The following is a 144,179-nucleotide window of genomic DNA, read 5'->3' as shown; positions in this document are numbered from 1 at the left end:
ACACAGAGGAGCTGCAGGTTCACTCATGGTTTTTAAAGCGCTGCGTTTCACAGACCAGCGCGTCAGTCTGAGGAACATAATGACCCTTGAGGTAAAAGATTTCTATGAAAGTCTTGTGGTGATGGAGACTTCATCACTTTCCCGCTTCAATTATAATGTAACATGAAGAATAGCTGTACAATTATTTTCTATATTATTAAATTAAAATCTATTTGTTTAATTTACAGTTGTGTGTTGTTGCTCACTGTATGATTAGTTTAACTGGGATTTAAGCTTTGAGCCAGTATTTTTTCTTTCACTAAATATTTGTTGAACTGAATGGTGCATTCACTGACAGCTATAGAGTCAGCAGAAAACAACATATACAAAGTAGAGCCAAACGTAATTAACAAAGAAAAGAAATGTCTAACTAATGGACTTCAATGTTGAGTTCAACTCCAGACTTAAGTGCAGGTGAGAAGGTGAACAAACAAACTGTGCCGTCAATTGACTGATGAATTTTGTATGAGTGCATTAATTCTCCTCCGTCACCTGCTGCTCTTTCCTGCCAACCACACTCATGGCCAGATGCTTTTTGAATTAATGCTTGAAAATGGGCATGTTGAGCAGTTTTTCTCTGTGCCTCATGGATGAACTCTCGACCTTGCCCAGTGAAGGTTCCAAACCATTCACGTGTCTGCCTCGTATTCTGGGCTAAGTGTGGCCCCAGGGCCACATTTGGCCCTTTGTCTACAGATAAGGAAAAGTGTTAAATTGACCATTAAGACATAGTCTATTTATTCTTGTTTTGACAGATTGAATATTTCAACTTTTCTATTATCGAGCTAAGGATTTTTTTATTTTAATCCGATACAGTTTACCTTATTTGAGAAAGAAATCGCTGGGGCAGCAGACATCGTAAAGATGCCTAGAGAATCACCAGATCTATCATGAGACATCATTTTTATTGACCTCTGAATAAACTTTGTGTCTTCTTTATCTTTATTATGTGACGAGAGAAAAATAATTGTAACTATTGATGGAAGTATATCAGTGCCATCAGATTGTTGAATTTCAAATGTAACTTTGAAACTTTGATTTTTATTTAATTTTATTATAATGTTGTTTATTTAAGCATCAAATTATCATCAATAGTTTATTAATATTAAATGGTGAATTTCTTTTCATTTAATAGTTGAAAACAAGCATTCTAATTCTACTTTATTAATTTTATTTTTTCATAATGGATGATTTTTAACATTTAGTGTTTGATATACTAACACCAATTTTTTATTTTTATTTTATTTATTTTTTAATATATTTTTTAATTTAAATGTTGCCACTATTATACTAACTTTGAAAACAAATTGTATTCAAACATTCAATAACAAAGTAATTTAAATATGTAATATTTATAAAAAATATTTTTGTGAATATCATATTTAAAATTGATCTTTCAATTGTTTCACAACAACATTACGACTTAAATATTATACAGAAAACATATCATTTATAATATTGTTTCTTTTCATTGAATTTATGTTCCATTATAAGATTCATCATTAGATTCAAAGAATAAATATTCACTCTCCTTATTAGTAATTGGACTAGTTATAAATATTACAAGGATTTTAAAAAGAAGGAAAAAATCTATATATTCTGAATTCTAAAGCATTATTATTGTTATCTTTCATTGTATATTTCAGCACCAGTGTCATGTAAATGTATTTTCCCACTGCTGGTGAACACAGAACCTTAATAATGGATACGAATGTCACATGTCCTTGAGGCATCATCAGATGAGGAAGTCATCAACCCTTACATGATGATGATGTATGATTTATGAAGGAGGATCTGATTGTCTGCAGACTTTTATGATCCGAACCATCCTCCTGACGAGATAAACAGAATGAGCTCATCCACATGCTGCATCATTTAAGAGGCTCCGTCTGCTCGGTTTGTTTTCCCTCGTCCGTCACTCACACACGGCCGCACTCGAGGAAGTATCGTCTTGCCGGGGCTGTATATGAATGAACTACTTTCCTTTCTCTTTTCCCCGCCAACAGATCCGCGGCTCCGGAATGATCTCGGAAGCCGACACCGGCATGACATCATGAAGTCTAAAAATGGAAAAAAGAGCTCTTTGAAGAACTCGGATTCCGGGGCGACGACGATTAGCTCAGCGTCTGAGCCTTCGTCACCCGCTGACGGTAGTTAACTCGCAGACGGAGGCGGCGTGAGGATGTGAGGCGATGGTAAGGGCAACTGGGAATACTCACCGAGGCCAGGGAGAGGAATTCATGGGCGCACAAGTGTTAACATGAGCCTCACCAGCCTCTGTTCTAACACAGTTCATCTGAAGAATGACCTCATTGGTGTGAGCCTGAGGGAATGTAACTCTGATCTCCTGAGTCGTGCAAAGTGTAATAACACCCGGCGTGTTTATAGATTTAATAAGACTTTCACTCTTTTTTTTTTCGCCTCCAGGTCTGCAAATGTGTTTCTGCGAGGTTTGCAATCATCCACTTTTATTCCCTGGTCCGTCGTGCGGCGGCAGATCAGGTTTCCCCCCCGGGTTTCGGCGCTTCGGAGCCAGGAGTCGTACCGTCGACACCTGCGAGGTGAGGTCGGGCCGACGCCAGCTGTCCACGGAGTCGCTAACATGCTAACGTGACGACGATGATGTGTGCCGCAGATAAGTCACGCACTGACACCCGAAGCATGCACGACAACCTTCACAACTCAGAGGCCCAGGATTTGTTTCCTGAGCGCTGAAGCAAAAGTTATTCACATGTTTGGATTCCATTTCTCGCTCCATAACAGACTTCAACGCGCCTCTCGAAGTGTGATTTCACTTTCATGACTGAAGGGTGAGAGAAGACGACATCAGAACAATAAGAATCTAAATGACCTTCTTGAATCCAAATGGAAATTTAGAAGAGGATCAATATGTCACAAAGTTTTCATTATACCATTAGCAACATTTCCTGAAAAGGTGAATGAAGAATTATTTTGGAGGTAACACAACCATTATAATAGATGAAACAAAAGCTTTGGGATTATGGCATGTTTTTAAGTGGATTTATTTCTTCTCTTCCCCTGACGACACCTGCTTTTTTGCGATCAGTCAGTGTTTGTGCTGTGATCCTGCTGATACTCCAGCCAAATAAAACCATGTTTATTGCAATGTATAAACCTGCCAATTGATAACAGTCTTTTAAAAATACTTATCTACTAAAAGCTACATTTGTGTCATGTTTTCATCAGCGCTTGTCGTCACATCGTTCAGATAAAAGTGATTCAACACACATCAACTTACAACCACAGAAATTGTTCTTTTACCCAGGGGAATCAAGTATAGCAAAAATAATAAAGTACCCAGAAGCGAACTTTGAGGGACTCCACTAAACAGATCCGCTGATTCAGACCTTATTTCATTGGCAGATACACTAAAACTGCGCCCAGAAAGGTATGATAAGAACCACTGTAACACAGACCCAGACAGTCCCACTTCTATACACTATTTTTAAAGGATTACTTCAGTCAAACACTAAATTCTACTAAAAACCAACTTAAACTATGGACTCGTGACATTTTTCAAGAACAATTCGATGCTTCAATACAAGGTGGATGTTACAGACGTACAGTATGGAGGTATTTGGATGTTTTTAAGTGTCTTTTTGGACGAAGACGAAGACAACTGAGCTCCAGTTGCTACATTAAAATGAACATTTGTGTCTATTACTCTAAAAAGGAAAAGATTAGTGAAAATATGAAATCACCATTTGTTCCTTGCTATACAGATAATCAACACAAATTCAAAGTCGACTTTTGAATGTTTTCCTCTTTTAACATGGCCTCACTTTTCTTTTTGTTTGTTGGTCTTGTGTTTATCTTCGCTTTACGTCCAGATTTTTCCAAACAGGGACGACGAGCACCTCAGGCTACATTTGTTAGAGACACAAGGATAGCCTCAGGTGACGAAGAATTTTCATTTGCTTTCCATCCGTGTTTCCAACAAAAACCGTAAATAATTCATTAAATTATTTACATTCTTTGTTTGAGAAACCTTTTCATGCTCATGTTTCTCTCTCGGTACAAACTATATTATAGATGTGTATTGGTTGGTTTATGTCATTAATTGATTACAATAAAAGTGGAAATTGTGGTGAAATTGTGCTGCCTCGACCTCAACTGCAAAATGTTTGAAGATTTAAAACAACATTTTAAAAATCTACTGTATATTTTAAATTCCTAAACCTGTCTTTATATTTATAAAATTAGGTAATGACCATAGCAAAAAACGTTTATCAGTCGGTTAAATAACTTTAACCCTAGGGCTATCTCAGGGTCAAGCTGAAAACAAATATGTTTGTGGTATCCCTTGTGTTGTCTCTGGGTCAAGATCAACAACCTCCTCCAATGCATATATATTTATGGAAGCCAGGGAGGTCGTTCACCTTACCCAGAGGCAACACAAGGGATACCGCAAACACATTTGTTTTCGGGCCTTCAAGTCACCTTGACCCTGAGACAACACAAGGGATACCACAAACACGTTTGTTTCCAGGCCTTTGGGTCACCTTGACCCTGAGATAAAACAAGGCTTAAGTTAAGTTTGAAAGGTGATATTCAGAATAGGATATATACCTGAATACACATTTGACTATAAATGCAATGAAACATATATGCATAGAGATAATGAAATAATATAAGAATTGAATTCATGTATCATCATTTTTATTTTATTTGTATTCGTTTTTTAAACCAAATATTAACATTAATTCAAAACACATACACGTTTTTATTTCTTCCTATAAAAAGGTTTATTATCATTAAAGAAACTTTAAATCATTTTTTGTATTGTAGGCAACAAGTGCAGACCCTGAACTCACCGTCGATAAACACCAGTTTCACCCGTCGTTTCAACCGATCATGAGAACGTGTTCATTTGAAAAAAGAGGGAAGATTTTAATAGGTTTAATAATGATTTAAACTTCTGTGGCCACAAGTTAATTACGATCCTCAGTTCTGGGTCCAGCCGGCTTCACTGGATCAACCCCTCACACAAGCTCCAGCAAACACCTACGGCATCATTATCAAAGTATCTGGCAGGAGCCGTGGCTGTGATTAACTCGCTTGGAAATCAAATATCAGCTCTGGCAGGCGATGAGTTTCAAACTGAGAACACAGAGTTTGGCAGAATTGCACCGACTTGACTTGTTCTCTGAGTTTACATGGATTGAAGATTAATGAGCTTAACCTGCTTTTGCAGCAGTAAACACACAAACACTGACACACGGGGCCCGCGAGAGAAACCTGTTCTGATTCCTCCTGGTCAGAGTCATAGCTCATGTCTTGCGAACCAGTACAATGAAAATATATGGCCGTCAGAGGCTGGTTACCTACAAACACCCTCATGATGACTTTGGTTTGTGCTCGAATGATTTTTACCACAGTCATCGATCATCAGTTCGGAACAACTGGGGGCCAAAAATAGACATTTTACTTTTCTGAAACAGCATAGGAGACACATTTCCACCAATAGAAATGTTCACCTTTAGAGTTCTTTCATAAAAAAAACATTCTATGATCCTCATACAGTAGTCTTGGACAAAAGGTGGCCCTTTGACTGCATTTATGTGGCCCTTATGAAGAGTAAAACAACAAAACTAGTCCGGTGGAATCGTTCAGACTGCTGTTATTTATTTTGTTATTGATAACTATTTCAACTCTAAAGACAACAATTTGTTTCTTTGTGTGACGAACCATTTTTAATTCATTTTTTCTCACAAAGGAAAATATTTTTAATTGAATTTATCCAAAAATAGTGTTTAACATGTGTTGTGGTCGTGAAACCCCCACAGCAGTAACAGTATACAATGTGGCCCCTTGGATAAATACAAGCCACCTATGCCATATAGCAATGAACCGTAAAGAAAAACTAGGGACCTACTTTTTAAGTGAGCAATAATTCTATTCTTCAGTTCCATTTTTTTTCTGTAAACATAGTTAAACCCAAATGTAATTATTTTAATTATGTAATTTTAGATGTATTTTCTGTACTTACATGAAGTTCATAGCAGACAACAGGTTAGATGCTTGCATGAAAGTGTAAACACATACTATAGTATCAAGTTGTATATAATGTGTATTTAAAAATACATTTTGACAATGATTCAACTGTGGATCATACTGTGTTGTTTCACAGGTTCCGGTTGACAATGTCGCTTCCATAAGTGACGCAAATATAATGTTTAGATTTTGACTTATGTCTGGTAGAAAAAAGAAAGAATGTTTTTTATTTACCACAAAAATCATATAAATAAAGAAACAACAAGTTATTTAATCTTCGTCTCACAGTAAGTAAGAACATCACTCAGTGTCTCAAGGACTTGAAGATTCTGATACTAACACAAAACATTATCACGATTCCTCTCAGCTCAAGGAGGAAAATACATCTGTTTTATTAGTAAAATTTGAGGTGATTTTGTCTGGAATCATGAATATTTTCAAACGGAATCCTTATGAAACGTGCTTCTTCGGCTTCTTTAGCTCCTCAGCAACATCACTCAGCAGCCTCTTGACTGTCTGTGCTTCTGTTCCCTGGTGGTCCCGCGATGTCCGACTCTCTCCAGGAACAATAACAGACCTTGGAACCCGAGGAAAAGCTGTCAGCCAGACTGAGGATCTGCTCAGCGTTACAGCCGCGGATCAATATTTTCACTGTAATTCCATCAACTATTATTGCAGTCTGACTCCTGTGGACGAGGTCAAGGAGCTTAGAGGGAACATGAGGAAAAGTCGAGCTAATCTGCAGAACACCTTTGAAATCATTTACTCTCAGAAAATAACAGCATGTAATGAATCCCCAGACACACATTCTTACACTTGCTTTTTGCTATGAACTTTCTACTTTATTTCAGTCATGCTTTCACTCCTGAGAGCCTCATCCAAACACAATTTCCAGTGAGTCTTAAATAAGAAAAACATGGTGGTATAATCTTATTTATTTAATTCTGCATCCAGATTTACTTGCATTTTCCTAACGAAAGTGTCCACGAATATGAGCCTTTATTGAATCATCAAGAACCAAATTTAACAGGAAGGTTGTTCACACTAGACATGGTTGTTTCTGGTGGGATCGAAACTGTTGTTACTGTAACTGTTGTAGTGCATTATGGGGAATTAAGGTAAATACCATTTTCCATTCACTCCTCATGTCGCTTAACATTCCTGGGAAAGTTGACCACTTTGTTGAGTGTTTGCCAATTGATTCGAAGAGTTATACTTGTTACACATATTTTAGAAGATGATGAAAAATTCACTTCCATAGATCCCTCCTTTATGACTCATCGTAGAGAAGATCTGTCGGTGCAGATCACAGAAGAGTGACGGCTCAGTTGCTCATTGTTCTCTGAACTTGTGCCTTCTATTTTTAAAACATTGTGATCTTCTGGGAAAGAGAACACGTTTATATGTTGACAGGAACAATTAGAACAGTCAGCTGCTTGAAAACGTGTCAGTATTTCTTCACCGATCGGGAGGATGAAGTTCTTGTTCACATTGAGGATGAATAATGCTGACAGATCTTCCGGACGATGAGTCATAGAGTAGTTTCAGGATATCACATAAGGCAAAAAGGACGTTTTTTAAATGAAATTCTAGCTAGTTTTTTGTGTATTTAGCAATTAAATTAAATGGAATGAACTTAATTTCATACTAAATATTTATGAATAGAACTAACATCGTGTCATGGACCATTAAAGAAACTGTCTAAACACGTCTACCCCTACAAAAAGACAAGATAACATGATGTACTTCATGGATGGAATGATTTGTTTTACTGTGAGTTCAGTTGTAATACCAAACTAGAGACTGACAATACTGGCAAAAATGTCTCTTCTTTATAAGACTTTTGACTTTTGAAGGTTGTGTTTGGCTGATGTTTCTAAACTAGGCAAATGGGTAAAACTATCGAAGTAAAGTATCGTAGTTAGCTTAAAGGCAAGTTTCTAAGAGCCAACTCTTGATAAATAAAGTGGTCCTGAATTCCTCAAAACTGCTGTTAAATTAAATTATAGACAAGAATTTAGGAATAAAATATCTAAAAGAACTTGACACTGTTTCGTCAGTTAATATGTTTGCTAACTCCTGGATGAGTCTATTCAAATACATTATGTTGTAACTGACGGTCCAACATGTGAGGAAAAAAAAGACAAAAAGTTCAACGGTTTCCACATCTTCTGGGTGTGGGCCTGCTGCATTTATTTTGCGTCACCTTTTTTTTTTTTTTAATTCGGAAACTTTCCTCTTCGCTCGGTCTTTCTTTTGGGTTTTGGCAACAGTAGGTCCATTGTTGGATCAGCTCGTAAAGTAACTGGCCAGGGATGGCAATGAAAACACTCGCTGTGTTTTATGATCCACTCCTACGATAACACTCCAACCACCATGTGGGACAGTAACTGTGAACCGTCACCAGCTCGTCTGAAAGAGAACAGTCAGATCCTGTCAGCAGATGAAGAAGCTGCTGATTCATTTGTGAGTCGAGTGTTACTTTTCTGAACAAGGCGACGATTTAAAACAATTCACAAGGCCAAGCTGTTTTGCTTGCCATTGCTATTTTCTTACACAGACGTGAGAGCGACGCTTAAATAAGTGACAGATTCACTTCACAGAGAAATGTCACATGTCTTTACAAGTTTTTCAGGCACTAAAAGATATCCTTATTTTTTATTTCCATGTACATTTTCTACTGATTTATTTGTTTATTTTCCATTTTGTGTTAATAACATTTCCCTACGTGATGACAGAAAGCACTAAAGTTTCTTTAAACATCAGTGAACAGAACTTGATCTGAGCAATTGAAGGTTTCTTCCACACAATAGATCATTTTCCACGCATTTGTCCTTTTATCACTTCCTGGTCTGACGACACATGTGACTTTCACCCCAACGCAATGTGTCAAGGCTACATGTGAAGACTCGGCTAATTGGCTAATTGGCTGATGAAATGGGATTAGCAAACAAATAGCTGTTCTGATTATAAAAGGAAAACTGTTGAAATGTATTAAATACTCGTAGGTTTTAAAAGTTCCATGAGACATGGTTCAGAAAAATCAGCCAAATAGTAGTTCGGACTGAAACGGTATTTACACTGGCTTATGTCTGTTTTGTTGAAAAAACAAAAAACAGGTATTTCGATAGCACCGGCACATTTAAAAAAGCATAATAAACCATTTTCTCGCACATAAATTAGACATAATAGAATATTTTTAAAGAAAGAAAACTGTGAAGAGATCTTTCAGAAAGTAACTTCATTCCCGGTTGCATTATACATAAACTGTGAATTTTTTAGTGTTTTTAAAAGAAAAATAGTCTCAAGATGGCGCCGCAGATGGCAGCCTCGGTACGACGCTCGGCAGGAATTTAGTTTCTTTTGTGCTTTTTCTTTGCTTTTTGCCGTGCAAACCTCGTCAACTTCAGCAGAGATGAACTGGTTAAAATCAGTGAGTCATTCTCGGACCATTGGTGCCCCCCTGCCCTCCATCCAGGACCAGAAAGAGAGCAGGAAACATCATCAAAGACATTTTTTTGGTATTATTATTATTATTTCTCTTGTATATTTTCTACATATTGTTTATAAGTATTCTGATTTTTGTTACGTCCAAAATCACGTATACCAATATGTACTGGCGAATAAAGCTGCTCTTGAATATTGAACATTTAAGTGAGATGAAATCAAGTTTTTTCAAACTATCACATCTAGATGTCCTGCTCACAGTCTCTATTTTTTGTGTGAATGCCTTAAATATATGTGCAGATTTAACTGACTATCACACACACACACACACACACACTTCAAATTGATTCAGCTCCAACTGCTTGTCAAGTATGAAAAGACCCCCCCATTGTACAGTGCCTTAAAATCCCCTGGCGTGTGCTACAGTATAAAATACCAGAGCTGGAGGGATAATTCTTTTGTGATGTTGCAGCCTGTCTATCACTGATGGCTTCCAGAAAAGCAAGTCTTTGAATTTTAGGGGAATAAATCCTTTATTCGATCCCTTTGATCAAACGTTTCTTTTTCTCCACCAGTTCACACACGACTCTCATGATCTTCTTCATTTGATTGATGTTTAATTTTATGAAGCTGTTGATGATCATTTTTATTGAGTAGAGATGAATGAAAAGAAACATAAACTCCAACATTTGATGTTAAGGTTTGATGGTTTGTTCGGTCTTCTTTAAGAAATCTGGATTAAAACAGATTTTTGTAATTAAGTAGGAAAGTTATTAGAACTCATATGTACAACACAGTGGAGATCTCGGGGAGCACTTTAGGGTACAGGTTTCCTAAGGCTGGAATTAAACTAAACTAAAACATAAATGAATTATAAATAAATACAGACTGTGTGTGAATGGTTGTCTTTTTGTGCCCTGCGACAGACTGGCGTCCTGTCCAGGGTGTCCCCTGCCTCTCGCCCTATGATACTGGGATAGGCTCCAGGGATAAAGCGTTAGACAATGAATGAATAAATAAATACATTTTAACTATTCTTATTGTGTACTATATGTCAAATGTCCACCAATATAGTGACGTTTGTTTTTAAGGAATAAAAAAAAATCTAACAAATGTTAAAGCTTGTGTTGTATAAAGGTTTAAAATGTTATTTACAGTTTAAAATAAGTCCATAACCTGGTAGTTCACTTTTCTTTCAGGCAGCAAACCTGATTCACCCCGGTCTAACGGTGGAATATTTTATTGAGCTGATTAGAATGACACTGGAATGGTTGAGGTGTTTACCCATGATGGAAGCAGCAGGGAAACCTTTCATGAATGCATATCATTGATTTGTCCCCTGAAGAGACAAAGTAAACACAGCGACTGGCTTGTGGGGGGGGGCGGAGAGTGGGTGATTGAAATAATAGTTGGTACAGAAGAAAGTGATTGACACACAAATGAATGAGAAGAATGGTGAAGCGGGCAGACGTTTATCGCCACATGGTGATGTGTTTTCATCCCATTGATGCGGCAATTTGTCATAATAGCTACGAGCAGAACAATTTGAAGTTGATTTATTCAGTGCGACCGCTTTCCAGTAAATCATCATTGATTGATTGGAAAGCTGTCATCTCCAATCAACTTTGTATACATCAAACGTGGGCAAATCCAAAAGCAGATTGTCCAGAATATGGATTGGGAAAATGTTACCCTGTTTTGTTGTATTTCACCAACTTGAATCTCATTTTACATTGTTTGTTTATATTTTCCTGTTGAGAGAAATTGTTATTAACGTTCTTCAACACTTACTTAGCGATCACACTTACAATTATTTGTTTTCTTAGTTTACTTTTAATTGGTTATGGTTAGCATGCTAATAATGACGTTGGGAAATATTTGGTGAAGACACAAACACATTTCCGCATGGCTACCCTGGTAATACGTAAGATGGAAATAAATGTGGACGTTTGATAACACATAAACATAAACTGTCTGTATTTATGAAACATAATGCATGCTACGAAGCAGAGCCAATCTTCCGCCCTCCTGCACAAATGTATATTTTCTTTTACTGACCTCTTCTCTTCAGCTTCCCATAAACACTCTCTAGAAATAACTATATCATCAGCAAACATCATGGTTTGTGGAGAATTCTACTTAACCTCAACTGTCACTCTGTCAAAGCGGGTAAACCACTCTTTCCGTGTCGTTCCAGTCACCTCAGGCGAGACTTGGACGCTGGAACGATGCGACAGCCACAAGTCAAATAAAAAGGCGGCTAAATCCAAGAATGTGAATGAAAAGAAAAGAAAATAACTCGAAACAATTGTGTGGAATGTGGGTTAAATTGAATCAGATAAAAACTGCTGTACAGGTTTGGTGAACAGGCTCTCTGAGCAGACACACAAGCAGAATGAAGTTGTTGTATCTCTTGAACTGGAAATTGAATTGGTCAGCGATTGAGGCGAGAGGTTCATTTCCTCTCCTCCGAGCTCAGCGACGAAAGGGAAGAAAACTGTTTATTCTGGGTTATTTCTGTCTCCACCGTCCTTAACAGCTTTGTGTCAGTATAAAGGAAGCTTGTGCTTATAAAGAAGTCAGGCTCGGATACAGCAATACGCTACATCAATTATTAATTATGACCTGTTACATTCCGCCTCGGACACAGATCATTTGCTATCGCACTGATGTCATCGTGACTCTCTCTTCCCAAACGCTGTGAAAATACCACACACAGGGTTCTAATATGACCACCTGGTTTGGTTTATACTCAAGTGTCTGGCTGGTTTATAACGCCTGAATCTGTGATTGTTGTTATGTACATTCTTTTCCACTGTGTGATGAAACTTGGGGAAACCACACCAATGTATTTATAGCAAAACATTCCAAACATTTAAGAGACACAACAATATGCCCATTGTAGCCTAATTACCACACTTTTGGAACGGCCTCGCTTGTAACCTGAGCTGTTGGCTGGATTTTCCTTTAACTCGTATAACTATTCACATGCTTGGCTGTCGCTATGGAAACACAGGATAGAAACATTAGAAAAAAAAAAAAACGTTGGCTTTGACCAGAGTTGTCTTCCAGTCTAGATTTGGAGCACGACACAATTGCTGGGGAGGAATCTTGCACCTTTTTTTTTGTTGCTGTCAAACTTTTCACCTCCTACATTTCTACAGTTGTATTATTTGTCACCTGATCCCCCGTCCTCGGCACTCTTTCTCTACCGACTCTAGCCGTGCAACACTTCATTACTTCCCATCATTCCATGCAACGTTTGGATGACAGGCTGTGGAAAATACTGACGTGTGAAAGATAGACCCTCAAACCTCTGCACCCCCAAAATATACACCTTCACGCCATCATTCTTACAGTCAGTGAAAAGACTAAGATTTAAAAATATCTCTGTTTTTAATCAGTCCCATTAATCTGAGTCTGTCTCACACTTGTTCATATTGACATTACACTTCTTTCTTCTTTTCCTTTTCCACTGTGATCTGTGAGGGAAGAGCGGAGATGAATCGAATCATTCTGTGTGAAGAGGAGGGCAAAGAAGAGAGGGAGGGTTACTTCAGGACAGTCTTTCATTAATGTTGGTGTCACTACAATACAAACCAAACATTATGCAGCAGTAATTTCTTCCTCCTCCTCCTTTAATGTGTGGAAAACACATTTGTCTGCACATGAAAGAATCAACAGTTGTCCCTGTTTCAACTCACGATTGTGCTGCTGAACTGTAACAGGCGTCTGTTTCTATTTTCCTTTTGTGGTTTTTGGACATGGCTTCTATTTGAGTTTGAATGCAGCTCAGTGCCCAGGGCAGGAGAGGAAAGAGCGGGGTCTTTTTCCTCTCCTGCTCACTTTGCTCGACTTGTGATTGGAGCCGAGATAAACACGCCAACTACGTTTCCAACCGAGGTTAGAATGGTTTTGGGTTTAATCTTTTTTCAAGGTTTATTTATCACGGTTATGCAGTGAGTCGATCGTCGGATAGATATTTTTACAATCTTTAGAATATGTGGTTGAACCTTTGCAAATATAGATATAATGTTTATTTTTTGATCAATAACTGGATCCATATCATGTCTTTCACTTGACATTTGTCAGTACGGCTCTTATAGCAGTTGCCACAACTAGCGTGGGATGCTTTCCTTGAGTGATGGTAGTTTCGACGAAGCTTCATGAAGCGGTTTTCTTCTAAGAGCACATTAGATCTGCTCTATTATCTATTGCTTTGAACAGCTATTCTATTGAAACATCATTTTCAAACCACCTATTGAGCTCTTGAAAAGAATACACTGTTTCCTGAAGCTTCCTGAGCTTGTTTCTTGCAATGTCTTTTTGATTTTTCCACCACTTCCTCCACACGTCAGTTTCTTTAAAGGGTATCTAATGTGAAAACCCGTCTTTCTTGATTCACTCTCATATTCCAAATGTTGAAGTCTTCCTCTTTAAGATGTAGTAAGTCCCTCATCATGATGATGTTTTGAACTTATTACTTTATAAAGTTCTCCCCCGTCTGAAATCTGGGTGAATTAGAGGTTACGAGAGAGCGGAGGCCATTATGCAGTGATGGGAAAGTTCACTTTCTATGTGAACTACTTCAAACTTCGGTTCATCAGTTCATAAATTAACTAGTTCAAGGCTCCAAGAATTAACCTAGTTTTTTTTCTATGTTGCTACGAGAATTATATCTTGTTTGAAATTTAAAATATTTTTCGGATTTCATCGTAAGAATGAAGCAGATAAGCAGAAACTATTTTAAATCTTTTGTCAGTTTTGTAAAAACAACACTGGAAAAACAAGATAAAATGCAATAAAATAAATTACTCTTACATTAAATTGGGTGTATAAAAGTTAAACAACTGAAGAGTTCATATTACCAATCGTCTAATTTTCAACCTAAAAGAACCAGAATCGGGGCAACATTTATTTCTATTCAGTCCACAGAAGTAGTGATTTGTTCGCAGTCCCGACGTTCAGGTATTCTTTTTGGAAGTCGGCAGGTAAGTCTGCAAATAAATGTACATCTTTTCCATCCTCGTCGACCTTGTCATAAAACTTGTTTAACTGTTTATAGGAGAAATTGACTGTCAGGTCTGTCCAGTCTGTAAGTCACTGAAGAAATCTTTCAACCTACTGGGCGAAGATGAACGGAGAGAGTGTGACGTTCAGGGACACAAGAATGATCAGGTTCAGAGAAGCGTTCATCAGCCAAAAGTTCACTATTTTGCTCACATTCATCCAAAATATGAACTAGTTCATGAACTTTCGTTGAACTTTCAATGAACTAATTAATGCACAACAGGGATTGGTTGATCTGGGATTGATGATGGCGACCAGTGACAGACCTTGATGCTTGACCAATCACAGCAGAGTGGGTGTGGTCATGGTAAACAAGATTTCATCTCCAGAAAGAAGTGTTTTCAGTGGGTGGGGCTTAAGCACATTTTCTAATGTAGAAAGAGAGTTTTGTACAAACAGACACATACTGGTAAGAAAAATAGAGTCCAACATCTATTTAAGAGACTTTTAAATCAACACATCAATTTCTCTTAAAGGTAAACAATCCCCGTAAGAGTCAGTGATCATTGGCGGTGAACGCTGAAGTTCATCCCACCAGCTGCTTCAGCGTTCTGTAGTTCATAAACTGAGATCCTCTGAGCAGCTCCTAAGAACGGTATTACTTTACTCAATTGCGACACAGGTTAGAGGTGGAATTTTCACCAGCTGTTGGCACCATTGCTCTCTGGGCAGACACACAGGTAGAATTAAGTTGTTGTCTCTCTTGAACTGGAAGTGTCCAGAAAATTGAGGCCAGAGGTTCATTTCCTCTGCTAGGAGCTCATCTGTTTCAGGTTATTTCTAGCCTGTCCCTCACTATCGTCCATAAGATCGTCACGCTGGTAAAAGACCAACCAAACTTGGCTTTTGAAACAAACTCAAGACAGCAGAGATCTTCTTCAAGTTGTAGGGCTGTAGAACAGCTCTTTCTGTGACTAAATCTTTAAATGTTTCATGGATCCAGATGGTAAATATAACTCTACAACATTGCTAATATGTGAACTATTGAAATGTAATTGAAATCTGTTGTTCAGTTAGAACAGGCAGAGGTAAACAAGAACAATAATGTAATGATAGAATGAAGAGGTGGATCTCTGGGTCTGTGTACTACATGTCATAGCAACTCTGAGTAAAATTTATGTCATGATGTGTTTAAAATTGTGCTTTTTGCTAAAAGATTTAAAATGTAATTTTAGAAATATTTATTCAGAACCAAACTTCTTGACTACTGCGTCCATGTCTAAGAGGAAAACTTGCTGGTATTGGCTTAAAGATAAAGGGTATTTTTAAACAAACAGTGCCAAAATCCTCCAGGGTATGACATCATTATGTAAATTCATATTTTTTTATTGTGGTGCTTTCCAAGAAAGGTTAGATACTGGAAATACCACTTCAGTCCTAGAGACAGATGGTTTCTTAATGAATTCATCTGTGTTGGTTTAACATGAATCAATGAAATGTTATTTCAAACAGATCATTTTACTACACCTTTATATGATATAGTTCAGACTTTTATTTAGATTAGAGACGTCCATAAAATAGTGTTTTTTAAAGCTGTCCATTATCTGTGTCTCGCTTATTTTACTTTATTATTATTTTGTATTATCACTTCCTGTTTTGTCCCTTGTCTATTAAAAATGAAATAAATCTGTCCCAGTGACCTGATGGTGTCCTCCTCTCTAGTGCTGTGGCTTTGGTTATTTTATGTGAATATTTTTTATCTTTTAATGGATTAATAAAACTTAACTTTTTACTACTTTTGTTCCACTTAAAGCTGTTCTTTGACCACTAGTTGTCTCATATGTGGTGTGTATATATTTAGAAAATGTGGGAAAGAAATGTTTGTTAATAGTTTTAGAAAAAGAGCTTAGTGGAAAAAAATAAATCACATTTAGTTAAATAAGTTAACATAGGTTTAAAAGCCAGATAATGTTAATTATTGTGAATTACTTTTGTACATCAACTAAATGTATTACACATTATTTCTACATAATGAATGTTTGTTTAAAAATAAATAAAAAATAAGAATAAAGACCATTTCTTTCTAATAACAAAAGTAAACATTTTTCTGAACCCAACTTTACACAAAAACGATTTTGATCTCTGTTTAATTTCTTATTTCTCTCTGTGTTTAGGGAGTGTCTGACATGCATAGGATCTTCTTTACCTCCTTATATGGTCATTCATGGGTGGATATTTTTGCTTATAACTCATTACCATGAGATGTACTCATTTTTGTGATTCATCATATACGTTTAGGATCAGATCTGTGTTATCCACGTCCTTTATGAATCTGAAGCTGTTTTTTCGTAGATGAATGAGACCCAGTATATGTTGTGTTGATGGCCTTCGTTATATTAAATATTATTTTATATATTACCGCTCCTGTGTCTGCTTGAGACTGTTCAGCTGCACTTTCATTCCATTCTCCATTTGGTTCATGAAAATCGGAAGATAAACAATTTAAAGGAATGGTAAGAGACAAGTGCCTTGAGGCACTCCATGTCCCATCTACTGCAGATCTTTCCACCTGGTCATGCAATAAACGAAAAAAAACAGTCAAGCCTATTTCTACTTTATTAGCTCTTTCTCCAGCCTCTAATAATGAGATCTGTTTCATGAGGGGAATACCGCTGGTAGAGCACGTTGGTAAGATTACACCAGAACTTACTTGGAATTTGGCTGTACTCTCCCGGCCGCTGGCTCTCTATTTTTACAAGTATTTGTAACAAATCAACAGTTATCCTGCCAAGTACGTATTCCCAGTAGATTAATATTTAATCATAGCAACCTGAGGTCCCACAAGGTCTGATACCTGTGGACTGACCTGAACCTATCATTTAGTTTTGTTCCTGATCAAGCTGTAAATAAAGGACATTTCTTTTGAAAATGTGTGGAAAATAGATTTACAAGAATAGATCTTTTACATTGATATAAAAATAGAGTCTCCTGATGTTTTGGTTGATTAGTTAGAAAACTTTACAGCTTGCACAGTTGGTTGTATAAGACTACAAAAAACCTACAAACACGATATACATACTAGAATTAGTAGTTAAAGCTTAATACATTCACAGCTTTGGAATTTGGGCTTAGGTAGGGTTGGGGTTGTCTCTAATGAGTGTAGTCTCCGGCACAACACATCATCAATTGTGTACCACAAAGTGTTATAATGTTTCAGATTTCATCACAGTACACCCTCAACCAATGCTAGCTCACCGCAGGCTGGTCGAACCGTAGCCAATGAGTGCTTCTTACAGCTGTAGCTGCTCCTTTTCTTCAGCCACTAGTCCTCCATATTTCAGCTCTTTTCTGTCGAACACCTCATCGAAGGTTTCCTCCAATGGGACTTTCAACTGTGAAGAATTTGGACCAAAGCTCAATCTCTGTTCGCTGACTAGTTCCTGTTATTTCAGTCTCTTGATTGGCTACATTCAGAGGACACCAGTCTGGCGTGGAAAGCCTGACTAGTAGCTTTTTACCCACTTGGATAAGTAGTCTTGCCTTCTGAAGTGTTGCTGATATTCGCTTATATTCCAGTGCAGCTACCAAGCCCTGATGCTCCTGATCGTCGTGCAAGGTGTCGGCCCTGGGTTGAACTGGTCTTGCAACCCACCAGGATGTGTTTGAGACAGAATCAACCTCTCCACAGAAATACAAATAACACAAAATCTTAACTTGTAAAGAACTGAGACACTATACGCTAATAAGCTCATGTCTTTGTAAAAACACAACATACAAACAAGGTGTCTGAGTGTTAACCAATTATAATGCTACAGAAATTCCTACAGAGAGTGACAGTGAGCAAAGGGTATTAATAATCTTGGACATGTAAGTTGTCATGTCTTGTAATTAAAAAAAAATCATTCTAGGTTTGTTTAGAACAACTGCGCCTTCAGCTTCTTAAGCAATTGACATCGGGAGTTAAAAGCCACCGCTTTCCCAGCAACAGGCGCCAGATTATAAACTTCACTATATGGTATGATTCCCATCCTGTTTTACTTTTTGGATTTCCAGTTTTGTTGTTCTTCGTTCGCATGGTGCCTGCTTTTTGCTGTGTGTGTTTTCCTCAATACTTCCTAAACTTGTTTTCTGTTTACATTTGTTCTTGGTGATTCCACTCAGTCTTTGGGTCCTAGCTTCTATCAAGTCACCGTATCACTTACTCTTCAAATTTAAATTAAAGTGGAGAAACATTTTTTTTCCGCAATGATGTGTGATGCTTGATAAAGGAAACGTCAGTTTACAGTCAAAATTTGAAGTTCTGTGTTGCTTGCTAGTGTTAAAAAATCAATCTTAAACTAATTCAATACGATTTAAATGAAGTGTAGTTCATGCGTCGTGACTATAAAATAACATTTAAGGATTGTGTCTGTTGAAAACAGGTTTCTTAACCTCGGAGCTAAGTAGCTCAATCATCTGCCAGAGACTCAAAACACGTCTGTGTACAAAGCAACACTTCCATTTGTGGCTCAGAAAAGTGCTGCTGAGTGACATCGTTTTGTAGCCTTTTCTACACCTTGCCTTGTGTGTTTTAAAAACGCTGCAAAGGAGTGACGAGCAGATGTGAAGAAGCTGTGTTTATGGGTTCATGAGTGCTGATCAAGAGTTCCTCTCTGGAGTATTTGTCTCAGCCTGACTCGATGCCTCTGGGAGGAGACATCCTGATTCTGTCAACGAGGCCGCCTTGAGCCGGATCCACCGGAGGCTCTGCCCCACCTCTGTGGAGACGAAACATTTGCAGGAGAGAAATATATCCAAAGACAAAAGGGGAAGATAAAGTGATACCGAGACTTGGCAGAGGAAGAGAAAGAAACCAAATTAGATGGTGAGAGTGAGGAGATGAAAAGCCAACGAGGGCTGGGAACATTCAAAACATCCTCGAGCTGCTCTGGTCTGCTTTGGTTTTTGGTAAACACCGTCAGCTGTGTTTTGCACTGATAAACAGATTCTTCTGAGCGTCTTTTAGGTTCTAATATTTCACTTTTCAGATGAGAGGATGTTATAAAGCCTCAGGAGGGGTTAGTGCTGCTCATGCCCGTGAAATATGAAGGAAGATGACTTATGTATAAATAAATGTCAAAATGTATAAATAAATGTATAAATGAATGTATAAATTAATGTATAAATAAATGTATAAATACGTAACTAAATGTTTAAATACACTACAAAATGTATAACTGTAAGAGTAAATGTTTGGATAAATGTCATTATGTCAAAATGTCAAAATAAATAAATGATTTAATTTTTTGTCAAAGAATGGAGCTATTTTATGTATAAATACACATTTTCTCATTTATACATTTTTTACATTTATTTATACATTTATTTATCTTGACATTTCGTCATTTTTTTGTCCGTATGCAAATCAAGTAGGCGAATCTAACATTAGTCTACCGCAATGATTGGTTAAACAGGCGAAACAAAGGTTGAGTATTCATTATATATTAAAATCTTAACGTGATACTCGCGACACACTTACAAACCACTGTTACAATTGTTTATATTCTCACATACATAGTTGACACCTGAGTATTTATACGAGTTGTTAGACTTGAGAGATATTTCATTGTGGTTTGCTCACCCAGCTGTGCAGGAAATGAATAACTCAGGTTCTCTGATCACTAGAACGACAGTTAACTGGAAACATAACTTACTTACAAACATAAACGCAGCACAACTAAATACATTACACACTGGACTGTGATCTTATCTAATTCACATCTATATCAGATCTTAAATTATAAGCAATATCATGGCTAATAATATACATATACATAATATACATAATTTGGATTATACAAAGTTAGCCATGAAGCTAAGATAGATGTGTGATGAACGTGTGATGCTCTTAAGGCAGTGGTAGTTGATCCAAAGCTGTAACCAATCACTGCCTTAGACTAATGTTCGACCAGCCCACTTAATTTGCATACTGACTACGAAACGTCAAAATGTATAAATACCTAAATAAATAGAAGACAAAATGTATAAAAAATGTCCAAATGTGTATTTATAAGTAAAATAGCTCAATTCTTTGACAAAAATTAAATCAGAACTTATTTATTTATTTTGACATTTTGATATTAATCCAAACATTTATTTATACATTTATACAATTTGTAGCAAATTTATACATTTGTAGCAAATTTATACATTTTGTTACGTATTTATACATTTATACATAAGTCATTTATCGTCCTTCATAGTGAAACACATTTGCTAGCTTTCACGTTATGATTACACCCACAGAATGAAAATCACTTTTTCAAACACTACTCAGCAAAATTGGAAATGACAAATGGTCTGACGTGACTTGCAACCAGACTATAAAGCAGCACCACATAACCCTTTTCCATGTTTTCTGTAATGACTGGTTTAATTTTGAACAGTCATGACTCATGTAGTAGAGTTTTTAACTATTATTTTAACAAAGTTCTTCACTACGTAACTTTGTCTGGACGATCCACCCAGAGAGTCAGTGAGGGTCATGTGACAGCAGTGGCTCAGAAACAGTGTTTTTATATGAAGTACTGGGAGATTTATTCAATTTAACAGGAAGATGAAACCAGAAAATGACAAGAGCTTTTCTCATTTTTTAGAAAATTCACTTGTAGTTTGTTGGCATGGTGCAACATTAAAATCCCAAAGTATATTTCTGACACTGGGGGTGTGCTAGAAACTTTATTTTAAATCTAATGTATTTTTACATTTTTTAAGGAAGCCTGAAACCAAAAAAAAACTTCTAGATTTCCTTGATGTTATGTTACTAACTGAAAGGGTTTTTTAAACCTGGACCAAATGTGTCTCCTGGATCACATGCAACTATTTTCCTGTTCTTATGGTGATGATGTACAAATATTTATGAATGCTAAATAACATTCCTACTGTTTATATATATATATAAAATTTTCACTGTTGTACTTTTATCTTGTCAACATAAAATAAAAACAGTCTTTCGATGGCAAACTAGAAAAAAACTTCCTTAGACAGAAAACGCCAACAATGTCAGGATCAGTCTCATGGATCAAAAGATCAATTTCTCGGAATACACATGCTGTGTCTTAAATCGCATACTACTCTTAGTATACTAGAAGTTAGTATGCATCAGTTTAGTGTATGTACTAACTAGTATGCAAATTCTCCACAGATAGTATGTCTCAAATCAAACACTGCTGCTACACACTAACCGGAAATCACATGACAGCTTCTTCTTCTACTTCTATTTAACGATGTTTCAACCAGCTGTTGGAACGCTATCGCCACCTGCTGGCAGCAGGTTTTGCAAGTTTGAAAAAAGAAATAAAGTAAAAATATGAGAATCTAAATAATCGTGAGAGGTGTTTATCCTCCTACTGCTGCTGAAAATGCACCTACCAAGTATATGCATTTATATATGACGTAACTTCCGTTTAAAACGTCACTAAGATGGCGGCTGTTTAGTGTGGTTAGTGTCCATCGAACCGTGTTAGTATGCCAATTTAGTGTGCATGGCGCACTAAATTTTGCATACTAAGAATTGAGACGCACTAACGCACTAAAAATACTAACTTTTAGTACGCTAGTATGCGATTTGAGATACAGCAACAGAGTTAAGCCAAACCTGGTCGGGAGAAGCTAGCGATAGCTTCCTGCTTTGGAGCTCCTTTAGTACGGGAAGAGACCGCCACTTATCAGCTCAGCTGTGCTAACCCGCCTCCTGCTAATAGAATAGGAAACAAATTAAGAACATTTGTCAAAATGTAAAAGAATCGTGACACCTTCTTTACTGTTTGGATATTGGTGAGTGAGTGAATCATTTGACGGATGATTCAAGTAAATGTTGCTGAAGAGAAGCTCATCTCTGATAATCCTACGTACTGTAATGACTCGGACACACATGTGTCTGATCCTCATTAAAGGCTCAACAGGAGCAGGTTTCTAAAAATAAAAAAAAACAAGACAGTAAATTCATGAATCAGACGCACGTGTGTCCTTGTGTCTTTGTAAATAATTCCTTTTGTTTCGAGCTGCACTAAATCAGGAACATCTGAACTTGGTCTCTGTGGAGGGTCTGGTGGTTGATTTATTTTTTTTAGCAAAACCAACAAAAAACTAACAGAACAAACCAGATAAATAAGGCCATCAATTTCCTTTCCTTGCTCATATATTTATATAGCTGGAGTCAGCTTGGTTACTCCCTCATTGGTGATTCAGACCAACTCTGTACAAACAGAGCTCAACTAAAAGGCAAGGTACAGTCTTTTTAAACTTACATTTCACCCAGGTTTTGCCCTGCTTTCAGCCCTTGGCTTTAGAGTTGTGGTTTTGTATCTTGTTAAAATCCCCTCGGAAACACATTTACTTCAAATAGTAGTTTGTACATTTTACAATTAATATCTGTGCTGAAAATATTCTCTTTAAATGACAAAAGATAAGAAAAACTTAATGGGATTTTTTTTTCCACCACTCAGATGCATCATTTGGTTTAGGTCACCAGGTAGTGTATATGAAAGCCTAAGATAAGTTAAAGTGATTCTGCTGAGACTATCTACATGAATTCTCCTGAAACCAACTGAAACTTTCCAAAATGTCACAGCAACATTTCAAGTTACCTTTGAAGACTACATCCCTGGAAGAAAACATGTTCATTAACAGAACAGAATTCAGAAGTCGGTGGTTTAAGAACCCTTTTTTTTCGTGGAAGTATTTGTTAAAATACTGAGAACTGATCTCTGGAAATATCAGGGTCAAGATCCGGTATGTATTTTCCCATAAATTATCTTTTCACCTCATCACCACAATCAATGTCCCGCGCTCCAGCAACCAAACCAGTAGTCTCGCAACTTTACTACAATCATAAAGATAATTAGTTCCTGCCCTGGTTTTTCCAATTTTCAGTTGGAAACCAACGTCCTGTTATTGCTGATGGTCTCTGACCAATGATGGTTTTAATTTTTTTTAAAGGAATTCACATTTGCCACAAATGCTATCTGTCTGACTTCCTCATGTTGGACAAGAAACAATCCGCCCCGGGATCTCTGTTCAAGTCTCTGTGCTGCTCTTAAGAAAACATGCCTTAATTGACTTCTATACAGTTTAGTCTGGTAGTTTCACGCTAAAGCCTACAATTTCTTCATTTCCTTGTCAGTCCTAAACTTTCTCCCTTCCCTCGAATTACTGTCAATATTAATGTTAGCCGACACGAGTCTCAAAAACAGACAACAATCCATGGCCAGACTTATTCGGACAAAAGTTCTTAGTAGTCGAGGTAGAAATAAAAATGGTCCGGTTTGACATTTATTTTCATTTGTAAGTGAAAGTAAACCTTTTAGTTGAAGCATCATCAAAATGCCGGAATATACCGTTTAAACTCTACTTCTACAGGAGTTTGAACAATTTAAAAAGATTCTGGTCTCTCTGATCTCCCATCATGCCTTGCAGCTCCACCAACATTTCAATACAGTTGATGGAATAAACTTGTTTCGAACCATAACAAGTATCAAGTATGTGCACATGGTTGTCATAATACACATAATAAACACAGTAATAGTACAAAGTGCTAGTACACAAAACACACATGATGGTCACGCACACTTGCAGAAATAGTCCAAACGCAAAAACCTAATAAAAGAGAGGAACCAGTGAAATATGACCACGCTTTGGGTCCAGGAACCTCTCAATTTCCCAAAGTGGAGAGGAAGTTGACCTGGGACAGAATGTTGGAACTCTGGTAGCAGGTGGAACGCTAGTGATTGCAGGAAGAGTTCCAGCTGTATGTGATTATCTGTTTTTAAAGAGGGAGGACAAGAGGGCCTACCAAAGAAAACATGAAAAAAAAAAGAAAAAAGCTCTTTACCACCTTCACAGACGTCAGCTTTTTACTGTTACTTCTACCGATTAAAACATTTTCAACCACATTCACGTGAAAGATTGTTTTTTATAGAGTAAAGTTTTTTTTGAATTAACTACGAAGTAAGTTTGGATTCAAACTGATCCTAAAAATATAACGAAAATCAATCAAATTCAATTTCTCAGTTATTTTCTTTAACAAATCAACAAAATGAGTTTGAATTCAAAATTAATGATTTTTGCCTGAACGACCTTTCATTAGCGTTCTTCCCCCTGAAAACCACAATATCTGTGGATTCCACTATAATCAGTCAGTATTTTCTTGGCTGGTGGAACGATGGAAACAAATGCTTCTCACTCATTATTTAATCAAGTCCTTCACCCTTAATGGCTTCTAATACAATTTAAAAGTAATTTGGCGCTTGCTCAACATATACACAGACTTCGGAGCGACATAACAACTGGAAAAAAAAAAATGTTATTTGAGAAAGTGTTGCCCTCAAACCGCTAAATATATACTTAGTGGTTTCACTGAAAAATGTTGGGAGTTGGAGAAAAATGGAACTCACTTGACAGCTAATCTCCTGTTGATCTGACTGACCACAGAAGGAGGATGTGGTCCAGGTTTACGATGCACACTTTGAGCTGTAATCAAACACTTATCGTTCTTATGGGAGAGATGCAGCTTCGGCGGTCGAGCGAATACCTGGATGCTGGAATGTGTGACTGTCAGCTTCTTTCCAAACGCAGACCGCAGTGTTTCTTGAAACATTTTGTGGCGGATCGTTTTTGCTTTTATTCAGAACAGAAACAGAAAATATGACGGAGGAACCGCCGCGCTAAACCGATGTGGGTGGATTCTGATTATTTTATAATTACATAAACGATTTTGAACAATGCTGTAAAGAAAATCTCTTAGTTTACACTAAAATTATTATGTGTGAGTCGCCCTGTGGTTCCCGTGTTGCCCTCAATGGAATGTCGGGAGTTTATCATCCAGAAATGAAGGAAGATTCAGTATATACAAATCAAGTGGAATACAAAGTATTTCCATGTATATATTTTTTTAATTATATTATATGTTTACCCTTGTTTATTTCCACATTTATATTTCCAACTCATTTATGAGTTCCCACTCTTGATATTCCGTAGCTCAAAAACCTGACCTATGATAGTAAGTGGAACACAGAGGTTGGGCTATTAAATGACCTCAGGGGCCACATTTTACTCTGTGACTGTTGTAAGGGGCCGTCAAGTCAAAGAAAAAAAAAAGAAAACACAAAAACCCTACAAAGGCCTCAATTTTAAACAAACAGACCCAAATATACCAATAAAATATTTATAATCCATAGATTTAAAAATGATTAGCTTTTTTCTAAATATGAACTCAATAGTAATAGTTATTAAGAGTGGCAGGAAATGTTCTCGAAAATTAAAGAAAAGTCTGTAAGAACTAAAGAAAGTTATATTTAGAGTTAGTCCAAAATAAAATTTAAAGCTGTCAGAAACATTTTCTACATGTTCTACTCTGACCTCATGAGGGCCACATGAATACAGGCAAAGGGCAGCATGTGGCCCCGGGGGCCGCACTCTGCCCATATCTGGTGTAACAGGAGGTCACGATGCCAAATTTGTATTGAAAAATCGGCCTGAAACGAACTTAGTCGTTAGAGAAAGTTTGGAGTATTTTGGCCAATGTGGTGTCAGAGCGAGTGCAGAGTGTGTTGTTCACAGGTTGTGATTCTAAAGCTCCGAAATCCGCCAATGTTAAATGTCATTGGGTACCAAGTTCATTCGACTGAAACTGTCAATCATCCCGGCCTGTAAGTGATGATGGGTCGACTGGTTGTGCCTCCAAATTGCAACTTCAACAACTGCTCAGTGTTTTCTCATATTCTAGTAGTAGTTACTTGTCCATTATCCAGAGTCGTGTCCTCCTTTATTGCTGGTCTCCTTCCTCAGTATTCACTTTTGATGTGTAGCTATTTGTGCAGTACTATTTGTACTATTTGTACCTAATGGTCTTATATTTCGATCTTACATAATTCATAAACACAAGTTTACATGTGTTGACTTTATCTGATTGACCCAACCCATGGCGAGTAAATATACGTGAGACATTATATACCAGGCAAAGTAATTATTTACATGTACGTAATAACAGTTGTCGCCGACTGAATTCTCTTGTTTTGATTTTGTTTAGACAGCTTTTCTCTCAAGCAACATTAGCTTGTGACTCTTGATGCATAAAGTTTACTTTAAAAAAAAAAGGCCCGTAAACTAAAGGAAAAAAACACAAACTCTGCTGAATCAGTGCCACGATGAGATGATTTTTCATGTACTGTCCATGAAATGCCAACATATGTGGTATGTCAAAGGTCAAACTATGACTAAATATGGCCCATTTACCATTTTATGTGGCCCGCAACAAGGTTAAAAAACATTATTTACTGGTTTAATCTCCCAAAACGACCTATGATGGCAAAAAACAACGTGCAAAATCCAAATTTGAGGGAATTTAACAAAAGTCATGGGAATAAAAAAATGTTTAAAAAATTTCGGAACATTTTCCACTAGAGTAAAAATCACCCTGAAAAAATGCGATTTGTGTTCAGTATTATTTCGAATCCCGAGCCACGTTAAGTTCGAGGTCACTGGATCTACACCCACAACTCCACGACTTTGAACTGCAGATTGAACTTCCACTGTTAGCTGTAAAGGGAGCCGGAGTTTTAGCTCGGTCATCCATGCTCTGATGTGACACGGCACCATCTCTGCTCCCAAATAAAAGCTGCTCGGTGTTTTGTTACAGGTCACCCCACACTTAAATAATCCCTCCCCCCCCCCGGTCGTCCCTCGGACTCCTTCTCCGAGGAAAGAGAAAGAGAAAGAAAAACCTAACTAAGCTCAAGAGGCTTTTTGACAGCAACCACAGATGCTTTCTTTTTTCCCAGATAAAGCATCCTAATTAGTGTCAGGGAGTGAGTGCGTGTGACGCAGACTGCCATATGCAGGGCTGAATATTCATGCAGGCGCCGAGGTGGTCGCCTTAAACGGCTGTTTCCTTCGTCCTCATTATTCTGATGTGCTATCAAAGAGCAACAAGGCCAGAAACAAAGAGGAGAGAGCAAAGTCAGGGAAGTAAACTTCATCTGCAAGGTGTTTGGAGTCGAACTCTCCATCAGATCAACGTGGTTTCATCGTTGGTGAGAATCAAGGTTGAGGTAAAAGACTGTTGAAACATTTAATGATAATTTAAAGGTTTGTGTTTGAATAGAGAATATCTTGCATAGGTAGGTAGGTAGAACTTTATTGATTATTGATGAAATTGTTTTTTTTTTCTCCAAATTATCCACAGCAAATACAGCAATTCTTCATAAAAAATAATCAAAATAAAATAAGAACAAAGAGAAATAAAGAGAAAGAACAAGATGATACAATCTAAGTCTATAGATAAAGATAAAGAACATATATCAAAGAAAAATAACAAAGACAAAGGATACAAAGACTAACATAGAACAGAACATCATGATACTTTTACTCCACTCCTGCCCCCAAACTCAGAAATGTACATATATTATATTTTATTACATATACATATTACATAGTGTATATATTGCTTGTATAGTTTTGGACTCATTTTCTACTCACCCTCATGTCGAATATTATTATATTCCATTTTAGAGTTATAGACAAATACGTTTGTTCATTTGGATAAAGAGACTGTAGCCCAAGTACGCAATTCCTCTAAAAAAGACACTAAAAAAACAAATACCAAATACCTCCATACTACTAGTCTCTAACGTCCATCTTGTATTGAAGCATCGACGAGAAAAAAAATTCAGGGTTAAATTAAACATGTCTGTATTTTACGCTTGTTTGTGGCGCTATTAACTGGAAGTACTAGAAAAGTAAACTGGGTAAATAACTTCTAGTATAGACAGCCTTCTGTCTACTCTGTCGCTGCACTATCACTTTTTTTAAGTAGTTTATTCAACGTCCAAGTGAGTCTGCATTCATTTGTGTTATTTTTTTTTAATGATGATGGTCGAACAAGGCACTTCCTGGTTGGCTGCTGGGACTTCGGTTACGGAGAGGACTCAGAAGTATCCTACGCTGATGCATATTTATTCTGACAAGTTGATGGTTTTAAATAACTTTCCAGGCATCATCGTAAACTATCCAGTATCAACAAGCCTTGTCGCGGCAGATAAACTTCCTGGTGGATTTAACGTTGTTCCGATACTACTTTATTTACCCTTCAGGGCCACCATACGTACCTCCACAAACTATCCAAAGTAAAAATCATAAGAAATCCATGAACAGTTAAGAGACAATTTAAAAAAAAATACATATCTACTAAATTCAAGACTTGTAGGAAGATCTCTTCAAACACAGAGACCCAAAGAAAAACTACTACGAGAAGGTATTAACTCCAGAAAGAAAGGACCTGGATTGACCCTTAAGTTGCATTAAACTGGAATCAAACCTTCGAAAGATCCCCTATCTCTTGTGTTATCTCAGGGTCAAGGTGACGCGAAGGCTTTAAAACAAATGTGTTTGTGGTATCCCTTGTGTTATCTCAGGGTCAAGCTCACGCGAAGGCCTGAAAACAAATGTGTTTGTGGTATCCCTTGTGTTGTCTCTGTGTCAAGGTGACGCAAAGGCCTGAAAACAAATGTGTTTGTGGTATCCCTTGTGTTTTCTCTGGATCAAGGTGACGCGAAAGCCTGAAAACAAATGTGTTTGTGGTATCCCTTGTGTTTTCTCTGGATCAAGGTGACGCGAAGGCCTGAAAACAAATGTGTTTGTGGTATCCCTTGTGTTGTCTCTAGGTTAAATTGACCCGAAGGCTTGAAAACAAATGTGTTTGTGGTATCCCTTGTGTTGTCTCTAGGTTAAATTGCCCCGAAGGCTTGAAAACAAATGTGTTTGTGGTATCCGTTGTGTTATCTCAGGGTCAAGCTGACCCAAAGGCATGAAAACAAATGTGTTTGTGGTATTCCTTGCGTTGTCTCGGGGTCAAGGTCAACGATGCAGTGGTGGAGGTTGTTGAGCTTGACTCAGAGACAACACAAGGGATAAAATGAAGTTCAATGATAACCACTAGTAGGATCTACTAACACCTTCTGTGAGTTGTGTAGGAATTTAAGAGGGAAAACGGATAAAGTTTCTTTATGTTTTAGGATTTCTGGATGTTTTAATTAAGGAAAGGAAATGAAAAAAAAGTTCAGTATTGTCAGTTTAGTATGTGAAGCTTCAATCCACCACACCGGGATAACAAAGTTCATTCTGGATTCTATTGACACACATCAAATGAGATCTTGACCTGACTGGAATTGTGGTTTGTTCAAAGGTTCTTATGATCAATCCAAACCATTTCAACTCCACATGATTAAGAGTGGCATGTGTGGCAGCAGCTGTCACTTTCTACAAAAACTCTTCTTCTGAAAGCTACAACAGAACTGCCATGTCAAGTCATGTACCATTGACAAGTGTGTGTGTGTGTGTGTGTGTGTGTGTGTGTGTGTTTGGGTGAGCGATGGGTCAAAATAGTTTGACTAGAGCCTCCCCTCGCTGAGGAATGTGAGGTACCGGGGACTCAAGAGCTGATCCTCTTCGACATCAACACCCTAAACGTGGGCCTGACGTCTGGACCGGGTCCAAGTGCCGCCAAGGTCAAGGGGGGCGACGTCAGTCAGCGCCGCCGCTGTGTGCCGGAGTGTGTGTGTTTAGCTGTTAAATCCATGCGTATGGACTTGTGTTCAGGGGCAAACACACGCCTCGATGCGTGTGTGTGTGTGTGTTTGTGTATCAGTTTCCGTGGTAACTGCTGTCACATTGGCAACAGCGGTGAAGGGTGTTCCACTGTTCTCCGCTGGCTGAGAAGAACATAGAACTGTCAAATCTTACACCTCCGGTGCTCAATAACTATGTTCGAGTCACTCACAGGCGCCTTTGATCTGAAGGCGAGCCTTTTATTAAACATGATTGTCAAAACAAATAAATGCTCCATCAAAAGCCGATTGACGTCGTACGTTGGGTTTACATATCCAATGTTGCTAGGGAACATGTCGAGTGTGTGATCTTCATGCCGGCGGGTGGAAATTTGCCAATTTGTGTCATAATCATCCTCTGATGCTGTGCTGGGATCTGGAGGAGCTCCCACTCCAATATCACTGCCTTTCCTTTGCTCTTTTATACATTTGAGAAAACCTCAAAATGTGTTGCGTTCGGTTGAGTGGCGGGCAGTGAAATGGTTGCATCACCCGCACTTGTTTTAGCGCAACCATTGATTATACCTAAATAACAGTACACTCTACTACAGTGTCAGAGGATTAAAGTTGTGTTATAGTCCAACCCACTGAGACCAAGACTAGCGTATCAAGATTGCATATTATATTATGTTAAAGACCCATAGGTATTTTAAAACTGAAACTCTGGTGATTGCTCCTGATGATAAGGTTCCAGGGTTGAGTCAGTACTTGGGTGACTTAGGTCAGTCTGTCAAACTGAGCCTGAGAAACCTGGGTGTTGTATTTGACAAAGACATGTCTCTAGTTCAACACTGCAGAAAACTGACCAGAAACTGTTTCCTTCAACAAATCTCTAAACTTAGGTAAATGTTGTCACAACACATTCTGGAGCTTGTAATCCATGCATTTGTTTCTTCTCGTCTGGACTATTTTAACAGTTTGTTTTCATGTCTTAACAAGAAGGAGCTGTCTCGCCTGAAGTTGATTCAGAACTCTGCAGCAAGAATTCTGACCCGCTCTAGTAGAAGAACTCACATTTCTCCGATCCTTAAAACTCTTCACTTGCTTCCAGTTTCTTTCAGCATCAACTTTAAAATTCTGGTTCTTACTTTCAGATCTATTCATGGTCAGACTCCTCCTTACATCAGTGATCTGATCCAGCCTTACACCCCAGCTCGGGCTCTGAGGTCTGTGGATCAGAATCTACTGATGGTTCCTGAACATGCTTCTAGACCAGAGGAGAGAAATTCTTCCAGGCTGTTGCTCCTAAGCTTTGGAACGATCTTCCTCTCCCTCTGTGTTCGATGATCTACTGACTCCTTCAAGAAACATCTTAAGACGTTTTTATTTGTTCAGGCTTTTCCTTGATTTTCTTGAACTCCTGTTGTGTTATCAGTTTTATCTTGATCTTTAAAATATATACTTTATTGAATATTGTGTTGATTATTTAAGCGCTTTGTGACCCTGGTCTGGAAAAGCGCTATATAAATAAAAATGACATACTTTTCTCCAAACAAATGTTAAAATATTCACATAGAAAAAGAAAATAGACAACTTGGGTGCAAGACAACAAAGATTTTTCTCCTACTACCGTGTCTTCGTTTCCTCTGGTGCCAGTTTCTGTAAGCTGTGCGCCGCAGAATTTACAAACTGTGGAGTGTTTTTCTTTTGAAGGTTGGTATACAGATATTTTCAGTAAGGTTTTTGGAAACAGACCCGAATACTAGTCATTTTCCCTGGCATCTTTCCTGGGTGTGTGAGAAATATAGAACAGGATCCAAGTGTGTCTAGAGGCAAAGAGACTCGACACAATCGAGAGTGCGTAAAAACAATGTTTAAACTCAAAATAAAAACATCAAAGAAGGAATAAAGGCATCAAAAAACAGACATAACAATCATGGGATAAACAGACAAATAGAAAATAGTAATACAAACCAAAAATAGTGTAGCTGTCAACATAAGTGTAGGCCATAAAGAAAACTAATCCTTAAGCGTGCAGGACATCAAAATTCCACACATGAAACTAGATCTAGAAAAGCTCAAATAAAACTGAGAGAGAATATATACTTTACTATACTGTCAATGTTATCAGCAGAGGAATGAGGATATGACACTGCGGACTGGAACCAGGAAGGTTAATTGGCAGCTGCGCTGATAGCAGATTAGTGTCACTACCTGTCTAAAGGGCAACAGTAAACAGGAAAGGAAATAGTTATAATAAAAATATAAAGCAAACAGAACAGTTTGGAGAATATTTTGCAACAGAGACAACATAATCATAATACCCGTGAATGTGGATTTTGGACGGGATTCATCATTGTAGGATTTATATACTAACTACAAAATATATAAAATCACTTGGAACAATAGTTTTATATTTTAAACATGCGTAAGTAAAATAATAATAATGATGGAAAGAGCCACTTTAAGAAAAGTGCATTAACTCAGCATTTAACTACATTATGCGATAAGGAAATATATTATATTTAAACAAAGACAAATGTATTATAAATCACTTTTATTGTGTTTTTTTTTTAGTTTTAGTTAAAAAAAAACTATATATTATTATTCTATACTTCCGACAGAACATCTTCTGTCGCTCCTGTGTGGTTCAGCACTCACATCTGCTGCCATTAACACGTACCGCCACGCTAATGGCGACCGTGCTTCGGATATCAAACGGCTCACGTCAACATTGTAAGTATTTAACTAATCTTTGGCTAATGACTTCATTGTCTTCAATAATGACTTTCCTTCTCTGAAGATCCATGTGAGTGTAATTAATGTGTGAGCAGCCATTAGTGTCAGGCCTAATTACACGTCTCATGTCTGTCATCCAGGCCTCTCTTGCTGCCACACTTCAGGGTCTGTAGGTGACGCTGTCACCTTCCTCGCTGCTTATCTGGCACTCTTTCTTTCCCTCTGACACACTCGTCTGTGTCAACACGAGCTGGTGTTCCAGTAGATCTTAGAGTCAGAGGATCAGCTGTAGGTCAAAATGGAAAGAACCTAAATAGACTGATGTTTTTCCAATGATTCCATCTTTGGGCATTTTTTTTATTATTGGATATTCTTTAAGGCAGACTTTGATGTAGTTCCTTCTTGTGCTGCTATCTTCTTTGATAATCTTAGTGCATCAACCTGGTCTGATTTTTGTATTTTTTATTTTAAAAAATTTGAAGCAGTTTGACGACATGCCAGTTTGCAATAGATGCTAAGCTAAGGTCTAATGCGAACCACAAGTGATCTTGCATTGTTTGTGTTGTGTTTATTGTAGCAAAACTATGGAGTTATTTTTCTCTCATAATCATTTGTACACAGGTCTGAGATCTATGGGTATTCAATTGTTGCACATGTGTTGTGATATAAAAACAACTATATTTGTAACTTGGATTTTGCTATATAAAAATACATTTTCTGATTGTAAATGTATCATTTTAATTTACAAAACCAAAATACACTCCTTAAAAGAAATGTACATGTGGATCAGCAATTACATGGATTTTCCATTTACAAGTTTGGCCAATTTTTCAAAATCAACAGATCACCGTGATCACAGTCAAGCCATCCGACGCTAAATTTGGAGTGCGCGTAATGACAGAACACACACACAGGCAGTAGCTTGTGTCCGCAGATTGTTTCCATGTCCAGGTTTAGTATCTCTCCTTAGTTAGGTTGTAGATTCTTCTGTTCTTGTATGGCAAGTCTGGTGTGACTGCCCAAGCCCAAAGCTGTGTAGAAAAGTCGGGGGCGTCTCTGTCTCTTGACCTCCTCCTAGCTGGTTATCCATGTACTCTGTCCCCAGTGTGATGCTCCGCCTCCATCCAGTGAGGTCCTCAGCAAGAGTCTCCCAATTGGCATGGTCAATGTTGCAGAGAAGGGTGGCCTTCAGTTGGTCCCAGAATCAACGCTTGGGAGCTCCTCAGGATCGTGTTTCATGCTCAAGTTGTGAAAACAGGATCTGGCGAGGGAGTCGGTTTCTTCTCCTGACGTGTCCTGCCGAGCGGAGGCGATATAGTACCATCTTTCTGCACTGCGCAGTTGTTGGAAAGGTAGCTTCCAAGATAAGGGAATTCTTCTACAGTTTCCAGGGCTTCGCCATGGAGACATATGTTGCTGGTGTTATGAGGGGAAAGCCTAGTGCCTGTTGTGCAAGGATTTTGGTCTTCCCAATTTTGGAGGTGAGACCAAAGCAGGAGAACTCACCATCAAAGACATTAACAGTAGTCTGGAGGGTATCAACCGTGTCCACAGGTGTTGCATTGTCGTCAGCGTACTGGAGCTCCCGTACTATGACCGAGGTGGTGAATCACGAAGGTGTCCTGTGTTGGAGAGGCCTCCATCCAATCAGCAGCGAAGTCGGATGCCAGAGGCCGTCTCAGGAAGCTTGTGGATCATAGCCCCAAAGTAAAGGGAGAAGAGAGTGAGAAGGCCAGAAGGCAACCCTGCTTCAGACCAGTGGTAATGGGGAAGGGATCAGAGATGGTGTTCTTCGCCATGACGCGACCAGTCATCCCTTCATGAAGGGCCTGTACATAGTCTGTGAAGTGTCATAACAACCAAAACGTCTCAAGGTTGCCCACATAGTTGGTCTTGGGACGCTGTCGAAGTCCTTCTCCAGGTCCCAAAAGATGAACAGTAGCAGACGTCGCTGCTCACGGGACTTCTCCTGAGGCAGGCAAGCACAGAAGATCATGTCAGTTGTGCCACCAGATGGTCGAAAGCCGCTCTGTGACTCTGGTAGGACTTCCTCAGCAACGTTTAGGAATCCGTTTGGAAGAATACATCTTCGATCTTCTGTAAGGGTGGTTGTACCATCAGCAGTCAGGAGGGTGTTGGTACCTCCATGGCGAGGACCATAGATTTCCTATGTGGGAGCATAGAAACGCCGGAGGTCTCTGCTGTCAGCATAAGACTGGATCTCCTTTGCTTTATCTTGCCACCAACTCTCGGACCCTTGGCTAGCAGTCCTGCTTTGCCTCCTGGAAACATTGCAGGCTGGCGCAGGTAGAGAGATTCTCCCATGCGAGGCAGGCAGATCACTTCTGGTCGATCAGCTCATGGGTACTGGAGTCATTTTGGTCGAACCAGTCCTGGTGAGAACGACTGCAGTACCCAACAGAGTCCGTGGTCGTGACCAACTCTGGCAGGGAGTCTCTGAGCACAAGACTCTTATCTCTGTTGGGGACAGCTTGGATGGTAACTGTTCAGGGTAGCATAGAATGACTCCCTACTTTATCCTCAGGGTCAATGGTTTGAGGATAGATGTAGATCAGAGGTAGGTGGTTGTTGTCAGGAAGTGGCATGCGTAGGCACATAAGACGTGGGACCAGGTTATAGCGATTCACGATTGATGTCTTGACCGCAAAACCAACACCACAGATCCACCGTTCTTCAACATTTTCAACACCTTTCCCATTCCAGAAAAGTTGGCTCCAACTTCAGAGAGTCTTCCTTCTCCCGCAAGTCTTGTTTCTGAGAGGGCAGCAATGTAAATTTTTTAAAAGTTGGAGCTCAAAGCTCACAAGGTCAGTTTGTCGGTGTGGTCTTCCCGTGTCATCGTGATCTATAAGGGTCCTCACATTCCAGGCTCCCACCTTGAAAGGTTTCAGTTTTCTTCTTGGTTTTTGACCGCAGAAGTAGGTCCCCACTGGCCACGGTCTGCCAGTCGGCGAGAAATGTGGTGGCCGATGTTTACCCCACCTTTGGAGTGGGCTGCGGTTCTCCTAAATAGGCCACCCCAGTCCCACCTGTAGCTGCCGAAGTATCACGTCACCACAAACTGTATTTTGGTATTTAAAAAAACATTTACGTTTCATTCTTATTTAAAAAAAATAAAAATACATTTAAAATTACAATTCTATGTGTGATATAAAATGTACATGTGGATCAGCAATAACACAGGTTGTCCATTTAAAAGTTTGACCTATTTTTCAAAATCAAGATTTTATTTTGACGGTTTTCTTCTGGTAGTTAAACTATTCAACGCATCGGCGATCACAGTCAAGCCATCCGATGCAAAATGTGGAGTTGTCCAGGAGAAAATCTCTCACAAAAGTGAAATAATGAATATTCTATTCAGGTTTCTGCAAATTAAAATGTCTTCTCTAGTGTTTACAAAACCCCCAACATTTTAAAGTTCATGGAGTGCAATTTGCCCTCTGTAATGTGACTAGCCATGGCTAGAACAAACAGCTATGACCTAGAACTCCAGGGTTCGAATTCCTGCCACTGTGTTGGTGTTTTTACCTGTTTATTTATTTATTCAGATGCGGCTACAGAAGCAGACTCTTGCTACGCTTTAAGAATTATGCTTCAGTTTTTGAACAGTCACAGAGCACACATGAAACAAGCAGCGTCAAGCCCGGTAATAGAATTCTTGTTGTTTGGCAGAAAATCAATAAAGAAAAATGAACACGGCACTTCTTCATGACTAGGTTGTGTCGCACAATAAAAATAAATGTATTTACCTTTATTAAATGTTGTATTTCATAATTATATATATAAAGATATATATACTGTATACACTGTATACTAAACCAAAGTATTTTCTAAAATGACACTATTTAAATCTGTTCTCTGTAGAATCCATGATAAATAGAGTGTTTAATGAGGGGCGATAGAACTAAAGTGGTGCATTTTTATTCACTCAAAACTGATATTATAATCTCCCACAATGACATAAAACCAGGAAGTCGAGCTGTTTGAACAGACTTTGAGTGGATACTTTACATAAAATGATCCCGGAGTGATGGATAGCAGCCTGAGTGTCGACGACAAGTGCTGAACGTTAACTCACTTCTCTTTAATCTCACTGCACTTCCTGCTTCAACTGTGTCGCACTCCGGCTCCACTGAGACTTATTATCACAGGTATGACGTTTTACTTTAAATCCATTTGTTCCTCTGAAAAGGCCATGAGTTAAACTAAACTAATGATATAAGTCACTGATTTTAATGTGTATAATGTGTCATTTGTGTCAACCTAATATTAGTATAATATTAGGTAATATAATATTAGAATAATATTAGTTTAAGGTGAATGCCTGTTTGATTTTGGGGCATATAATGTACTTAAATACCACCTTCGTGAATCAGTGAGCAGTGAATATTCCCTTAAGTTTTGTTTCAATTTAATGGTTTCCTCTGTTGATAAAAATTACCAATTATTGAATGAGTTTAAGTCTGTGTAATCACTGAATACAAGTATGCCATGACACACACAAATCAATTAAATGTCAGACACTAAATAAAGACCATTTAAACTTGAAAATGATTAAAGATTAAAAAAAAAAAAAAAAAAATTGTGTTTTTATTCGAAGGTAAATAACTAATCATTGAACAAAGCATCAACCATATAAAACTAATAATATGTTCAAACCTGGGCAAAGTGCAGCCATGGGGCAACATATGTGGTCCTAGTGTGTTAAATGACATATTACATCTTTTCTTGTACGCTACAAAGAGTCTGACCATTTTATTTTATAGTTATTACACTTTTCATTACTCCTTTTTTGTGAGTATTGTTTAAATCGTGAAAATATTTTTTATGCCTTTTTATTTATATATGCATTTAACCTTTTTCTTTTATGTTAAATCAAATGTACATGAATAAAGAAATAAAAAACAAACCAATACAATTTTTATTAGTTACACCTTTCACTAACATTTGTTTTCTAAAGGTTTCCCATCAGATTACTGGGATTTTTCATCATTTTTTTCTTTTAACTTGACTGTCATCAACAAATAATCCCAGTGTGTCATGTGACACCTTAGGAAATCCCATCTTTGTGTCTCTTCTGTTACTAATTGTTGGAATGAGCTGCATATATCTCAGGCGTGTAGAACAGTGAATTAAATTAACGGATGAACGTGCTCCATTATTGATCGTCAGGGAAGAATATATATACTGCCTGAGGGAGATTCCACCTCACTGACCTCTGTGTGATAAGTGAACACACATCTCACCTGACAGCAGGTTCGACTGAGGGTTTCAACTCACACAACCTCGGCGACGTCCCCGGCAACCGTGTGAGCAGTGGACCGAGCCGAGCCCGAACAACGGCGTTCAGTTCATCAACCACGAGCGGTCCAATCGTGGGTCCTTGTGAGCGCATGAATAAGTGAAAGTGGGTGTGTTAGCGCCAGGAGGCTGATGTGTTTTACCGCCCTGACAGTGCCTCGGGGCGATCCAAACAAACCATAACTGCCCCAGACTTCCCCTAATAAGCTGCTGTCCATCAAGCCTTGCTCTGCGCGGCGGCGTGGGCCTGCGCGGCGCACAGGTATGGCAGCCTCCCACACAACTCCACTCTCGCTCAATCTTCTCAAACTCAGTGTCAGCCCGGCTCGCTGCAGGGCATCATTTAATTGGCAGATACGTGACATCCTACGCTTCAAATTTTTCGTCAGCCGCGCAAGAAGAGGATGAAGGAGGTGGACGTCACCTTGAGTAAGACAAGAAGTATGTTGGCCTCCGAGCGTTTGTCCAATATTCAAATGTGTCTTTCTTTAAAGAACCTTCCAGGATGTTATTGGTATAGCTCTTCCTTTCAATAGCTCCGACTGTTGGTGTGTCACTACATTTTTGTAGTTTAAAAATAAATACCGTATTTTCCAGACTATAAGTCGCAGTTTTTTTCAAAGTTTGGCCGGGGGTGCGACTCAACTCTGGAGCGACTTATGTGTGAAATTATTAACACATTATTACCGGTAGATCATTTCACATGTTATTTTCACACTAAACCGCAAGAGGGCGCTCTAGGCCTCTGTTGATAATTTCGACGTAGAAGAGGAGTTCTACCTCCGGAGTTAGCGGAGTTGTTTAAAAGTGACACCGATGATGAAGATTTCATTGGATTTTAGTTATTTGGAGTTACACGGACGGTTTGGTAAACTTCTTAGCATGTTATTTATGCTATAGTTATCTGAATAACTCGTAATATGTTATGTTAACATACCAGGCACGTTCTCAGTTGTGTCGTGTAACGTAACATACCGTATAATTATTCAGCCTGTTGTTGCCTCTATTCTATTTTTATTTTAAATTGCCTTTCAAGATGATGTGTCTGTTCTTGGTGTTGGATTTTATCAAATAAATTTCCCCCAAAAATGCGACTTATACTCCAGTGCTACTTATATATGTTTTTTCCTTCTTTATTATGCATTTTATGGCTGGTGCGACTTGTACTCCGGAGCGACTTGTAGTCCGGAAAATACGGTATATAGTTGATCATGTTTGTGAGTGCCATCGCGTCACAGCAAGAAGGTTGCCGGTTTCGCTTCCAGGTCTGGAGGGAGCCAACTTGTGACCCTTCAGTGTAGAGTTTGTATGTTCTCCCAGTGTTGCATGGGTTTACTCCGGGCACTCCGGTTTCCTCCCACAGTCCAAAAACATACAGAATTTGATTGGTAACTCGTTGAAATTGTCCATAGGAATGAGTGTGTGTGTGAATGGTTTTGTGTCTTTGTGTGTCCTGTGACAGACTGGCGTCCTGTCCAGGGTGTCCCGCACCTCTCACCTATAGGATCTGGGATAGCTCCAGCCCCCTGCGACTCCCAAAAGGTATTTAGCAGTAAAGAAAATAAATGAATGAATGAATATAAAGCCGGGTACTATAGACTGTAGTCAGGTTTTTGTTTGCACTAAAATTACCGTAGTAAATGTAGCAAACTGCTAACTGTATGTTTATACCTAGTAGCATCAATCACCACAATATATAGGTATGTATATATATATATATATATACACACACTGAAAAAAATATATATACACAACTCTTTTTTTGCTCCCATTTTTTATGAGATAAACTCACAGATCTAAAACATTTTCTACATAAACAAAATAACCATTTCTCTCAAACTTTGTTCACAAATCTTTCTAAATGTGTTAGTTAGCACTTCTCCTTTGCCCAGATAATCCATCCCTCCTCACAGGTGTGGCATATCAAGATGCTGAGTCGACAGCATGATTGTAGCACAGGTGTGCTCAGGATAAAAAGCCACTCGAATATGTTCAGTTGTATCACACAACACAATGCCGGACAACCGGAATGTCCACCAGAGCTGTTGCTCGTGAAATGAATGTTCATGTCTCGGGCGAGAGGCGGAGGACACCCCGGACAGAACGCCTGACGTCTGTCACAGGACACACAAAGACACACAACCATTCACACGCACACACTCACTTATATAAATTGAAGACATACAATAAACAACACTACAGTGTGAAATATAATTGCCTGAATATAAACTAGAATTACATAGTAGACAATGCAGTCATTCATTAATTTCAAGCAGAAAATACTTTTTATGATCACAAGCTGTACAGTGTACACGCTTAAACACGACAACATGTTCATTAAGATGTTTAATTGCTGGAGCTGGTGTTCACACAGATGATCCCCAGTGTGTGTGTGTGTGGGAGTGTGTGTGTGTGTGTGGTGAGAGTGTGTATCGTTATTAGCCATTAAGGTTCACGCTGGCCTAACTTCACACAACAGGCACCCGGGAATCTTTTATGCGGCGACGGAAGGGGCCACATTAATTGAGGTGAAGGATTCCACCGGCCGTCTGTGGAGTCCAGCGTTTGTTTCACCAGAAACAACCAAGTGACCCGCTTCCCTGCGCCCTCGGGCCCTTCTTTCTCGGGGGCCTGGAAGAGACTTTAGAGTGCAAATGTGTGCGATGCTTTGTGTGAGGGTGTGTAAGTGTGAGGCCACGTAATTAAATGTGAGATATAGAGTGTGTGTGTGTGTGTGTGTGTGCCATTGCATGTGTGATCGCTTGTGTCTATGTGATCTGTTTCCAATTAGCCCTCTTGAGTCCTTCAGCCCAGAGCCATGACTAATGTCTTAGCGGACTAAAGGCCCAGCTGATGTCTCTGAAAGGGGCTCCATCTGTTGTGAGGAGATCACAATGAGGAGCTCGCAGACAGATGAGTGCGAAGGAGACTGAATCACGGGAGTGAATGTGAGGTGGGGAAGAAGCATTCAGGACGAACTTTGCTCGGGGGGCCACACTCGCCGATCCATTGGCGGAGAATACCATTAGCACGCAATGGCTTCATCACAGTCGGGGGGTCCCATCCTGACTCTTAGAGAACTCCTTCCTACCGACCAGCCTTCCAATCTGTTTGAACTACATCCGATTTATCGTTTATATTTCCATCACTTTCCGTATTTTACAAGAGCCTCATTGTATATAAAAGATGTGTCAATCAAACTGAAGAATGAAAATATTTAAAGGGATTTAACACAATGTTATGTTTTGTTTCATCCCAAGTGAGCCACGACCAGTGGAGCTCACGGAGATGGAGGCGGAAGAACCACGGAACAAAAACAAATTTGATTTTCCATTTTTGGTTATCGATGTTAGGTTTTCCTTTGGCTCCATGGTAAACTGCAAGATAAGTGGCATTAGAGGGTTTGTTTGTTGATTGTTTGACATTCTGCTGCCAGAAAAGTTATGATCTCCACAAATAATGTGAACAGTTTCATGTTTTTTTTTGCTTTTATTGTGTTGTATTTACTTAAAATCCAGCCGTAAACAATATTTTATCATCAATCCTGCAGCCGCTACTTTAGCTTACAGGTTCCAGTCCGTGGTGTCAGATCATCCCTGCTTGTATGCTAGTAAACGTAATCACATATTGTACTTCAATTGTTTTTGGTTTATGTTCGCAGTCATTTTGATCTTTTTTTGAGAATGATTTTCTTTACTGGTGTATACTACGTTTCTTCCATTTATTTTTTAACTTTCAATTGAGTTTTCACTCTACTAACTCTACTCTAATTGTTTTTTATTTCAGATTTTCTTTCTCGGTTTTGAATTTATGTTTCTTCATTCCCTTATTTCTATTATTTTGTGTGAAATGTTTCACATGTTTATCATTTAACGGTTCAAAAACGAGTTATGTGTGTTTTTTTGTCTCCAGTCACTGTACAAAGTTGGGTCTAGTTGCTTCCAGGTTTCGGGACAAAAGGGAATCATTGTGACAGAATGTTTAGTTTATCAAATTTCAGGCAAAGTTATTTTCCTTTTTGAAAAGACATATTTTTTCTTTTAAGTCAATTGACGTGAAATTGATACTGTTTTGTCAAGTCGTTATTTTGACTTGAATCAAACCCAGATGGTCGAAGACGTTCACGGCTAGAACATTGACAAACATTTATACTTTGAAGCTGAAGAAAACAGTTGCGATGACCTTGTTTAGTTGCTTCTCTGACCGTCGGTCATGGAACCGGAGACTGATCACCAGAAGTCTGACATCAGCTTATCTTTCCTAATCTTCGTCCAAAGCAACGATAATGAAATGTTTAAGTGCTGTCTTGACCCAAGCTTGTAGATGTTAAAAACTAGAGGAACTTTCTCAAACACTCAGTTATCTTATCAGTTCTCTGCTTTTCGTTGCTGGTGATGAATTACTTTGTCTCTGGACTTTGAAAGTTCACGAGTGACGACAGGATGATGAGGTTCATGTGAGGATACCGCTCTGGAAATCCCCCTCTTCTTCTTATAAAAAGGCTTTTTTGTCAAACTACAAATCAAATGATGATAAAATAAGCTGTTTCATTACAGTAGCACAGAAGTTAATGTCTCCAAACTCTTTTCTCATCACAGTCCGCGTTTTATGTTCACGATGAGTCGACGAAAAAAAAGGCTTGATGCCGAAAAAAAGTCTTGTGACTAAACACTTTTCACATCAAATTAACTTGAATTAAACCAGCAGCAGTTCTGTTTGGTTTCAACATCATTTATTTTTCATATTTTCTGTCATCATTGGTTTAAATCTCATTGATCATAACTCCTCTAAAACTGTGTATTATTTTAACAATTTTCTTCACTACCTTATATTGTCTGGACGCCTGAGTGTCATTAGATTAGATTAGATATACTTTACTAACGCCTCTGGAGATCTCCTTCTGGAAATTAGGTTTCCAGTTCACAGCAGACGACAGAAGGTACAGAAGTTTTATAATAGCAAGAACATGAACAACATGCAAATAAAAAGAACAAAGTTTAAATATAAAGAGCATGTCATGTGACCAGAAAACTGATTTACATCACTGGGTCAGAGAAAGTGATTTTATATGAAGTACTGAGAGACTTTTTTTTTCCACTAACAAGAAAATAAAACCATAAACTGACACAAAAACAACCTTTATCTTGATTTGTAAACAAATGATACTTGGAAAATTGGCAACAATAAAAGGTTTATCTTCTGACCCGGTCAGGGGAGCAGTACCGGATTAGTTACAGCACATAAAGAAGAGAAAATAAAGTACTGTTCTAATGACGTTTTGAAAATAGATGGTGTTTTCTCTGAAGTTACATCAGAATGTTGCACTTGGCACATCAAGATGCTTTTTTCAGTCATGTTTACTCAAAAAAACCACCTGTAAACTAGTGGGAAATGTTGTAAATGAAGGTGGTTCTGTTAATATAATGTCCACATTAAACCGATTTCAGATAAAACACTTGAATGATGACGTTAGGAAAAAGGCCTTCTCTACTTGTCTTCCATACTCTTTATTATCTGTGTAATAATGTCCTGCCACTGACCAGCATATGAAGTGCGTGAGTAACTTTCATGTTCAGGTAATAGATCATTAGGTCACATTTTTTTTTTTTTTAAAAAAAGGTCAAGCTGGTAGAAAGTAAAGCCGACTGACCTGATCCTGTCACAGCTGATGGAAGACAGTCATCAGCAAACCTGACCCCAATCAACAACAGGCTATCTTAGCAGGTCAAAGGTCATCTCCAAAATTCAACACAAAGTCACCATTGATAGCCTTTCAGTGATACATTTCAGGTTTCTGTCTTTTTATTTTTCAAATAATCTATAGCAAACAATGCAAAAGATTATTTGAAAAATAAAAGATCAAATAATCCTCGTCCATTCATAAAATATTTTGTTTATATTTGAAATTTTCAAGCATTTTGTTTGGTTTTTTTATTTCAATATTTATCTTTTTAATGCATTTTAAAGTGATATTATTATTTTAAGCAATATTTATTTTAATGATCACTATGTCTTTGAATCTCTTTTCTGTTCTTATGATAAAAATGAATGTATATGAAAAAAAAAGGATAATTCAAACTTTGTTTCATTAGAAATTAGATACTCAATGTATGAATTTTCTATTAAAGTTTTTTTCATGGTGGAAGCCTTAAGTATTTTCTGAAATCAGTCTGCTGGAAGAATAAATGCTGAGAACATTGTTTCTACCGTCTGATGTGGAAGTAATATATTAATGTAATAATAATATATCATATAATCTTAAATATGTTGTTAAAGTGCAACTAATGTGTTGATTTAAGTGCATCTTAAATAGATGTTGGACTCTATTGTACTCATCAGTATGTGTCTGTTTGTACAAAACTGTCTGTTCATTGAAATATTTACATTAAAAAATGTGATTAAGCCCCGCCCACTGGAATCTTGTTTACCATAACCACACCCGCTCTGCTGTGATTGAATAGGCATCAAGGTTTGTCACCACACATCATCAAGTCTCCACCTCCTAGGGACTCATTGTATAAACAAAGCGGGCGTGATTACAGCTGGCTGGAGGAGTGAAGCCATTATCATGTCATAATGGACTCTGCTCTCGTAACCTCTCTTTCGCCAAGATGTCAGACGGGGGAGAACTTTATAAAGTAATAAGTTCAAACATCATCATGACGAGAGACTTACTGCATCTTGGAGAGAAAGACTTCAACATTTGAAATATGTGAGTCAGGAGAGTTGGGTTTGTTTAAGGAAAGACTTTCTCTGTCCACATGTGTATCGTAACTGCCTTATCTGGGGGGTTGGTCATGTGACATGTTATTGTGGAGGGTTCCATCGAGGTGCTTTAGCAAAACATAGGAAGAAAAGTGTTTATAAACGCAGAAAAACATGTTGTGATATTTGAGAGGTTTGTTGAAATTCAGTTCTTTACATGAATACATGTTTTTTGTTCTACTTATATTTCGATGTCTCAATGTAAAGCCTGCGACTTTGCCCCTCATCAATGGTTGTTTATCACTGTACTGTATATATATGTGCACGATTTGCAGTTCCAGTAAGCCCATGATTCACAAACCACATGTTACCCTTTTGCACACAGACTTGAGACCTTTCCATTTCCCTTTCGCCAATCTTGATCAAAAGAAGCCACACTTCTCCTTAATAAAAACATGGATCCACATCCTACTTTCCATTGAATCCTTCTCCAGAATGGACTATTTTCCTGAAAATCTGGAGCTGACTAATCGTACCCATATCACTTTCTTTTCATTTCATTTCTTTTAAGTCTTAGACATTGAGTTTGGAGAGAAGACACCAGGACAGAACTCTTTTAGGGCAACAGAGTAAAACACTACTGTATGTTCGAGGATAATGTTTATATCAACAAGAATGTTGGTTTCTTTCTTCAAAGAAAGAACAGGATGAAAGTTTAAAAAAAAAAAAAAAAAAGACAAGCCTGACCTAGAAACTCGGGAGAGACTTTCTCTTCGCCGTGTCTTTGTTTTTGTCCCGTCGACTCAGGGGGGGCACGGAGTCTGCCGACGTCTTTGAACCTTCAGCAGCTTGGATCTGCCTCCCAGGTGTTGAGCCCCGGGACTGAACCCGCCCGTCATCGTCCTGCAGCGACACACGCTGAGCTGAGCGAAGCACTCGCAGAAACAGCAAACAGTCACAGATCAGGGGAAGCTGCAGAGAGAAAGAGTGCGAGGAGGTGCTGAGGAGGTGCTGTCAGAGCACCCGAGGAGATGCTTACTTCCTTTGTTGCTCCGTCCTTGAGGTTCACATGGTGCGGCTGCTGTATGTGTGAACTAACTCGAGAGAGATGCATGCTGGGCTTTGGAAACGCCGCGTCTTTGGGATTAAAACTTTCCAATGTCCGCTTTTTTTTCAAAATCCTCTTCGAAGTTCGCAGCTTGAAGGTGATCTTGTCTCACCGGCACCGCTGTAAAGATCCTTCACACTCTTTGAACGTTTACACATCATTTAAACTTGTTTTATTCACATTTGTTTATTTATGTTTTCTACAGAATGTACTTCAGGAGTGCTTCAGGAAGCTGTCCCTCGTCTGTTCTTCATGGAAATATTAAGGCCGTGTATTGGCAAGAATCTGGTGATATGATACAGGGATATGATAAATTGCGATACTGTAGTAACAAGGATATATTTGTAGTATTGTTGAGTACTTGACTCTGTTTTTTTAGTATTTACAGACCACATGAATCTTTGCAACGTCGTATTTGTTTTGAAACCAAAATATGTCGAAACCTGAGCTTAAAAAAAAGCTGCTGGAGTCGACTGTATCCTCTCGTCCTCAGTCATTATCAGGATCCCGCAGGATAATGGGTGGCCAGACAGGTCCTCAAACACAGTCTAACCAATGAGGTTTCAGCTGAAACAAGTGACACCAGACTGACCGTCAACTGATTACAATCCTAAAAGAGTTGATTGGTGAAAAGTTGTCCTTTACAAATAACCATTACTTACTTACTTACTTGCTCTTGATTGGTTTGAACAACAACCTGCACCCACTGCTGCTGTTTATTGTCAATAAAAATGACATTCACTACACATTTATATAACTATAAACCATAAAATGAACTATAATGAAAATAAAAGAAGTTGATTTGAAAATTGAAAATATATCTATAAAAACAATGGAAATCTACACAGTGCTGTTTAATATCGATGCAGTATCAGGTACAAGAATCTGTGTATAGACACTTAATAAAGCCGGTTAAAGCAAAACACAGACACACAGACAGGGAAGATCAAAACCTGGTTTTCTTGTATTTATCTGTTGCCAGGTCAGCTCATGAAAAATGGTTTCCAGTTCATTGAAGCAAACAACTTCTTTGCTTCTAAGAAATTCCTGCTATTTATTCAGTAGCCACCTGCCCCTTTATTATTCTGACCTGGAGTTTGTATACATGAAGTACTCTCTATATACTTCACTCCTTCCACACCAACTCCCCAAACATTCTCGCTGTGACTTTTTTTTTGTAAATGATCCATTTCTACGACGTATAGGGGAAAGTGGTGGAAGTAACATCAAAAGAAGAAGAGGACGTGAAGGAGCAAGCCTGGGGCCGAAGCAATCAGACACCACACACACACACACACACACACACACACTCACTAACTCTCGCACACACACACATATGGACGCGCACAGCATGTCACTCATGTGTCAGGAAGATGGTAAACCCCTGCTGCGGATTAATTACGCGGTGATATTCTTGGGGGGGAATTTGGGGATTTTTCCCCGGTTGCACACAAACACCTCAGCCCCGAAGGGAAAATACTTGTTTGGCAATAGAAAACTCTATAGTGCTGATGGTTATGGAGTGAAACTCACTTTCATAACTGTGGAAATGTACTCATAGTCACTAAAGGTTGCAGACACTTGAAGGCGCAGCGTGTGGTTTGTGTCAAAATATTAAAGGAAAAAAATAGAACCTGGACTTTAATGAAGTCACCTGAAAATTGATGTGAAATAAATGTATTATAATATTATCTACAAATCCAAGAGATCTAGGAAAATAAACACATTGTTTTTTAAATAAAGAATACAAATATGTTTATTATCTTGATATAAATCCTTTAATACTGCATTTTTATTAATACTTTTATTTTGCATCAGCATACAAGAGCTAGATTAAAAGATCTGTGTGAAGTTACTGTTGATGCTTACAGTTCAAAATACAGTTTAATGAGAAAAGAAAAACAAAGAATTAAGAGCCAATGTTTAGATTCAAACACAAAATACAAAGGTGGATCTATGGAACATAATGTGCTTTAATTTAAGGATTCAAAACAGGAAGTGGATGATTGAAGTAAATATAATATACTCTAACAGAACTAAGAATATCTGGAGTTTACAGGGAGAGAAGACACTGTCATGGGAAGAAATGGCCTGTAAAGCACAGAGAAGACGAAGTAGAACAGATTGTTTGCGAAATAAATGTACACCTCATGATAAAGTATATAGATGTATTTGTATAGCGAAGTGTCTCATCTTTAAATTGAGATTTGATATAACTATAAACACAAGTTTCCATTGGAATAACACAAATCTGATGTTTTAAAAAGTCATATGGTCTCAGCATCGTCTTATTTCTAAATCTTTGTTTTCCTCACATTATTTAAGCAAGGAACCAGGATATATCATCAAAAATCATGATCAGGAAAATCTCTACTTTCAATTAAAAACATTATTTGAAACTGAAATGAAAAAAAAAAGAAATGTAAATTAAAGACAATTACGTCCATTTATTCTAAATTCGCTTTTAAAATGAAATCCAAGCGAGTCCTACAACGGACCAAGGTTTTCTATGTGTGATTTAAAAAGTTTGAACGAGTTCTTGTGAACGACGTTACTGCTTCCTGAAGGACAGTTGAGGCAATTCATCGTCCATTCATTCCTTCTGTTGCCTGTAGCAACCTCTGCTTGCAATTTAACCAACAATTTTGTGACAATCACAAATCTTCTTGTGCTTCTGTGTCCATTTCTGTACTTGATGGGCCTTTGTGTGTCTTTATGTGTTTTCAAGGTCGCGTTGTAGTGCTTCTTCTGGCTGAATGTGGAGAAATTACTTTCACACTGATGCAAACAAACAACTCTGCACCTCATGCTGTTCGCAACCATAGATTCTCTTGATGTGTTTTCACTCAAGTGCATCAAGTCATGTTGGAGCACATGTTGTCCCAATGGTTTGTGGAGATGTTTAGTTTTTTTTTCCAGTTTTTCTTTGTGTTGCAGCTTAACAGCACCGCCTGCAGGTTGGAATATGTACTGCGCCTCATAAAAAGTATGATTTTATTGTGAAATAAACAGGAAACAACAAGTAAGTGGGCGGAGTTCACCAGTGGATGCTAGTTTAACTACTAACTTTGCCTTTATTACTATTTCTATTCAAATAATCAACTGAAGTCAAAAATAAAAACACCTTTTGACCTCATGTCTGGGTCCAGTTATTACGACATTCTTAAGTTAACATCCAAGTGCTTTTATTTATGCTCTACTTTCTCCCCTGCTTGTGCGGGGCTGATGTTGAATTTATTTGACACGTTGATTAATGTTTAATTTAATGGTTATTTAAATGGATATTTGCTTACATCGCAAAGAGCTTTGTTGAGATTGAGCAACAAATCCAACTTTTCAACTCTTGACGATGCAATATTTCAGCTTCAAAACTATTTCTTGTCACAGTGTGTAAATAATAATAATAATAATAATAATAATCTCTATTTATGAAGAGCCAGCAGTGATACACTCAATAGCAACGCTAGCATTTGCAGTGAAAGGTGCTGTAACTGTTGGTCCCTTATGTGTGCGTGGAGTACCCATGGCACTCACCTTGGCCAGATCACATTCAGTGATATATTTAGAATAAATTGCCCAGAGATAAACTTCACTCTGCACATTTTTACTTTCACTCAACGCCCACATCTAACAGGAGAAGAGCAGTCTCTGGTCCTTTTGAAGATCCCAGCTTTGTAGCAGAGAATCACTCTCAGGTGGTATTAAAATTGTCACCTCATAACTCCACACAATGGAGATGGCTCGGGGCCAAACGTGTGTGAGCTTTTGTGCTATATTGCGGTCGGCGTCAGCGAGGATATGAGTCAGATCAGCACAAGGGGTCTTTGTAGGGCTGTCACCCAGGAATGTGTACGTGAAGGATGAGCCGAGCCAGATGCTCTACAGTGTCAGCGGACATTGTTCTGGGAGCTTCTCCTTCATGTCCCGCTTTGTACGTGAACTTGTGTCCGGGGTCCACCAGGCAGGTGAAGCCGCTCGCATGTTTCACTCTCCACCATTATCCAGGAATGCAGGAGGGATATTCCGTTTCTGACATATATCCTTGAGCAAAGTGCACATGGTAGCTCAGATCTGCTGCTATTGTGTTTGTGTTTCTGTGGACGGGTCAGGTGCACGGAGGACAAGGAGAAGCATAAGAACTCTCAAGCCGCTCGCTTCAAAGACTTCAAACATCAGAGATCAACGAACTCAAGTCTCAGTTACATGACAATAAAACATAGGAATCAGTAACTTCCAGTCAATAAACTTGATGAAGTTTATTCTTGGTTTAAGTCATTCTAAGCTTGTTAACCAGTGTTGTCTTCAGTGAGACAAAGACAATCTCTTAAACTCTAATGAAACTTTAATAAATGGAAACAAAAAGGTGTACTGGTTCCTTCTTGATTCAGTGGACCTTACAGGTAATGCACAAGTCATGTTTTCTGTGGTTATTTATTTACTATACCCGTCACAACCCTACATTTCTAGCAGATATGTGTGTTGTTGCAGTTTTTAGAGGTAATGTTATTTAATGTACCCTCTTTAATCATTTGTAAATTGCACAAAACATGTTTATTTTAAAAGCTTTATTCATGTCACAGGTAATACTCGAGGGCAAGAAAGGCATGATTATGAAATGGCAACTAAGAGACTAAACTAAATAATTATTTTCTATCTATACAAATGAGTTACAAATGGAAGTATTTCAGTAAAAATATAATATTGAATGTTTGAATTTAGCATTTCAGGTTCAAACTGTGATTTTTGTTTTAATCTGTTGTGTTATCTCAGGGTCAAGGTGAGCCAAAGAACCGAAAACAAATGTAGTTGGTGTATCCTTTCAGTTGCTTCTGGGTCAAGGTGAACGACCTCCACCACTGTATTTATGGAAGCCAGGGAGGTCATTCACCTTGACCCAGAAGCAACTGAAAGGATACACAACTACATTTGTTTTCAGACCTTCAGGCCACCTTGACCTTGTGATAACTCATGGTTTAAAACATTTTAAAAGTTTTGAATAATTGAATTGAGTGTTTTGTTGAACTTTAAGCTAATCATGCGACGCACAGACACGATCGGTAATGGTTTGGTATTGGCTGCTGACACTATTATAACAACATTTTTATATTGAATTTAAAAAGGCTCCCAGTAAAAAAATATATATATTTTAAAAGTATATATTTTTTAATTAATTGGAATAAATATATGATAATCTAAGTGTATAAAAATATGCATTGCGAAAATATTTGAATCAAATAAATTCAACCTTAAAAATGAAACTTAAAATTTAAAAAAAAGGAGAAAAATTCAATCCTTAAATGGTTTCTACATTTGAAATGTTAACTTCCACCATTCAATATTCTTACAGCACTGATATACAAACATACATCTGTCACAAAACTTCCTCTAAAACATTTCAGTCATTCTTGCCGTTGCATCTGTAAGTGGATAATTGAGGCAGTAGTTCTGACGCCTCTTAAAAAGCTGTCATTCAAATCATAATTGCACGAGGTTACATTCTTCACATACCTGCAGAGTTACTCAGGGTTCAAATAAACCTATTTAGTGAATCTCTTTTTTTTTATATACAGACCCTGGATCTGCTGACGTCACAGAGGCGTCTCACGTCCGGTGCTTTCATAACTCCAGGTTGACCGGTGAAAAGGTTGTGCAGAACCAGCCGAGAGTCGCGCAGGTGTGTCGTGTGCTGCGGCCTTTGTGCTCGCTGGGATGTTTATGGGCGGCAGGTTGTGATTCCAGGTTGCTCTGCTGTTTTCTTAGCTTGGCCAAACATAGATGTCACTGCCTGTTAAAACACAGAACCAGGACGAGGCAAACTGAGCTCGGATCTGGAACTGGAAGAAAAAAAACAACACTGCAGGCTGTAAAGAAAGAAGAGGTTTGGACAGGTTTTATTGAGCTGCAGAAAAGACTTGTTACATTTATATTATTGAGATGTTGAAAACATAAATGATTTGTCATGAATTATTTCTGAGGACTTTAGAAAGAAATAAGTGATTGAAGCTCAAACACTGAGGAAACACAAGTTTGAACTAAAGTGAGAGATTTATGAGTCACAGAAAGCTTTACAAGAACATTTGTCAGCTCTGTGATCCATGGATGGAGAAGAACGCCGCCTCCATTTCTTCTATAATCTTACCTGCAGTCGGAACCATTTACCGCGGCCGAGCTGCCGTCAATCATCCGGACCTGTCGCACATTTCCAGGAGCGCGTGGTCAAAAAAAAAAGCTTCTTGACGGCTCTCTGCGTCAACCCTTGATATTTTTCACGGCCTGTGTTTTATGGCCGCTGCACTAAGTGGCGTTCAATTATTCCTGGAGCTGCAGATACTTCCAGAAAACACAGTTGAGTTACGTGTTAAATCTGTAAAGTGGTTTAAACCGACAAGTGGAGCTTTAGAGAAGTTAGAAGAAGTTCTTCAAAAGATCAAGGGGTCACATGATCGGCTCATTTACAAGATGGCGGTTCGGAGTTAAAATGAAAAAAACTTCACCGTTTTTATTTAAGGCCTTTTTTCGTGATTATTTTCTTCTTTCTGCGTGAATTCTGTATTTCCCTGATTGAGTTGGATGGATCATATATTCCTCTATAAGTAGCCTGTGCTGGTCCAAAACTTTATTAGGAAGAATCCTGTCAGTAATAGTTGTGTCCAGCTTGTGTGGCATCAAATTGTAAAGCCTCATATTATTGATATTGTGTATTGACTGTAGTTTGCCGGCACATAATAAAGCAGTCACGCTGACAGACGAAACAAGGATGCTTTTGTGGAAGCTCTCTCGTCCTGTTGTGTTTATCGTTCATTAAATCTCTGTCCATGTGACCTCCGACAAAGTGTTGTTCATGCAGCAAATTGCTTCAGGGCTGACTTAACGGAAAAACACTTCGCCTCACTGTTCACTGGCTCCAGTCTAGGTTCTGTCTTTCAAACTTCTCAATGACAGATATTGTTATTTCATTCATCAAGTTTCTTTCAGCTCCAACAACAACAGGCACTGACGAACCCACGTGCCATTGAGAGATGTCAGCAAATCTTTATGTTGTGACGCAGAAATGAATACTACTCACAGTGTTTCCGTTTATTTTTATTTAATAAAATTGTATTGATGTTGACATTGTTTTTATTTTTTATTTTTTTGCTCTTGACATCAAACGCTATTGAGCCCAATAACTTACTTTAAATCATCTGGATCTTAGAGAAAAAACAGCTTTTGACCTGAACATACATATTGCAATGAGTAATATATATATATATATATATATTCTCGATTATTTTATAACGTTTACGTTTGAACTATAGTCAAACATTGGCTGTTACTGCCACCTAGTGGTTGATCGTATACACAACCCTCTATTTATTTATTAGAATTTACTTTATTAATCCCTCTGAGATCTCCTTAGGGAAAATTGATTTCCAGACACAGCAGGTCAAAGAAACAGCAAGTTCCATAAAAGCAATAACAAGGATGGATCAAAATAAATAACTAAAATAACTAAAAGGATACAAAGATAGAATAACATCATTCCTTTTCCAATTCCTCCTGTTTGTTTTACATAATGCTAGATAAGAAACGCTTTCCGAGATATTGTAGTCGGATATTAGATAAAGTATTCCAATATAGTGTATTGTGGAATGACTTATTCATTGTTCCTTTGCATTTATTGTTTATAGTCTTTATTATAATTCGTAAATAATAATGTCTTGCATTTTTGGATTAATTTCCTCCCCTTGACGATATTTCTTATACATAAAAAAATATCTTCATAAGTTATTATTATATGTTCGGGAAGCGTAAAAAAATGTGTTTATATAAAGTCTGACATTATTTTTGTTAAAAATACAGCGCTTTGATGAGATGACGTCACGTATACCTTCAAACGCAGCCAGTTAGCAAGCTGAAACGACCAATCACAAAGCCGGAAAATGTATCACGTGACAATTACTTTGCGTACTTTGAAGTATAATAGAATATAAATGCCTTCAAAGCGAAAAATCTGATGTATAAGTGATCGCAGAAAACGTTTAAAATTGTCGTCTGACAGGTTTGATAACTTTTAAGACTATTTACGTCGGATTATTGATCTATAATTAGTTTTATTTATATGGAACAACTTAATGCTAACGATATGTAGCATTTCCATAGTATTAGCTAAACAACTGCAATGTACAGTAGCAGCTTTTTCTATGTCGGTGATAGAATCAACTTATAGTTACATTTTACTTATTATTATTTTAACAACGTTCTTATTTTAGTATTGTTTAAGTTCAGTATTGATATCATGCATGTTTATTGTTCTTCAGGACTGCATTATGAAGACCGGCCCTCCATTGTTCATGGTTCTGATCCTCCTGGTCTATGGTCCAGTTCTATGTCTGCGGAGACTCACACAGACGTAAGTCTCTATGACAACCATCAAATGTCACCGTTTTATTCCATATGTTATACGTTTTCTCATACTTTAACACCAATACTAGCACTTTACTTGTCAAGTTGATGAGGAAAACTAGAACTCTAGTTGGTGAAGGTATAGCAGCATGTACAAGTGTCTGGTGGACACACGGTGGCAGCAGAGAGCATCTATGGTTGGATGGATGGATGGATGGATGGATGGATGGATGGATGGATGGATGGATGGATGGACGGACGGACGGACAGATAGAGATAGACGATAGATTCATAAAACATATGAGAAAAGATTACGACCACCGTCTGATCAAACTTTACACATCAGTACTTCATACCTTCCTAAATACTGTTCTGTTCAAAAGAAGATACAAATAATGTCAAATAAGTTGTTCACTAAACAAGCTGCTTCAAATGTTAAATGTTTTGTCTTTTGTCTTTCAAACCCATCCAGAGGCCCAAATACATGGAGGTATGAAATCAGCACGGTGGACATGAAACCCTTACCCACGCACAGCGAGTGTAAGACCTGTAAACTCTTGAAGCATTAATTCATCATCTTACCCATAACACTCGTGCTTTGTAGTGGAGAAATACTTCAACCCTCACTCGACGATTCAAGTGAAGGCCTACGACCCGAGTAACTACGTCCCTCACCAGTGGGACACATACGACCCTTTCTATGATGAAAGCCCTCATAGGCTGGAATATGTCCCCTACGAGCCGGAAAAAGATGTTCCTCAGCAGCAGGAAGAAGATGTTCCTCAAGAGCAGGAAGAAGATGTTCCTTGCCAGCAGGAAGAAGATGTTCCTCACCAGAAGGATGTAGATGTTCCTTGCCAGCAGGAAGAAGATGCTCCTCACAAGCAGGATGATGATGTCCCTTACCAGGAGGATGAAGATGTCCCTTACGGACAGGGTGTAGAATGTCATTATGGACAGGGTGTAGATGTCTCTCACCAGCAGGTTGTAGATGTCTCTCACCAGAAGGATGAAGATGTCCCTCACAAGAAGGATGAAGATGTCCCTCACCAGCAGGATGAAGATGTCCTTCAAAAGCAGGATGATGATGTCCCTCACAAGCAGGTTGTACATGACCCTTCCGACCAGGGCGTAGAATGTCGTTACGGGCAGGTCGATGATGACCCTTACGAGCAGGATGAAGATCTCCATCACCAGCAGGATGAAGATACCTGTGACGAGCAGAATGCCCCTTTTAAATGGAAGTATGGGATAGAGCGGGGATATCTGTGAGGGTAGAACCTCTGCTGATAACTTGTGTGGTCTAGGAGGTAAAACAAGCCATCTTAGAAAATACTACAGGATGTTTAAATGTGATACTGTGTAACTGTATTTCATTTTTTTCTACATGTTTCAACAATGTTTGACGTTGTAATGAATCTGAATGAAAACGTGGCTAAATTGTAGAAATGTTTGTTTACTGGTTAATAGAGACCAATACAATCAAATAAACTATAAAGAGAAGTGAGTCTTCCCAGGGCTTTTATTTTGTAAAGTCTTTTTCCTGGGTTTGCTGTGTTTTCGTTGCTATCTTGAGAGTCAGTGAGGCGGTGCTTGGCAAGATCCACGGCTGTCGACTATCAGGCCAATCAGAGGTGCTGCATAAAGAGTCTGCTCCTGGCTGGAGTCAGAGTCAGGATGTTTTATCTGGACCATCATTAAAGCTCTTAGTTGCTTGCCTGAACTTACTTTGCATCTTGGATGTTAATCTCCAGACTGTTTTTTCCTATCGGTGCTTTGTGTTCCTTTGGTGAGTTCTGGTGTTAGTTTTTGCCTTTTTGTAATGGATCTTGCACCTTGCAGCCACGCCTGCTTTGGTTTTCTTGGACTTCTGGTTTTTAAATGGACTCTGAACCTTTGACGCCATCTTGTGGACGTTTTGTGTGTTACACTGTATTGTTGTGTTATTAATAAACTGTCCTTTGTAAACCACTGTCTGGTTACCCTCTGCTTCTGGGTCACCTTTGCTAAATAAACCGTTACAATCCACGTCCTTGAAGCTGTATTTGTGCTAAAATCCCAAAACAAAATAAAATCTCTGGACTTTGACACGGGTTGTGTAAATACAACTTCAAAACATCAATAATGACAAGACACCTTTGGGACTGCTTTGAAGCATTTAAGTAAAGAAAAGGTCACATCTTAAAAATCTCAACAAAAAAACAGAAGATAAAATCCACTCACAACACATTAGATCAGTACCAGCGTTAGATTCGTAATTACATATATTAATTGTATTCTTTTATTTACATATGGCATTTCTGTACACCCTTCAGCGTTCCACTGAAACTCGTATAAAATGATGAATCATCACTAATGGCTTTTACCAGACTCTCTCACAGGGAACTTTCTCACATCTTTCCACTTACTCTGTTTAAAAACATCTGATAAATATAAGTCATTTGAAGTTATTTGTTAAAAATAGGTGATTATGTAGGATTTTTGTTGCCAGTGTTCACTGCTGAACAAATCTAATGCTTTTTGATGTAGTTTTACTCCTCAACACAATTTATTTTCTCAGTCTCAAAATATAATTTGTGCATCAGGAACAAAAATACTAATGTGTTACTATACAGTTTAAGCTGTTGATATTTAGGCCCCTGTGAGCTTTGGTCAGCTAATAAAAATGAGTAGTTTTAATACATAAAAGTCAGTTGAAGTCTTAATTTTTTTAGATTGCAATTCATGTACAATGATGTTCACTTGAGATTTATTGTATGTTTCTAGCTATGACGGGTCTTAGTCTAAAGGGATCATTTTTGAGAATGGTCGGCAAAATCTCACATTCAGCCGATACGTGTCTTTGTGATCTTCATGTTTTTCTCCTTTGATCTAAGCTCTTTGTACTTAGTTCTTGTTTTTTTTTTTAACTTCTGTACCATCTATTGTCTGCTATGTACTGAAAACCTAATTTCCCGAAGGAGATCTCCAGAGGGATTAAGAAATAATCTTATTTTATTGGTCTTCAAGCTTATTCCCCAGAAATACCAAAAATGAATCAGAATTATGTATTTTAAAATATAATATTTGCTCAAAATTCACTTAATTATTGTTATCGATAATATCTTTATTATGTTTGAGATGTTGCGCAACTTTCCTCTATCTCCATATAAAGCGAAATGTCGACACACGTCAGTCAACCAAGGGCAGGTCAGACAATAAAGAACCAAACATTCGCCAACATCATGCGGCATTCAACCTCCGATATCAAAGTGCGCTCGCTGTTCAACGATCCTCGGGGGGAAACAAAGAGTTCATGGAGTGAGGCGATGAAAAAGAGGCACTACTCGTGAATATCTGAAGACACCGGTTTAGTTCAGTCTTTGATCCTGACAGCACCTGGACTCTCTGAGATGAGGTGGAACATGGAGGAACGATCTGATACGACTGAGAGGAACAAACTCCAGGAGGTTTATGGATGACATTCTGATCATAACAGCGCAACAAAACCTTTCCATGGTTCGTCAACACATTTCCCAGAATCCTTTCTTGGCAGCCATTCTCAGCATTAGGTCTCAAAAAGATGTTAGAATGAATTCTTGACTTGGAGAAAAGTATTGACTTTGGTCCTTGATAGATTAAGGCAGATGAAGAAACTATTTATTTCAGGTCATATTCAAAGTCTTCTTTATATGAACTGTTGTTGTGTCACAAAAATTTTCGATTATTTTTGGAATTGTTTTAAAATTACATTTGAGACAAATTATTGGACAAGTTCAAGAAGTTTAAAGTCAGAAGAGACATGAAAGCTCTACTTGATTGTGAGAGGTGCGTGGAAAACTGAACCAAAATGTCCAGTTGACTTTCTTAAAGGATGAACTATTCTAACTCCTCAGCAAACCACTGTTTTTGACTCTAAGCCATTGAATGCTTTGACTTCCGTGGACATTTCAGGTTTCACTGACCGACTTAACGTTAACACGTTTTCCTACTTCTGGGATGGTATTGTGTGTGTTGACGCTCCTTCGCCGCTGTGGTTCCTTTCCTAGCCAAACTGATACTGAGAACACAGCACTTTGGAGGCTGTTGTGATTTTCTGCTTGTGCTTCCATCGACATTCTGTGATCCCTTCGTCATCGCTGACGCCACCTTGCATAAGAATTGCTCCTCCTCGAGTCTCTCCTTTGGGCCGATGAACGCCTCCAGGACTATGATTTTACTTCTCAGATGAGCGGTTGTTCACATGTTATGATACAGAGTGCTGTACAGGGCTGTGGTCGGAAGGTTTGGCTATTCCAAGTAGATATCTTCTGTAGGGCAGGAGACCTGAACGAACTCTTTGTAGTACAACTGAAAGGCTTTCCTGAGAAAATAGATCGTAAGAATGAGTCACTAACAGCATTTTGCACTTGACGCCGGTGTTATGAAATCGCAGCTCACCCAACGGACTCCGAGAGAGGTTTGGTGGAATTCTCCGACACAAAGACGTGACATGCAAACCTCTGGTCCGCCGGGTGCTTCGTTATGAAGCCAAAATATCTACAAAAATGAGAGAAAAAAATGTTAACTGGTGAACCACGATGAAATATAATACTGTCACTTACTTGCAATTCTTGGGGTGATACCCACAGAAGGAGACATTCTTCAACTGGAAGAAGTGATTACACTCGTTACTCTGAGGGATGGAAAGAGATAAAATGAAGTTACAATAAAGAAAACGTTAATTTTTTTAATGTATTTGACTGAAGTGAACTGGCTTTATGTTCACAACTGATTCGCCACCGTTGTTATGTTGGTGATGATAATATGAATTCAGCTCCTCAATATTCGACATATGCTGCTCTTCAGCACATTATTCCACGCCTTGCTCTGCAGCACGGCTTATATAAGTCGCCAGAGAACTCACTGGGTAGCAACTAACTGAGGAGGAGGAGTGTATTGAATTCCAGAGAGGTAACCAGCGACGGGCCTCAGGCATGTCTGTCGTGCTGGATGTTGATCATTGTAAGTCTCCTCGGATAAAAGCGTCAGCTGAATGAGAGGTTATGTAATGTAAAGTACAGCTTTATAACCACGGGAAATTGCTGACTCATCCATAAGAATGTGCGTGTATAAAAGAAGTGTATCTATTAAACAACAAACTCTTGACTTCTTGAGTGTATTTACTCTGTCACAAGTGTAATAATCCTCCTGGACTTCCAGCTTGATTCCTTTCACACTGATCTCCAGGATGCAGGACGACGGGGGGTTGTACTTGACAGTCATTCTTCTGTTGGTGGCGATCTGGGAGGAATAAAGACATTTAAGTTTAACTCGAATCTTCATTCTAAATGGTAACATAAACAACACTTGTCGGTTAAAAACACTCTCTGAATGAAACTAGAGATGTTTTAATCCCATTATATTTGTGGTCCTAATATCTTTGCTTGTCTCCAGATGATACAGATCAATTTACATTTTTGGGATGAAGGCCAGATGAAGCCGGTTCTGATTCAAAGATAATTGTTAATATACCAAAGTTAAAGAACAGATCATTTTTGTTTCTAACAATAATTAAATATTAATTAAAAAATACATCAATGCAATAGTAACAATGAAAAAAAAGAATTGTTCCTTTAGCTGAAGTCAGTCAATCGCCTTTCAATAATATATTATCCAAACATCTGTCCTGATAAATGTTTCTCTATTAAACCGTGACACCAACTTGAAACCGACAAACACGGATTAGACACGCGAGTGACCGCACCTTCTGCATGGCCGCACACAAGACATCGTTTCCTTTGTGGTAAGGGACTTGAACTGAGCCCAGGAACTTCAACCGATACCTGTCCATCCACTCACTGCTCTTCACTGTGAACCGACAGAAGCGTTAACAACAACATGAGAGAGGTGAAAGTATTTAGTGGCATCATAGAAGTCAAAAACATCCATTTAATCAAGCTTGACGTGGATGATAAATTAGTGATACATCGTTTATAACTATGAATGATTGTTTGATCAAACACTTCAGACAAGGCTAAATTGTATAGTATGTAATGAAGAGAGTTGAAATGTGGGTAGTGAGCTAATTTTTCAATGTCTGAGAACTGAGAAAAGTGTTGACAACTGTCTCTGTTTCCTCTCAACGTCCCAAAAAAAGATGGAGTTGGTCCCGGAATTAATAATCTGTAATCTGTGCGCCACAGAATTGACTAATTGTCACATATAGTGTTACACATATATTCTGTATGGTTTGATACTGGGCCGGGAGCGGCAGCTAAATTTCTCTGACAGTCTCGATTGGTGTTGAACAAAAACTCTATCACTCTGAGACCGAGACAAGACGGCGTAAAAACACATTCAAGACAAGACCAAGACCCTAAAAAAGTTGCCCGATCTCAAGTAATAAAACACTAGTAAGAAGCTCTAACCGGAAATATATCTCATCTAGTTACCACCAGAGTATCTAAGGCTTGATGAAGACTAACACAGTCAAAGTAACAGGACGACCCTCTACAAACCTGTGTAGCTATCTGTTTCCTTGGTCACCTCTATAGCGTAGTACGCTGGGAAGATCCCTCTGGCTCCAGTCCTCATGTTGAAGCCTTCGTACCAGTAGTCCTCTGCCTGGACTTCTACCAGTAGAGGGTCGTCGACCTCCAGCTCCAGTTCATCGTCGTGACGAGGAACGAACCTGCAGAAATAGAAAGATGATCCTAAGGAACTTACTTGATAATGACACAGCATAGGCTTGTCAATTCCTGTAGACAGCTAGACAAGTTAGGACTGTTAAGGAAAGAAATTCATGGTTGTTTCAGGAAGGTCTTTGTATTGGTGTCCCTTATGGAAGAAATGATACATTTACCGCAGCACGATGAGGGTCAAATCCTTAAGGTTTAAAACCATGGTTTCATAATCTGTTTTTCTAGGGTCTGAATTTACTTTTCCTGATGAAGGAGAACCCCAAGGTTCTAGATTGACTTTTCAATCTAAAGTCCTGCCCTAAGACTGCACGATCCTTAAGGGATGGGGATGAAGCAGTCATCTGTGAGAGACTCAGAAAGAAAGCAAGTTGAAATTATTCCAGTGTATTTGGTTTTTCTAGGCAGATTCATGCAGGATAAGTCCTATATCCTGATTGTATTGGGAAGGTCTCTGGAAACAAAGAACTGGGCCTGGGTTTGCTACCCTTGATATGGGGGACTTAATCTGGTAGTGATATGACATGATAGGCCTGAGGTGGTAAATGAGTCATACAACAATGCGTTCTCTACTTGTGAAAATGTGTGCCAGATCCTGATAAGGATCTTTAGTAACCGTCCCGACATCACTCAGCTGAGCCTTTAATGTATTTCTGTAAATCCAGACCAACTCTTAATTGTTGTGTCTTTCCCTCTGACGGCAGAGATGAGGTCATGGAGTCGCTGCCCCCACAGGCTTGTCAGATGACGGTGTACGTTAGCACAGTGCAATGTTCCATGAGTAATCTTCAACGGTATCACATGATCAGTAGTGAGGGATGCACCATTTCACATGACCGCCTTCCCTTCCCCTTCCATTTGTGCACATGCCTGAGGAGATTCAAGTGAACGAGTGGGACTGGTCGTGTGGATTCATGGGAGGCGTTCATCACCACAGCAGCTCATTTAATCATGTAGCATTATACATGTCATGTTAATTTCACACTTAAAACGACGGCGTACAACACAGACCTGTAGACGGCTCGGTGGCTCTGATCTCGCTCCTCGCCATTGATGATGCAGGAGTACAAACCGAACGACTCTGCACCTTGAGAAGTTGACAAATATCCAATAGATTAGTCAATAAAAAGCACAATGATCCCTTCACTTTCTTGCTCTCTATTTACTTGTTGAAAAGGTTTTAAACTAAGCAGCGTGTTATGGGATCAAAGCATCATCAGGGGAGACTTCCCTTTTACCCGGCAGCTCTGAGGGTTTCCCATCCAGAAGAGACATGCTATCACATTAACCCCCCCTCAGAGATAAGAGAGACGTCAGGAAACAGCGAACTAGTTCCGTCCCTCATGACTCAGAACACCATGGGTGAAGCTAAAAGAAACAACCATCTCTGTTTTTTACCTGTCATCTCTAAACAATGAACACATTGGAACAAAAAATACAACATTTTTAAGTTGTACTTCAGCAGGTCATCTTAGAATTAAACCTTCAGGTAAGACTCAGGGAATAATCCTTGGTTCAAGCCAATTATCGTAATTTCCCCCCAACAAATGTACATTTATTTTCTCTGTATCTTTTGATACCCATTGTAGCACTTGAACTATTGAAGACTGAAATTAAAAGAACAACTTAAAGCACAGGCTTTAAGAGTTTCTTCAATTGATTTGTGGATCCAGATGGTAATTGGGAACTCCACCAACATTAAAACTCTAGCGAAGGATGAAGAAAAAGACTCACTGGAAGAGCTGGAGCGTCCGTTCATGAAGATGTTGAGGAACTTCTTGGAGAAGTTCAGGTCGCCATCGGGGGTCGAGTCCCCCGACAGACAGGCGGTGGCCTCTCGCCTGACCTCCCCGACGCGACAGGCGTCCTCCTCTTCCTCGTCCTCCTCCTCCTCGTACTCCTCGCCGATGGCCGACTCGTAGGGCGAGGACACGCAGTTGTCGTAGATGGTGGCCGAGTCGCTCTCGTCGCTGTAGCCCTGGTAGCACTGCCGCAGGCTCACCAGCTCCAGCTGAGCGTTCTCGTCCACCACCAGCGTGTACTTGACCGAGTCGTACGAGAGCCCGCTGGCGTCCGTGTTGACGGAGTTCCTGAGCAGAGCGGCGTCCTTCTTCCTGACCACCGTCTTGGTCAGGTCGTCCATCATGAGTCCGTCCGCGTCCTCGTCCTCGCCGCAGTAGCTGTCGTCCGTGGCGTCCACGTACTCCACCGAGGACCCGCCTCTGAGCATCGCCCTGGCGCCCGTGTCCGTCCCTTTAAGACTGAGGTCCAAGGCCAGGGATGAGCAGGCCCTGCTGGGCGGGGTGATGAGGGCTTCTACACAGGAAGCATAAGACGGTGGCGGGATGTAGATTTCGTCGTCCTCCTCATAGATGGACGGGTTGATCTGGTCCTGGCGCGGTTGGTAGGGCGGAGGTCCTTCCGTGTCGGAGCTGATGGACATGCGACCCTGCTCCGTTTGCTGCGAGAGGAAGGGTCTGTCGGGGGCGCCGGGAGGCTCCAAGGCTTCCACGGAGCGCTGGAGAGGCGTCAGGTAAATCTCCTCGGTGGGCTCGGCGTTGACGTCCGAGCAGTAGCGGCTCCTCTCCCGGGGGTCCGCCCTTCCCGCGGGGTAGAGGGGGGCCGGCGTGTAGTTCTGCGGGGGCGGCGGGGGGGCCGGGGGCTTCTCCTGGAGCTTGGACCGAGTCGCCGCCGACGTGGAGGAGGAGCCGTGCGAGTGTCCGGACGTGCGGCTGTGCCTGCAGGGGGCGTCGGTGGACGTGCCGCGGTCTTTGGTCTGAGCTCCGCCGCCTTTGTCCTCGTCGCTCAGGCAGTTGTGCTCGCGAGGGGGGCTGCGTTCACCTGAGAGCGTCGACACGAGCATGACCACGCACACAAACACAAACACAAACACACAACACACCGTCAGAAAGCAGCACATGAAGGGAAGTGACATGACGGAGAAAGCAGGAAGACAAATGTTAGATAACGTGGTCAGGATTACACTCCCGAGGACACATCACTCAATAGAGCAGTTATGTCATAATCCAGACATGAGATTTGTATTGTGACATGTTGAAGCTATGAACACACAACTCCAATGAATGATGACACTTTAATTTCAGACTATCTTGATTTCTACTAATGTCACTCTTCTTAATTGTTTAGATGCAAGAGATTCATTAAGCTGGTGTCACATGATCAGACCCAGCAAAAAAAAAAAATTTGAACTGTTGTTTTTTTTTAAATTTGGTTTATTTCACTAAATCAATCCACAAAAACATTTCCCCTGGTTACACAAAAAAAAGAAAACAAGCTTTATTTGTGAAGGATTGTGAACTTTTGAATTTGAACTATTATTTGAATTGTGAACGATAATATACAGTTTTCGACAGATGTTTGAAGATAATCAAGATTGATCATAATGAAGTAAATATTTTTTATTTAATTATTTGTATTTTGTAATTAGCTGTGTGGTCATCATTTAGTGTAACATTGATTCCTATTACTTGTAACTTTTTTACACTTTCATCTTGTTACATTGTATTTCCACCGTTTTGATGGCATATTTATATATATATATAAACCTAATTAAGGGAGAAACAAGTGTTCAAATTATTTGGATACTCGATGATAAAAAAATGAATTTTGGAGTAATTATTAACTTAAATTACAATTATTAAAGTGGGCTCATTAAGTAGGAATTAGAAAAACTTAGCTTAAAACCCCATTCACACCAAATATACAGTAAATGCTATACAATACATAAAAAAGTTGATTCCCTTAGCTAATAAATACTTGTTTTTTTCCATTGTGTTGTGAACTAAAATGGTTTATCTGTAAAGGAAACCAATTAGAATTGTGATTGCTCTTTAACTATATAAACATGCTTTCCAATTACTTGCAGCCCTAAGCATGTTTAAACATCTTAAAACGGGATGTAAATTAATACTCTGTTCCAACATGATCAGTAACAACCAGACAGAAAAGCAACGTTGATTTCTCTGCATTATTTCTGTGCCCTATTCAGGTTTTGGTGTCCTTTCATTTTATCTGTCAATTTGTCTAACATAGGCATGAAAATGATTGAAACTGGCAGAGCCCCTCGTGCACGTCATGTCCTGTGCACACAATTAAGCCCCGAAATTAACTCCCGCGTAAATCATTCTGTCAGTATCATTTTGCTGCTAAATTAAGTAAAATGTCAGAGACCCCAACTCAGGCAAAGTCTGATAAATGTACGTTTTTAAAAGTAAAGAGGGACATTTCAGAAGCAGCTATTTACAAAGGTTTTGGTTTGGCAACTTTATCAGATAGAGTTCTGAGAAAATGTCAACAGCACTGGATTTTTTTTTTTGCTTTCAAATCATTATTTTTAAATCATAGTTTTTTTTCCCTTTTTTGTAGCAATTAAACTTCCAGTCACAAGAAGGCAGCAGTCGATACTCTCTCCGCAGCTAAAGAAACGATGAAATCCTGTGAGATCCTGGCGATTACTGGGGATGAGAGGATACAGTCGACTCCAGCCACTTTCACAAAGCTCATGTTTGGACATATTTTTGTTTCAAAGCAAATTAAATAGTTACGACTTTGTCAAGAGTCATGAGGTCTATAAACACCAGAGTCAAGTACTCGACAATACTACGAATATATATTTGTTCCTACAGTATCACAATATATCTTATCTAAATAGATCTATCGTATAGTTTTCCCTGTGTCGTTATACATATCACCAGATTCGGATAAAACTACAGACACCTTATTTAAACTCTTAATCATCATAATAATTGCAATATTTATTTCTATTATATTTGATGGCTAATCTAAAATAACTGTCACCCTATTTTTTAACGAACTATAGCATAAAAACATGATTCATTGAAGCTTGTGAAGCAAAAACCTCATGAGTTCTTCAAAGATTGTCAGCTCTTCCTGAAACAATCTTCTTCCTGGTCCCTGAGAACGACGAAGACTTATGACAGTTCGCTCAGGCTGAAGCTGCCGGGTCACACTGACGCTACAACTCGTCTGAACCGAGGATCTGAGAAACTCCGAGGCTGCCGGATACAATCATCATCACAACCTCCGTCATGAGTGAGAGACTCACAGCTTCCCAGTCCTTCATGTGTCACCGGGTCGTGAAGAGGAAAAACTCCAGGAGTGGGAAAACGCACTGACCTGCTTTGAGGGGCGAAGACGAGCCCGACACCTTCTCCTGCCAGCTGTACTTCTTCCCAAACGAGTTGTTGTTTAACGTGTCCTGGAGGAGACATAGGAAGGGAGGAAGTGGTGAGAGGAACTAATGAGGGGAGAAAAAGAGAGCTGACACACAAAGCTTTTATTCTACTGAACAAGCAGCTCGTCTTTGTCCGAGCGTCGTGCTGTGCATTTAAAGGGACCAGACGTCGACCGGGAATTCAACCGCTTACAGTTGCTCATCAAACCCAAATTAAACTACATTTATTTTGGGGACTTCCTAATAACAAAGACAATCTAAAGAAAACAGTAACTTGTTTAAATATGAAGCACTATTATCTGTCATGAACCTTGAGGGGATGTTTAAAATGAAGATTGACAGGATCAAAAACCGACTCAAGCATGAATGAATGAAGAGGAAACTCCCTGTGACGAGAACATGATGCTTTATTTGGACCTCCGACGATCCACCGGCACTAGTGACTCACTTCCTGGTTCCATTTATGGAACCACAGAAGCAGCTTGTTTCTATAGAAACGAGGGAGGTGGCCAGTGATGGACATCAGCATTGATTCGAGGTTTTCACCTCACTGTGATTCATCCATGAAGATGACTCAGGAGGTGACGGATGTAAAGAGTGTTGCCGCTGAGACAGCACATTCCTGAGGGGATCATCTAAAGGGAATAAAATGCTTACAAATTAAACATCTTCCTTGATTTAAGAATTGTATTGGCTCATGGCATAATTGAGTTTAGTGATGGTTTCTGTTATATTTAATGTATTTTTGTGTTTTCCAAACATGCAAGTCAACGCTGTGTGAATGATTTAATGACTCCAAATAAACCCTTTGAAAAATAAATCCCATTGAGGCATTTCCTAAATGTCACGTTGCTCTGAATCGTATTTTCTGCCAAATGATGCAGAAGTAAAATTTTATTTTGCATTTTTGTGAATTTACTGACCTGGAAACAAACCATGGTTCACTCTTTCAGTTTATCTTTTGAGAAGAAGCAGGCAGAAATCATAAGTTATATAATGAACGCTTTCTGTCACGCAGCACAGAAACGTGATGTAAAAAATACAAAAGTTCAAAACGATAAATAAATACAAATGTATATCAAAATCAGCCTTGTTTAATGATTTAATATAATATTCATTTCCTTCAAAGATTTTATTGATTTTTAAGTATTTTCACACCATAAATATGCATTTTGTATTTTTTATTTTTTTTCATATTCATCTATGCTATTACATGGTTAATTATCAAGATTATTTCAACCTTTTTTTACATGTCAATGCTAAAGTGTGATTAAGGAAAAAAGTGTGTTTTTTTCAATACCTTGACATATTGTCAAAGGTAATTTCTAAAAACAATGAAGACAATTGGCATTTTGCTTACATTGAAAGAACACTCCAAAAGTTACGTCACAAGTTATGACAAGATTGCAAAGCTTAAACTATAGATTCTTGTTTGTTATGATTTATTATATGTTTTAGCATTAAAAAAAAAAAACAAATATGTTTTTTCAACTGCAATGTTTGAGACTGCCTAATAACACTACATATAAATAATGTCAATTGTATAAATAATATTATAATAATAAATCAAAGTCATGTTAATCAGGTTTTACTCATTCAAGCAAATAATGTTTATTTCATTTTGAAACCAGCAAGACTAAATGTAATATATTCTATCATTATTATTTTTAAACAAAAATATAAAAAAAAACCTTTCTTATCATTGGATGCTTCAATTTGCAGCTGCAAACAAACTCTCGGGAGAATAAAAGGTATTTAAGGAACAGAGCACCTCACAGCTCAAAGACAGTCGAGGTGCAGAGAAAAAGTGTCTACAGGACGAGGCAGCGACAAAAATAACACTGTCAGGTTTGACGGTGATCACAGCACACTGGGGAGGCGTGTGAGTCATCAGTTAATACCTTTTCTAGCGCCAGCTAAGCAGCTACAAATCTGCTCATTAGAAGTGCAAACAAGGGCCGACGTCGTGAAGCACAATGTGAGAAATACTATGATATAATTGTGTTAAGCTCTTTGATGTGTGCGCATCAATAGTATGTTTTGTTTCCATAAATCTTACTTGGTAATATCAATAGAATACAACTGCTTTATGTTGATTTATGTTCAGCAATCCTGATTTCTGCTTCAACTTCAAAATGAAAGGTTTAACAACAAAATGACTGAAATATCTATATTAAAAATATATATATTTTCTAGTCTGTTGCCATAAGTATGTAGAGATATGAGCCAGTGAAGGCATCATTGTATCACAGCCTCCAGATATCACCAACCTCCAGACAGACCTTCCCTCACAGGCTCAAAATCAAATTAATAAAATGGCCAAAATCATTTTAGCGTTCACTATGAATCATGGTTTTACGATACAGTGAAGGTTTTAATACCAATAAACAAGTCGATCTAAACTAATAGCGTGAAAATCCCTTTATAAATGACATTTTGTGTAGATGAAACATAAATAATCTTACAAATATTAGTGTTTAATGTGTTTTAAATGCCAGTTTTTCCAGAGAAATAACCATTATAGCAAGAGATGAAGAAAATAAATTCAGTAATTTAAACAACTGTTTGACACACACACACAGCTGAAGACAAACACAGACGAGCACGGAGAGAAAAACATCACGACAATAGGAGCTGTTGTTCCGAGGAGAGAAGACAACAAGAGGCTGTCATCTGTGAATCCACACTTGTCACATCACCAGATCAAATAAACCTGCAGCAATCATTTCAAAAGGCTGTCAGCTGTCACCGAAAACACAGCGTTTGATCCGTTACCTGCGTGCGAGGCACGATGGGGAAGAGGTTAAGGGTCGTGGGTCTCTTGGGACGGTAGGTGTCCATGGTAACAGGTGCCGCTGGATCCTTGAGGACTTGAGGCTGGGAAGCGGTGGAAGCCGTGCAGGAGTCCCTGTCGCCGCGGTAATCTTCAGCACCATCGATGAGGTCCAAGTGAAGCATCTCCGCCTGGAGCTGCCCGACGGCACCGAGCTCAGCCCGCCCCGACACGCTACTGGTGCCCCTCCTCACGTGGCTCTGCAGAGATTGGAGGAGGATGTGTGTCGGTCAGGACGCCAGAAGCAGACGGAGAGAGAGAGAGCGAGTGTGGACGTGATGGGGAGGCTGAGGCGGCCAATTAGAAGCTGGTCTGGTCTCTGCCCGCCAGGACCTCGGCAGCAGACCTCAGTCCAGATCCAGAAATCCATGACATTTAATACCAGTCTTAGTTATACTGTAAGGGAATGTTTATATATTCTTAAATAATGTATTGATACAGTCCCACTGGACATGTTTACCTGCACCTTAGAATCATAACAATGAATACATTTTTAGTTAAGTTAACAATATTTATACCTTTATTCTAAAACATTATTAAACAAAAGAGTGGGTGTTGGAAGGGGAAACCAGAATCATTTTAAATGGTTTAATGATAAACAATAAGAATTTTAGATAAAAAAAAACAACAAAAACATTCTAGCAAAATAAAATTTAGTTTTATTTTTATGTATTCAAATTCTCCTTAATAAAAATAATTCAAAATAAGGTCAGCTCACTGATGTCAATACATATGGTCGTCACACTAAACCTCAGAGAATGAATTACATTTGTTTTTCGATCAATAATAACAATTGATAGATATTGATGAATTCTGACGATACTAGGTACCAGGGATGTGTATTGGCGAGAATCTGTTGATACGATCACAGGACAGGGGCACCAGTAAAATATAAGAATTTAATTGTTGGAAAATTGTAAAAGCATAGTACCCGTTGAACGAAAGTTAAAATAAAAATACGGTGGATAACGACACGAAAATGAAGCGACTAACATTGTCAGCCCTCTGTCTTCTTGTTGTGGAAGAAAGACGTCGCAGAAAAAAACGCTCGGATCTCACAGCGGCAGCTCGGAGGCTTTTCCGTATGTGTGTCGATCAAGATATAGGGAAATAATTGTTATTATCTAGAATGATCATTTAAGTCATGTCAATAATATTGATTTATTAGCACAACATGCACATGAATCAGACACAGTGATGATGTACAAATGTTGAGATGAAGGCGACTCACATGTGACTAGGACAACAATTCAAGACGTTAACGTAAATGAATGAGTTCATGGAGCAGGAGGTGATGAGATGTGTTCCATGTTATGATAATGTTCGCTGGATGCATGTGAAGGACCAGATTACCATGTCTAGACTGCTCCGCATTGATCTGCTTCACTCACATGATTGGTCTGAAGTGTGGTTTCATCCATCGCTGCTTGTTTACAATAGTAAATAAGTACGTCATTTATATTTATAGTCACTTCCGTTTCATTGTCCTGCGCTGATTCGCTAGCTAAAGCTAGCACTCGACCAATCAGATTGACCATTGAGCCAGACTGCGACTCCAGACTGAACACGTGAACCCGCCTCTTTTGTCGTCCGACTAGGACCGTCCAGGACGGGGACTCCCAACTGGGGGAGACACACCACAGGGACTCGGGGTGCCGACCACACAGGATGGCGGCGCCAGACGCCTGATAATCGGCGCAATGTGTCAAGGCTTTAAGAACAAGGATATATTATTAGTATTATTAGTATTGTTCCAGTACTTGACTCTGATCGAAATTTACAGACCACATGAGTCTCGACAAAGTAGTATCTGCCTTAATTTGTTTTGAAACCAAAATATATTTCCAAACATCAGCTTTAAAAGCTGCTGGAGTCGCCTGTATCCTCTCGTCCTCAGTCATCGCCGGGATCTCGCAGGATATTATGGATACTTTAGCTGCAGAGGTTTTGAGGTTGCGACTGCTGACATCTAGTGTTTAATTGCAACACAAAAATTAACAAACTGTGTGAAAATTAACATGTGAATTGTAAATAAAAAATATTGTATTGTTGAAATATAAACCATTAAATAATTATGTTAAAAAGAAATAAAGTAAAATATGTATTTTATTTTATTTAAAAAAAAGAGAGGAATTGAATATTGAAGAAGTATATCAAGATAATTTCTCAAAAACCAACTAATATGCATAAATAATATTTTTGGTTAAATACTTCTTTGTTCTGGCCAGGTTAGTTTGTTTTGCACATTGTTTTTCAGACATTGATGTTTGACAGTTAGTTTTTTGCCTAAAACTACTCAGCTTTTTTTTGTATGTGCCTATTATATAAAAAAACATGAATGCAAAAATAAAAATTAAACATTATGTTGACAGTTATTTAATCATATTTAATCAGACTCAGGATGTCAATAAAAGACTTAAAATACTTTTGAAAAAAACACCAATAAAAGAGTGGTCAAATACAAATTGGTCCAATAACTGTCAAACATCAACGATATTTACACTTGTTAAAATTTAGAAAAAAAGAGATGCAAAACCCGCTCTGTACCATGAGGAGATGACAATTAAAAGAGTGTGAGATAAGAACAGCTGCTCGGTCATAAGGGAGGTAAACCAGGTGTTACCTTTACGTGTGACTGAAGATGCTGCTTTGAAGTGTGTGCATGAAATGTAACATAATCTAGTTTCATGAGACGCTCCTCGAGCTCAGTTGCAGTGAATCATACATGATCGCTTTCACCGAGAAAATATCTACTTATAAGGTCAATTTTCAACACATGTTGTCAATACCAACAAATAAGGTGCTTTATAATATTATGATTATTGTTTTTTTTTTCAATTTATAAACATGCACTTTGGAAATATTTCATTGGTTTAACTTGACACATGATCTAAGTTGCAGGATTCTCTTCCCTTTCACTCCTCCAGAGATCTATTAAATCTAATCTGCTCATCCCTCTTTTTATGACCTAATTTATGACTGGCCCCTTTAAGAGAATCCTGTTGCTAGGAGACGAGCGAGGAGGAGGTGCTGCAGCCGCTGCTGCTCGGAGGATGTTGTGAGGCGGCGAGGCTTTCATCTCGTCCAATCACAGCGTCAGACGGAAGAGAACCCAACTCTCACAATCACAGGACGGAATATTTGACTATATTTCTACTGACATCTATTTGAAAACAAGTTTAATTTGCAAAAAAGCAAATATGGAGTATTTTCTCTCTTCTTTTAAGTTATTTAAACTATAGATTAGACAACAAAAATATTCACCAAATGTTGTGTATCGTAAATGATTCTAAATATATATGAAAGAATTAAGGGAAAGAGGTAGTATTTTTGTTCTCTTAATGATATCCATACCTAGATTGGGGGCTGCAGGCTATTGTATATAAATGTAGACATAGGTACATCGCAAAAGCACAAATAGACACACAACCACACACAAAATACAAAATACACACACTAAAATAAAATAATAAAATAAATATTAAATAAATAATAAAATATGCACAAAATACACACACTCTCTGTGAAACCTGTGAGAAATGCAACAACATAACCACCTTTTGTTCAACTTATAAAAACAGTGAAAATGGTTTAACTAAACACGTGTGTTTGTTTGGTCATAGTTTAGGTCTGATAATATATATAGATATATATAGATATATATATATATCTATATATATATATATAGATATATATATATAGATATATATATATATATGTATATATATATATATATATATATATATATATATATATATGTATATATATATATATATATATATATATATATATATAGATATAAAAGTTTATTGAGCTACATTTCAGTTAAGATACAAGTTGCAAATGGAAAGAAATGCTATTGTAAAATATGGACATTCTTATTTTTTAGATATTTACCAGGTTAACTTTCTAAATTAATCTGAGCCCCAAATATGTTTTAGTAATTACAAAGAGGGGATTTTAAATTCTTTTTTTGTAAATATTTTAAATGGTAGTCATTAGCACACTTGTCTTTTATGATTGGTTCAATCTCCTTGAATAATCCTTATGAAACTATTTTATTTAGGAAAATATGTTGTGTGTTCGATCAATTGCAGATGAATATGTATTTGTATTTACTTAGTGTGGCAGCGTTTTACTTTGAATGTCTGTTTTCTTTTTAAACACATCCTTCTGAGAAGTTTAACTAATCCCAATATATTTGTATCGCAGTAGAGGGAGCAGTCAACATCCCAGACATGTTACTGAGGAAGAGGAAGTTTGCAATTTAAAAGATTCTTTCAGGTCCAAGGTTCAAAGCGGTGACTAGAAAAAAATGAGATGTCACCAGCTCAGCTAAAACCTAAATGGAACCAGGTTTTTCAAAAATAAACAGAGAGGTAACAGATTCATCTGCGCTTGTGAAAGTCTTCTGTGCCACCTACTGAGCAAACATGTGTGTTGCAGATCAGCATAAAAAATATCAAAACAAAAGTCAGGTTGTCATGGTGGCAATGATTTTATAATACCAGCTGCTGTCTTGTAAAAGTATCTAGTCAATGTAAATAATAACAATAACCAGGAGCATGAAGGTATGTGGAACAACAACACATTATTATGTGTCATTTTAATCACTGCATGTTGTCGCCAGTTATAATAAACTACATGTGTTTCATAACCAACAAGAGGCTTCATCATCTTCCTGTTTGACCTTGTTTTATTTGTCATTTTAACAATCTGTGTTTTGAACGCGGCTGTGTTTTTGTTTGTGTTGCTGATGCAGCTTCCTCTGTGTGTGTGTGTGTGTGTGTGTGTGTGTGTGTGTGTGTGTGTGTGTGTGTGTGTGTGTGTGTGTGTGTGTGTGTGTGTGTGTGTGTGACGTGAGCAGTATCCGTGTGTGTGCGCAAATGTATTTTGAGCCTCGACATGTGCAGGAGGTGAGAAACACTGTTGCCATGGAAATAGGTTTCCTCTCCTTATGCTACTGCTTCTCCTCAGCTGTCTCACTCTCAGACCATTGAAACTGTCTTTTCTTTTTTGGTTTTATTCTTATTTACCATATTCCTTAAGTTGCATGAGTATAAAATATGGTTTCACTGTTTTTAAAGCTTCTTAATTTCCTCTTCTTCTCTAATGCCTCCAGTTATTTCCTCTTCTTTCTATCTCAGGAAGGAGCTGGCACTTTAATACGACCTACGAGCCGCAGTACAAAAGACTTATTTCCACATCACTTACTAAGATTAATGACACGGCACTGGAATGAAGTAGGTGGCGCTGTAGTGCCAAAATTAAAGTGCCTTCGGAGACACTTGTTATAGTATTAGTATTATTAGTATTATAAATAGTATTGGTGTTAGTATTATTAGTATTATATATAGTATTAGTGTTGCACACTTTCTATCTCTCACACCATAGAAACATTAGTATTGTGAGCAACATTCAGTTGTTATATCTAAAAAACTGACCACAAAAAAAGGTGTTCCACCAAGTAACTATGTTTATACAGGGAGTGAAAGGATGTTAACAAAGTAGAGCTTTTGAATCTGTTGAGCAAAGGGCCGTTGGGCCAATGGAGGTAAATTCTTGATTGTTGATCCAAATTCTGTTTATTTTGTCATTTGGTTCCGCTGTAAAAAAATTGTTTTCAAATTTTGGGTTGTTTTCTTAATCTGTTTCTCAACTACCCTTGGAAATCAACTGGAGGGCCACATAATATGATCTCAAGGGCCCCTCTGCTCTAAGCCTTGTTGACTCAATCTTAATCAAGTTTGTTACTCTCATTTAAGGATGTGGTCCAGGCAAGAAAAAAACAATATCGGCAAATATTGATCCTCTCTCTGGTGACTACAGCATAGCTGCGACAATGTTAGTAGATTAAAACAGCATTCTCCTTATATTACTTTGTGTTACGGTGCCTATTTTTCTTACAAACAAAGATCTAAAAATAACATTTTAAATTTGTTTTTCTTCTTGTATTCCATATTATTTTAACTCAGATGCCTTTTTATTCGTTGATACATTACTCTTTTGTATTTTACTTGGATTCAGTTTAACTATTATTAATTATATCTCACTATTATTGTGCATTTCCTGCCTTAAATCTATTATTAAAATGTTTGTGATTTCCTTTGCAATATCATAATGTTGCAAACTGGAAAGAGGATAAAATTAACTGCCCACTTATGATCTAAATGTAAAAAAACGACGACAGAAATGATCTATACACTGACATTAGAGACACTGATACAAGCTAAGGTAGCAAATGTAAATTTTACTTGCAAAGAAACGATCGAAAGTAATGTTAAGAATTTAGGAAATTAATGTAAAATGGTCAAAAACATAATACTTTATTTTTAAAGAAGATTCTAACATATAACATTGCTTAATGGAAAGCACAAAAGATAACATGGTCATGAAGACAAGTGACTGATTCGTAACTCAAACCTAATGATGAAAACTGTGGGTTTTCTCTGCGTTAACTGCAGAAGGAAACCTGTGATCTGAATGATCAAAAAGTTTTATCTCAGCATAAAAAAAAAAGCTTTTCCTTCAAGTGAGCGGCAGAGGCTGCGCCCCATTAAAAATGAATGACACTGTGGTGCAACTTCAGAAGGTCTAAATGGATCCGGGCGGTGGGCTTCCAACACGTCACGCACCCGCTGACCGTTCGGATGAGCAGATGATGCTGACCTCATCTCTGTCCCAGAGGAGGCAACATTCCCTGCTATCAATATTTAACGATCGTATGGAGGAGGACAGGCTGCTGTTTTCCCCCTGCAGGTGTCACGTCCCATTTTCACAAGACAAACGATGATCTGATCTGATCCGAGGGGCCACAGGCGGCCATAAGACTGCATTTATGTGGCCCTCATGAGGTCAAAGATAATGTAGAAACTAACAATTTTATTTAGTTTTTGTATTTGTTTCTATTTATTAAGACTTTTATCCTACGCTTTTGTCACTTAAGTAAGTATTTAAGTAGTATATTACATACAATCAAATCCTAATATTAGCATATTTAGTTTAAAGTTTTTTTTAAAGTTTTTAAAGTTTATGACATGATTTTATACTAACTTCAGAATCACAATCAGAAACGTGTGTTGTCAGTGTAGTAAACATAAGAAAAGAATGTTTCTGCTGTCAGTGCAGAATAAAATAATTAAATACGAGAACACACGAAATAACCCATAGAAAACAGAACCTAGCACCAAGACAGCCATTCACCTAAAGTTATATAAATGTTATCTTAGAATAGCTCCACAATTAGCATTATAGCAAGTTAGCTTAACAGTTTGGTAAAGAAATAGTTTGGTAAATAAACCTAAAATTACCTGAAATTGAATACTTACTACATAAGAAGTAGTTTTGTTGTCTGTTAGTTTTGTTGTTTAGTACCTAAATATCTATTAAAAATACAATAACCCAAACCATTTTTCTCTTTAAAATCAAAGTTAGCATCATTATCTTAATCTGTAACCAAGTTGAATTAGCGTCATATCATCAAATTGCTACATTTAGCCTGAATGGATTTTACAACCGCATGTGTTTAACTATCAATAATCGAAATTAAAAATTGATTTATTTGATTATGAAAACACTTTTGTATCACATTTTTTTTAAATCCAGAAATCCATTTAGATTTGAGTTCCGTACAGTCGTGTAACAGTAAATATTCTGCTTTTTCTAACATAATTACTGGGTTATTGTTGACACACATCAGAGAAATCTCTCAATAATCTGAGCTATTAATATATCCGTGCTAATGCTGCAATATTAAAAAAGCTTTGCTTCAGAGGAAGGTATCATTTGAATGAAGCAAATGTATAAGTCAGGTGATGTAAACTCTCTGACCCCGCTGTTGCCCGGGTAACGGCAGAACGGTGGATGGATGGAGGAGTTGGTGATGGTTGAGTGGGACGCTCTCGCTTCTGTTTCACTCTCACACAGGCGTTGCAGTTGCACAACAGTCCACTTATCAAAGGGAATTTTTTCTGATGCAGTTCAGCAACGTTATCGCTGCTTCACGTAATGACAGCACTCTTTCCAATGATTGCAGGCAGGAGAACAAAAGTGACTGAGGCTGTCCTGGGGCATCAGCTTCACACAATTCAAGGGACAAATGAGATTAATTCAAAATTAATCTTCACCTCGGTTCACTCTGAGGTGAAAAGTGTGATGTAAAGAGCGCAGGAAAGAAGAAAACAGATGTGTTGCAAGTTTTGTAATTGTGATTGCATATATATTTAATGTTGTATTATGTATCCTTTATTGTCATTTAAACCTTAAGCAAAAAGCTTTACTATTTTTTGTGTTTGCATAAGATCGTGTGAAATCGATATTACAATAAAAATAATGCATGTGGTTACTAAAAGCATTAGACTAAACAAACTATTTTACTAACATTGTGGCTGTTTTATTTACATTATTCTAAATAAAACGAAATTTCTTTGTTTTAATCAAAAAAGCAGGAAAACATCATCTTGTTCTTGAGGAGAGTTGGATCAGGTTGATGTGCAATACTTTATTAATTCAGTCATAGACAAGCAACAATAATTAAGAATTTAGTTTCTTTACCATTTTTCAGTGTTAAGAACTCAATGCGTTATTAAACTTCAACAGTGTAAACTCAGGTTTAACAATCACTTTTACTAATAAAGGTACTTTTTTGGGATTCGGAATAAGTTAAACTGCTAGTATCTTGATTATGATTAAATGATTATCATTCCCGTCAGCCAACTGACTCGTCCGAATACTGTTCATCGACTGAACATTGAAAGCTTACCTTCAAATCTGGGCCATTGCAGTTAAGGCTCATCCCGCGCTCATCGGTAATCTCCGTAATCTCCGACAGGTCGTCATCTTCGAATTCATCCAGACTGATGTCGTGGGTCAACCTGATTAGACGGAGAAGAGAATGAAACATTTATGCCAAAATGTAACCCCACGTCTGTTTTGTGTTTTTTAGGAGATTATTGCCAGAGTTACATTCATATATGTCACTTAGAGAAATACAATCTGAACACTGAGCCTTTTAATTAAAATTAAAATCAGACACTTGGCACCAGTTCTGACATAAATGCTTGTAACCAGGCCAAAAACAATGCATATTTCCGTGCCTTATGTCGGTGCCACATGTTGGTTTTTATGTCTTTAAATAAATATGTAACATTTATCTTACCAGTGATTAACAGCAAGGAACTCGTAAAAACTCACGTTTTTATTTGTTCAGGCTTTTCCTTGATTTTCTGGAACTCCTGTGGTGTTATCAGTTTTATCTTGATCTTTAAAGTATATACTTTATTGAATATTGTTTTAATTGTTTAAGCGCTTTGTGACCCTGGTCTGGAAAAGCGCTATACAAATAAAAATGACCTACTTACTTACTTACTTACTTACAAATAATTCTGAAAAGGTTTATTATCATGGAAATATATTTTAAGTTATTCTATATAATAAAAAAAATAGAAAAATAACTTATTTAAGTCATTGGAAAAATGTATAGTTTTGTTAAGCACAGGTACCATTTAAGCACCTTCAAGGGTACCAGTTTGAGTATCAGTATCTAAAAGAAATTGTACTAGTATAATTAATAGTATTAGAGTGTCATAAGACAAATACTTATTTGGTATATTTGAAATATATTAAAGGCAGAGGTGATGGGGTCTTCTCATTTAAGCAGATGTTCAGGCATCTTCATCTTGGACCACAAATCTTCTCAATAGTTAAACCAATCACCAACATAATCACATTTGGATCGTATAAGTCATGATGAAGAACAGCTTTGGTGCTAATGCACTGCTCTGCATCCATTTAGGTGCATTATCGCCTGCTAATAAAATCCAAACAAAGTCCGCACATCAGTGCACGGAGAAAAGACGAATGTCGAGCCTAAATCAGCAGCATTCAAGCACTGCTGGTGTGTTGACTCCTGACATTTTAAAAGCTGGAACCAGAATTCATGAAGGCTTCCAGCTTTGAATCAGCGCCAGGTCACACTGAGTAAGCATGAATTTAGGAAAACATTAAACGATTAGGCCATTAGTGAAGCTGAAAATGCTTGAGGTATGCCAAGATGCTTTTACATTGTTATTGATGCCGTGCATCTCCAAACAACAGCAGCAACTGCTATGATGACAAAATAAAAAAAAGTGTCTTGAAATAAAGACATACCACGTCCTTGCTTATTATATCAGACACACGACATTCTGGTCTTATATTGTCAAGAGAGGAGCAGTGACAAAGTGGGAAATCAGAATCTGCTTTAATGGATCCTTCTTTTAGGCTCGAATAAAATTACTTTTGTTCTCTTTATTTCCCTGCATGTGGTCAAAATCGATTATCTAACGTAAATAATGGGTTAATTTCACCGATTTAAGATGATATCTGACTTTTCCTGGTTCTCCCAGCAGCCTCAGGGGGGAAAGAATATGCCTGGTCTAGAAAAGGCGCTATACAAATAACTATTCTTCTTCTTCTTCTTCAGAGAGGAAGAGCTTGACAGAAATCTCGTAAAGAAAAAGTGAAGTATCAGTCAACGCTGCAGAGATCCAATCGCACAGGTTGATATTAAGTTTAAGAAGACTCGACTGGTGAGCACACAGCAGCCAGTGCTCGGTGTAATAGTGGCACAGATGTCTCTTCAGCTCCATAATGAGGCCCAGAAGGAGGTAAAGAGAGATGGTACAGGAAGAGATTGTGATAATAGACCATTAGAAATCCTTTGTTTCTCAAACAATAGGACCTCGAGCGACGCACTCAATCTTAAATTAAAAAGCTGCTACGAAAGCAGAATCGTCAGAATAGTTGGGTGGTTCAGCGTCTTGAGTTCAGAAAGTGTCTTCAGATCAGATGTGATTGGATTTTGGACTAGAGAACATCATTCATGAGGTCATACGGACATGTTATTCTATATTAAAGGTCTACTAGAAGTCAACATTTGGGCTTGTAGAAACTGTCAAGCATAATGTCGACGTCACTACCGCTCTAATGATAGTCAATAACATTGTTTAAAATAGATATTTCACTTACGCATCCCAGACAAACACACTTCAGTGGAAATACCTGGTCCTCCATTTTTGTGACTCACCACTTTGAGACCCAGTCTATCACGAGCAGAGTCGGTCGAGGTGATCCTGATTTGATCTGGTACATAACACAACAAAGAGTCCTATAAGATGATACTTGACATAATTGAAAACGGGGGAAAGAGAGCAAGACCACCACTAGTCGTTGGACCGACCGGTCAAATACCATTAACCCGTTTATGGTCCCACCTTAACTGGAGAGTGATGTTGCAATTATGTCGTGATGAGGTGAGAACTAGGGAATGTGTTGCATGTTATGTCATTCTGTAAAAACAAGGGTCAAAAGTGTGATATGTCCAGGTGTTTTGGATGAAGGTTGGTGTGTTGGATTTGTGTTTCTTTGGAAGAAATTGCCCGAGTAATAACTAGCCAAGGGTTTAGCTAAATAACACACCTGTAGAAATTAATCCTGGTTTGTTTGTTGGTACAGTTCTTAAGGATTTGGTTCAGATGGTTTTACTTCCATTAGCCTCTATTACGTTAAACCTTGCATTGGTTGAAGATCCCAAAGAGCTCGCTAACTCATATATTTACTTACTCACTCCTTGTGGCCTGGATGGGAAACCGTAACAGGCTTGAAAAAATGTCTATATCTGGTGCTAACATATGCGTGTCTCAAAAATTCAGCCATGCAAGACTAACTATCGCTCTCTTCAACTCAGGCAGATGTTTTGCTCTCACGTGTCATAGTTCTGGTCTAAACCAAGCAAAGTCCGCAGAAAAAAAAAACACTCCTCACCGGGTCAGATGTACTATGGTATGTTTGAAATATTGACAACAACATTTTACTGAGCCTCTAATGTTGGTGGTCCAGATTAAATCCCTTAAAATTATTCAAACCAGCTGAAAGAAACTTTGGGGCTGATGGTCCCTAAAGACCAAAACTGGTTTCCTACCAGACCATAACAACCTTCATTGGAAAAAATGGATTTCCCATTTCAACAGTTTCTCTTCACATGTTGTTAAATGAAACTGTGGTTGAATAGCTGATATAATACAGATCTAATATTTCGCCATGTATTTATTTATAACCCAGTGCAACATTGAAGTCATACTGTAGGGTTAGAAGGTCAGCCGTTCTTTTTGTTTTTCTGATATGGGACACATTTTAACATTTTAAACTCATCATGGAAGATTACTGAAGTGTGTACACGGCTGGAAATAAATAACACTGTGCATTTGACTTGATGATAACAACTGGTTAGAAAGGTATTGATTTTGTATTTGTCATATTAAATTTATGTTTTTTTTAATAGTCTTCTTGTTCTCCATGAGGGCATCATGTTACAATATATATATTTAAACATATGTTGTGATATACAAACAGTTAGATGTAATGATACTTGTATTGGCTTTTAAGTGTTAAATAATCAGATGGCCATTGCAAAGAATTGTAAAACTGTCCACACAGCAGGGTTCAACGCAAGTACACACACATACAGATCAATAATAGTTGTGAATCAGCGCGTTTAGTGAAGCAGCACCGGCATTATTTCAAACTGACACTTGATCACTTCAGTCAAAGTGTACTTACAAGTCAAATAAAAAATGATTAAGTGAAGAAAGTAGTACTGTAGCTCTATCGTTTACTAATCAAATAAGTGTAGTAAGGAGAATCTAACACTGTGTTTCTAATCTCAGATGGTCAACATCTTTTTTCTTTTTTGCACTTTTACCACGATGTTTGTCTGGAGGCTCGTGTGAGTGAACCTAAGAAGTAGTGCAGTGAAACACTGGTCCTTCTGCTCCAGTTGTTTCATGTGCCATAAGGTAGAGATGAAAACAAAACAATTTTTTTTTTCCAGTGGCATTTCCATTCAAAGGATTGTCAAGCCGCTTTTGTTTGAGTGACTGTGATGAAAGAGACAACTTTAACAACAGAACAGCTTTTAAATTAGCCGTGGAATTCTTGAACATTTATAACGTGACAGCCGAGGGGAACCCTCAGGGCCTTCTACACCTTCAGAGGAGGCCCTCAGGGATTTCACGTTTTACTTTCAGAATCTGGATCAGAAACTTTATTTGCCAACAAACAGCATTACAGAATAAAACTAATCTGTCTATTTAAAAATCGATCAGGTCTTCAGAAGTCCGTGGTAAAGTCTTTGTTATGAATCTTGAGGGGGGAATAGACCAGTCACTGTTCTCATAGGTTCTATGTGGATGGAACCAAAAACCACAGAGCTGAAGGGGTCATTTGCAAGAGGGTTCGCAAAGACATATTGTGACACAAAGAAAAAAGCCAAAGAATGTTTTAAAAAAGGTTTCCAAAATCCAATATTAACAGGTATTTTACAGCAAATGGAATAGTCAGTAATAAATAAATACATCTTATCAATCAAACCGACCCATTTAAACCGGCAAAGTATCTGCACAAAAATAGTTTAAAAATAGAATTTCGAATAAAGTAAACTACATTCTTAAAGCCATAATCATGTTGGTAGGTTATGCTTATTATGTCCAATATTTTCTTACCAACATTTTTTTTAAATGCTGTTTAACTTAACTTTAACTTAGGACCTGCACATATTATTTGCATCATTCTGTTTCTACGCAAATTTGATGAAGTAACAGGTTTTAAAAGAAAAAATCTTTCCAGGTGGTGTAGAAAGCTAATGCTTGTAGCAGGACTAATGAAAATCTCTCCAGGCAAGGTTTAAATATTTAATGATTCAGAAAAAAGGCAATGTTTCCCCTTAACAACCTGGTTTCAGTAACAAAGAGGGAAACAGTTTATTAAATACAGTCGTTGTCAAGACTATTTGTAAAAACTGGATCAGAGGAGCTTACACACAGTAGGGAGGATGTTTCAGGTGTTGTTTCTCAGTAGGTAGGTTGATTCACAGCATCTCTACTTCTGCTCATTAAAGGGCGGAGTGACCTCATGTTGGGGCGATGATCCGTCATGAAGGTCTGTCTATGAATGGACTGGTAATGCCTTCGAATTATACAAATCATTTGTTCTTAATAAAAAAATCATACATGAAATAAGTAAGTAGTTACGGTAGAATGACAAAAGTTTCATTGATTCCAAAAGCAACTCAAAGAGAACAGCAAGAGGTAAAACCAGTGTTTTGACAAGGTGCCGAGGATTCCTATTTACCTTTTCCCCCTACATTGTCCTGGTCATTCCCCACAATGTGTAAAAACTTCGTCATGCTGAGACACTGCAACGATTCAAGCTGTCTTGTCATCCCTCACCTTCGCCCCCCACTGCAAGGACAGCAGAAGCACTGGACCAGGACTGTCCTGAAGCGTCAGTGCAGGGGAGCAGAATGACAACAAAACTAGACACACACAAGTACCAGTGCAAAGACCTGCAACACATCCAAGTAGATTTGTGTTTTTCCATCTCACATCAGTGTGCGGCTGACCGTCAAGCCCACACATGCCCTACTTGTAAACTGAGGATAAAACATCCGGCATACATCTTCCCTGTCCTTCATGAGCTGGCTGGTCGTCAAGACGCAGGAGAAAGCGGCATGTTAACAACACAACACACAAGGTCACACACACAGCCATGTTGCTGCCTGTTGGTGGCAAATCAAGAGAGAGATGTCCTACCATTTCTCCCACTGGTCCTCCATCCAGCCCTCTCCTCCTTCCCCTCCTGAGTCCATGCTGCATCCGAGGAGGGCATCAAAAGCGGAGAAGACGAGCAGCCGGAGAGGTTAGAAAGTGAAGGAGGGACGGGGATGAGGGAGGAGCTCTCGGGGAGAAGAAGAGCTGGAGGAAAAAAAAAGGAGGAGGGGGATCAGCTTGTCCGGGTCGAAGTGAGAGGCTTCAGACTCGGAGCGTCGCTGCAGCTCTCGTCGAGACGAGAGGAGGAGGAGAGGGAAGGACAATACTGAAAGCAAGGAGACCTGTGAGAGAAAGTGCTGTTACACAATATATACTCCCACTCTCTCTGGAGGTCCATCTGATGTTTACCCAGCCTGGTGTGCGTCAGATTTACTATGCCACTGCAGAAAAGCGCTGCCGTTAGCAGAACAAGAGAAGCATCGGCGTGAGGGGACACCCCACCCTTATTTGTGTGCAGGCTTACACTTACATTATTGATGTGCATCGATCATGGAAGACTCCGGTGTTTTACTACTAATCCTGCTGTAGGACGTTTACAGGGTTTTAACTATGTGTTAGAACGTCAGTGATGGATGTATTTACAAGCCTCTCGTACTGTACACAGTACATGGTTGAAGACCAGTGATTCATCGATTCAATGTAAACAATTTACTTCTAGAAACTAATGTTTCTACAAAAATATATTTTTTAAGAATGTACTAAAATAATTTACATTTCACGAATACCCTAGACAAAAATATGTCTATAATCATAACAGTCTAGCTTGTTATAAATGTGAAGCTTGTCCTCTATCAACAGTCCAGTAGCCTCTGGTTATAATCTTGTCAAAATGTAATCACTTTATTTGTCTCCCAACGATAAACCTAGTTTAAAAAAGCTTTATGTGACTGATTCATTTCATTTTTTGGGTATTCAATAACTGTGTCAGGTTGAGTCAGTATGATGAAATATCTGATGTATTCTTTTCAATAATAGAAAGATGAAACAATGTTTTTAACCCTCAAGATGACAACTTTACTCTCATGGAAGAAAGAATACAATAGCTACGGTTATGACCAGTAGCCGGTTTTCACTTTGGTGATATATTCCAGCACCAGAGAACGAGATAATAACTGTATATATAATTGGGAAGATTGACTAGTTGATAATTGGTCAGTGAGTCTTTGTTGTTAACGTCATTGAACAGATTGCGAAGCCACTGATCTACCAATAACAAGAAGCACCTGCATCAGTTTTGGATTCTTACTTCTCGTACTCAGTAGTTTTTATCTATTATAGGGAAGTGACATAAACACCGCAGGACCATCAAAGCTAGCGCTAGCTGTGGTGATAACCAGCTTTGGTTGTGATGCTATAATTCTAACGATACAAAAAATATGATTTTTTTCTCAATTACTTCATTTTAATTCCAACAAAAAAAGCAATGATGAATCTTTAAGCAAGTAACAAGAATACAAACACATACGTCTTATTCACACCCACATTGTTTCATTAAAAAAAATATTGTATAAGATTGTCCAACAACAATGCAATTTCAGAAATTACAAATTAAGCTATTCATATAATAAAGCTATTCAACTTGCCTCATATCAAAAACTAAACAAAAAATAGAAATAAGAGAAGAAGAATCCAGTTTAAACAATTTCAACAACTTTAATCAATAAAGTTTTACCTTACCTTACCTTAAGATCAACGTCTATTCTAGAAAAGGCAACAGGATCAAGTTTTTTATTTCTCACCATTCATCTACCAGAAACAAAATTGTCCTCAATTCGAAAAAAATCAGCACACAATAACATACACATCAACTTCACATAAACAATAGCCCTACACATCTATAAAAACAACAAAAATGCGTTTAAAGTACAGCTTCCTTCCATGTACATTAAAGTACATCAAACCTTTGTACAAACGAGTTCACAAACACACAACTACACAGTTAAAACAAGGCATACTACTTATGTACACAGAACAACAATACTTCACAAGACCATACATCTGGAAATAAAATTTAAAATGAAAAAAAAAAAACAGCAGATCCTTGCAAAAAATACACAAACAAACATTGATAATGACCAAAAAATCACAATAGTTTTCAAGACACAATCATTCTCACATTATTATTCAGCTTCAGGAACACAACCGTGGATCCGACCCAGACTATCCTCCTGATCTGCTGATGCACATGTGTGACACTGCTATGTTTCCCGTGTCCACCCCACCTTCCAGTCCCACAGCTGGAAGCAACATCAAAACCTTATTGTCCTCGTATTACATTCTGTGATTTCAACCAACCCCCAAAATTGAGAACATTTTGGTTGACTGCGTCAGTGAAAGCCTGTTAATAATCACTGTGGATATGAAGTCGGTTTTTCTATCAAATGTTAAAAGGGTTACAGAGTCTGGCAAGTCATGAAGTCATTACATGATGAGATGGTCACAAGCCAACACATCTCTCATTCTACGCCCAGTTCGTAACTCGAGAGTCGCTCTATTATTCTGGTCAATTAAGAGATTGTGGTGGATAGCATTCAAGCAGTTATTGCTGCAAAATACACATCATTCTTTTTAGGAAAATTACAGAGTAGAAGAAATAGAAACCAGGTAACTGGGTGAGAACACAAGCTACAAAAATTCATACTGTATGTTCTATTTATTGTGTTTATCTTAGAAAAACAAAATAATTTTATATGAATACATCAAAGAAGGATAACTACCACAGAAATAAACACATTCCTTTAGATTATTATTACTTTAATTAGAATCTTATTGTATTAAGAATGTTGACTTCTGACAAGATGTGAGTAAATAATGTAACAAAAACAAAGATTAAAGATTTAAAGCTCTATGCAAAGCTTTAATGTTTGGGAGAAAAAAAATTGACCTAGAAAAATAAAATTAAAAAACTACATTTTCAAAGACACAACGCTTGGTATTAAAGTGATAGCAGAAAATATAAAGGTTTTAAAGTGCAATAAAACACTAGAAGAACAGTCACGCTTGTTATTTATTCCCCTTGTTCTCACACAAGTCATTTTAGAATATAAATTATAAGCCAAACCTTGACCCATACTGGTGATAAAATTCACTCCACTAAGCTTATCTATGTATTATAAAATAATATTCAGATTAATTTGAGATATTACCAATACTATAATTTTCAGTGAAACGGCCAATATAATTATGTGGTATTTAAAAAACTGTCAAAATGTTGATCTCACACAAGATAGGGTTAATTGAATGTCTTATTTAATGTCCTTTCAATTCTAGTCTACTTCATGTTTTGCATTGTGGCTCTGAGAGACTACAATTTCATCTATGCTGTATGATAATTTCACAATTAAATAACTTGAACTTGAACTTATTTTATAATCTATATATCTTCAAACTTAGCCAAACCTTCACTATGTTGACCCATATTGGCGTTACAATTTAACTCCACTAAGTTATGTCTTGTAAAGTAATGTTCAGGCAAACTCTAAATCTCGCCGCTACCAGAATTTCATATAAAAAAAATAGTTTTGGTTGCCTAAATTAGGACAGCATTTTTTTATTCATTGGGTAGTTTATTAACGTGTGAATCTTGATTGAACATTATGGGGTTGGATTTGAAGGAAAACTACCAGATAAAACTAAGCAATACTCAATTATCCACTCGTTGCTTTATTACAGCAACATATAAATAGAGCTAAAGTGTTATTCTGAATAAAAACATGAGGAAACATTCACAATGCAAAGATAAAATTCAAAGAATATATTGTATTGTCCTTCAAGTATCATCAAGGAACAGCATTTGAGCCAATCGTAGCATTTGTGGGCGGAACTATTCTCAATCATAAACGGCATTACCTATGGAAACAAAGATTGAATCATGGTTATATTGTCTTTATTTGATAGATTCATTAAAAAACTGTCACATTTATAGATTAAGTGATGAATCATTTTTAATTGCCATAAATAAGGACTAGGGTTGGCAACAACATGAACATGTTTGGATGACATTATTGTTACTGCATCTGAAAACGGAATTTAAATTGTGCAATTGAAATGTGTAAAGTTAATGTATAAACATGACCTAAATAGCTTCATTTCTTTCTAAGTCAAGCGTTTCTTTGTGCGTGTCACCAGTGACTCTATTGCATCATTGCCATGACCTCTGTTTGAAAGTGCTCTAACAAAGACGACAAGTGTCTTACATTTCTAACGTGATCCATATTTGTCACAATGACAAATGCTGATGTCACTTTCAGTCACTGAAATGGCTCCTTCCAAGCAGACAGCAGAAAAAGATACACAGGACAAGACAGATGATCCAGCATCCAGCCCACCTGCGGAGGATGGCGTGTCACCCGCTTCAAGTACTCCTGGAACAAGTATGTATATTTTCAACCTAACTTGCCTCGACTTGATCAAACAGTTCAGCGTAGAATGAAACATTTTTCTAGTTAAGATCTAACCTGACTCCACTTTATTTTTTACTCTGCAAGTCTTTCATATTACTTTACGGTTCGCGTAGTATTACTCTGAAATTCTTATAGTATTACTCAGCAATTTTTGCAATATTACTCTAAGAATTATCTTAGTATTACTCTACGTTTCTTGTAGTAGTACTCTGCGTTTCTTGTAATATTACGAGGTGATTCCCATAGTATAACTGTGCAATTATTTTAGTATTACCCCACAATTTTTGTAGTATTACTATGCAATTCTTTTAGTATTAATCTACAATTCGCGTAGTATAACTCTACAATTTTTGTCGTCATTCTCATAGTATTACAGGCTTATAAACCCTGTATAAGTATGATAAACATGCAAGCAAGTAATTCTCAAAGCTTTATTTCTCTCACTTCTGAGTTGCACGTCACATGACCAAAACACACACGCCTCATTGGTCGAAGGCAGCTCCACATCACTGGTGGGCATGTACTGTATATATTGATGTTTTTAAACGTTTATGTTTTAATTTCTGTGTAATCTTTGACAGATTATGATGTTGTGTCTCATTAGCAAAGTGTGCCATTTCAAGACAGATAGAATGATTCCTTCATTTATTCACAGACATGCAGACTCGTTCTCAGGGAGTAACAAAAAACCCAGGAGGAGGAAAAGCTCTCAGTAAAATGAAGGCCACCAAAGCTGTGAAGAAAACTGTGCCTTACGTCACGACTACCACTCCAGATGCAGGTAAAAGTGTATTTATACAAAAAGGAAACTAAGAACTGACTAAAATCAAACATTTCCTCCGTTATACTGAATCAAAAGCAACCACAGAGGCCTCTGAGGAGAAGGAGGATGAGAAGAACGGTCCTGAGGAACAGCCTGAACCCCCTGAATCTCCAGAGGAAAACACTTTTGAATTGGGAAATTTGGCAGAAATACAGGTACCTTTATCTCCTTAGAGTCATTGATCTATTGAAGTATTGAAGCGTATCATACTTGTGTCAGCTCTGTCTGCAGGCCTGGCTCCTGGCTGAGGAAGTTTTCGAGCTGCAGGAAGTTTCCGAGCTGCACTTTTTTTTTTTTCTTCACTCACTCATAAAGTGTTCACCGGTGATAGCAACTCTTTAACATCCTCCTCACAGGCCTGGCCCACCCTGGACACGCTGGACAAGCTCTGTTAGTGATTAAAGCTTGGTGAAAATATATTCAGATGTTTGAGGAAGAAAGCCCAAAACAAAGATGTACAAATCCAAATGCTTAACATGTTGATCATTAAAGAAGGAACTAATAAAACATGTGTTGTAGATAACTAGCAACTTGTATTTTCTTTGGATAAAACCTCCTGATTATCAAAACAATTCATCAAAAAACAGCATTTATAATAAAAGGCTTGTTTGTCTTCTGTATGAAACATGCTCGCATTGAACGTGTCTTTGGTGGAGAGAATAGGTGGTCATATGGGTGTCGTTGGATGGAGGGTGGGGGTGCTTCTATTAGATGGAATGTGTCGATTCAGCAGACCTGAGAAACGTCCACAAACAACCAGCAGCGGCGAAACAGCAACCAGAGCAATTACCGTCCTCTCAGCCGCCATCCATTGTGTCGACATTATTCACATCAGCTCAATAGACTGTTCATGTCACACTAGAATACACAACAGTAACATATCTTTCAGGTTTAAATACTAACTCAATTTTATTGTATCATGCTGCAAGTGTACAATCAAACTGCAGATTTTACCTCGTAAATCTAATGTTTTCATTGTTGTTAATTGCTAGCATAATGTGAAGCTAATAAAACACATTTTTCTTTGCTTCTGATCTGATGGGAGTTACTTCCAAAATCCATGTACATATGATCTTTTTTCCATATCCTGGTGTTCTAGACTTGACAGTCGTGTCAAAAAATGATTCAATTTAAATCAGAATCAGAAACTTAACTTAGCTTGTGTAAACACAACAGGCTAATAAACCTCAAAGCTCATTCTTAAATATATCATACAATCCTATATGTCATATTTAAACATTTATTTTGTTTCTTTTGCAATGATGGATGGATGGATGGATAGATTGATTTCTTTATTGAAAGGTTGAAATTGTTTATTTAATAATTGTATTTTAAAAATGTAATATTATCTGAATGAATGCTTTTTGTAAACACAGAGTTTGATATTCTAATTCCAATAATTCAAAGATGTTGTTTCAAAATTCAATTATCTTTTATTTGGATGCCTTTGAAATTAAATATATAAAAGTTGCTATACTAGATAATACCAAAGGTATTCCTAGCTACTTGTGTGCTTCTACATCCCCTCACGATTTGTCTAAAAGTTTGATCAAGTATCCCGGAAATTTTTGTGGTACAGTCTGGTTTCTGGTGGCATTATTAAACCAATATTTTTGTATTGAATTTTAAATGTTGAAATTACTTCTTTTAAATTGAATTATTAAATATATATATATATATATCTATGTATTGTTGAATCCATTTTTTAATGATAAAGATTTCCACCATTTAAAATGTTAAAATAACCCATTCTTTTGCACTGATAAACAGGACTTATCATATTCAGGCCTCATTTGTTGCTCTTGTCCTGTTGGGTAAACAGAATGTAATGCTAAAAATAAACGCCATTAAAAATGTAATGAAAAATTAAAGAAACAAAATGTGACGCTACCATTGTTTTTTTTTATCTCTCCTTCAAACTGGGTCATGATGATGACATTTTTCCAAAAGTGTGCGCTGCATCTCAAATCTCTACTGAGCTGCTCCAGAAGAAAATAATCAAAGACTCGACTGCAGCAAGTGGACTTAACAGAGGAAGGGGGGATCTAGAGAGAAGGTGGGGGGGTGGGATTTGTCTGCAGGATGTGAAGGCATGATAGAGGAGAAGCATATGGCTGCACTGGGTCAACGCCAACCTCCGGGTTCTGTCTTCTATGCTGGAAACAACAGCATCGGATTTGTTTGTTCAGAAATGTCTCGGATTCCAGGCAAAATGATGATGATGACTTTTATTTCATGTTGTTTTTCTTAAGACGACATTTCCCGTCTGAATTGAAAGCACCAACCTGATGCCTGTGGTCGCGTCCAAGTGTCACTCTCAGGGTAAATAAGAGGCGTAGACAGTTAATTCCTAATTCTCAAGCTCCAATCCGGGCGTTTCGATTGGACGCTCAGGCACAACATGGACTCATGTAACAACTCACATTATTGTGTAGCTGCAGATGTAAACAATGTTCTGCTGAGTAAGTTGGTCATTCATAAATAAGCATCAAACACTTCTAAATAAGTCGCATTTTCATAAAAACGATTAAAAAAAATTAAGGGAATTTTATATAATAAAAAGTGACGCACAGAATGGAGCTTTTAAAGCATGAAGTTTGATCAATAAAATGAACATGTATGGAATCCATTGAAGTTGTTTAAAGCTTCAACAAGCCTCAGACACGCCCCACTCCAGACATGAAGCTCAACAGCTCACACACTTAAACCCATAGAAACGTGACGTACACGAGAAGCTTCGATCTCCACACACACTGACGCGCCGCGCGAAGCCGCAGACAAGCAGCTCGACTGGCCGCCCTGCTGCCCCCCCATCAGCCCCGCGGCTCTTACCTGAGAGTGAGCGGGGAGTTGGCGTGCAAGTTGCGGGCGGGAGGCGGGCTGGATTCGCCGGGGTCTCGGTCCGCCATGCCGGTCCCTGCTCAGTCATCCGTGCAAGTGATGCACGCGCACGAGAAGAAGACACCTGAGGTTCAGCGACGCTAGGCTGCTGCGTTCACGGGCTGTAGGAAAATAACAAGTCCGCGCCACAATGTATATGTTGTTATGACTAGTTGAGGATAACATTTAATTATATAGTTTAACCAATACTATATTGCCTTACCTTTACCTACATAATCCAAATCCTTTTTTGTTAGCATTTAAAACAGAACAAGTAACTAGCTGCTAAATAAGCTCCCAACTTGTGCTGCTGCTCTCTCTGCACAACAAAGAGTGACGGATCAACAGTTTACTCTTATGGATCCAGATGAGAAGCAACACCACCATTGTATCACATGTTCCTTGTCCTAATACAAACATTTTCTAAAAGATTAATTGAATCCATCGAATCAATCGGAATGAGGTATAAAATCAATATTTTTATTTTCAAAACACACACTTACAGACATGTGTAAAAACAACAGTGAAAAAGACAACAGTAAGACCACCTTTTAAAAGTTAATAGTGTTTTTTAAAAGGAACTACAAAACATGAAACTATGAAACAGGAATTACAGTGAATAATCCAATTAAAAAAGTCGTGTTTTTAATTTCTTTGTTAAGAATCTCAGATAGCAGGGAGATTCAGACGCGGGACATAAGTAACATCACGCATAAGAGACAATATATTAACGTCACAAGATAACATCATGACATAATGCATAACACAGAGGGTTTCAGATAAAAAAGAATGAAACCAAAACACTTGGATAAATAGATAATGATCACATGACACACAGTGGGATCACATGCAGCATTCAGTAACATCAATCATAAACAAAAAATAATAACATTTTTGTTTACAGTTAAAAATGTTTGATTGCAGCTGAAAACGCTTTTATTATCTTTGAAAATTCTTTATTCTTGTACATGTCAGATGTTAACAATACTTTCACTATTCTATGTATATGATATTTAAGATGGACAGTTTAACTAGAAATAAACAACGACGAAAAATAAACAAAATATTATTTATTTCCGGTATTTTTCTACGTCATAATGTAATTTCAAAGTTGTACAGTTGACCATGTTGTCCGTCTTTATCTAATGTTCAGAACAAAATAGACACCCATGGTACCGATCCCCTTATTGTCATGGAGATGCCATTGAACATGTCTTTTGTTCAGATACGTGAAGACAGAGGATGAAGAGGGTTCTACTCCATGTCTGCACTGGAAAGAAACGAGAGAATTATGAGACAAAGAGCTCATAAAAAGAGAGAAGCAGGAACCTCCTTTTATTATCTGCTTGCCAGCAATAAACGAATGACAGATTGAATATAAGGGACAAACAAGGACATCGGTGTATAATTCAATTTTTCTACTGGTGTGTTTTGTTGCAACTTTACCAGCGTCTCACTGATCCTTTAGGGAGACGTCGTTGACAAAAGGGTGGAGCAGGACCTCATCTGCTTGGAGTCTGCTTTTTGGATCGAGGTGAAGCATCTTCTTCAGCAGCTCAATGCATTCAGAGACTTCCTCGGACCGCTGCCGGTTTACGTTGTGCATTGGCAGCTGCATTGAAAAAGTGAGCCGTAAAAGTGAGCGATTTTTGTTTCAAATACCAGGAAAAAAAGAAGATCACAATACATGTTTGATCTCATCCAGTGAGGAGAAGAAGCGTCTCCTTCTGTCTTTAGTTTTTATCCCTGACTGCTTTTCATATTTGTCTGGAGACTGAAACGAAAGAGGAATTTCTCATTCGTTTATATGATTCATCTTCCCTTAAATGATGCCACTTTACTTTAAAATCCCAGGCTTTCTTTGGGTCGCAGGGTTCGTGACATCTAGAGAAGAAGTACATCGTGTAGATCCCTTCATCCAGCATCTTCTTAGGAGGCTTCCCTCCGAGCTCCATGATGCACCGTAACTGCAAATAAAAAAATCTTTCGTTTTCACTTGTTAACTTTGTTTTTGTAACAATTTAACAGGAGTAGGTCTGTTTATATCATATTAAATACATTTAGGATAAAGATGATTTTTCAGAAATACAAATTTTTCCGTTGATACTAACTGACCTAAATTCTGAGTTGTATTGGATTGTGGTGTTTTGATAAAAAGCATTTGTATAGATGAGAAGATGTTAGTTGTAATACGTACGGTTTCATAGTTATTTCTTCCAGGGCAGAGGTCACATCCTACGCTTAGGTTAGCGATCATCATGGCGAGAGACCAGATGTCGATGGCCTCGTTATACTGGAGCCCCAAAATAACCTCCGGAGCCCTGTGAGGTGGATAGATAACAAAGAAAATAAACATATTTTCCTCTGTTTTTTAGGCTTTTTTTCTCTGAGAAAAACACTATGGATGATGTAAGTAAAGTCTACAATCAGATGCTTGATATATGGGTCAATATAAATACATATTTAGAGACAAGTCATCGATGCTTCAAATGTTAATTCCATGTTTAAATACATTTTTGTGAAAAATAAATTATCAATAATCATCACAGTAGTACACGCTGGACCATATTTTGTAGTATATATATATATATATATATACATATATATATATATATATATTTATATATATATATAGTTTGGCTATTAGCTCAAGGTAGAATTGATTAAAAAAAATAAAACAATTCAATTTTATATTCACAATTACATGCAAATATTTACGGTGTTAATTTTCGTGTTGCAACTTAGCTTCTGGCCACTAGATGGCAGCAGTAGTTATTTCAGACGCAGCTAAAGAAACAATGAAATCCCTTGAAATCCTGGCAATGAGGACGAGAGGATACAGTTGACTCTAGGATGTTTTTCAATATTTTAGGAATCGAAAGGAAAAACGACTTTGTGAAGAGTCTTGTGGTCTGTAAATTCTACAACACCAGAGTCAAGTACTCGGATAATACTACAAATATATTGTTTGCAATATATCGTATGGAATTGGGATAGTTATTGACAGATTCTTGCACACCTGTACGGTAAGGTCTGGACCAAACATCCACGTCTGACATCTGAAGTATTTTGTGATTCCCCAAAGTCCTTCAGCTTCACCCGGAACGGTCGATGAATCTGATCCACCAGGATGACATTGTCTGGTTTGATGTCGCAGTGAATCACCTGGACCTCCTTCAGCGCTTTACACGCCGAAGCAATCTGCACGTCAACGTAAACACGATGGTTGTTATCAAGAAACAAGCCACAAGTGCTGCCATCGTCTTACATCTTTCAGGATGAATTTGAAACTGTACACTGGCAAAGGGCTCCAGTCTCTCTTGGCCATGTATTCGAAGATGGTGATGTCCAGCTTCTCAAACACGATCACCACATGGCCACACACACGAAAAGATTCATGGCAGTGGATGATACAAGCGGTGTCATGGTCCAGTTGACGTAGCTGCTCCAGCATGAAAATCTGGAGAAAAAGAATTTCATACATTAATTCATTTACTCTCTTTACCTACTAGTTTGGGAACAAACGATTAACCTCATTGACGTCACTCATTTCCCATCCCATATCTTTGGATATCTTTAGCGCCACCTCCTGTTCTTCTCCAGACTTCTTGCAATGTATCACATATCCGAAGGTTCCTTCGCCCATGAGCCCGATAAAGCTGTAGTCTTTCAACGCTGCCATTACTGGCTTTAAAATGCTCTCTGTGGTGGACATAACGCTCAAGCTGTAAGAAGAGTTTGGCAATTAGCTCAAAGAATTCATTTTTTAAAAATCACATACTAATTCAACTAAACTGATATCACTTAATATCTGAACCTCACTTTACATGTACACATTTACAGAGTAGTGTTCATTTAAGGGCTTAAAAGTATTAAAATAGTTTTGATATTGTGGGAAAACTGTACAGGGCTGTTTTTGCATTACACAGTACTCATAGATAACTACTCAAATCAACATGTATCATCAATTCACTTCTTTGTGTAGTTGGACTGTGGGGATAAAACTGACCGTCCAATTAAAACCCTTGTGTGAACGAGAACATACAAACTCCACACAGGTAGCACTTGGGTTTGTATCAGGTAATCTCTATAGTTGAGGATAAAATTAAATAAACGGGAAGCCACTGCAGAACTTGAATTGGCTTTGCAGTATTCTGGTGTTCTAGTATCTTAAGCAATATTCTAATTAACAATTGTTACACAGTTTGCAACCATAGTCTTGTGAACGTTCATATTTATGTATAGAACTAGAACCTGAGCAACAGTACATTGAAGACATACAAGTGAACGGCAAAACCTTTTAAAACATTAATAGATCCAGATAGAAAACCAACGAAACCCAAATCACATCAAAGGTAAACCATTTTGAACCAATCCTGAAAGAGTTGAAATATGAATTGTTGAGCTATTCTGACCACAAAGGAACTAACCAACACTTACATAACACACCTTCTTGGCAGTGGTAATAGATGGTGAAGGGCTAATGAAGCTTCATGAAGCAGTACTCTTATTGTAAGAGCTCAGTAGGTGGCGCCCTCACTTATAAAAAGTGTAAGATCAATTAAAATAGCTCTTCAAACGAAACATTATAGAGTCCAGGAGGCTCTGAAAATAAGGACAGGATTCATGACGCTTCATTAATCCAGTAAACATAGATGATGATCTGAAGGTTGACTTTGAAGTGCCATACACACCTACAAATAACAATGATAATAGAAAACAGTTTTTATGTGTCTCTCTGTGTGTTTATAGTTAGATTTTCATGTCACTTGTGAAGGTCATTTAAGTTTGTCATCAGTTGTTTTACATCATATGCTAAAGAGCAACACCTACAGTTGTTTTTCTACCTCATCCCTTTATGTCTAAAGTATAAAAGGTGACACTAAAGGATAAAAGGAACCAAGCCTGAGCTTGTTATGAGCAAGCTATAAATACGTGTTTCCTCTTGTTATTTGACACAAGCAAACTCACCATTATCGTTTTCCACCAGCTTTTAAAGATGCCTCTCATGCTACCACCATGGGCTGTTGAATATATGGATGTCCTATGTTACGTTCTGTAAGTATTTCACATACGTTGAATCAAATGTTTCGAGTCAAATTGTCAATATGTAAAACTAATATATTTTATTTTCTGCTCAAGGTATTTTGAACTTGCTGGCCTGGGAGCTTTGGCGATCTGTTTATTGCCGCGCTGTATGAAAAAGGAGCCTTTGTCGCGGTTTTCTGGAGAACCGCCTACTTATGAAGAGGTGGGACTATTTTTAAATGTCAAAAATATTAAATATTTACATTTTTAACTTAAATACCTTTGACAAAAACAAATGTATTTAAGAGGTTACAATAGTTTGATTTAAGGAGCTCAAAAAAATACTTTTTGTGTCTGTGTAATCCTTATATTTAAACTAGCTTGTATTTAAAACCCATTATTTGATTCTTTTACTTGGTAGTTATTCAATATGCTTCCATAGACAAGCTTAGACTACATTAATAAAGATATATATATTTTTGTAATCCTTTTTCTCACCTCTCTGTGTTCTAGTGTGAAATCAGGTTCACCAATGATCCCCCACCTCCATACGCAGAATTGAATATTCCTGATATGGCTGCACCTCAGACGAGCCCAGAGGCCGAGGCCAATGTAGAGTCTGCGAGCAACGCGGAGACGAAAATCGACATGGATCCGAACGTGCGCGAGGAGAATGACCCCGAGTTGGGGTCAGACCTCAGCGCCGGGGTCGACTCCGATGAGACGGAAAAGTCTCGCATTTCTTCTTCTGATCATGAGGCCGGTGAAACAAAGTGAGCGGCGAGAGAGGAGCCCTGCCCTGTCACTGTCTATGGGTCAATAAAGTTAATCAGGTTACTACATACACGACCATTTCTAACCCTCACCGACAAAAGTATGTTTGAAAAACCCAATAAACTGATTTCTTAGTATGATAATTCAGCGTGGTTCTTTCTGCACTAAGTGAGGTATTATCATGAAAGTGTAGCTGGTTTGATGAATAACACATTTTATTGTGCTTTTCCATTCAATCATTAGCATGTACAGCACAAGCTGAAATGTATGGTGGCCAAGGAAGCTCACAACAGCACACATTAAAAAGGCTCCACATCATTAAAATGGCCACAAGAACATAAAGCCAGTGGGAAAGTGACCAGACTCTGAGGTGAAGTGAAAAGTAACGAGAGGTTTTCGACACAAGAAGTTGTAAAAATATGTCTAAATGGACAAATATGAACGTCATAAATCCTCAATGTTTCAGCATGTATACGAGGGTTGTCAGAATCTTCAGCTACTCTTAATGTTCAGTTGTGTCTTTTTCAGTTTGCATTTTTCACACCAAATCAAACCCCAGCGTTGCTTTCAATGCGTCCATTACATAGTATTGTTAAATGAAAGTATGTTAAAGCCACGTGAGCACAGACTCGCATATAAACCATAAAACCCTTTCTTTCCAAAAACCAAGAGCACATCAGAGCGTTTGATCCAACACTCCTCAGGGATCCGTGACAGCACTGGCTTTGATGGGGTCAGTGAAGCCACATCATCTGCACACAAAACAAAATCCCCTCCGCAGAGATCCTGTCCATGAGGAATACAATCGACAATTCTGCTCTCGTCCTATAGTAGGTAGAATAGGGCCCTACTGGCCCATATGAATCAGAATCAGAATCAGAATCAGAATCCTTTATTTGTCCCGCGAGGGGAAATTCGGTTCAACAACAGCCAGAGTAATATACCAAGAAAATAAAACACCCAGAAATAAAAAATAATAAAAAGAAAAAGAAAGAAAATCTATCTAGACAATGTGCAGTTACATTAAAAAGATGGCTGCACCAGATTTAGCACAATGCTACTTTAGCGACATCAAGGAGATTCCAAACCGAGTTCATTCTCACCAGGAAAAAACATTCGGTGTTTCCTGGCGTATCCTGTTTACGTTTTTGACTAATAATGATTTTATCACATTTAACCAACGACATTTAAATTACATATGAAAACCTTTTTTTCTTTAAAGTAGGAATGCATCTTGATTTAATTTATTAATAACAACAAATTCAATTGAAAGGCAGAGTAACTTCAAAGAATAAAAGCAGTTATCAAAGCCCTACAGTTCACTCTCAGACATTATGCTTTCGTCCTCTAATAAAAAGGTATGAAGGAGGACGGCGTACACGGAAATTCTCCTCTTGGGATCAATCTGAAGCATTTTCTTCAGCAGTTCCACACAAGCGTTGATCTCCTCGGAGCTGTTGCTCTTTTTATTGTGCAACGGCAGCTGCGGGGAACACATCGAGTCATTGATAAAAATGATAAAAATATTTATATCATGAAACTCACAGCCTTGATCTCATCCATCGACGCCAAAAAGCGTTTCCTTCTGTCCTTCGGTTTCACACGATTCTCCCTCTCGTACTGCTCCGGTGTCTACGGCACAAAACTTCGGTTCTAAGGTTCTTTTGTGAACGGTCTTGTACAACAGAAGGAGGAAAAAAAGTACCTTGAAAGTCCAGATTTTTTTGGAAGTGTTTACTCCTGGACATTTATAGAAGTAGTACCTGGTGTAGATCCCATCATCCAACATTTTCTTGGGAGGTTTCCCCAAGAGTTTAATGATGCAGCGCATCTGGAGATTTGAAGTCAAGATAAAATACATATTTAAATGTAATGTGTGTCGCTTTTCGTTTGTCAAAATTCCGCCAAATCCTTAGAGGACTAAGTCTAAGCGGAAGGAGATGCACAGGATAAAATTCCCCAATTGGATAATTTCTGTTGAACTGGTCGACGAAGAGTTTTACAAGTACTGTATGTCAGGAGACGTGTCCTGTGGTGTTGCAAATATATCCATCAGTGAGAGAAGGATACATTTAAGAAGATTGCTGGAACTACTTGAATTAGGTTAAGAAGTCTAAATCACATGATCAGAAAGGAAGCTCTCCCATCGTCAAAGTGAAAAACCCTAGTGACATCCCTGACCTTTACAAAACACTATTACTACACAATCTTAAAATGGAAGAACCTCATTAACACTCTTTTATCTCTGTTAGCAATGTCACTCAGAAACAGAGGAAAACATTTTACTGACAATATATATGATGATGTTAATGAGAAATAGATGATTTCCTTTCAAAGGTTTCCAGATCACTGAACACACAAATTCTGATCGCTCTCTGTGTAGAGAAGGCTGACTTTTTATACACTTATAATGTGTGTGTTGTACAAGTTAGATGCCACCACCTGCTACCCCATTGATCTCATCCTTATCAACCACATTTCAAATGCTTAAAGAGGTATCAAATTATACTGGGTATAATCTGAATTGATTATGATGTACAACTCATTTTATATGTTTCGATGTGTTAAACCTGGTGTTATCTCAGATAACCTGAAAACACATCTGTTTGTGTTATCCCTTGTGTTGTCTCTGGGTCAAGGTGAACAACCTGGCTTCTATAAATACATATGCAGTGGTGGAGGTCTTCATCTTGACCCAGAGACAACACAAGGGATACCACAAACATATTTGTTTCGGTGCGTTTGGGTCATCTTGACCCTCAGATAATGAAAAGGATTAAATGTATATCTTTCTAATCAAATATATTGTTATTGTTATTAGTAGTATTATTAGTATTGTTGTTATTATTTTAACCCCGACACAATTAGTATATGTAATACATTTGACATACTTATACTCACATAAAACATAAAATTAAATTAAAATGTTGATGTACTGAACTTAAATACATTTTATATAATTACTTTTTTGGTTTGCTCATTTACTTACCGTTTCATATTCATTGGTCCCCGGACAAAGAGCGAAGCCTATAAACAAGTGAGCTGTTATCATGCCCAGAGACCAAATGTCAATAGCTTCAGAATATCTCAGGCCCAGAATAACTTCAGGAGCCCTAGAAGGTGAAACATTTGAGTTAAGATTCAGTTCAATCCAGCACCAGGTGTTGTGAGTCTACCTGTACGGTAAGGCCTGGACGATGGTCCCGGTGCAGACCTGCTTCGTTTTCACAGACTCCCCGAAGTCGATCAGCTTGGTCCTCAGCGGCCTTCTCTTCTGGTCCACCAGCATCACGTTATCCAGCTTCATGTCCGTGTGGATCACACCCGCTTCCTTCAGTGCTTTACACGCCGTGGCGAGCTACGATGAACACAGCCAGGGAGTCAGATCATGAGTGAGGTCTGGAGTCGTTTGTGTTGCTGTTTCCTGACATCTCTCATGATGCTCTTCAAGTCACAGATGGGCATGGGCGACCAGCCTCTCTTCTTCATGTAGTCGTAGATGGTGATGTCCAGCTTCTCGAACACGATGACCACGCGTCCACTCACGTGGTAGAATTCGTGGTATCTGATGAGGCAGGCCTTGTCAGGGTCCAACCGCCTCAGCTTCTGTAGCGTGGTGAGCTGAGGAGCGGAAACGACGAGTCAGCGATCTTTCAAACATCTCCTGAAACGGCCATGCTCACCTCCCCGCTTTCCTTCACGTCACCTGGACTCGAGGTGTCTTTGGAAATCTTCACAGCCACTATCTCTTTGGTTTTAACGTTCTTGCATTGAACCACGTACCCAAAGCTACCCTCCCCCATGCAGCCCATCATTTTATAGTCTTGGAGTTCTTCAAGCACTGGGGTCAGAATCCTGTCTGGAATTGACATTTTTTGAAGGACAGCTAATAGAAAGAAATGAAACGTTAAAAAAAATTGTAGTCTTAGAAATGGGGAGAAATAGCCTAGATTTTTGGACAAACTATATTTGTGTTTATTTTGTCTATAATTTGCCCATTCTTCACTTTAAATAATGGAGGGTTTTTTTCTCAGGTGCTCACATTAATACACAAATCTAATTAACAACTAAAAGTGGAAATGGGATTTCCAGGTCACAATATCAACATTAATATTGAATTATGACTCATTTTTTCCACTAAGGAAATTTAGAGACCTGCCATACAGAGGCCTTACCATTAAACCTATCTCAGTGTCTGTGTTGATTCAGCCTAAATATAGAAATGGTCCAACAACTGCTGGAGTTTTTTTTATTTGATCACATCTTACTAACGGAAAGAGACGCAAACTCTCTCCTAATTATTTCTTTAATCGCTATGAGCCATTGTAATCTAGGAAGGCTATGACAATGACACGCTCCACGAACATATATACTGTTGCATCAGTCATGCCTTTATGCCTTCATCTTCATTTTAATGTTCACTTAGACTCCCTTAGATGTTGATACGTGTGTGTGTGTGTACTTTCAAAGGATGAATGCCAGGTTACACATAAAAGAGCCAACATTTTAAACACAAAACTGACAACATTTACAAAGGTTTTATAAATGTATTTCTCTAATAAATTACATAAAAAATAATAATTTATATACAGGTTGTTTATGTAAAGTCCCTTCATGTGCAACATGTTAAATGAACATATTTATTATTACAGTTATGCAAACGTGTATAAAGGGAGTTGCATCAACCTTCTAATAATGTACACCTACATGTTTTTGTAGTTTCAGTATTTGATTATTTCGAAGCTTTGTTTTTACTCCTGTCATTATCAAAGGAGGTATGTGCTTTGTAAAAATGTAGCTTTCCTCTTGTAGGTACAGATTTTTGCCACAAGATGGCAGTAAATAATTGTTTATATTTGCACGTACAAATGGACAAACTGTTCAACTGTTAAAAGAAGAATGTATGTGAGATATTTTCATAAAGAGGCCAAATTAAAAACAAACTGACGAAGAACTTTTTTTAAAACTTGTAATTAAACAAGTATGATAATAACGTAAGAGCAGAAGTAGTACACGAAAGTACATAAGGTATTACTGATGCAGTCTTCTCACATTTACTTGTGGTTGTAATCATTTTAGTAGTACTTTAGTGAAGTATATTTATATAAAAAGCTGATATGCTTATTATAACGTCTGGATAGAGTTGTCAAAAGTACTGCCACAGATAGTATAGTCGGTACAAAAATACCTGAGGAAAATTATTAAAAATTAGCTTTTTTAATATTTACTTAGAGAGAAATCCTTTTATATATATATATATTTTTTTTTTTAAACTCAATATTCTTAAGAAGATACTAATAATGATAATAATGAGCCAAACAAAACAAATGTATGACAGATTTTGGGGGAAAAAAAACTTAGAAGCAGCAAATAGAAACTGTCAAATGAGGAAGTGTATATATACATTATTAAGTTTATTACTTCACCGCAACTATTGAAAACCTGTCCGGTGATGTCGATGAGGTCACGAGTATCATGTTGTTTGCTGTGCCTCATGTGTTAAACGATACCAACTGATGTCTCACATGAGACCCAACTCTCCTGTGACTCCCTTCACACCAGCGGATGACCTCAGCCCAATATCCTGTCTGCTATCAATGAGATTACACAGGCATGCTAACAACAGGAAATTTAGCTCTCGTGGGGATTGACCAGCCGCCGTTTACGGTGACTCACTGTCAGAGTGGTGCAGCCGCGCTCCATAAACCACACTGTGGGTCAAAGTCAGATTTCGTAATCAGCAGAATAGCAGAATGTCCACATGGGTTACGGGGTCAGTTAGTAGTCTGAGTCACAGGTGAAACCACCAGCAGCAGTGGCTTTATATTTAAACTGTCTGATGAGTCAATTTATTTAAACTACTCCGTCATTACATTACCATTTGTAAATGACTTTCATTTTTCTGTTTTACTTTGTTGGCCTTTCTGTTTATATGGGATTAATTCAACTAATCTAATAGTTTGATAATGGAGTTCAGTCCAGAAACATAGAGATGAAATTGTCTATTATCTGCAAACCTGAAAATGACACTTCTGTTGATGTTTCTCATGTCATATTCTTATTAATTGTTTGAATGATTTCATTTATTTGTGAGAAAGAAACAGGAAGGAAGGTCTGCCCTGCCCCCCCATGTGACAAGGTCAAAAGTCCAGGGATTCATGCCTCTCTTAGTTGAGTTTTTGATGAAGCTGCTTTCCTCTTATATTGAATTAAAGCAGTATATTATGTGTGCACTTGATGTTTGTGTCTCAGTCTTGTTCTTGTCTCGGTCTTGACAAATATTTGGTCAAAGTATTGCGACTTGTTAATAGTACGTTTTAATGATCTGGTCTTTAATGACAAAGCTGTCTTCATTATCCTTGGTGATGGGAACACAATGTGAAAGTGTCATGTTTGATTCATTTGATTATGAGTCATCAGTGAGTCACGGTTTAGCTGATGAAAGATGAAGATATGATTCAGCCCACGTGTTGAAGTATTCCCCCTGTTTAGTTTACTTCACTGAATCAGCCAAATGTTCATCCCTGTAGTGTGAAGAGACAAATTGAAAGACAAATAATGCATCTATAAATCCATGAGATTGGGAAGAGTTTGGGGAGACTAAGGAAAATAACGATTTTGGATCATCGTTTGATGAAGCAGTTCCTCGGTCAGAACTGTCTTAAGTGGATTGAGATCAATGTTGTACCTCGACCAGGGCTCTGGATTTTCTTTCATGCAAATGCAGATGTGCAACATCATTGGAACATCTGGAGAGATGCCAATGAACAAGAAGACAGGGTTGGTGGGGCCTCTTTGTAAATGTGGGGGTGGGTGTCAGAAGTAGGATGATCACATTGAGCTCTATCATAACACATCCACTTGGTTTGATCTACATTGAAGTTTGGATTAGAAGAAGCAGGAGAAGGTCAAGCGTGAGTGTGAGGAAATGGTGGTAAAGTGTGGATTGTTGGACCCCTTGCTCATCTGAAGGAGACGTAATCCTCTAAGCCACTCTTGAGTCGACCTCAGAACTACCTCTCTGTGAGACATCTTCAGATTTCCTGAGCACTGAGGTGTCCAGGTATGTTTAACATTCCTATGATCACATAATAATCCACATCTTGATCCAATTTCTGTTTTCTTTCGAGTGAACATTTAAACATAGTTTCATCAATTCACATTACATTTTACCATTTTTTGTTTTTTACACACGCCATTGCATTTCTTCCCCTTGTAACATATTGAATCTTCTCCTGAGGCAGATGTTGGATTAGATTATTTAACCAATGTGTAAAAAGCTCTTTCCAATTGTGTATTAACTCAAAATACCATGATATTTCTACACATGCTGCGAATGCTGCGAAGAGCAAGACCTTATGATCACAATCTCTCTGTACACCCTGAATGAGTTAGTTGTCTAATAGCCATCAATAAGATGATAGGGAACGAATTGAATTGGTATTTTTTTTAGTTTTAGTTTCAGATATATTTTTATTATATTGACGATTTCTCTACTAACAACCGATATCAAATATTAATTTGAAATACAAAACATATTTCCATCTATAATTACTACTAAACTAGATGACGTTCCTGATGGCAAATTTTGTATTTCAGTGTCAAAAATCCCCATCGCAAGACATGATTATGTGACAGCGTGATACTGACAGAACCTTCATATTGTCCTCTTCCTGCCGAGTCAGCAAACATGACAGCTGCGACTAGAAGCGACTTCCTGTTATTCAAAGCTGCATGAGTTGTGCAAGAGCCTGAAGTGCCAAAAGATATGTCACCAATGACTCGCCAAGTACCGCTTGATCCACTCAAGTGGACGCCGCGGTGTAAACGATAGGGACCAGGGGTGTAGTTACAGGAGTGAAGGTCAGAAACAGTTGAACCCCAAGAGTTAACGAGAAAGCCACGTCAAATAGTTTTACTTAAAACATTTAAATCAAGGGGATTCATAAAATAGATTGTAAATCAAATATTAGAAAACCTAAAATGACAGATAAGGGGTCTGAATTTTGACTAAACAAGCATAAAAAGGTCAAAGTTTCACTCGACGAAAACAAGGTTCACACGCTGAATAAAGGTTTCACTTGTGTCCACCGTGTTAGGTCCTGCCTGCGAACTCAGTATGTACGAGTGTGTTGTGCTGGTAACTCGAGGAGTGGTTACGAGTTGTTGAGTGATTGACGGCTTTTTTCAGAGGAAAAAAAAAAAGTGTCACGTTGTAATCGAACAACTATGAGAAAGTTTTTTTATTGGCAGTTTGTGTGACGGGTACAAGACTGACAGGGACACGAAGGGCATGATTTATCTTTATCTGTCGTCACCCTCAAGGATTCAAGAGAATGACTGATGATGATAATAGAGCAGGAACTCTCGAGGTTATTACATAATTGATACTTCTTTCTCATCAGACGCCTTTTATCCCGGACATCAATCAGCAATTCATTATTATATAGATCCATTATGCAACTAGTAGATGTACCAAGTTTTTTTTTTTTTTAGAAAATGAGGGCATGAGCATCTTGTTTCTCAGACCTCTGCCAAGGAGATTATGGTAAACAATGATATTTCAGTGGCATCATCAACAAATGAGCTACTCTTTTTGACATTATTTTCACATGTAAGCAAACACACATGCCATGTCCCTCGAGGTCCAACGTGGTCATCATCCATCGGATTGTACGCGACCACGGGCCCTTTCAGTCTCGCTGATGTGCCTTTTGTGCTCAGTAATTCTCACAGAAGCCCCCCCTGCGTTTTAGCCTGTCCACCCTGTCCAGCCCCCCTAACCCCCCTTCGGTCTGCTACGGCCTGCTTTTAATCCCATCCCCCCCCCCATCACCCCCCAGCCTGCTTCCACATATCCATCCTGTCTCGTCCTCTGCTCCTACAAAACATACCAGCTGTCTTTGTCGGTCGTGTCCCCGGGGACATAAACAGGTGTTGGGGAGCCGCACATGGCAGCACGCTCCTTCAACCTGACAACATGTTACTGAGAGATTCTGGGGTGGGGGGGGCTTTAAAAAAGACACCCTCGAAACATACATTGAGGAAATAAACATATTCATCAAAAAGTATACCGACCGTTGTTATATATAGTTATTAAGATAGCAACAGCTTAAGCATGACAATAGAGTCAATACAAGGGTGTTGTTTACTTTAGTTTTAATGACAAGTTTACACCTTAATTAAGTATAAAGCAAATTAAAAACAAAGTTTGCTACAAATGACATATAAATTAACCTTTGTAGTTCCCTAGATGACAGCATTATTGTGAGCATTAAATGGTAACTTTGGCCGCTTTACAACAAAACCCCGGAATAAGCATGTAGCTGTGTATTGATTATATCAAGTTTACCAAGATTTTCGTAGAAATTGTAAAACAAAATTAATAATTAAAACGTTTTTTTAGTAGCATTATTTAGTAGAAGTCCAACTTTTAAATTAATATGATTTAATAACATTTCAATTGACTTATGCTATCTATCTACTCTCTCCCTACAGCAACACAAGATCATTTCACCTACATTTTGTTATCTTAAATCATTTTTAGGGGGAAAAGATGTATATATTTAATTGATCTAAAATAAAAGTTAATCATGAATTCATTGTTATTTAAGGTGATAGATTTCTGGCTTATGATTTGGATCATTTTATCATCGTACAACACTAAATATACACGGTACTGTAACAAAAATAGATAAAAGGAAAAAGGTCTGCCCTGCTGAGCCAACAGCCAAACTTTATTTTTAGCACTAACTACACAGTGCATGCGGAGAGAAAGAGGGCTCTGCAGGTCATTTGCTTCTGGCCTGACTAGAATTCTAAATGTCGACACAAGCAAGTGGGTGACTAATTAAATCAGAAATGTCCGGGCTAAAATGAGTATTTTTAAGTAAAATAAACTAGTAGATGGTACCAGCAATTCTGCACTTTTTAGGGACATATTCCCTTTTTTTGTTTTGTTAAAAAATGTATTGTTATATGTTTAAATGAAACCTAAGTATCAAGCTCCAAAATAAAAGTCTTTGTGCACAGCATGCACCAGTCTTACAACTTTTTCAAGTGTAGGCGAACAAGAGTCGTTCTGGCTTCTGCCTCAGTAAATGGCTGCAATAAAGTGTTCTTTTGAGGTTCAAGGAACAAAGCCTCACACCCTTAAATGTCCCATTGCTTTTCTCTGGAGGACGGCTCAGCTGTGCAGCACACACTATTGTACGTCTGGTATGCTGTGTGTGTGAAGGTGGGGAGGGGGGTTTGGGCGGATAAAAGGGGTGGAGGAATTGGGAAGCACTTGTACACATGTCACTCGCTTCTCGTTTCTGGGTTAAGCTATCAGGCTGACATCCTTCCTGGAGCCTGCGATCTCTGCACCTTTGACAGTTTGTGAAGAACAGGAGTGGGCAACTACATTCATCAAGGGGCAACCTTTTAAACTTGGAGGGTTGTGAGGCCATCAGGTCAAACTTACAAAATGCTTTTAAAAAAAGCTCAATGTGAAATGAAAACTGACATATTTTTCATTTTATAAGGATCAAACTACCGGTAGGCTGAATGATGGTATTTCTACTTATATAGTAAGATAAATAACAAGAAAACTATCGTTAATATCAATAAGATTAAAATTTACTTTATTTCAGATTATTTTTTCAATCAAGTCTAAAATAAATCCGTTTTTTAGTGTTTCAAATATTGAAGTCTTCCTCTCCAATATTCAGTAAGTCCCTAATATGACCATGTTTTAAACTTATTACTTTATAAAGTTCTCTCCCGTCCCGAATTCTCAGCGAACAAGAGGTTACAAGAGTGGAGCCCATTATGATGTAATAATGGTCTTCACTCCTCCTCCAGCCAGCTGTAATCACGTCCCGTTGTTTATACAATGAGTCCCTTGGAGGTGGAGACTTCCGGGATTGATGACGGGCGGTGAATAACCTTGATGTTTGACCAATTACAGCAGAGTTGGTGTGGTTATGGTAAACAAGAGTGTATCTCCAGAAAAAGTGTTTTCAGTGGGCGGGGCTTTAACACATTTTATAATGTAAATATTTAAATGAAAATAGAGTTTTGTACAAACAGACACATACTGATGATACAATAGAGTCCAACATGACTTTAAAAGACACTTAAATCAACAGTTACCCTTTAAAAACATGTCTTATATTTCAAAAATACATGTATATCTGATGTAGAAAGTAAATCTAAATAGCTTTTTTATTTTGCAGCTTCTTATCGCTTAAAGTTACTCAAACATACAATACTTGTGGCATTATAGTATTCTTTTATTTTATCCATCCAGTTTCATAAGCTTATCCAGACCTCTTGCTGGCTGTGATTACTCTCCTCCTTAAATACCTTCCATCTGTCCATCCACTTGAACTCCTCCACCTGTGCAAGAGTCTTTTCTTCTTCTTTCAATCCATCAATGGGATTCATTCATTAACTTTGATTACATTTTTTTTTTCTTTTGAGGCAGTTTCCATAGCAGCCCTATCACATAAAGACATGACCAGCAGCCCATAGCGGTCCTTTCCGGGGTCCCACACCTCCCCCCCTAAAGATCTGCCTCTGAGAAGAAGAGTCAAAGGCATTCCCCGAATCCTAACAAACATTCTTATATAATATAGACAAACGTGTCCGGTGAAGACATTTAATAAATGACACATGAAGTATATGAAGTAGCTTTGTTTAGTCCCCTCTTCTGTAAATAACTTTGCACTCAACTGTTGCATAACTGCAGGGTTGATAAGTGCAATGGCGTTTGTTTACAACTCGCAATATATCAAAACAAAAAAATGCAGGGGTCGGGAGCAGCGAGCGTTGATCTGTGCAGCTGCCCTGGACTGGCCTTTTCATATCAGTCTGTGAGAGTGAATAGAGTCTCAGCAGCAGCTCCTGCATTTGCATTTGATGCAGACTTCAGTCGGAGGAGGGTCGCGGATGACTCTGAACTTAACAAAAACTTTGACCAATAGAACTATCGCCGCGACGGACGTGGTTATTATATATCTATATCGCATTTACCACGTGTACATAGCAACAAACAGGTGGTTTTGGTCACGGGTCTACTTGTGTGGCGCTTGTGAGTGCAGCGGATTGTAAAGAAGTAGAACGGGACTAGATTTCTCGGCGGAGTAATCGCGACATGTGTAACCAGCAGCAGTGAGGCTCGGAGCTCCAGGCGGACACACAGTGATCCGAAGAGTGGACTCTTCTCAAGTCCGGGATGCTCTGGTGCAAGTTTAAATCCCAAAGGGGTGCTTTCGTCTAGCTAAAAACACTTTGGAACAACGTGTTCTTGAGTTGTTTTTTTCGTCTTTTTTTTCCATTTTTTTTTTGGCGGACTCCGGACTTTTAAAAAAAACAACAAAAAAGATGTCAATATTGCCCTTCACTCCCCCCATCGTCAAGAGACTCCTGGGCTGGAAGAAAGGCGAGCAGAACGGCCAGGACGAGAAATGGTGCGAGAAGGCGGTGAAGAGTCTGGTGAAGAAGCTGAAGAAGACGGGTCAGCTGGAGGAGCTGGAGAGAGCCATCACCACCCAGAACATCAACACCAAATGCATCACCATACCGAGGTACGGCGTCACGCTTGTGCCGCAACTTCGCCTCAAAATTCCGGCGTCGTTACGGTGTATTAAAAACGTTTCTTCTCATGGTGTTTTTTTACACTTGTCTTGTTCGTGACTCGATGTCAACAACGGAGGCGCGAGCGCTAAAGCAGCGCAAGTTATATAACTTGGCCTTAATCTGGCGCTAAGAGTGTTGGTGCGTAGGCGAGCCCGCGGCTGACCTCCCCTCGCGCCGGCACTGCTGCGGCTCGTCTTGGTTCGGCACCGAAAAATAAAAAAAAAACTGCAGTCAAGTTCCACCACCTTGAGCTCCAGAGTTCCCTCGGTCGGTGTGGAGCTCAGCTCGTCAACAAACTGCGTTGTTTTTAACATGAGTTGTTTTCAACATCATTGTATGGCGCAAAACCCGCTTGTTTTTAGGACAAAAACAAGACTCAACTTTTTACATAATCACCTGAGCACCGAGGGAGAGCATACACCTGCCGAGGGGCAGCATTTCAAATATTGAAACAATTTAACTTGATTTTCTGGAACTCCTGTTGTGTTATCAGTGTTATCTTGATCTTTAAAATATATACTTTATTGAATATTGTTTTGATTGTTTAAGCGCTTTGTGACCCTGGTCTGGAAAAGCGCTATACAAATAAAAATTACTTACTTACTTACTTACTTACTTACTTACATTAAAACAAGTGCTGTGTCTCAAATCACATACTAGCGTACTCAAAGTTCATATTTTAAGGTGCGTAAGTGTGTCTCAATTCTTAGTATGCGAAATTTAGTGCGCCATGCACACTAAATTGGCGTACTAACACGCCCACAAAACTGAGTATGGTTCGATGGACACTAACCACCCTAAACGGCTGCCATCTTAGTGACGTTTTAAACGGAAGTTACGTCATATATATGCATATATATTCATATACTTACAGGTGTATTTTCAGCAGCAGTAGAAGGATAAACACGTCTTCGGTGCTGATACCAGCTTAAATATCCCTCCAATATTTCGATTCTCATATTTTTTCTTTATTTCTTTATTCAAACTTGCAAAACGTGCTGCCAGCAGGTGTCGACGATAGCGTTCAAACAGATGGTTGAAAACATTGTTAAATAGAAGTAGAAGAAGAAGCTGTCATGTGATTTCCTGTTAGTGTGTAGCAGCAGTGTTTGATTTGAGACGTACTATCTATGCAGAATTTGCGTACTAGTTAGTACGTACACTAAACTGATGCATACTAACTTCTAGTATACTAAGAGTAGTATGCAATTTGAGACACAGCAATGGAGTAAAAAAACAAATTAACCCCTTGTTGATCGACCTCCTTTCGTTCAACTTGACCCAGAGACAACGGAATGATACCACAAACACATTAGTTTTAAGGCCTCTGGGTCAAGTTGACCCTGAAATAACACATCTTAAGACGTTTTTATTTATTCAGACTTTTCCTTTATTTTCTGGAACTCCTGTTGTGTTCTCAGTTTTATCTTGACCTTTAAAGTATATATTTTATATATATAGTATTTTTTTGATTGTTTAAGCGCTTTGTGACCCTGGTCTGGAAAAGCGCTATATAAATAAAAATTACTTACTTACTTACACACACAAGGGTTTATAAATCCACTTCTATAAATAAATACTTGTACTGAAAAGAACAAGTTAGATGCAGTCACTCAAGGGTCTTATATATTCCAGTCCGTCCCCCTTTTTGAGTTATAGGCAAAGATGTAAATCCATATTAATGCAAATACCTCCATGGTGCTCTTCTGTAATGTCCATCTGGTATCGAAGACTAGACTAATATATCTTTTTCCTGAAATAAGTCCATATTTTAAGATTTTTAAGTTTGTAGCAGAAGCTTAAAGGCTAACAAGCTATTTTAACTGTGTATTGTTTGTGATTGTTAAAGTGCTTTGGGACCCTGGTCTAGATAGATGCTCTAGAAATAACCATTACTTATTTACCTACTTACGACACAGATATTTACTCTGCCATTTTGAGCATTTGTCGATGTATTGAAATGGATTAACGTTTTTGCCTATAACTCCAAGAAGAAACAGATTCATCTGAAAAATAATCTCAACCCTTAGTGGACATGAGGATGGAGAAAATTAGTGAATTTTAATTTATTTTCATGATTTGATTATAATACTTTCATTCATACAGACAAGTTCTCTGGGTTTCGCCCATCATGGTTGACACCAAGCGCATACATTCTTATCTAAATTAAACTATGGAAGACCATCAGAATCTCGGTTCCTTCTCCATTATCAGCATTTCTTGAAACATTTTATTTAAAGAACTTTTGTAGTTATTTTGTTAGCGGGATAAAAACCTAAATTCCTTTGCACATATCTACAACAATATTCAAGTAATCTAGATTTTAAGTGTGTTTTAAACACCCAGAATCTTGTTGCCAGCGTCTACTATTTTAGGCGAATCTCGTGTAAACGGTGTTGGTTCGATCTCACACTGACAGCGAGCGAGCGAGATCATCGAGAGGAGGTGTAATTAGAAAAACATTCAGAAAGATTATGAATGAAAGTTGAGCCCTGTTACACCCTTGTACCCAAGTGAATGTTACGTGACCCCGTGCAAGCCAGCACTTGCAGTCACACTCCTAAGCCTACTCAGAAATTTAAATTATGTTTGCGGGAGAGCCAGGTTTCATATTCCCCCATCGCCGCTAATGCCCAGAGGAAGTGAGACAGTGCATGGCGATGACCCTGGATGAGAATTGACTGTCAGGGTGCGCCAAGGCTGTCCCCGGAGAGCTGCTGTTTCTATTAATTCCCCACTGTTCTGGCTCCCTGACAGCAGCTGCCTGCGTGTTGAGGCCCGTTCACGGGGAGGTCAGCTCCAATCTCTCTGACACATGAACTCCATGATGGTGCTCATGGCCGTCACTCTCAGGGCTCAACTACTGCTCAAAACACCAGGTTAAACATAGCATTTTATGTTTTTTTAAAACAAGAAATATGGATTTATAACTCGGTAACCTTTTTAAACATAATAGTAGGTTTAACTAGAAAGAATTCCAACATTCATTGAGAAACAGTTGTGAAAAGTGTAAGCTCTTAGTAAGTAAGTAAGTAAGTAATTTTTCTTTGTATAGCGCTTTTCCAGACCAGGGTCACAAAGCGCTTAAACACTCAAAACAATATTCAATAAAGTATATACTTTAAAGGGCAAGATAAAACTGCAGGACACAACAGGAGTTCCCGAAAATCAAGGAAAAGCCTGAACAAATCTCTTAGGTTAGACTCAAAAAGTTTATGTAAACACCCTACTCTTGTCATCACATTTGACATTTTCATATTCACGTCTTATCTCTATTGGTATCTCCGTTGAGTAATACCAAACTAATATATTCCAAGTGGTCAAAAGAAACTGTGTTATATTTGTTTTGAGTCAGAATTAACTGTTAAATGTGTGTATAGAAAGATAATGTAGATTTTTAAGTGGCTGATCATCAACTCGAACAACTTAATCCGACTTTTGTTTTTGTTTTGTAGTGAGTTACAGAGGTCTGTTGTTGTTGGCTGTGGTCTGGACGAGGAGCCGTCGTTGCTTTATTTACGCGCAGTGAGAAAAGCGAAGCATTCACTTTGTTTAAACCTCCGTCCAATTTCGACAGTGAGTCATTTAACAACACGCAATTGCGGTAGGAGTCGTCCCTCCTCTCTTTCCTCTATTTCCCCTTTTATTTTAACACTGTCACTTTGAGCTATAAACGCAGGTTAGTCACAAACAGTGGTGTGTTAACGACGTCAAACTTTTAAATGTCCTATTTACAAAGCAGTGCTGAGAAGAGGAGGTCAGTTCTTTCAGACGGTTGCTGCTGCAATGTGACATATACAAAGTTTCTTTCATGCTCTCTATATAGGCAGTCGGAAAAAAAAAAAAAGTTCACCTGCCAGACGTTTTGAAGGCCAACGTTTTAAGTGTTGCAGTCATCTATTAAATAAGTTAAGCTTAAGGAATATATTCATTTCTAGTCAAGAAATGACATCTTGCAATGGATAAAAAAAGATGATTGATTTCTCTTTCGTAAGAGCAGTCAGTGTTTTTATAATTGTCTTTCTTTTGTCTTTTCGCACAATTGGAGATTACAGAAAGTAAAGGATTTCATTCTAATGTTAATTATATATAATAATAATATACTCCCCTTTTTTTTCTTTTTCCGTTTCCAGTCTTAATTGCATTTATTCCCTTGAACTATTAAAAATGTGTCAACTCATCTAAAGTGATGACAGCTTGAGGTACTGATAAAAAATACAACACAGAGAAGTTGATTCCCTTTAAGTGTGAAATATGTACCTTGTTATTATATGATAATAAACCGCGATTTTCGCAGAAACCACAGATAGCGCTCAGTGTGAAACTGCTTTCCAAAAACACTTTTGGTGCATAAATCCAACAGTCAATGGTGTGTGAGACACAGTACAAGATGTGGCTGGAAAAGAAACAAGGAAGACATAAAATCAATAATCCCTCAGGAATATAGTTTCCATTAATCTAATAATGTCAAATAATCTCAAGTTTTTCCCTTTAATACGTGATCCATTCAGAGTATATTTTTAATTCTCATAAACAGCTTCAAGGAAGGTTTTTTTTGTTGTTGTTGCAAAAGTGTTTGTTTGCAACTGGTGGAAAGTGTATGGTCTGTTGCTCGGTTGTGTAGTTTATGATTGCACACAGCCTGGGGGTGTGAATTCCTTACTCACAACTACCTCCACTTGCTTGGGTTCAGGCCAGTGCCGGGGAGTGCCTGTCCACACACATCCCTGCTGGCAGCATGACTGTGCTCTGATTCATTCTGCTGCATGTCAGGACACGGGGTGGGCATGAGAAAAAGACTCCATCAAATATGTAGAACCTATTACGGGAACGGTGCCAGAAGTTTTCCGTCACCCGATACCAACTGCCAATGCATGATTCGAGGAACAGATGAACATCAAAAATGATCAAGTTTATCTTGAACTAGAGACAAGAACAGCAGTCATTTCAACCATTTGTTAAAGAAAGTTATCCATTATTGAGACATAGTACCATATGAATATTGGTTTTGGTCTCCCTTGGAGCTGGTATTTTCCCCCATTGACCCATAAAGAAGTAGAAGAAATTAATGGATGACATATATTAACTCATTCATAGAGTACTTTAACTGTAAATACATGCTAAAGCTAGGATAGAAATCCACACAAAAAAAGATAATCTCAAATCTCATTTAAGACGACAGGTTGACTATATATGGCAGCAGTGAAGACAGTGAACAGAAAAAACTAAATTGTACTCACTTTTTAAAACTCTAAATCACACTATATCCAGCAGATCATATATTGATTTTATGAGACAAATAAAGTGAGTGAAATACTGATAGTCACACAACAAATGGCTGACATTTAAGGTGATAACAGAGAAGACAACAATTCCTCTGAAAGGAAATTGTTTTTTTTTTTTAGTGGAAGGAAGCGGATGTTTAGCTCTAATGTGTGACACAGTGACATAAGGGCTCTATTTTTCAGATACATGGGAGTGAAGAGACAAAGGTTGTGTCTGAATTGAGAGACCGCCATGTTTAAAGTTTGTCTCATTTTTGATTGATTCTATGAAAAACCTATGATAAAAAACATGGCGCAACTCGCACGACTGTTAGCTTTACTTTATCTCATGACAACACATATTTTTATGAGTCATGTTTAAGTAAATCAGGTTTTGGTAAAAATCTTTTATAATAATAATAAAAATCAATGCACTAACCATACCTGGCCTATATGTGGTGCTAAAATTAGGTTACAACTAGCAAAAGAAGACAGCATGGCCATGAATAGGTAGGTGTGTTAGCATGTATACATTAACTCTACAAGACGGAAACAGAGGTTAGACAATGAGGTGCAAGTTCCATTAATTTATCCATTCAAGTTATAGAGGCTCCAGAGACCGTGGTGCATATGTTTTACCATTGTTTTCAAAAAGTTGCTGCTCCCCTGACCCCTTGAATATATAGATCTTGCATTTAAATACAAGTCTATTGGCCTCTTTTTACACGAAAATAAATGTGTTCAAACAAATATTTAGTTGACCATGATTCAGCTCTGTCACCGTGGGAAATATCGTCCCACTTTTACCAAGGAAACTTCCTGGTTGTGTCTAACAGATTCAGGGTTCTTGTTATTAGATCAATCTGCACATCTGTTCAGATGAGAGTTTGAGATGTGTAGTCATTGATCAGATCCAGCAAAGCTTGTGCCTCATCGTTTTTTTGTGACTTGATGCGGACAGAATGTTTCCACAATCCTCCTGCATTGTTTTGTGAGCTAGGTAATGAAAAAGATCTGCTCTTAAAGTCATATATTCTTGTTTTTCTTGTTTTGAATAAGGCATATTATGACTTCCCTTATTATATTTTAATATAAATTGTCTGATTTATCCATAATTTATTTTAAAGTTATTCCTATTGCAAGTATCACATCTTTGTCCGTCCCCCCAAAAAGTTCACTGGTTGACTTTCGAGTTAAATTAAGACTTAATGATAATAATACTTGACATTAATCTAGCGCTTTTTAGGACAAAGAAAGAAGCTTCCTAAACAAAGGACAAGACTAAAGCCCAAAAAGAAAATGATCAGTATGCATTTTTATACAGGTGGGTTTTGAGGAGTGATTTAAAAGTTTCCAGAGAGTGTGGGCGGCTGCAGACGACGCTCAGTTCCCCAGGGTTCGGTGCTTTATGCTGAGGGGATTGAGGCGGTTGGAGTATGCGGAAGTGAGGCGGCAGGTGGGACAATGTAGGTGGAGGAGGTGGGTGATATATGAGGACCCAGATTATTGAGGGACTTGAAAGTGATAAGGAGAACCTTGTGTTGTATGTGACAAATGATAGGGAGACAATGGATTAAGTACAAGTTAATGTATTTTGATAAATGAAAAAAAACAAAAACGTTTGTTCACTGCAATGTATTATAGAGTGTCTGAAGAGCAGATTCTCATCTTTACAAACGATTACACACTTTCTCCTGTTGCTCATTCGGGGAGCCTATTTGTCAGGTTGCACACCTGAGTCATCCGAGACGACATTGTTTGACGAGACACGATACAAGACAGGTCACACAGAGTTTATGTGTGTCGTCTGTCGAGGCCGACCGCTCGAGTTCATGACTCCTATTGTTTGATTTGCTCTGGAGAGAGAGTGTGTTGATGGTTCAAACTGTGTAATAATTATTCACATTATGTGTAACTCTGTGAAAAGATATGCCTTGATATTGAAACCACAATGAGTCTTTCAGACACAATGTAGTGTTAAATACTTTCAGTGTCTTTTAGATCATCACCTAAAAAGCAAAGCTGACTGAATTTATAGCTATGAACGATATGTACAAATGTGTACTCGTGTGTGTGTGTGTGTGTGTGTGTGTGTCTGTGTGTGGTTAGTCAGCTTGCAGGAATGCTCTCCCTGCCTGACTTGATGAGGGTGTGGGCTGCTGTTTGGTTTGTTCCGAAGGCAGACTTGGTCTTACTATCTTCAGGGGAGTTCACATACACCAGAAGACACACACACACACACACACACACACACTTTCATGCGCACTTGTGTATCCCGCAGACAACAAGACTGTCTTTGTGTTGCACTAGCTGTTACTACGACTTTTGCTGCTGCTCCAGCACTGCATGTGTGTTGACATAAAACTCCACAAAACAAGTTTCACTTTTGTGTACACTATGACTCCACATTCATTCATTTAATTTGTTTATTAAATAGAATTGAAAAAAACGTATTCATCATTATTTTGCTGTTTTTCTGACTCAAAGTTGTTACCATGACAGTGGAAGAAACAACAAAGAATCACACTTTGTTTGTTGGGACTTGCAACACAACAGAAATCCCTCTCAAAACTGCTCTTAGTAACGGTGACCCTGAATGAACCTCAACAGCTTTTATAATGTTTTGCCATCCAGCCAACCAATCACAGGTGTCGATCTCTACAGTACATTTATATCTGAGCCACAGAAAAAAACGCTGCAGTATTTTTGCAGAACATTTTCATTTGATGGTTATTCACACATTTCACTTAAATTGCCTTGCTTTTCTTGTGGCACAGTCATCAATGATGTCATCATCCTATAGTTGAATCGATATTTCAGTGTTAATGTGAGGCGTTTGAGACCGTCTAGTCCGATGTTGCGTCCATACCGTATAAAAAACACACACTGAATGATCCTCCTCTAATGAAACTAATTCTGTAGTAGTCGTCAGTTGTAATTGGTCGGCTGGGCGGCAGAGCATCATGAGATCTGATCAGGGTCACTTTTTCTGGACGCTGTTTTTTTAGCGAGACGTCTATTTACTTGTCGTCATGGTTTCTCATGCTTTTCCACAAGTAAAAGGTTTTCTTTACAATCGGCTGTCAAACTTGTCAAGAATCTTTTTCAAGACATATTTTTTAACTATTCTTGTCTGATGCACTTAAGAAGTGAAGAGAAGGGAAGAACCTAGTGAGACGTGTTTCACTCGATTGAAGCAAATTGAGTGGAAATGATATGGCCTTCTCAACAGAAAGAAAAACGTCCAAAAAGCAGAAATAACCAGTCATGTAGCTGAAAAAAATCAATCTGGTATGAAGTGGTTTCTGTTTAAAAGTAAGTACTTTTGGATTGGAAAAAAATCCACCTCATCAGCGCCTATTATTTCATGAATGAGTTTTGCATCAGGAATCATATAAATAATTCATCAATCCAAGTTAAGAGTCAAGCTGCTTTGCTCGTTGACCATCAGCAGTAAAAGTAATGATTCCCAGTTTGCTATCGTCCAGACTCTGTTATTTGCTGTCTGCAAGTCGTCTGGCGGCTGGATTCATATTTCACTCTGGCTCTATGATATCACCTGTGGGCTGCAGTCGCTGCCGACTATTCTCTCGCTCTCCTTTCTCCATTCCCACCCTCTAATGACCACCCCCACTCTTTTGTAGAAGAAGAGAGAGGAGTTTGATGGCTTTTCCAGAGCGAGTGGGAGGTGTTTGTGGAATTGGTTTTTCAGCAAGTTCACTTGTTTTTTACGAATAACTACGAAAACAGCCGCTGGAAATAAAAAGTAAAACTTTCAGGGTGATGATTTTTTTATTTTATTTACATTTTTGAGTTTTTTTAAAGATCAGTTCAGAGATTAAGCTTTTGTTTTACATTGGTTGCCTTTGAATAAAAAAAAGACATATTAAGAAGTTGAACATAAACATGTTGGATTATTGAAAAATCCATTAGGATTTAGAATATTTAACCACCCCCACCGACTCCTTACTTAGTCCTGGGACGGACGGAGCAGTCGGGACAGACGGAGGGGCGGGGGGTACTTAATGGAGGCCAGCCATAGACACTTTGAGCTGGGCTGAGCTCTTGAAACAGTCTGCCAGTCCTATTGTCCAGCAGCACCCTCCTTTCTTTATCCATTACCCACGTCCACCTCCCCCGTCGGTCCGCTTATTCAAAAGAGAGTTCTCATGCTCACGTATAGTCGTTTTTCCTGACGCAACCCTAGTGTTGCATCAGTACATAAATCTACATTATATCGTGGAGCTCATACATCTTCATAGGCTCTTCAAGGAATTTTTCACACTAACCTCTGGCATAGTTTGAGGATCTTACTCTCGCTCGAGTCTGAAGCTTGGCAGAGAGTTGTAAATAGTCTGTGTCAAAAGGTCTGAGTCCACAAGCGGTCGGCCTGCGTGTGTTTGCTCAGGAACACAGACTCAGACCATCGCCACCCTGAACACACACACTGTGTATGTTTGCGTGAATCACCAAGTCTGTCTGAGTGTTTATCCCCCTCCTCCAGAAGTCTGTGAATCTCCATCTGTCGCTAAGCAGGCAACGCCGTGACCTTCTTCACTTTGATTCTAACTTTATTAAGTTTCAAACGCACCTCTTAAAAAAAATGAGTCGGATACATGTAGAGTCGTTCAGCGTCGTGCTACTGCCTTCGATGTTGTCCCCAACAGATTGGTTCAGCTTAAAGGTCAATTTAGTGGGTCATGTAACACAATCATGTTGACACAGTTTCTCTTGTGACAAAATCTATACCCTCTCTCTCTTTTTTTAACAATTTCACTGGGATTCGTCACCGAAACCAGTTACATATTGTTACGTAAAAGCCGGTATTAAAAAGGGTTATTAATTTTAATTTTAACTTTAAATCCACTCTCTTTTTGTCTGTATCATGAGGTGGATCTTGGATTTTAAATATGGATAAAAAAAAAATCTGTATTTGTGGACAAGGGTCATTTCTGGAGTAGTCTTGTGCAATGAAGCTTTTCTGGCTGCAACAAATTTGTATTTATTTAAAAACGCAACTGTCTAATCCTGCATACAAAAGCTGTCAGTGAGGAGCACACACACATACACACACACATAGGTTAGTTTACAAATGTACACAAGAGCTTGCGAGAGAATTTGGGCCATAGTCTTCCCCATCTGTTCCTCTTGCTTCGGATTGAAAACATTCAAGAATGTTGTGAGGTCGGCTGTCAAGACTGAAGCTTCTTAAGCTGAGGTGTGAACGCTTCAGGTCATGTCATCTTCAATAGAAATATGTTTTGTATGTTGTTTCTCTTGTACTCTCCCATTTTAATCAGACAATAATTTCAACTTAAATGCAGAAGATTTAATGATTAATAAGAGGTGTTCAAAGAAAGAAAGAAAGTACGTTAATTCATGTATAGATTTTTGTTTTGTGTAAGGTATATATATATATGTGTATGGATTTCACGTCATCTGTCATGTTATCTGACCTATTGTTTATTTCATGATGATTAATTGTGATGTCAAGTAGGGGTGTGAGAAAATATTGGTAGACTATATATAATATATATGGCAATATTGTATTTAAACAGCAGGTTTTTTTTATTTTGCTTATGCATATGCATATTGATTTTTATCAAAGTTGATTTATAGTTTAGATTCCAATAAAGTGTGTGTACAAAAAAATAGTTAAACTTCCAGCTGCTAGATCCTATTAGTCATTATCTCCTTCACAGCCAAAGGAACAATAAAATCCTGTGAGAACCTGGCAATAACCGAGGACGAGTGGACACAGTGGACTCCAGGAGCTTTTAAAGCTTTTTTTGGACATATTTTGGATTAAAACAAATTAAAGAACTTTGTCAAATCTGTAAATTCCGCCAGACCAGAATCAACTACTCAGGTAGAACTAGAAATATTCTGTTGTTCCTAGATTATTGCAAATTGAAATATATCGTATTAATGATCCTACATCCTGATACTTGATCTGATCATATCGCCATATTCTTGCCAATCCGCAAGACCTTTGTCCGGCCAACACTTGTACACATATTTAATATACTTGAACATAAATTGGTCACAAAGCCATCCTTCTCTGCACGCAGACACTCAACAGGACCCTTTTCAAGTGCAAACACTCTGAGTAAAAGCCTGTGTCCATGACAAAAAAAGCAATCATTCTTCGCCTGATGGGTGTACAATGGTTGACCTAGATGGAAACTTGAAGCACTTTAGGAGCGAATCGGCGAAGACACTTTTATAACACTGACCCTTGATTTTATCAATGGGCTGTCGTCTATAGGTTGCAATGGAAATAAAATGGTTATAAGCATTGATTAATTATGTGCTTTTTAATTCGGTGTAACACACTTGTGTCACATTTTTAAATGCGTTTAGTAAAGCAGAATGAAAAAAATAAAAAATATATACAGCATGTCACTGCAATATTCTACTAAGATTGTAATATATCACTAACATGTAAACAGCTGACAAACTGTCCAAGATATGCATACAAAAGTCACATCTAAACCTTGATGGTTTCCTTAAGGAAATGTCTCACAATCCTAAGACACAAATCATTTGCACCAAAATAGCTTCCCAACATTTCATTACCTCTAAGTTGCATGGTAATCTATAAAAAAGAGCATGTCCTGCTGTTCCAAACTCAACTTCGAACCATACATCTTAACTTACACTCGCTGTTCTCTTCCCCCTTCAGGTCCTTGGACGGCCGCCTGCAGGTTTCCCACAGAAAAGGGCTGCCTCATGTTATTTATTGTCGTCTATGGCGCTGGCCTGACCTGCAGTCGCACCACGAGTTGCGGGCAGTGGAGCTGTGCGAGTATGCCTTCCATACCAAGAAGGATGAGGTGTGCGTCAACCCCTATCACTATCAGAGGGTCGAGACACCAGGTAAGATATTAGACCCTCTCTAATATAACCCCTGAATTACACTGTATGAGTATTGGTTACGTCCCCATTCTGCTGCGTATTGGCTCTCAGTTTGGCTTGTTGGCGGACATCTTGCATTATCAAGCAATATAAGATAAGATGGAGTTACAGCCACAAAAGAACATTTGAAACATTACCTGTTTATCTGGGAAGTTAGGTTTGTGAAAAAGGTCTGGATGGTGGAGCGTGGGATCATTCAAGTACTTTTAAAGGTGGCATTGAACATTTAATTGACTCTTCTTCTCTTCTAGAACTTCAATCACAAAGGACTTGGGTTTATTTGTTGTATTTAGACTATTGAAATTCCTGCATTAGTGGTCTGGTGTCCTTCAAGAATAAAACCTCCGCGCTAGGCTTCAAAAGCGACGGAGCTGTTACAGAGCAGCATTCATGAAGCCAGTTATTGTTTTTTATAGAAACATATCTGCTCTGTCATGTAACGAATACACATCCAGTGTAATTTATGGGTTTATCAGTCAATATGGATTCTAAAGCTGAATTTATAGTCATGTTAATTTTAATTGATACATAACTTTCATTGTTTTATTTTTTTTAAAGAAAAGTGTCTATTCTTGCATTTTGTGGCATTGAAAGTCTATTTCAAAATGGGTGACCAAGCTTCTAGTTGAACATTCATATTTACATGTTTCTTCTTCTACAGTGCTCCCCCCAGTGTTGGTACCCAAATACACCGAAATCCCAAGTGAATTCCCACCTCTGGATGACTACAGCCATTCAATCCCTGAAAACACAAACTTCCCTGCAGGAATTGAGCCACAGAGTTGCTACATACCAGGTAACAGCCAAAGTTCCAAGGACACTTGTATATGTAGATCCGGTCGGAGATAACTCTTCTGCTGTGAAACAGAGCCGACTATATACAAGGTCATCCTTTTTTCTAAGAGTTGAAAGCCTCCTCATTCAATCATTGATTTCTTCAATAGCAGTCTCAATGTGTCGTCTAGTCATTTTTTATTTTTATCCACCCGCATCAATGCTCACACTGACAATCTGACGAGGGCGTTCTTCGTGTCTCTCAGAGACGCCACCACCCGGTTACCTCAGCGAGGATGGAGAGACCAGCGATCACCAGATGACCCACAGCATGGACACCGGCTCGCCCAACTTGTCGCCAAACCCCATATCACCCACTCACAGCAACTTAGGTAATTACACTGTGTTCACAGGTGTGTGTGTTTAAGTAAGCGTTTGTCGTCGTTTCTGTCTGCCTTTTCCTCTCTAGATAAATATTTCCATAGTTGATCTATCCTCCCGGGATTCTCTGTTTGATTTAAGTCCCATTTTTGTAAAGGAAAACCAGATGATGAAAGACACTGTTTGTTTTTTCACGCAGCGCGTGAGCTTTAAAACATTCAGGCCGGTCTCACAACAATGATGAGATCCGCTGTTTTTCATATCAGGGCGGAAGACGCTCCAGCCAGGCAGCTACTGGTGAAATAACAAATGCTTCCAGGCTCATTTTCTTGTAAAAAAAAAAGAAGTGACCTGGAGCCAAGGACAAAACTGGAAGAGACCATCATGAATGGAAAAAGAGAGATCTTGCAGGCACCAGATGAAGTTACTAAAACTATCAGGGATAAGCCTGTAATTTGACCGTATTGGCCCAAAGTCCCAGTGGTGGGAGTTAAGTTTCCACGATTGGTCTGGTGAATGATTCTCGGAAACGTCTTTGACGTCGTATGACGCAAGCTCGGCCTAATGTTTTCCTTGGTTTGAGTCTCCCCCCTTCTCTTTATCTCCCCCCTTTTCACGAAATGGTTAATAATATCGAGCACGTTCTCCTTGATATTAAGAAGTCACCCTTTCTTTTTAACCGTCTCCAGACCTGCAGCCTGTGATGTACTGTGAGCCGGCCTTCTGGTGCTCCATCTCGTACTACGAGCTGAACCAGCGGGTGGGGGAGACCTTCCACGCCTCTCAGCCATCGCTGACGGTGGACGGTTTCACCGACCCGTCCAACTCGGAGCGCTTCTGCCTCGGCCTGCTGTCCAACGTCAACCGCAACGCAGCTGTGGAGTTAACGCGGAGGCACATCGGTAGGACGCCCAGATGATGTCACAGTGCAGCTCAAATCTGTCAACATTAAAGTCTCTTGGGGACTCTTTTGAGTTATATCTGAATTGTTTTCTGTTACCGAAAGGTCGGGGTGTGCGACTATATTACATCGGCGGAGAAGTATTTGCCGAGTGTCTCAGCGACAGCGCCATCTTTGTCCAGAGTCCAAACTGCAACCAGCGTTACGGCTGGCACCCCGCCACAGTCTGCAAGATCCCTCCAGGTACCAGCCACAATCTCAGGCAGCTAGTGGTAGAAATACCTCTGATATAGTATTGATTTTAACTTCTTAAGAACGATTAAGAAAGAAGAGAACTTCGTCCCTGATAATGTTGTCTTTACAATTTTGGGTTATATTGTCAAATTCTTGTTGTTTCTTTGTGAACTGTGTTAATGTAAATATATGTAAAATCCATAACCGTTTACACTTTTCTCTCCTCCTCTGCATTCATTTCTCACAAACATTTACATTCCTTGCAACTTACGCCAAGGCGTGTGTTTTGGTCATGTGATGTAGGAAGAAGTCTTGTGTCAATAAAGACTAAATGCAGATTCCAGTGTTACTCCGCGACTTGTATTTCCACGTCGCAGAGTAATACTACAGGGACTTCATATTGACTGATATTGTAGCGCCATTTAACACATAAAATCGGTTAGAGGTCAGTTAGTAAAACCAGAATTCTTTCAAAAGGCTAATAAGGCACACTGACGATTTTTGAGAAAATGAAAGGATTTTGAGGTACACCTTATAGTCCGAACAATACTGTAAATAGAGTAATTTGATTTATATGTTATGTTTTCTATAATTAAGTACCTATTTAAAGTGGGTTTTAACAATAAACATTTTTTGTGATAACTAGAAGGGCTTCGCTGTAATGTGATTAGGTGTTCAAATGTAGACATAACCCTCTAGTGGTGATATAGCGGAACTGCTTTTAAACAGTTACACAACAGTAAAAAAGCCTCGACTGCACATGTAGAAAAAATTGTCGCAATATTGTGATATACTTATACTTGTATGGTGATGCATGTCGTATCGTGAGGTTCTTAATAATACTGCTAATACCTGTGAGCACAGACTCATGAATGAGCTGATTTTAACATCACAAAATTGGATCTCTTAGGCTTGTCTATCTGTAGTTACTGCTCATTAATAAGTGTTGAGTGTTGACCATGATATTTTTAGTACAACAGTAGAAAGCACTACAGTGATGTTAGAGGGTGAGCAGATGTTTTCTGATCAATACCATCAAGATAATATCGTGAATAGCCTGGATTTCACTCCTACATTTTCACTCTGATATTGATCTCGGTCTTCATTCACCAGGCTGTAACCTGAAGATCTTCAACAACCAGGAGTTCGCCGCCCTCCTGGCTCAGTCGGTCAACCAGGGCTTCGAGGCGGTTTACCAGCTCACGAGGATGTGCACCATAAGAATGAGCTTCGTCAAAGGCTGGGGCGCCGAGTACAGGTGAGCAAACCGAGCGCGCCTCGGCCCGCAAACATGTGCCGAGATTAAGTTCTTAGCAACCTTGTATGCAAACAAGTCCGTGAATCACGGCCGCACTAACCGGCTCACGTTATGAAGCTTGAAAACCTCATCAATAAAACGTGGCTTCCCTTTCGCACGGTAATCTGTTTTTAAACAGACACACATGTGTCTGACAAAAAAAGGAGATGTCAGACTTTCCCTTCCGCTCGGTCCCGGTTTTCCACCCGCTCTGACTCACTGATAGTACGAGGGAGACAGAAGGGGAAAGCTCGGCCTGTGATTGGCCGCTGATGAGGGTTCCTCTTAGGGGAGTTCTTTGTGGCCTCCAGTTCTGTTCATTCTTAATTCTGACATGTGGAGACACTTAAAAACAAGGTTCAAGTTACTCCCCCCTTCAACCCCACCACACACACACGCAGAAACATGATTCTTATTTTGAGTCACTGCTGACATGTTCAGCAATCTTACTTGAGTTTTTTGTCATGTTTACAGTTGTTTTATGATTGAGAGACGATTTTCCAGTCATGCCGCGCCTGTCATGGTCCATTATAGTTTAATGATATCTAGTATTTTATTTCTGGTTTACTCAAGGAACACAGAGCAGAAACTTCCTTCAGTTGTCACTCACAATCTTAATATTTAACTCAATAACTAACCCTTTTAAATCATATCTACAAAATTAATATAGTTATATTTAAGTGTACTGTTTATTAACTCAGATGTTGTTGATTGTTGTTGGACATACATGTTATTAACCAGACTGAAGATCAAGTATATTTCGCTGCTTTATTTAGGTTTTGTTGTCTTTGTCCCGGATCTAAAAGTACAATACATACAAATACAAACATGTATTTTTTAATATAGTCATGATGACTGTCTCAGCATGTCTGTGCGTCTAAACATGCCTAGCATAGGCCTTTTTGCAATCGTCTCACTCCAGAACAATTAAGCCCTTAAAAAAAACTGACAGAACACACCTAAGAAAAAGGCAGTTTTTTATTACTAGGGTTATTTTATATTTTATTGATTACCATCTGATCATTTTTTTTAGTAACATTTCAGGCACCATTTTTGCACCCAATTCAAATGGCGAAGGTTTGTAAAAACCCTTGATGATCACAGCCCTGTTCTAAATAGAGAGTTCTGAATCACAACTGCATGTATAGTTTCAAGTTATACTGACAATCATCCAAATCATAGTCTAAAAATCAATAGTGAGGTATCGTTCTAAAACGATGTAGACCAGACCTGGGCAAAGTCGTTGACTGTAATTATTCGGCCCCCATGAGGTCAGAGAAGAAAAACGTTTTTTTTAATTTATTATTGTATTTACTGTAAGTCTAACTTTCTTTCAAGCTTTTCCCTTTTTTTCTTTGTCTTTTTTAAGAACATGTCTTGGTTAAAAAAAAAATTAATTCATATTTTATTGGCACATTTGGAGGTTTTCTTTGTTGATGTTTTTCTATTTTTCTTTTTGTTATATTTGGTTTGACGGCCCCTTACATTAGTCACAGTATATAACAGGGGTGAGCAATTATTATTCTTCAAGGGCCACATTAAATTCTGTGAGTGTTGTTAGGGGTCGTCAAGCAAAAAGAAAGGTGAGAAAATCCCTCTAAAAATATATAAAAGATATTTGTCATTAGGCCGTGATTTTTATTAAGCTAAATAAGATGCAATTTAATTCTTGTATATACCAGTTTTTTTCAAAGCATTTCTTCAACTAACTTAAAAGAAATGTTTTGAGGGATTAATAAATACTTGAAAAATGACATTATGAGGGCCACATAAATACAGCACTTTGCCCTGGTCTGGTATATATTGATGGTTAAAGTTCAAAGGAAGATCTAATATTTTATCTGTAGCCAGTGATAAGTGATTACATTTGGTGGTTCAAATTTCCATGTTGTGTTTTCTAATCTCCTCCGTGGAACGATTTCAAAGGATTTCTTTAATCTGATCCGTCTGATGTGTGGAAGATTCGTTCTCCATCCATCCGCCAACGACGACAATCTTCGTGTAGTTTCAAACACAATAGCCTCACGTTGAGCTGAGTGTAAATGTTATTATATTACTTCTTTTTTCTGAAAATGTTTATTTTTCTTCTCATGTCCTCCTCCAGGCGGCAGACGGTGACCAGCACCCCCTGCTGGATAGAGCTGCACCTCAACGGGCCTCTGCAGTGGCTGGACAAGGTGCTGACACAAATGGGCTCCCCGAGTATCTGCTGCTCCAGCGTCTCCTAGGGACCCCCGACACGGGACCTCTTAAATCAGTAACTGTTCACGGAGGAGCTTGAGAAGGACATCAGGTCCCTGATGATCCTCCGTCTGTTATCTCGTTCAACTGACGACTGGAATTATTAAGATATCAAGAGTCTGTGACCATGGACTTCACAAACAAGCGTCAGGAGAAGCAGCAGAACACAGAGCATGTATTTAGATGATGATGATGATAAAATAATACACCTGGTGAAAAGGTCTGCCGGTCGTGCAATCGTTCTGGTCGAGTCAAACTAGCTGTTTTTTTCTCTTGGATTATTCAAGACTTGACCCGAGAACAACTGGACACGTGTTGCTCACTGCTTGTTGAACCGCGTAGACGATGTCCAGCTGTCAATCATCATAGACTTCTTTAAAGGGACACAACGGCTTCACTTTGCACACATATTTAAACATCTGATCTGGAATATCTTAAAGAAACGTTTCTGTAATGGCTGAAGGAAAACTCTTGTTCCTTTGTTAATCTGGTTCATTCTATCTTCTCCTCCTGGATCCAACTCGACACGATGGTGATTCAGGGTCACAGGTTTGAAATACTTCTCCCGACACCAAAGGTGCATTCAACGGTCTCAGCCATAGAAGATTAATGTGAATATGCTGGTTCCTGACTTTCAGTCGACACTCAGGACACAAAAATCCACAACAGCTGAAGTGCATGTTGATGTTCAAAGTGACTTCTTCTCATCCAGGTGTTTTTTTTTTTTTCTCTGCATGACTAGAAGATCGTTTCTATGGAATCTTCTGCTTAGAAGCCGCTTTTTAAATTGTGAATATAAATGTTTTGGAATTTTGTAAAGGGAACTGGTCGTAGCTCCTGGAATCTGACTCCTCAGCGTACGCACATGTACTAAATGTTATATTTGAATATTAACCTTCTTTATTGTTTGAACCAGGGGTCGCCAACAATTTTAGTACCACCAGCTACGCCCAAGGTAGCTTCATAATATATCATGAGTCTTCAATGATATTCATCAAAGACTATGATCCGGGTTCTTCAATTTCACCAGATTTTAATCGCAAAATAAAACATTATAAGATGTTTAATTTTAAAACAATATAAATATATTTATAGAGCAGGCACCTAGGTTACCATGAGGGCCCCATGGTGCAACATGTTGGTGACCCCTGGTTTAAGGGTTTACAGCAATCGATCGAAAACTTTTTCAGATTTTAATTGTTAAAAGAGTTTTGATATTGACTTAATAATGCTAATATTTAACGTTATTGGGGCTCAAAAGAACACTTTATACCAAGAGGACTTTTGTTTGAATAAAGTAAAACAATTAAAATCCCCAGAATATGTCGTTGTGGCAGTAAGAGTAGCATCTACTGATACGAGACAAACGTAGTTTAAATGTCCTTCAAAACACGTTATTAAACAAGCATTCTTTAAAAGGAACTTGAATAAACGGCGCTTGTGTTTTTTCCCCTCTTTCTAATGACATTTGATGTAACACTTAGTTGTGAGTTTTGATCCCCAAACTGCTCTTTCTAGATGTTTTGTATAAAAGTATATCCACAATTTTTCTCTGTCTACACAGAAGTTGTTGTGATGCTTTATATTTTCATTTATTATTGTTGATCAATGAATAAATATATATCATGTTTATATTGCATTTTTTTTTTTTCCAACGCTCAGGTGCCAAAGTACATACAGACGGTAGTATTACTATAGATCTGCGCCCAGACACATATACACACCCAGACACGACACATGATACACGAGGGAAGAGTAAAGAAACAATAGGAAAGAAAGAGTAGCTGGGAACGTGACAATTGTTTGTTTTGACCTGATCTGTGCTGAACTAAACCATATCTAACAATTGAAGCTCAGTTTCTCATCATCTGAAAATCCGTCTTTCTGGTCTTTGATTGTTATATGTTGGATTCTATCACTGAACCACCGTGATACTATGATAAAAAAAAATGGCCTCTGAAAAGCGTCGATGAAAGCTAATTATATATGAAAAGAGAGGAATGTTTGAAGTCGTCTGTCTGCTTCCTTCTGTAGTTTTGGGGATTTCCTTGACGGTGGGGGGTAATTTGGCACCGTCTTCAGAAGCAGACAGAAACAACAATTACAGTCCAGAAGCAGACGCATCATGTGGTTTATTTTAATAAGCCGCAGGCAAATATAACCCTCGACCGACCCTCCCGCCACAGGAACGCCTCGTGTAGGAATACATTTTGTTGGGATGCCCTGGAGGTGAGACCAGAGGCAGAGAGAAGGAAGTCGGTTGACATTTTATGAGTCCTTGCCATGTCAACTTGAATCTAAAGAGTATCAAGTAACACCAACGACAATGAGCTGTTTGTGAAGCAAACAATCATTTCACATCATTACTTTAATGAAGGTGACGGCCTGTCAGACATGATGCAGACATACATGTGCTTTAACAGTTCACCTCGGGACGACCTATATAAGAAATAAAATAATAATAACTAGAATAAGAATCATAGAATTTTATAGGCAGCAATATAATTTGTTGTGGTGGCATTATGGAATATAAAAATAAAATATTAAGAATGAATTAAAAACAGATTGATCAAATTTAACACAATTATTTAAATAGAATTTCCATAAAGTTTCATATAACTTATTAATTAATACAACTAAAATAATAAAAATAGCATTTAATGTGATAATAACCATTAGAAATGAAGTATTATTAAATTAATAAATGAAATATTAAAATATAATTAATGCTTTTAGTATTTATTTGCAATCAGAATTTAAGATTAATGTAAATTAAAATGATTTTGCGATTTCAAAAAGTTATATTGTCATCCTTAGACGGACCTTATAACATCGTCAGATGTCCTTATTAAATTATTAACAATAATAATCCACAGCAAAAAAAAGAAGAGATGATACTAATAACCAGTTATCGTGCTTGAAATTATATTTTCTCAATAAATCTTCAAATCCTGAGCCTCCCTCGGCATGAAGGTGTTGCTATACTACCACCTGCTGGACATTTGTGGAGACTACAGCTGCACACTAACCGAAATATTATTAAAGCCTTTTAAAACAAATTTATTTTTAACAATTGTTGATTTTGCTTTAGTTAATCGACTTGCTAGATTGTATACGTGTAGATTATTACATGAATAATTCAGTCATGAATAAAAGTTCAATTAAAATATTGACCTTTACCTGCTGCGGTGCATTATGGGAGTTGTATAATGTGGACCTCGAGTTTACTGACGCAGCTTCCACAAGACGACTATGATATCTAATATGTCTTCTGTTATAAACTTAAAAACGGAATAAACTAAAGTAAATGCAATTATATTTGCATTTTTACAATATTTAATAAATACTCAGTCATATTCCAGAGTACTTCATCGTCTCGTCAGCACAGCTGCAGAAGATTCTACAACAGATTGTTGAGGCTGAGAGTTATTAGTTGTGGTTCAGCGCCAGGACTTATTCTTGCTACATCCCACCCAGCAAACACCAAACTCAAACTATCATCTCACCCGCCGCCATTAATCAGAGCCATGACTTTGAAGATGTTTGTGTTTCATCGTGTGTTCATCGAGCTTTTTCTTAGTTTCTTTTTCAGTTTTCACACAATATTGAATTGATATGCTCGTGGATGCGTCTTACAATTGATCTGCTGATTTTGATCACATGTTACATTGTAAATATTTCAATTTAGAATCAGAATCAGAGTTCTTTATTAATTCCATTATTAGTGGATGTTTCATGCTTCTTTTATTGTGCTTTTATTTTGTATAGTTACTTCCTGTTTCCTCCCACATGAACCTGTCTAACGTCACACGACTGGAGCTGATCAATAATCACCTGCAGCATATCAACCCTCGGTGTCCAGGATCATAAACACCTAAGTAATTTTTTAGGTTTCGATTTTTTTTAAATCAATTAAATCAATTATTAAATGTACATATGCCCACTTTATTGAACGAGTCATTTTTTTTAATTGTCATATTTGTATAATGTATGCACTACAAAAAAAATCGTGTTTTTTTAACACTACTGGCAATAAACATTTTCTAATTTTCATACTATTGAGATTTGTTGTCATATTATTGAAAAACGTAATTATTAAATGTTTTATTTTTTAAAAATATTTTATCATTGTTTCTGTCATTTGTTTGTGTTGCAGTGTAAATAAACAGACTTAACTGTAGAATTGTACGTATTATGCAACTGGAATAATCAGCCTAAACATGTTTCCCCATTGTTCTCCAAGCCCGTTTACAATTGAGAACAAAAAGCAATATAGGAGGGTATATTCCAACAGAATTATGTTAGAGAACAAATCTCAATAGTATGAAAATTAGAAAATGTTTATTGCCAGTAGTGTTAAAAAACACAATTTTTTTTTGTATTTGTAGGGGGGACTAAATTTGTACCTACACCGGATGAACTGTGTATGGTTTCCTGTTCCTTCTTTCCTGTTTTATCACTTGGTTCTGTGGGCGTTTGGAGTGATATTTGACTTATTTTTTGTATTAGTCTATATATTCTTATGTTGTTTTGTCTAATTGAGATCTTTTCAATCACTTGCATTGGGTTCTGCTCCGTACAAACCGTGACAGTAGGGGGACAGGTCCACTAAAATTGACATTTTTAACACTGTTTAACATCAGACATTATAGAATGACCTATTAAACACAAATACAATTTACATTTAAGCTATTAACATAGAGCATTTACAATTAAACAAGAGTGGACATTAAAAACAAGTTTGTATTAATGAGTCTGATTGCAGAGGGGAAGAAACTCTTGTTGGAGGTTCTGGTCCTGAAGGTACGCAGTCTCCTCCCTGATGGTAGATCTTTAAAGAGTCCGTGACCAGGGTGAGAAGGGTCTTCTGTGATCCAAACTTGCACCTCCCCGGGGTCCCTGAGACCTACAAGTCTTGAAGAGACGGTCGTCTCCAGCCGATCACCTTCTCAGCTGCGTGCACGACGCGCTGCAGCCTGATCTTTTCCCTGGTGGTGGCGCTGGCGGACCACAAGGAGATGGAAGATGGCCGATGTTTCTCTAGCTGCAGCAGGAAGAACGTCATCTTCTGGGCCTTCTTGGTAAGTGAGCTGATGGTTGGTTCCTGGGTGATGCTGGTGCCCAGGAAGCGTAAAGAGTCCAGGATGGAGAAGGGGATTTTGGGGAGTCTGCCGGGGTGACTCTCAATTTAACCTACATTTATGTCTGAACCTTTTATTATTTCAACCTTTTCAAGTCAAAATAGTATAACTACTGATACAAATATTATAATTGTTACATGAAATAGAGGAATATTTGATCCTTATTGTGTTATTTTCCTGAATATATTTTTATAATTAATAGTAGTTAAATTATGACTATTTTTCAAATTTTCAAATCTGAACTTATTAAGCAGTTTGAGGGTTTGTATTTGAGATAAACTCCCTCCGCTCTGGAGTTTTGTCGGAAACACAGAAAGGTGACGCCTCGGACAAAACTACAGCATATTTGCCAGGAACATCAACCTGGCGTCGCTGAGGGCAACAGCAAGAAGAACAGCTGGGACATAATGAAGCTTTCAGGCACTTGTTCTCCCATCGTGTCGCGCCAGCGCCTGTCTGCTGCCACCAGATGTTCCACGCTCCCCCCACCAGCTCCTGCCAGCGCGGGGACCACAGCCAGCGTCGGAGCCATCAGCTACTTCACTTGTTTCACGACGACGGGGTGATCGCTGGGTTAATTGATTGTTTGCTGTTTATTGGGTCATACACTCTGGTCATTATTGCATTAGTCCTGTCAGAGTCCGCTCTGGGCCCGACAGGAAGTGGAAATAAGAGCTTGAAACACTGTTTATATTGCTTTATTTATCTGCTAAACGAGACTCAACAAAACATTGAATTATTTTACAATCTAGAAAAAGACTAAAGAAGTGGAAAGAGGTCAATTAAGGCTCAATTTATCTGCTTCACTGTCGTCCTCAGTCCTCAAGCTCAATCTTCAGAACCAACCCTTAGAACTGAGGAATTAGACATTTTCACACATCGGATTACAACTGGTGACGTGGCCTCAAAATGTAATAACAACTATAAAGGCCAGTGGAGGCGCTGGTGAGTTTGTCTGGTTTAGGCTCAAAAAGTAGTAAACATTGTTTTAAAAATATATATTAATGTCTTTTACTTTTATAAGAGATACATTGAATTTTACATTTTACAATTATTTATTAACCAACCATCACGGAAAAACCAGTTAATAGCATCGGGAAGTACTTTGACTGCAGCCTCCATCCAGAGAACAAGCATTTATCTGCTTCACTGTCGTCCTCAGTCCTCAAGCTCCACCTTCAGAACCAAGCCTTAAAACTAGGGAATTAGACATTTTACACACATCAGACAACGACTGGTGACGTGGCCTCAAAATGTAAAAACAACTCTCTATGAGGAATGCCAGGGGGCGCTGGTGAGTTCGTCTGGTTTAGGCTCGAAAAGTAGTAAAAGTCGTTTTCTAAATATATATTAATTTTCTTTTAATTATATAAGAGACAAATTGAATTATATATTTTACAATTATTTATTAACCCACCATTACAGAAAAGACAGTTAATAGCTTCGGGAAGTACTTTCAGCCTCCATCCAGAGAACCAGCAAAGACCTTGAGGACTTAGCCGGGTTGACAAAACTGGTCTGCCAGGGAGGTTCTCGGATCCTGTGGTCTTTGCTAGTGTAGGCAGTACCGGTAACAAAAGTCGAGGGCATGGAGAGAAAGATCAGCAGCTACCTTCGAACATGGCTTGGTCTACCACGCAGCCTCAGCAGCTCTGCTCTGTATGGCACCAGCAACATCCTGTAGCTCCCAAACAGTGGCCTCACTGAAGATTCCATGGTGTCCAGAACACGGGAAACATTGCAGTACAGAGAATCCAGAGATCCTAAGGTGGCATCAGCTGGTATCCAGTTGCAAACAGGCAGGAAGTGGAGTGCAGCCGAAGACTTGGCTGAGGCAGAAGGCATTGGTAGGGTCCATAGCGGAAGGGCGTGCAGGCATTGGCTACCTTTCCGTCAACCAGAGTTGACAATGTCCAGGACAAGGAGCGCCAACATCTCATCCACAAGGAAGTGCGGTCAGGCGTGGAGGAAGTACGAGCCAGCAGGATGGGGGGAATGGGGGAAGCAAGGAGCAAATGGGGGAACGTTCTGCAATGGAAAATCACCTGGTCCAACATCTGGAAAGCAGACTTCCATCGCGTTCGGTTTTTAGTCGAGGCTGTTTATGATGTCCTTCAAAGCCCTTCAAACCTCAACGTCTGGGGTAAAATCATCCACCGTGTCCCCGCTGCTCAGGACGAGACCCCCTACTCAGCAGCTGTCCAAAGGCCCTCAGAGATGGGCGCTATCGCTGTCCGGCCTCCTCCTTCGCTGGCAACTGGAAGTAGACTTGGGCAGACAACTGAAGTTCCCTCTCAGGATTACATCAACCAGGCTTTGCTCAGACATGATCGTTGTCTCAGATTCCACCAAGCAGCTGATCATTGTGGAGCTCACCATGCCATGGGAAGAATGCATGGACGAGGCCAGTGAGAGGAAGGGTGGCAAGTACCAGGAGCTAGTAGAAGAGTGCGTCAGTGAGCCTCTGGAGGTGGGCTGCCAGGGATTCTCAGGGCGAGTGTTCACGTGGCAAGTACTCGTCGGTGAGCAAAACTGAAGGCCATCAGATCTGCAACTGAAGCCGCAGAGAAAGCCACAAGATGGCTTTGGTTTAAGATGGAAGAACCGTGAACAAACGCTGCTGGGACACAACCCAGGGATTGATCCCTCCCCCCCGGACGGGTTGCTGGGCTGAGGGGGTCTGATGTTGAAAGACCCGAACCCCCCATGATCCTAGGATACCACATTACTGATGATGTGTCCCAGCGCATCGGCAAGATGTATCTTTCACCATTAAAAAAGAGTCAAGTTGGACTAAGTTGTAAAAATATGTCTCTTACATAATTATTGAGTATCTTAATTTACAATTACTAGGGAGTTTTTGCCTGGTTTAATTCCTAAAATTATTTAAAAAAATTATGTTTGACTCTTCATTTTAAATGTAAAAAATGTAGGTCTTGATTGATTATGGTGCTAATGTTTAAATAATTTTATTAGGAAGTGAATTTTAATAGTTTAGTTCAATTGGTATTCAATAAATATTGTATTTATTTAGGCTAAAAGGCTAACTTATTATTTTTGTATTACTTTCATTGTTACTTTTTATTTGAATGGAAATGGAAACACGTTACAATGGAATGCGACATATAAACTGAAACTATTTATTACAACGATAATGTTGTGTTACTCAGAGGAAGAGTCAAAATTATGTTTTACAGCAAAGGTACATTGTAAAATTTTTGAATTTGCTTCGCTCAGACACTAAAATCTTTAGTGCGTTTTAATTAAACTAGTGCATTTCGTCGCCCACGTCAAAGCGTTTTCCGTTTTTATGGTAAATGGTTAAATGTCTATAGGCTCCCCTGTCACTGATCCATGCACGCGTCGATGTTCAACATCTGGCAAGACAATGGAAATCGGCTTCTATAGCCGCTCGACATCACCATCATCCTCCCGTCATTAGCTTCCACCGCTGCCCCAGGGTTCGTAATGACGCCGGCTGACACAGAGACGCCGAGAAACCACGCTACACCACGTACCCCAGCCTCTTTTAGGGGGTGAGGCCCTCCATGAGGCCGGCCACCAACCAGTGGTCCAAGGTTTGTCAAACCCCATTGCATTCTGGGATGGAAGTCTTACTGTACTCCATGGCTCCGGACCAGAGGAAAAACGTGGTGTATTTATTTCCATCCAGGACGTTCTGCGTTGATCTTAAGCGGCGAGATTGTAAAACATATCGTTGCCGCACTTGTTTTAATCGAATGTGCAGTCAAAACGACGAGCCACAATGAGTGGAATTATGTAGTTGTAATTACAAACAGATGGGAGACTTTATTTGCACTTAAGGCGACAGTGTGCACAGGAAATGCACTGTGAACAAGAATAATTAAGAAGTTTGAGTCTATTTTTTCCCCAAGTTGTGTTTAAATAATTGACACTATGATGCACATTTGTTTTAGATTAACAACTCAGTTCTATGAGGCTTTCGATGTATTTATGGTCGGCGCCTTATTTCACTGTTGTCTGGCAGCTGCTGCTAATGGAATGAGAAGTTTTCACTTTACGTTCCATAAATAAGAACACGGAAGCATCACAAAGTCCCCCTTAAATAATGTGTATCACACCTATTAGAGGTGTGTAAAAATATCAATGCAGTAACATATCATGAGATATGGAAATATATATCACCTTATCAGAGTGATGTCAAGTTCATGTGGAAACAGAAGAATAAAAGACGAATGTATAGAAAAATATGTATTTTGTGTCACAATGTCTGTTCTGTAAAAATAAGGTGTAAACAATACATTGTTTACAATACAAAAGGGCTCAAATATTTTTAAAATCGTGTATCTACCTTTAATCTTTGCACCTGAGTTGCAACAGTAAATAGTAGTACAGGGTGTAACATGTTGGATCTTCTTTTGAAAATCTGGCCCTCAGGAAATGTTTCAGTTGAAGGTAAAGGGAGCAATATGGCTGACAAAATAGAAACACTTGTTCAATCTAAAGACTCTTGAAATCTTTCTGGCTTCCAAATTAGATAAAATATCTAAGTAATTTAAAAAAAAGGATGACACAATACATCTAGTATATCGTGACGTGAATCGTATCATGACAATACTTAAACTTACCTCCTTTTCCTGAAGGTGATAAAATAGCCATTGTTAAGTACACTCAAAGAATTAAACAGTGAATTTAATTTAATTAATTAATGATATGAACTTTTTGATACTAATATAAAGTAATTGGGCGAATTGGGTTTACAAGAGTATTTCATATTATTATTTTTTTTACACTCATCTAAAGTGTATTTTTACCAGACTAAATCTTTCGATTAACTAAAGACTTGTTTTATCTCTGGGTCAAGGTGACCCGATGGCCCCCAAAAACAAATGTGTTCACCTTGACCCAGAGTAAACACAAGGGATACCACAAACGCATTTGTTTTCATGCCTTCGGGTCATCTTGACCCAGAGATAAAACAAGTCTTTAGTTAATCGAAAGATTACACAAGGGTTAAAGACTTTGCCAAAAAAAAACACCAAGATTTTTCTCTGTGCTATCGTTTTGTGAAAAAGGAGTTGAACACCCAGGGCCTGAACCCAGTCCATTACAAAGCACAAACAAAACTTATTTAAACCTGAACACATTTTTGGTTAAACAACATTTTATTCTTATCAAAGAAACATATACCTTATTATAAGACGAATAATTTGACTAACATGATGATCTTGATAGTAAATACTGATGGAAATCAAAGTCTCTAGAACCACTAAAGCAGGATATTTATGGGTGGAGTAAACACGTGTAGCTCTGTTTTTAAATGTATGTACAAGAATGTTTAAATAAATGTGACAACTACACAGGAAGTAATCTTAAATAGTTTTGATTAAATGTGTATGTATTAATCCTACTGTAGTTGTGTTTATATCTGGTGAGTATTTTCAAATCTTTAAGAAAAGTAATTCTATATGTAACAATTTGATATTACATCTCACACATTACCCTCAACAAATGATATTAAATAAGCTTCATGAAGCCATCATTTGCTCGAGGATAGACAGTGCCGGGACAGGTGTAGTTCAGTGACGGATGAGTTTCCTCCAGTGACCATCAGAGGTCAGTAGAAGCCGGTGTTGAAGCAGGAGTCTGCATCAGTGACTGGTCCAGCCACTTGAACAGCTCTGGAATCACCAGCTTGTGCTGGTGCAGTCAAGAAAAACCTTTCTTTAGCATTAACAAACAGCTTATATCTGATTTCTGGAAGAGCCCAGTCAGCAAAAGCCGGACCTGCTCCATTTATGCTGCTGTAGTTTATGCATGACAGTTGTGCTGAGGGGAAATTTCTTTGAGCCACATTTCCTCTATTGATTCTGGCATGGACTACATGTGATTCCCCGCCAAAAGTGTCACTGAGATAAATCACTGTTAGTCCAAGCTGGCCATGCTCGGCGCTGGTGACAGAAGGAAGTATTTCGCACGGATCGAATAAATACAGATGTGATGCAATTAGCCGGTCCCAAGATTCCAATTGTAATCATGTTAAAGATGCTAATACGAAGTGACACAGCTTGGATCATGTGATGGGAAAACATTGAGCCATGCTATACATATATACAGCTTAATATATCATATTTATATATTATATAAATGAAAAGATTATTAGAAGCATCAGGATCTTGCTTTAGGTGATGGTTCACACAAAATTCAATTTTCACTCATTTTCTACTCACTCATCATGACAAAGGGTTGAAATTATTTTGAGAGTAATCTGTTCCTTTTTAGATTTATATAAAAATTTGTATGGAGCTCAGCTGTAGCAATCTTCATCTTTGTCCAAAAAGACACTTAGAAACATCCAAATAAAGCCTCAACAAAATTGTATTTTAAGCTTGTTTTTATTAGAAGCTACAAGGCCATCAGCCTAAATCTCGCGCACAGACAACTTGCGATGTGTTTCAATGGAGGAAGATTACACTAAACTATACAGACTTGTTAAGGTTTTTTCACTATGTCTAATTTTCAATACAAGATGGACGTTACAGACGAGCACCGTGAAGGTATTTGGATGTTTGTGTTTCATGATACCACATGTTTTCTACTGGTATCTAAACTTTAAAAAGAAGATCATTTGAACTGGTTCTTGTTTTAAGTACAGTATTTTAATTAATGTTTGAAATCCAATTTTCTATGAGTTTAAGTCTAAATATAGTGACAAATAATTTGACTTGTGTGGCTGAGATTTATTCTCTGTTGTTGAATTAAATTTGGCTGTATTTAAATGTAACTAATATGTTGGGTGTCAAAGTATGAGTTTAATTGCAATTGATTTCTTAAAGGTTATAATGTCTATGAAATGTGTTTTTGTTTTTGAGTTGTCGAGTCAGTCACACCATGAAGTGGACATTGACCGGTTCTGGTGAATCATATTCAAAACGTGTTATTGCAAACTCACGTCACTTTATATTGACCTGAAGTTTTATATTTATTTTGTAATGATTAAAACCAAATACACAAAACAATATTCAGCAAAGGTTCCAGCAACGCAACAAGAATTGACTAAATGAAGACACTTCTTTCTTATAAACCAATCTTAATTTATCTTGACACAACAATGTATTTAGATTAGATTAGATTAGATTAGATTAGACTTTATTGATCCCACAGCAGGGAAATTCACACGTGCAGTAGAACAAAAACATGCAACAGGGACAAAAACGGAGACAGAACACCAAAGAAAACAGACATGAGAGAAGAGCAAAAGCAAGAACAACATCAACCACACACATCACTGAAACACCGACCGAAAACACCATAATCAAAGTGGCACGAACCCTACAGTAAAAAAGTGCGTTGTGCCAAAGTATTATTGCACAGGAATGGACTATTCCCATAATAGCTGTACCAGAGGAGGAGGATTTAATTAAAAACAAAAACTTGAGGGCTTTCGCGGCAGCTTTAAAAATAGTTGATAAGATCATTTAATGACAGATCCATTGACACACTAATACATACATCGATTCATCTTGTCATGCAGCAACTCTATACCGGCTATTACAAAAAAGTAGCTTCCAATGTGTACATTTTTAGGCTGGAAAAATGGAATTCTATTAATTTCTGATGCTGGGAAATAAACCATAGTGCCAGAATATGTTTGTATATATATATATATATATATATATATATATATATATTTTATATATATATATATATATATACCATGAATAAACAGCATGATGCTGTGGCGAGAAAGTAATTAAAACAGAATATCTTGTTGTATTAACAAAATAAAGATGATTTTCTCGGACGCAGAAAGATGCAGTTGGTGCACACAAGTGTCTGCTGTTGCTAGAGAACATTCTTTTTCAAAGAAGCTTTGATGGATACATTTGACACAAGTGTAGCGTGAAGTGCATCATTTTTTGCCACAAAAGCTCTGGACATTTGCTTAATAATACCACCATTAACACTAATGCTACAATCTTGTGAAATTGAACCCTTTATTTCTGTTTTTTTTCGGCTTTTTTTTTTTACTAGCTCCTGCAATTATGGGCCCCTTCAGCAGAGGACGTATTTACGGCGAGCAGTTAGCAATGCATTGATTTAATACGTTTCTAATCAGGACATACAGCTTCGGGCCCTGAAATGTAAATTTGTCCTGCTGCTTACAAAGTAGCCTTTGATTTTCTGTCACGGCAGTAATTACAGTGTTTTGCCACTAGAAAGGCAGAGAGCTTTGTCTGCTCTAATTATGAGATAATCATTGTTGTGGTGCCAGCGTCTTCCTCGCACCTTTTTTTTTTTTTGTCCGTGCACTTTTTCAATTTTTCAAACGGCTCCCAGCTATGATCCTACCTTTTTTTAGTTCGACGGCGTGTGTGTGTTTGTGTGTGTGTGTCATCGCCTGTAATTGTTGTGGTACGGATGCCGTTAATTACTGGAGTAAACGGTTGAATCGCGGCCAGGGCCCTTTTGTGTTGCCTGAGTGCGGGGCGGCAGCAGAGAGAGACCGGAAAATTGTCTCAACCATCTGGGGAGGCGAGGAGGAGCGAAGAGGGGATGGCAGGAAGGAGAATGGAGGGGACAGTGGGTACACAGAGAGAGGCCCGCCGTGGCCACAGCCCGAGGCTCCCAGGGCCCATATGGAAGTCAACACTTTGCATTGCGCTTTATTGCACACCTTGCTGTTTTAATCATTGGCAAGCCTGTTCACAGAGCCTGGAGCGCCGGGGCTGGTTCTTCTTCCCGCCGACAATGTTGCTGCTCCGCTACACCCCGACGCTCCTTCCCAAACCTCCACAGAGTTGTGCAGTAGTTTCAGGGTGAATTTTTAGGAAAAAGAGCTGCAGAGAATTTTGTGGGAAGACGCTTCAGGTTTAGTTGCACAAAATCCCCCCTAAAGCAGATGACGCTCGCACGCTGGGTTTGTAGTCATTTACTAATGAAGTCACTTTTTTAATGTGATTAGTACCTGAGCGCTTAGAGTGAATTAAAGAAAATAACAAAGAGTTTCTTCCATTTCATGCTGAATTAATTCAGTTGTTGTTGTTGTTGACTACGGCTGTGTATTTGCAAGAATATGCTGACACGTATCACGATACAGGGGCAATGATACGATATATTGTGATACGGTAGGAACAAGTATATAATTGTAGAATTGTCTGAGTACTTGACGCTGGCGTTGCAGTATTTACAGATCGTATAGCTCTTGGCGAAGTCGTTACCGATTTTTTTTTTTTTTTCGTATCCTCTTGTCCTCAGTCTTTACCGAGATCACACAGAATTTTGATTTAATCAAGGCTGCCATCTAGAGGCTGGAAGTTTAAGCGCAAATCATTATGAATATGTGCATGTTAATTGATAATAATAAAAGAAAATCACATTTTATCATACACGCAATTTTAAACATATGAACCATGACTTATCATTCAAATAAATTATTATTTGCAAGCCAAAAACAACAGACGAAATGCATTGCTGTTGTATATTGAAAGAGTATCATAAAAATAGTTTCACAATATATCAGTGTATATATATATTCTCACAGCCCTAGTAGTGATTTAAGAAGACAAGACATGTGGTAATTTTAGTTAAATGTTATCGCTACAATCTTGTTCTTATTATGCACATAAAACCTGAGAACAAATCATATTGTCATAAATTAAACTAAAGTAACTTTAATGGATCTGATTTATGCTGAATGTTTAAACAGAAACACACACACAACAGATTCAAATTCTTCAAGATGAGTCCAAGATCATGGATGTGAATTTCACCGTCCAAAAGGTCAAACTGCTAAACAAAGAGAGCAAAGAAAACAACAACTCAAACAGTGATGAATAATATGACAAAAGCAGACACTGTCACTGCGTAAACTAAGCACTAAACACGAAAAAAAAGGTCATCCGAAAAATTGAGCAGAAGTAGAATTTAGGTGTGGCGTACTGTACAACGACGGTTACAATCTGGCGCCTGTTGCTGAAATAGAGGTGGCTTTAAGGTCATTAGCTGTTGAGTTATTTATTAGTTAAAGAGCTGCAGCTGCCGAGGCACAGCAACAGGCGCAGTAGTCCTGAACCAAATGGGACAAACAAAAAGTGTCAGACTAAAAACAACCACCGAAAAAATGACAGCTAAGAGAAGATTGAATTGTTTACGAAAATGTATTTCATCAGACAACCACCAGCCTGACGTCAAATGTTCTGCAGTAACAGCTGCACACGTCGTCTGCTGGAGCTGGAGTTACATGTGTTTGCTACAAAACTTTTAATCGATGTTTGGAGACAAACTGAATGAAAAGTATGGTCAATTACAGACACAACATGGCCGCCAGTCATACATTTGCCATAGACTAGAGGTGTCAAGACTTTTTAAATGTTGCTACTTTGATGTAATGTCAGATCATTAAACCACACCCAAAAGTTCTCCCCTCAATCCTCTCTCTGTACGGATGTTCAGAAACTTGTTAGCGGACATCTTGAATGGCTCAGCATTAAAACAGTTACTCTCCCAGCTGGACTCTTCATCTTCCTCCTGACCTGTTGTGTAAAAAGCCTTTCGCCATCACTTGGATTTGTGATTAAATTTATCAAAGTGCTGCCGATAGCCCAATTGTCCAGCCACTCTCAATTACCGTCTGGGGAAACTACCTGAGAAAGCTTAACGCAGCAATTAACAACTTCATTAAGTGTCCCGGCCGCGGCGGCACCGCCGGAGTCGCGGCAACGAGGAGGGCGTATTGATCGCGGGGGGGATTGCCAGTTGGTCCGCCATCGATCCCTGCGATTGATCGGCTCGGATAGACGTTCATTCAA

At 38.3% G+C, this 144,179-nt stretch overlaps 7 protein-coding genes across 9 annotated transcripts; 4 read left to right on the top strand and 3 right to left on the bottom strand.

Annotated features, from left to right (window-relative positions):
• The first annotated feature begins 53,932 nt into the window (after positions 1-53,932).
• LOC148077629 (uncharacterized) lies at positions 53,933-56,361 on the top strand. The gene is made up of 4 exons (XM_087793422.1): positions 53,933-54,007; positions 54,267-54,358; positions 54,824-54,891; positions 54,956-56,361. The coding sequence occupies exons 2-4, from the start codon at positions 54,276-54,278 to the stop codon at positions 55,621-55,623; spliced, it is 819 nt and encodes a 272-aa protein (XP_087649548.1). The 5' UTR covers positions 53,933-54,007; positions 54,267-54,275; the 3' UTR covers positions 55,624-56,361.
• Positions 56,362-56,496: 135 nt separating this feature from the next.
• mapk8ip1b (mitogen-activated protein kinase 8 interacting protein 1b) lies at positions 56,497-83,917 on the bottom strand. Its single transcript, XM_087794317.1, has 12 exons — positions 83,686-83,917; positions 77,820-77,931; positions 69,001-69,258; positions 66,168-66,249; positions 62,745-63,851; positions 62,022-62,097; positions 60,831-61,003; positions 60,077-60,180; positions 59,497-59,613; positions 58,935-59,005; positions 58,771-58,869; positions 56,497-58,693 (listed from the first exon to the last, which is right to left on the bottom strand). The coding sequence occupies exons 1-12, from the start codon at positions 83,739-83,741 to the stop codon at positions 58,621-58,623; spliced, it is 2,328 nt and encodes a 775-aa protein (XP_087650443.1). The 5' UTR covers positions 83,742-83,917; the 3' UTR covers positions 56,497-58,620.
• A 3,691-nt stretch (positions 83,918-87,608) lies between these two features.
• Positions 87,609-89,455, top strand: LOC148077627 (uncharacterized). 3 transcript variants are annotated; one of them, XM_087793446.1, is made up of 4 exons: positions 87,609-88,076; positions 88,762-88,887; positions 88,966-89,084; positions 89,161-89,455. In XM_087793446.1, the coding sequence occupies exons 1-4, from the start codon at positions 87,935-87,937 to the stop codon at positions 89,269-89,271; spliced, it is 498 nt and encodes a 165-aa protein (XP_087649572.1). In that variant the 5' UTR covers positions 87,609-87,934; the 3' UTR covers positions 89,272-89,455. The 3 variants fall into 3 exon arrangements, 1 of the variants encoding a protein (XP_087649572.1); XR_015711430.1 differs by having other exon boundaries at positions 87,612-88,076; positions 88,975-89,084; positions 89,149-89,455; XR_015711429.1 differs by having other exon boundaries at positions 87,613-88,076; positions 89,149-89,455.
• Positions 89,456-93,063: 3,608 nt separating this feature from the next.
• Positions 93,064-96,306, bottom strand: LOC148077626 (homeodomain-interacting protein kinase 2-like). The gene is made up of 9 exons (XM_087793231.1): positions 96,250-96,306; positions 95,342-95,534; positions 95,078-95,269; positions 94,829-95,010; positions 94,007-94,130; positions 93,651-93,776; positions 93,497-93,583; positions 93,267-93,421; positions 93,064-93,079 (listed from the first exon to the last, which is right to left on the bottom strand). The coding sequence occupies exons 2-9, from the start codon at positions 95,522-95,524 to the stop codon at positions 93,064-93,066; spliced, it is 1,065 nt and encodes a 354-aa protein (XP_087649357.1). The 5' UTR covers positions 95,525-95,534; positions 96,250-96,306.
• A 425-nt stretch (positions 96,307-96,731) lies between these two features.
• LOC148077625 (uncharacterized) lies at positions 96,732-97,754 on the top strand. The gene is made up of 3 exons (XM_087794094.1): positions 96,732-96,867; positions 96,952-97,060; positions 97,351-97,754. Exons 1-3 carry the CDS (start codon positions 96,809-96,811, stop codon positions 97,612-97,614), a joined length of 432 nt encoding a protein of 143 aa, XP_087650220.1. The 5' UTR covers positions 96,732-96,808; the 3' UTR covers positions 97,615-97,754.
• A 625-nt stretch (positions 97,755-98,379) lies between these two features.
• LOC148077624 (homeodomain-interacting protein kinase 1-like) lies at positions 98,380-101,893 on the bottom strand. Its single transcript, XM_087793429.1, has 7 exons — positions 101,295-101,893; positions 101,041-101,232; positions 100,788-100,969; positions 100,601-100,724; positions 99,317-99,442; positions 99,157-99,243; positions 98,380-99,094 (listed from the first exon to the last, which is right to left on the bottom strand). The coding sequence occupies exons 1-7, from the start codon at positions 101,481-101,483 to the stop codon at positions 98,924-98,926; spliced, it is 1,071 nt and encodes a 356-aa protein (XP_087649555.1). The 5' UTR covers positions 101,484-101,893; the 3' UTR covers positions 98,380-98,923.
• A 7,885-nt stretch (positions 101,894-109,778) lies between these two features.
• Positions 109,779-129,879, top strand: smad3a (SMAD family member 3a). Its single transcript, XM_087794316.1, has 8 exons — positions 109,779-110,183; positions 122,185-122,378; positions 123,079-123,213; positions 123,458-123,583; positions 124,262-124,474; positions 124,579-124,716; positions 125,821-125,965; positions 128,109-129,879. Exons 1-8 carry the CDS (start codon positions 109,981-109,983, stop codon positions 128,230-128,232), a joined length of 1,278 nt encoding a protein of 425 aa, XP_087650442.1. The 5' UTR covers positions 109,779-109,980; the 3' UTR covers positions 128,233-129,879.
• The last annotated feature ends 14,300 nt before the right edge of the window (positions 129,880-144,179 follow it).

Source organism: Callionymus lyra, chromosome 6 (genome assembly GCF_982586985.1).
Source record: "Callionymus lyra chromosome 6, fCalLyr1.hap1.1, whole genome shotgun sequence".
NCBI lineage: Eukaryota > Metazoa > Chordata > Actinopteri > Syngnathiformes > Callionymidae > Callionymus > Callionymus lyra.
Note: the sequence above shows the minus strand (reverse complement) of the source record. Positions and strands in the feature narration are given on the sequence as shown.

Coding starts and splice junctions, on each gene's coding strand:
- mapk8ip1b (XM_087794317.1), bottom strand. CDS start 83,741: ATGGACTCAGGAGGGGAAGGAGGAGAGGGCTGGATGGAGGACCAGTGG. Junction 59,006..59,496: donor ATTATTACACTTGTGACAGA/GTAAATACACTC, acceptor TCCATCCCTCAG/AGTAACGAGTGTAATCACTT. Junction 58,870..58,934: donor TATCACCCCAAGAATTGCAA/GTAAGTGACAGT, acceptor TCATTTTTGTAG/ATATTTTGGCTTCATAACGA.
- LOC148077627 (XM_087793446.1), top strand. CDS start 87,935: ATGCTGATGTCACTTTCAGTCACTGAAATGGCTCCTTCCAAGCAGACA. Junction 88,888..88,965: donor GACTACCACTCCAGATGCAG/GTAAAAGTGTAT, acceptor CTGAATCAAAAG/CAACCACAGAGGCCTCTGAG. Junction 89,085..89,160: donor GAAATTTGGCAGAAATACAG/GTACCTTTATCT, acceptor CTCTGTCTGCAG/GCCTGGCTCCTGGCTGAGGA.
- LOC148077625 (XM_087794094.1), top strand. CDS start 96,809: ATGCCTCTCATGCTACCACCATGGGCTGTTGAATATATGGATGTCCTA. Junction 96,868..96,951: donor GATGTCCTATGTTACGTTCT/GTAAGTATTTCA, acceptor TTTCTGCTCAAG/GTATTTTGAACTTGCTGGCC. Junction 97,061..97,350: donor AACCGCCTACTTATGAAGAG/GTGGGACTATTT, acceptor TCTGTGTTCTAG/TGTGAAATCAGGTTCACCAA.
- LOC148077626 (XM_087793231.1), bottom strand. CDS start 95,524: ATGTCCACCACAGAGAGCATTTTAAAGCCAGTAATGGCAGCGTTGAAA. Junction 93,777..94,006: donor GAAGAAATAACTATGAAACC/GTACGTATTACA, acceptor TTTTATTTGCAG/TTACGGTGCATCATGGAGCT. Junction 93,584..93,650: donor AGAAAGCCTGGGATTTTAAA/GTAAAGTGGCAT, acceptor CTTTCGTTTCAG/TCTCCAGACAAATATGAAAA.
- LOC148077629 (XM_087793422.1), top strand. CDS start 54,276: ATGAAGACCGGCCCTCCATTGTTCATGGTTCTGATCCTCCTGGTCTAT. Junction 54,359..54,823: donor CTGCGGAGACTCACACAGAC/GTAAGTCTCTAT, acceptor AAACCCATCCAG/AGGCCCAAATACATGGAGGT. Junction 54,892..54,955: donor CTTACCCACGCACAGCGAGT/GTAAGACCTGTA, acceptor CGTGCTTTGTAG/TGGAGAAATACTTCAACCCT.
- LOC148077624 (XM_087793429.1), bottom strand. CDS start 101,483: ATGTCAATTCCAGACAGGATTCTGACCCCAGTGCTTGAAGAACTCCAA. Junction 100,970..101,040: donor TGAAGAGCATCATGAGAGAT/GTCAGGAAACAG, acceptor TGTTCATCGTAG/CTCGCCACGGCGTGTAAAGC. Junction 99,443..100,600: donor GGACCAATGAATATGAAACG/GTAAGTAAATGA, acceptor TCAAATCTCCAG/ATGCGCTGCATCATTAAACT.
- smad3a (XM_087794316.1), top strand. CDS start 109,981: ATGTCAATATTGCCCTTCACTCCCCCCATCGTCAAGAGACTCCTGGGC. Junction 123,584..124,261: donor ACCCACTCACAGCAACTTAG/GTAATTACACTG, acceptor AACCGTCTCCAG/ACCTGCAGCCTGTGATGTAC. Junction 124,475..124,578: donor GTTAACGCGGAGGCACATCG/GTAGGACGCCCA, acceptor TGTTACCGAAAG/GTCGGGGTGTGCGACTATAT.